Source organism: Poeciliopsis prolifica, unplaced genomic scaffold (genome assembly GCF_027474105.1).
Source record: "Poeciliopsis prolifica strain line A6 unplaced genomic scaffold, Auburn_PproV2 SCAFFOLD020, whole genome shotgun sequence".
Lineage (NCBI taxonomy): Eukaryota > Metazoa > Chordata > Actinopteri > Cyprinodontiformes > Poeciliidae > Poeciliopsis > Poeciliopsis prolifica.
In genome coordinates this window covers 9173833-9318011 of record NW_026562395.1, presented here as the reverse complement: position 1 = coordinate 9318011, position 144179 = coordinate 9173833, and positions in this window count along the sequence as shown.

Below are 144179 nucleotides of genomic sequence, written 5' to 3'. Positions count from 1 at the left end.
AGTGCATTTTTAACTTTGTTACCTTCCAGTGTGTGTGTGTGTGTGGGTGCATGCACGTGTGTGTATGTGTGGAATGTAATACATGGTCATGCTGGACTTTTGACGCCACACTCAAATGTTCATGCAAGCTTTTTGGACACAGATTAAAAAGTGCACATTTTAGTTTTTGCTCTAAAAATATAATGAAAAGAAAATGTTGCAGATTTAACTTGTAGTGTACATTTATCAACATGTTTTGGTTAGGGTGACACATATTCAGATCTTACAAGGAAATAAATGCCTCTAAACATATATTATAGCATTTTGTTTGAGAGTTGAGGTTTTAATAAAGCCTGGTGTGAGACACTGATGAAATGTCGGCTTTAGACCTGTGTTTACTGTAGTCCAGTGATTGACGCTGGTGCAAAGAGCTGTTTGGCCAAATACAGGAACAATCAATAGGGACTCTTTGTTTTGTTTGGCAGATTGTGTCCCACAGTGGCTCCAGTAAAACTCGGTACAATATTTGATGTGCTAATGTTGTTTTGAGTGATCGTCATTTCCCACCAGGCCCACATAAGTGGGTAAACAAATATGAATTATGTGTACTGTATAAACACTTGTGAGAGCCCTCCGGAGGTTTCAGGGAAAGGCCGTGCATGTCCATGCTGCTGCTTACCTTCTGAGTCTATTTGGGTACATATACTGATCTTTAATGCCAAGAACTCTGGGCAATAAAGGTCTGAATCAAATTCATTCCAACCTCGTTTTCAATAGTTGCAAGAATTTATTTTATGGCTCTTTATTTTATTTTACTTTTTTTCTTGTTCATGGGCATTAGCATATGATGTTTTTGTTCTGGATTATTTTACATATTTTCTTTTTTTTTTTTTTTACTGATAAAACACTTGGTTATTTTAAGGTTCAACCAAACTGCAGCTAAATTTTTTTATGTAATTTTCTACCAAGAGCCAATGTTTGGAGCTAGTCTAGGAAAATGTATAGTTTTATTCACAAAAAGCAGTTATGATCTTTCCAGCAATTATTAAGAATGCTGTACAAAAACAAAAGTTTAGATCTGTAACTTGTGGTTTGTCGGTTAGCTTGAATGTGTTAAGGCATAAAGGAGCTAAAGAAGCTTGTGGGGTCGCCAGGAGTGCTGGTGTGGACCTTGTGTTCCTTGAAAGCACACAAGCTTGTTATGATTATTTGTTTCACATATTTTCCAAGTTTTTCTATGTTGTATTTATGTCTGTTTTTTTCAGCTGTTAAATAATTTAGTCTGTTTAAGATCCCAAAGAAACACTGTCTGATTTTGTTGAATGCTATTTGCTCAACAATGAAATGACAACAAACTGATCTGAAGTTGTTTATGAACTCCTGATATTGTTTCAGCAGAAGGTTCCCCTGTTGGAGTTGCAGCAGCAAGTAATTTGTTTTAGCTTCATGTGCATTTCTGACGTAGTTAATCTCAAGATAGTAGACTGTTGCTGATAAGTGAAATATTGTTTTATTCTTTTATGGTTAGTATGGGAAAATTTATTTGTAATTGCACAAAATAATTTTGAAAACTTCCATTTTTGCTAGCTTAATCTCTTTTTTTAACTACGAGGAGTTTGATTTTCTTCTCAGGTCTGTCTCATATTACACGGTCATGACATTGTGAGTTTTAATACATTTATATAAAACATATTTTTTATGAAAGATACATTCCAAAGCATTAATGAATCTTCCTTCTTCAAGTAGACACTAGAAGAAGAGGTCATTCTTTGTTCACAGCATTTATGGTTTAAATTTCCTTACAACCTTTTTGAAGAATTTCAGTGAGATGAATATGAGCCCATGTGCTGTTTGAGTAACTGCTGCACATATAATCATTTAATCAGTTTTTCTTATGATATATCTAACTTCCCAACTCACACTCTCCTAAAGAAATTACAACTAATACTTAACAGAGATTAAATGTACTATTCTTTGTTCATTCCTTTCCAAAACTGTGAATGGAGAAGGCTCAAATGAGACTGACTTTCACCACAGAACCACCAATATTGCATCAGTTAACTTTGATAGTTCACAGACCAGATTAATGAGTTCTTTACTTTAATATTTGACTTGCTTCATTCATGGACAGTTTAATCTGCTGATCAATGCTATTTGACTGAGAGTTGTAGACTTAAAATACTTGATGATCTTGCTTCCCAAAGAGTCCAGACCTAGGATGGCTGAACTGAACAGCTGATATTCTGTTACATAGCAGATCCTTGTGATCCTTGGTTCTCTGCTTTCTCATCATCTCTTTAGAATTTACATATCTTGGTTTGTTTACAATTGTCACCAATCACCACTTCTTCATATGTAAGCACCCTGGTTTTATTGTTTATTGTTGCATTCTTCTGTTACTCTCATTCTGATTCCTGTCTTCCTTCAGTCAGTGCTTTATTTTCACCAGTAGATTTCTCATCACCATGCTGGTCCCAATGTCATGTCTGCATTGTCCTTTGCTTCAACTGCCAAACATGACAACAGAGCATAGCGACAGAAGGATAAGGAAACTATACAACCACTTCAGAGTTATGAGATATTCCTCTTGTGTGTTGAGAGTGATGTTGTTGGGACAAATCGGATCCAAAATAGGGGATATCCAACATTTGGATTGTCCGGCCCGATTTTACAGTACTTGTTTCCTAAGGACAAACAAGGATGCAGCCTGTTGAATGTGATGCACTAAAGCTTGTTGTAGTGTGCCAAAACGATTTTATGGGGTCAAAATATGCAATTTATAAAACAGGTTTGTGATATAGGAAGCTGGTGACCACAGATAATTGAGTACCCAGAGGACTTTAGTTGCTGCCCAGCAGTAACTATATGCAGCCTTTGCTGACATCACAGTGACGGGAGGTAATGTATGTAGGCTTAGTCATAGAAAAGCAATTTACAGGTGGGGCTCGTCGAATCAGCTCAGATATCACACACATGCACACACAGACACATAGTGACAATACCCAGTGTGAAATGAGAAGTTTGAATAAGAATTTGAACTGTAGTAATCAGATAACACTTCACCAGCTTAATCAGCATCACTTGTCTGATGAGGAAGAACATTCCTAGTTTTTGTGGGCAAAAGAGGCATCATTAATCATCCTGCAGAAATATACCACTCCAACAGTACTTGAGATTAGGACCCTCTATTCTGCTGCAGTTTATGTGGGGCAAATCTGAAAGAAAGAAGGAAGACGTTAATTCTCCTTTTCCAATCAACTGAATAAGTCCTGATCAGCTTCAATATCTATAGGTTTATTGTTAATATTTTCTTTGCAATGCTGTCACTCACAGATTACTTGAACCATAAGATTCTCCCTTTTTTTCAGATAAGTTCCTGAGTAGCTTGCAACCATGAAATACTGCAAATTAAAAATACCAAAAACACCACCAAAAGTCAAACTCTGAATTTGACTCTTGATTTTTTGCATTAATTAGACTTTAGTGGAAATTTGTGTGATGTCCCCTGATGATGAGGAGGTTTCAATCAATCAATCAATCAATCAATCAATCAATCAATCAATCAATCAATCAATCAATCAATCAATCAATCAATCAATCAATCAATCAATCAATCAATCAATCAATCAATAAAATTTTATTTGTATAGCACATTTCAGCAGCAAGGCATTTCAAAGTGCTTTACATCATAAACACAAAAACACAAAATTATGCAACATATAATAAACAATACATTGTTACATATTACATTTCAAATACAATTCTAAGCAGAATGTGTTTTTAGTTGAGATTTATAGGAAGTCAGGGTTTCTGCTGTTTTACAGTTTTCCAAATTTTTGGTGCATAGATGCTGAAAGCTGCTTCTCCTCTCTTGGTTCTGGTTCTGGGGATGTAAAGCAGAACCAGAACCAGAACCTGAGAGGTCTGGAAGGTTGATACAACAACAGCAGATCTTTAATATATTGTGGTGCTGAACCGTTCAGTGATTTATAAACTGACAACAGTATTTTAAAATCTATTCTTTGAGCTACAGGGGAGCCAGTGGGGACTTTAAAACTGCTGTGATGTCTCTATCTTCCTGGTTTTAGTGAGAACAGGAGCAGCAGCTTCTGGATCAGCAGCTTCTGGATCAGCTGCAGCTGTTTGATTGATTTGTTGGACAGGCCTGTGAAGACGCTGTTGCAATAATCAATGCGACTAAAAAAAAAATGCATGGATGAGTTTCTCTAGATCTGACTGAGACATTAGTCCTCTAAGTCTGGAGATGTTCTTCAGGTGATAGAAGGCCGACTTTGTAACTGTCTTTTTGTGGCTCGTAAGGTTCAAGTCAGAGTCCATCACTACTCCCAGCTTTCAGGCCTGATTGCTAGTTTTTAGTTGTAATAACTGAAGCTGTGCATTGACTTTAGATCTATAGCTTTAGATCTATAGCTCTATATCTATAGCTCTAGATCTATAGCTCTAGATCTTTCCTCTTTAGGTCCAAAAATAATGACTTCAGTTTTGTTTTTGTTCAGCTGGAGAAAGTTTTGGCCCATCCACACTTTTATCTGCTTTAAGCATTTATTGAGTGATTGGATGGGATCAGAGTCACCTGGTGACATCGTAATGTAGAGCTGTGTGTCATGATTTGTCGTGATTTGTCCAGATTGTTCATTTTTATAACTGCTGTTTTCAAAGCCTGGGGGAAAATGCCTGATGTAAGTGATGAGTTACTATTTGGATCAGATCAGTAGCAATAACAGGCAGGACTTTCTCAAAGAAATGTGTGGGTAGGACATCCAGACAGCAGGAGCTTGAACTTAATTGACTTTTAATTTCTTCTAGGATTTTATAATTAAGTAACTGAAAACTAAGACACTTTGTTGTGTTCAGCAATGTTAGTCCATAAATCCTAGGGTGAAAAAAACAACACAAGACAGACAGAATCAGACTATTGAACAAACAAGAAAGATATACAAATGTATTTGTCGTGTTCTGTGTTTTTCTGTGTATTTATGTTGAGTTTTCTGTGTCCCTGAGTCTCCTCGTTGTTCTGTCTTCCCCTTGATTACTCCCAGGTGTTTCTCGTCTTCTTGAGACGCACACCACCTCATGACAGAAGGACCCGACTAGACCGTCTGGTGAGGTAAACTAATTTCATCATGGACCCAGAAGGCTTGGAGGAATTAACTTAACCATCCAGGTGTATGAGAATGCTATGGTCAAACCGTACTCTGCCTGCAGACGGCTGGGTTTTGCTATCCACTTGGGGCTGCTGCTCGATCACTGGGTTTCGCGCTTCCCGCACACAGGGATGGTATAGTTGCAGAAGGAGGCAGAGTGGGAACGTGCAGCAGCTCTAGCCGTGATGGCTGGCGAACCTCTGCCTCCCATGCCAGACTCACACTCTTCCAAAAAAATTACAGCTAATACTTAATAGAGATGAAATGTACTATTCTTTGTTCATTCCTTTCCAAAACTGTGAATGGAGAAGGCTCAAATGAGACTGACTTTCACCACAGAACCACCAATATTGCATCAGTTAACTTTGATAGTTCACAGACCAGATTAATGAGTCTGTGAACTCCCTTGTTCCCCAGTGCTCCTCCCGAGTCCACTCTCCTCACACAGGACAGTGGACCTGTGTAAGTATATCCCATTCTGTCCATCTCACCAGAATGGGATGTCAGGGCAACAGGTCTATAGTTGTTAAGAACTGACCTTTGACCTTTCTTTGTTACCTGAACATGTCACAATGTTTTCCACTACACTGAAACATTCTCCCAGGTCAGACTAAGGTTAAAAAGTGACACAGGCCAGCTTCTCGCAGGCCTTATGGACTCTGAGTTTGAAATAATCTGACCCTCTTTCCGATTCAGTCTTCACTTGACTGCTAGAAACAGGCATACAGAAGAGAAAACAAATATAGCACCGTTTCTCATGTTCTGGTTCAAGATAAAGCTATAGAAATAGCAGGATATATGGTTGAGGTGGAAAATGAAACACTTGAGGTATGACAGAAAATCTATGGGTGAAAAGATTTTCTTTGGATTTGTTTGGGTAGAGGGGAGATGAGGTGGTTGAATAGTTCCTGAACTGAATCTATTGCAAAATGTATTCATTTCATTGGCTCTGTTTAGACTTCTGTCAAGCTTATCCTTCTTCTGCTTGATCCCTGAACACATGCTTCTTGTTTTGTAGTTTCTTCAGGTCTTTCTTGATAGAAGGTTTTCTATTTGGGGAGGATTTTACTGTTCTGCTGTGGAAGGTGCATCCCAATCTGTAGGCTCCAAACAACCCAGGACAGCTCCTTTAGCTTCCTGTGACCAGATTCTCACAGTTTATTACAGGCAAAATATATGATTTTAAACTACATAATGTAGGGGTGCTCAAGTCCAGTCCTCCAGAGCTACCATCCTGCAACTATCAGATGCATCCCTGCTCCAACACACCTGAATCAAATGAATGGCTCATTACCAGGCCTGTTCATAGCTGAGCCTGGTCTACTGGAGTAAGGCTGCAACTAAAAGTTGCAGGATGGTAGCTCTCGACGACTGGACTTGAGCACCCCTGACATAGTGCAATTTTATAGCACAGTCAAATAACTATGTAACCTTCAATTCTTATGAAAAATACTGTACATGTCATGTTGGTTCAAGTCTTTTTTCCCACATAGAGAACACACTCAGGAAAACTGAAAATCAGATAAAGTTTATTTTAACAATGATGATTTATAAGATTATGTTGTTCTTTTCCATAAGATGGAACCCGGGGTCATCTGCATTGGGTGATGATGTCAGGGGGGAGTTACTGTGGTCTCTGGAGTTTTGTTCTCCTGCAGCAATTCTTGAAGTGATCCAGGTTCCCCAGTGTGAAGTCTAGACAGAATGTTGAAGGCAAATGGAAGAGGCTTACTGTGGAGGGCGGACAGGTAATTTCTGAGAGGAGACGTGAGGAGTGATCAGGTTGACAACTGTTAATGATTCTTCAGTGGAGGTGGAGAGGGACTCGAGCAACCAGTGGGTAACTTCCACAGCGTCACAAGGAGGAAACCAGAAAGCCAGGAACACGGGCGACACAGGGGTTAAGCCGAAGGCATCACAGAAAACACCTGGGGAAGAGGCAACAGAAAAATATTACTTGACGTTTTCTCAGAAAATAACTCAAAGAGCTCTAACATGGATGTCACTGTCCAGCAGTATCAAATGTAAACGGAAGTGCTGGTAGCACACTAAGTCATCCCACTAATAGCTCTAAAGACTGTATCCATTTTGCAGCTCTATAATTGAGAAGAGCTAAATAGAGGTCTGCTGATAGAAATGTTTTGTGATTTCTTTCCAGTCAATTGTGTACTTTAACTTTACATACATGGTGATAATTATGATAGACCTGGTAATATGTAGAAAATTAATGATATGTCATAAGAAAAAGTTATTTGTTTTTCCCAGATAACTACTTTGTCTATTCTTGTATTGTTACATTTTTCTCTTGTTATGGTGATTTTTCCAATTAGCTATGTACAATATTATCAAAATATTTGACATATTTTATTTGCGCACACACACACCCCCACACACGCACACACAACCCCACACACACACCCCCACACACACACACGCACACACACACACACACACACACACACCCACACACAACCACACACACACACACACACACACACACACACACACACCACACACACACACACCCACACACACACACACACACCCACACACACATGCATAACACACATAGATATGTGTATTACAGTGAGTGTGTGCATGTTTTTTTTTATCTTGTGGAACTTCCACCCACATTGGGGCTTTTCGCTATGAAAGCAGGTGAGTGTCTGAGCAACCACATCCACTCCTGTTCCATCGGACTCGTTCTGGGTGTTTCCTGTGCAGAAGAGGAGATGGGGTGACATAGTAGAAGACTGAGGGAAACATCCTCATGAATAATAATGAGTACTGGGGCCCTGAACGCAAGGTATAAGAGTTTTATTGGTGTGGGATAAATCCATACTCTAAGCCTCATCTGCTGGGAACCTGGCTACGCAAAGCTGGTGTCACCCCTAAAAATTTATAGATGCAAAACAGAGAGAAGCAATCAGCTATGTGCTAGTGTCTACAAGGTGCTTTGGAAATTCTGTCCTTAAAAAATTCTGTGTGAAAGATGACATGCTGCAGTACAGGCAGTATGTCCTGCAGAGACCTCAGTCATGTTTACATTCTCTTCTGTCACTGAGGCAATAATACACCGTTTCTCAATTATTTTCTGTCATCCCCCAGCTCTCCCAGGGATCAGACATTTTTTCACTCCCCCCATCCAATTCCCGAATTGATTTAATAATTTAATATTTAATATTTCATCTGCACAAACCACTTGTTTGTGCAGATGTTTTATAATCATTTTAACTGATTATAAAATACCTACAATTACTGTAATTTTATTGATTTTAAATCTCAAATCTATTTCCAAGTTTAGTTCATTTACTCAATCAGCAACATTTAATCAAGACTGCTAAGATGGTGAGATTCTCAAAGGAGAAAAAAAGTGCAAATAATTTGCTGGGATGAGTATTTTTAGACTAACACAGTAAAACTTTATAAAATTGTTTTCATTGCTCTACTTGTCAACTTCTTCAGTTTGTGTTCCAAAAGGTATAATGTTTTTATTTTAAATTTTTTGTGCAAAATTTGCAAGCTTGTCACAAAAAGTGCATAGCATTTTACATTCACAGTAAATGGGCTTCTTTTATTTTCTGGCCTTTTTCTGAAATCTACAGATACATGCGTCTGACAGAGGAGGGCCAGACTAAATTTTTGCTTGTTTTTTTAAATAAAGATTTAATAATGTCACAATAAAGTCATAATTTTTTGAGAACGCTACACCACACTTGGCTGAAATGTGCAATACTGAGCATCTTGTAAAGTTATAGTTGGTATTGGTTTAGAAATAAGAAAATACTTAATCTTTTAACACATCAGAATCAAATGATCTGCTGGAGGTCGTTGAAACAATGTTTAAAAAGCTGCTTGATGCAGAGAAAGAACCAGACTTGCTGAGCTGGTCACGTCATGATAGCTTCATCAACGTCATTTTCTTATTAATTAATTAATTTATTTTTTTTTATAAGTGTTGATTAATTTGAACACTCCTACCACCTAAGGTACTTTTCCGTAAGACTGCCTCTAACCAGTTCAGTCCTGGCTCAACTCGGCCAGATTTATTTCCTTTGAACTGATTAATGAATCAGTTCAAATTCATTGTCACACAATGAATTTGTACAAATGAGTCATTTGTACTCATTTGTACTCATTTGACTATGAGTACAATGAGCATTTAGGCTGTTCATGTTCATTCATTTTGTCGACATTAAAGACAGCAGACATCACTCCAGACTCCCTGGAAAATCCGTTTTTCTTCCCCGTCATAGAAGAAATCTATTGAGTACACTCTGCGCTTTTACCCACTAGATGCAACTAACTGAAACTGTCTTCAAGTACTTAGTCGGTGCCAGACTATCATTTTATAGTTCTCTATAACATTTTATAGTTTAAATTGTTGATCATTTAAATTATTTCACTTTTTCTAATCATAATCTCCAACTGTAACCAAATGCTTGACTGGTAAATATTTGATTCAGTTTCTCAATCAAATAACGATACATCCAATCCAAGCCTTCATTGTAGTTCTGCTCATCTTTTGCTTGTCTTTTCTTCTGTTGTCAGCTGCTTTTCTGAGCAGCATTTCTCTGGTTTTCATTCATTCAGAGAGTTTTTTTTTCCAATATCCTGTGGGATTTACCAGAGATACCGAAAGGGGAAATGCATACTCATCAAGCTCTGAGAGTGGGGGACCATTCATACCTGATGAACATTCACTCCCTGGCAAACAAAACAGACTAGCTGCTCCTTCTCTGACTACTGATCCACCTCCCTCTGAAAAGCTGGCTCCATGATCACATGCTGGGATGAACCTTTGTTGCCAGCAACAGCAACAAAGGTTTCAAGCAGAATACACCATATACCTCTAGAATAGAGTATAAATAACATGCTACATGTTTTTGATACACAAGATGTGCCTGTGTATAAATAAAGGTTTGTAAGACCAGTAGTCCTCACCATGGGCATCATCTATAAACAAATATCCACCTTTCATACTAATAATCTGACCTGAAATTTGTAGCAAAAGAAAATTCAGATGTCTACTCTGTGCATGATTATTAAACAAGTGTTAGTTTTGACCATATCATCATTTTTATGCATATTTTTCAACTCCAAGCTGTGTAAACATGAATGCTTATTGAATATAAATATATCAGCTGATGTGTATTTGTTTAATGAGGTAGGGTGAGGCATAAGGAGATCACCACACTATATAAAGGTGTGCACATTTATTAGGCAGCTTCTTTTTCTCAAGCAAAATGAGCTGAAAAAGAGATTTAAGTGACTCTGAAAAGTCCAGAATTTTAAACAGTCTTTCAGAGGAATGCAGTATGTTTGAAATTGCTAAGATATTGGGTAACAACAGAACCATCAATTGTTTGGCTGCAATTAGTGAACAGGGTCACAGGAAATGTGTTGAGAAAGAAAGATGTACATTAATTGCCAAAGATTTGAGAAGAATCAAGCATAAAGCTACCAGGAACCCATTATCTTCCAGTGCTGTCATATTCCAGAACTGGAGTTCAAGACAGAGAATATGTTCAGAGACATGGCTAAGGGAAAGAAGGCTGAAACACAACCAGCACTTAACAAAACACAGGACTCTAATATGTTATGAAAATTTATAATTTGTAAAAAAAAAAAGTGTTGTGATGTTACAATAGTCGTCATATATAGTTTTTTTTAATGAGCAGCTGACTGGAAAACATTCAGTACTTTGAATGTTTCAGAAAACACTTTTAAAGCAGATTCCTTGCTCTGAATCAGGGGTGCTCAAGTCAAGTCCTCGAGAGCTACCATCCCGCAACTATCAGATGCATCCCTGCTCCAAGACACCTGAATCAAATGAATGACTCGTTACCAGGCCTGTTCATAGCTGAGCCTGGTCTACTGGAGTAGGGCTGCAACTAAAAGTTGCAGGACGGTAGCTCTCGAGGACTGGACTTGAGCACCCCTGCTCTGAATGATGTAGACCAGGGGTGAGCACTCCTGGTCCTCGAGGGCCGGTGTCCTGCAACTCTTGGTTGTCTCCCTGATCCAACACACCTGAATCCAACAGCTGAATCAAGTTCTCCAGAGCCCTGCTAATGACCTCATTATTTGACTCAGGTGTGTTGAAGTAGAGATACATCTAAAAGTTGCAGGAGACCGGCCCTCGAGGACCTGGAGTGCCCACCCCTGATGTAGACCAACATTAAAATAAAAGTCTGCTTTTCAAAATCTTCCGTAAGTTAAAGAACTAAAACTCTATATAATTATTTTGTATTGCCCTACCACCTTGACAACTGATCATTTAACCTACCCATGCAATTAGTGTGAAAAAGGACACAAAATGTACAGTATATATATATATATATATATATTTTTTTTTTTTTTTTTTTTTTTTTTTTTTTTTACAAGAGCACAGTTGATGTCAAATGAAGAAAACAAGCACTGTGGATTGTACACTTTCGATGGCTTCTCCAAAGCATGAAAAATTAATGAATAGCCAGCAGAGATAACAGCGCTACATTTTTAATGCGCTTTGTCACCAGCAGGTCTACTGCAGGAGTCCCCAGAGATATTGATTAGCTGGTATAGAGTGACAGATGACACACAGGGGGTTAAAGGAAAAAGAGAGTGAGTCCTGTTGTGGCTGTTGTCTGCTAAACATACTCATCAATATATCATTAAACATTGACAGCACCTCAGGGCGTTTAATGGGGTGTTTGGAAAAGTGATTGGGTTCCTAATAGTTCGAGCATTGACAATCATCACAAGCCTCATGTATGAAATAGTGCATAGCATTCACACTAAAAATTAGTGTATGGGCAAATTTTGAAATGTAAAACATGCAAACCCCCCCTCCCCCCAAAAAACGGGCTGCTGGTCCGCCCCATTTCCACCTTTGAAGACATATAAAAATTCTCTGAAAGTGCTGCCACATGTGCCAATAACCATGGCACACGTGACAACGGTAATAATGATAATAATAATTATAATGTAGTCGTAGTAAAATATTTTATTGAAAAGGTGCCTTTCAGAGCACAAAGGTCACCTGACAAAAAAAAAAATCCAAATGGAAAAAAAGGAAAATAAAGAGGTTGTTTTTTTTTTTCTTGAGGAAAAATGCTGACATAAAACAGTTATAAAATGATGAGACCGTTTTGTGATTGGTTGCAAAAACCATTTACCAACTCCAAATAGCAGAAACATGTTAGTAAAGCACAAAAAAGACCAACAATGTTGATGCTGTATTTTTAGGTATGCTATTGATTTTAGATTTTCCAGACCAATTTCAGAAAAAGATTGGCTTTTCAATGGGTGCTCCAGCTGTCAACTGTTGCATCACAGCTAGTAATGAGGTTGCATAAACTATCAAATCAAAGAGAGAGTGGCAAAAAAGGGCAGATTTTATGGTGCTGATTGAAATGTGATAATAAAATAAAACACGTTGGGCCTCCAGCCATGAAGGACTGAACTACAGGCTGATACAAGAACTATTAATCCCACACTAAATTGCCTTAATTCACTTTAGGTTTCCTCTACTCATTCCATTTCTTCTCTTTTTTACCAGTGCCTTTCCTGGTATCGTAAATCTTTTCAGCATGCCTTCCTTTTCCACCCCGTATTTCCTAAAATATGTGTCTCTGTTTCCACCTCTTTTCAATACTCTCAGCCTCTCACAACATGGTGGGGTTCTTTCCTATCAAGTGTAATGTGTTATATAATTACATTTAACCCTACTGGAATCTGTGCCATACCATCTGCCCACATCACATCTTTTAACCTCCAACTTGTAACTATAACCAATTTACATAGGTGCCTACCTTTTTCTATTGTATCCCAGATATAATAAGATATTCTAAAATTGCGATGAATGCAATTTTAGAATATCTTATTTTACCCCTGGGTTCCCCCCATGTGGTCAACGAGGCCCAGGGGTGGGTCCTCAAGCCCTGGTGTCCAAAAACGTTTACATATTTCCCTGAATCAACAATTATCTCCTCAATACACAGTCAAGGTTTCAGAGTCCTGATAATAACCTGGTCTCAGGTTGAAGTAGAGACGCATCTATTATGTCAGATGCTGCTAATACAACTGTAGAAGTATTTACAATATTATTGAAAATAATTATTGCTGACATCAGTAACTTCTGCTCAGGCATTTTTTCATATGGGTGTCAGTCATTACAACCTAAAGTTATGTGTTGCTTCACAAAAAGGAAAACTGAAAGAAAAGAAATGGAAAAATAACAGATCTATATCTGTTATTAAAGGTTCACTGCCATAAAGCAGCTTTTATGTATTTCTTTGACAGAAATATTCAATTTAATCAAATCTGTCATCATTGAGGGGAGCAGAACAGAAATGGACATTTAATTAAATTCAGTTTGTATTAAGAAATGTTATATGTAGTTTTTTTCATGTGCTGTAGCTAAACACGACTGCATACACCTGACGTGAAAGTAATGGGAAAGTAAAAACAAACAGGAGGAAGGTGTTTCTGTGGAGATAAGGAGTGCTTGGGCTAAAGCTGCATGTGTGGATTTCTGCATAGATGATTCCTGTTTACCATCCGTATCTTTTTATTAGGTCAAGGTATGAGGCAGCTTCATAGACCTGGAAACGTAAATCAGTTTAGTGAGAAAGAACAGACCAACACAATCAGACTCACATCAGGCTGGACTGTGACTTAACATCAGATATTCATTTTGTTTAGTTTTTCTGTTGATTTCAAATATTCCTTAAGCCAAAAATAAAGTATTCCATATAGCAGCAAGTCCACCACTGAATGTAAAAGTGAGACAAATAAGACAAAAAAAGTCACTGCTTTGTAGTGGCCTAGTTAAAATCTGTACTAAAACTAGACTGAGATAATATTTCAAACACGTTGATCATGTTTGAAGTAAATTGTACATAGAGATGCATCCACAGTGATGTACATAAACAAAACCCTACAAATAGATAATAAATACATCAGTTTGGAGATGAAGGCTACATTAATTAATAGAGCACATTGTAAGTTTTATTCAGTGAAAAATACAAGCCAATTGTAAGACAGATTGTAAGACACCCATGTTGTGTGTTATAAATTAAGGTTTAATTTTTTTCTGCATTGTATCAAGGTACAGACACTGTTAATTTGAGTAGGAAATAAACTGCCATTACTCAAGCTAGCATCTGGATGTACAAGTGACAATCCAATAAACAAGAAAATAAACAAAATGCTGTGAGTTTGACTATTCCCATGAAAACAGGCCAGCAAAAATCCATCATATCCAACTGGTTCTTGTGGAAAATCAGCCTGCTTATTTTTGCGACAACACAATTATGTAAGTGTCCCACACTTAGCCAAGTTACACAAGATTGAATCTGACAAGCCTACACTGAGTTTGTCCAGTGATAGCTGGCCATGTTGTCATTTTCTGTACAAGTTTTACAAATCTTCCAGCTCTCTCATCTCCATTAGAAAACACTTACAAGCTGTTCATTTCTGGGTTTCCAACACACTTTTTTGGCTCTCCTTATTTTCAAAAACTATAATAAGTAGGTGGGTGTAACACATGCAGGTCTCCCAGGAATTTCAGTGTTCTTCAAATTTCCTTCTAGAATGGTTGGCACAGAATAATTTAATTACAAGCTGTCAGCCTGTTGCCTACACGACATTGTCCAGAAATGTTGCCACGCCAGCAGCAATAAATCTGGCCTGCCTTTGCTACTGAAACTGTATATTTAACTCAATCTTGGATTTGTACTTTTATACAATTTCTTTAAAAACCAAACCACATTGTAAAAATCAGAGAAGCTATAATAATGATAACAATTAGTATTTTATTATATTATAACATTTAGTGTGTTATTTGCTGAAGGGAAATCAGTCATAAAAATGAAAGGTTTCAAAAAAGAAGTGAACATACAGTATATGTTACTAAAGCCAAAAGATGAAAAACCAGCTTAGTAGAATGAGATTTAAATGTGCCATTTATTGTTTATATTGTAACCAATGTACAGTATAAACATCACGACTGTTTACATGTATGATAAATTAACAATGCCAGCAGATACCACCACCCAGTGGCTGGGGCATGTCTACTGTAAGAATATGTGGAAGTGAAATTTTGGGACTATGAGTTAATCTTGGACTCCATCAAAACATAAAAAAAATAAAACTTCCTCATGTACTGGTGTAACAACCAGTGGCCTGTTTGAAAATATTTTTTTTTAGCCATCATGACAGGGAGTTCTCAATCCTCTCCAAACAAGCACTTAAGGTCTTTTCAGACATCAAATCCCAGTTTTTAACTAATTCACTAATTCATAGAGTTAGCAGTACTAATGGGCTCAAAGTTAAAAAGTAACTTGAGACCTTAAAACACCGTACAACAACATAGCCACCTCCCATATTAATCAATAATCTAATATGTAATCGGATCATACTACATAATTGTCATCATGTGGGGAAAATACAAAGCAAAAGCAGTCAATGTTTACTTCACTGTTGCTACTGAGGGGTTGCTGCTGCTGATAGTGCTGACAGCTCTGTTGATCTGAGAGTGTACTTGTTGAAAAGACCATCGGAGAGATGGTCGCTGATTATAAGATATATTATGAAATAATAAAATTTGGAACTGTTTTACTGAATAAATCCTGGTAATATCAGACTGATTCCACAACAACTCAGATGGATACTGTTTTACTGTCAGGTGAAGGTGGGCAGAGGCAGCTGGTACTGCGGGATTAAAGTTCGTCACGATGAAAGTCGAGATCCTGTTTCTTTATATCAGGTTGCTTGACCTCTAATATTCATACGGGCAATTATGAATTTAAATAAAATCATTTTTTTGACTTTGTCATCAGATCTGTGTTTTTATTCACAAACATGTCTATGTTGAAATAAATATTTTTGCCCATGGAGGGTGCAGTTCCTCCCTTCCCTACACAAAACCTGCTCAAATTTGAGAAGCTTATTGAGAAGTGAGGTTTAAATGCACTGGTCTTCAACAACTACAGCATAGAGTAATAAAATATTATGTGATTAGACGCCCAATTGTCTGTGGATTCTTTCACTTTTATTTTTCATTTTCCTTCTTTGTATTATTTAGTATTTGTGGTTGGTACATGATGTGCACTTGTTTTATCTAGTTGGTACACACTTAAAACAAACACTCTCACTTTGCTCTTCTTTTTTTAATTTTAGAGTAATAATTTATAAATTATAAAACTTGTAACATAATTCATTTTTTAAACTAAGAAACAAACATATATTAGTCAATTACTCCTCCTTTTTATTTAACAGTGCATGCTTGGATTTTATATCACTCACTAGAATAAATGTGGGAAAATTTCATGCCAGATGTTTTTGTCTGGCAAAAAAAAATTAAATTAGAATTTCATATTCCTGACTGATAAAGAGCAATAGACGAAAGTCCATAATTGTTTTTCCTGAGTTTCATACAATGTTTTGCTTCACTCAATTTGCCATGTAGCTTTCAAGGTCCACTGTCGCGCAGGGCCAGCTCTATATCAGAGCTTGAGATCTGATATTGATTCTAGTGCTAATTAGTAGCTCCCCATTTCCATGCAAACCTGGTCCACCTGTGTCTTGTTCTGGCTCAGTTCCATTCAGTCACCTGTCATGCCAGGAAACCCACAGTAGTCCAGATGTCCATGCCTCCAACAGTTCTCCTTTCTGTGCTGCTAACTATTTCTTTCTGCTATGAAGAGATCTTTAATAATTTTTTGATGGTTGCTCTGAAGATGCTTAGGGTGAAGTCTTAGTTGTTTTGGCATTAGTTTTCTAACTAAATTCTGAAGGTTTCTTGCAGTTTCTGACTTCGTCTCTAGGAAGTAAGTTTCCTTGTTTCAAAGCATGAATGTTTTAAAGGATTAAATCTAAACATTTTGAGTAATTAGATAAGATTTAAAGTAAAGCACTTAAATCAATATTGATTTACTTGCAAGAATATTTACATTTACATTTGTGGGAACACGAGTAAAACAAGTAACTTTGGTCTCAAATAATTACAATAACAGATTATTCTTGGTTTCTTTTCAGAACATCTGTTATACCTCACATTATGATCATAATAAGAGTAATAAGTTGTGGTTATCATAACATTATAAATGAATGCTAAATCAAATAAACTAAAAGGGTTATGAATGTGATTTTAACATTGGACTTGTAAAACATGTAACTGCTATTAAAGATCACTGATGATGTGTTGGAGGTAGATAGTAGGTGAAAGGTGAAAGGTCAGGGGTACCTGGCAGGGGTAGAGATGATCAATGCCTTTTTTGCAGATAGAGTGTTGAACAACTTAAATGTTTCAAAGAAAAGACATGGGAGGAATGTTGAGCAACCCAGAGACATTAGCACAGACATGAGGACATAATGTCTCTAAGACAGTGATGGATATGAGATCATCTGTCCAAGCAGTCAGCCAATCAAACAAACACAGCAACAGTGTTAGCCAATGAAAATGCACCAAAAGGCTGGATAAACCCTATATAAGGTTTATAAAAGAGGAATCTTTGGTTGGATCATCTGGGCAGTTTCGAGCCAAGACCGAAAGAACTCTGCAGCTGAAGAAGAGCCGGGGCCACAGAGCCGAAGACTGTCCTGCACATGGGGACCAACCCATCAGCCCCACAACATGTACCATCACTTCTGCCTCACATATCTATCTCAAGCTTCTGGGGTTAGTTCCCGGATTTCTTTATTTGGCAAACAGACCAAGGCATGTTCAGACTGTCTCACAACATGATTAGACTTTCCTCTACACTCACACACTGTCTCTATTGTCTGATAGTGTGATGACAGTCTTTCATATGCTACAAGATTACCAAAGACCATCTACCACAATCATCTTTTAATACATTCCTGCTTCAGTAATCATTAGATCTTTTTAATTTGTCACTTTGTGATTCATTTGTCATTATCAAATCATCAATAATCAAAATCAGAATTTACTCACTTTATAATAATTAATACATCAAACATAATACATATATTTTATAATCATCAGTCAATCAATATACAAGATTGCTTCAGTCTCTCAGGTTTTTAGGATCTGTTTTCTGCGTGAACCTGGAAAGATCTCACCTCCTCGTACCAGTTTTCATGACACCTGCCTGCTAACAATAATGTATGAATATGACAATACATGAAGCAATAGGTGAATCAGTGGCATTTTTGAACAGGAATGTCCTACACAGAATCGGACAACTTCTTTCCGATATACAATAGTTTATCTTATATATAAGATTGAATTTACAAATTTAATTCAATCTTCCAGTCAAGTACATTAATAAGCATAGGTATTTTTTTCTCTTATATTACTATCTTAACTGTGCCAGCAGGGGCTCTTTCCATCTCTGTTGGAAGGGAGAGAGATTAACCAAGTGCAGTCTTCACTCAGATTTTAAGATTCTGAAATCACTGGCCAAGCAGCACTGTCAGGCTGTGTTTTACATTTTACCGTATAGTAAAGAAACCATTACAAAAGGTAACTTTTGTGAAATAAATGCTTAATTTTTGTATACTATAAAGATTTCATGGACCTGATGAGCTACAATATGTCCTCCTTCAGAATAACATAATACGAATTGAGGTAGTTTGGCATTTTGTCAACTCCATCAGAGTTTTTAACTGACAGTCTGAGTCTTTCAGTGATAGTATAGACAACTTTCACTTAAATGTGCAGTTAATTCATTTAAATGTATTTTTCATAAATAGCATTACTTCACATGTATCAAGTATTTCTTTTTACTCACGAGTTTTGTCACCACCTTCAGTTCTGCGTCAACTCCGTCAGATGGACTTCATGTTGTTTTTTGTTTTAAATATTTCTTTTGTTTCTCTTATATTACTATCTTAACTGTGCCAGCAGGAGCTTTGTAAAACTGAATAAAAATGTCACCAATAGGGTTATCAAAAAAAATAAATAATTTTATATTTATTTTTGTCAGATAGTGTTGACAAAATGTTGCAACTATGAGCCTGAACCTAAGCATCTTTACACTTCTAAAGCATTCTATATCATACTTGAATGCATAAGGTTGAGGAATAATCAAAAATATAATATATAATATATGTAAACAAAAACTTTAAAAAACTGTTACTTATTTATTTAGCGCCTTGAAATTGTGCCTCCATCATCAATAACTCCTGCTATTTCTGAAAATCTAACTTCAGGAAGTCATCACAACACTACTCCTTTATTAACAGTTTCCCAACATTTTTACCAGTGCTGCACTTTGAAAGTGTGCACCTTCATACATTTTGTGGGTAGAAATGATTTTTAAAATGTATTTTCTGCTGTGTGCCATATTCATTTATTCATTCACACTCAGTGACATGAGGTTTGGTTTGAGCTCTATACTCAATACACATACCATACACACTTCTTCTGTTATCCTTAATTTGATAACAGAAAAAGATCAAATAAACCATGTAGAGAAACAATAATTTTATTCTGAGCATGTCATTTTTGAGCAGATCTCTCAGCAAAAGGTTTAAGGGTGCATTCACTAACCATGTTTAGTCCACTTTAATCAAACTCTAGTTTGTTTGTCTGGAAGGTCTGGTTTGTTTGGTGAGGTATAAATGTGCAATAAAAGTCTGGTACAGACTAAAAAAGCAAACTCTGGTCCGCCTAAGAAGCTCAACCTCGACTCTGTTGATCGAACTCTGGTGTGGTTTGACTGCAGTGTGTATGCAAGCGGAATGGAAAGCGCTCCAAAAGCAGGAAGATAACTACAGAGGAATTATCAGTCGACATCATATTGTGTCAGCAGCCACTCTACAGCACATGTTACCTTCACAACGCAGGCAATATTTAATGTAATATTTATATTTATATTATACATTTAGTATGTGGTTTCTTGAAATAATTTATGAAGACTTTCATAAGACTTTTCTTTCATCTGAGATCACAAGAAGAACCAAGTTTCCTCCCTTCGTTTCACCCTGTGCATTTAGAAAATAAAATCTAATGCAGTTTGACTAAATATAACTGCATTTTAGACCTTTTACATCAGTAGGAGAGAGGGTGTAGTATGTAAAAGTGCTTAGTAAAGTAGTGCTGCAAAGAGATCTCAGCTTCTCTTTCTATAAAAAAAAATACAAAAGTTTGAGGAATTCACTTCAGGTCATTGACTGTGTGCATTGTCTTCAGTATTACACTTTGCTTAGCTTGGTTATTTTTTTAGACTGAACACTAATGCCTACCTTCATTTTTTATAAGACTAATGGACTCCTACCTAACCTCTTCCCTTGTCAATATTTGCTTTTGTGCTTCCTTTCTTATTTATAGACATTGCTGCACTAAAGCCTATTGTCTTCTCCGGAGAAGCATGCAAACAGCAGAACACAAAGCCACCCTTTTCCTGTTTTTGGAAGACAATGATTCAGCTTTTCCATCTGCTTAGTTACACACAACTTTTCTTTTGACTGTTTTTGACAAAACACCCTCAAGTGACCCAGAATATATGAGGCCATTCTTTCCATCACGGAAAACCAAATGAAGACACTCTAAACTTGTAGACTGACCTCAGTGGGATTTCAGAACTGATGAAAGCTGGACTTTGTGTTCACATGGTATATTACTCACTACTCAGTCGTGCCTCTTTTCCACTAGTTCTACTTCAGCAGCCCCACTCTACTCTACCCGGTATCTCTTCACTGTACTCCAGAATGATTGTGTTTCCACAGATCCAGGTAGGTCCACAGCTGGGTGACACCTCCTGGCCACGGGGGGTATCCAGTCCCACCTCCAGGCATCCGGCGTCTTGTGTTATGCTTCACAATTTTGTGACTGAAAGCAAGTTGTAATTTTTCCAAAACAAAACAAGAAACAATATATTTTTTATAGTCTGATTGTTATTTTTCTGGGACTCAGGAAGTGACGCGCAGTGAGAGAAATGCTGAGAATGTGACAAGACATAATTTTTGCTGGAAGCCTCACAGCTGGAGGGAAGCAGGTGGCCCAGACATTGCCGGGTAAACTAACACTGATTTTTGTTTTCTAACTACTTTGAAACCTGTAATACAGTGCCGTATACATGCAGTAATTTAAGCAAAGGTGTTGCGGATAATTTCCAAATGTCAGAAGTGTTGCATGCAGACCAACCTGTAGGGATTCCTGCTGTCTCAGTGTCCACCGTCATAGACTCTCAGTGAGTTCACAACTTCAGGCTGTCCAGAGACCTTCTTTCTGGAGCAGGAGACACATGTGCCGAATGCACTGATGAAACATTTAATTTAAAAGAAAATGTGACTGATGTTCTTACAGATTTGAAGTGCTTTAAGAATCTGTTGTTTTTACCTACTCCATCCATCCATTTTCTGATCACCCTTCTCCCTAAAGGGGTCGGAAGTTGCTGATGCCTCTCCAGCTGCTTTCCGAGCGAGAGGTGGGGTACACCCTGGACAGTCTATCGCAGGTTTTTAGCTACTCGATATGTTTAATTATGATTAATCTGATCTTCACTTTATCCTGAAAATTAATAAAGCTGTATTCTTTCCCATCTAGTAGTCCTAGTTTGGATTAAGCCTTCCATTTCTTCAAATATAGGTCTCTAAAGAGACCAATATAACATAGTCCAGTTATGGTAACAAAGTTTCGATACATTTTCTCACTTTCTTACAAGAAGGTACTCCACGTCAGTTCCCCGTACAGCTTGACCTGGGGAGAAACTGGGGTTATGTCTTACTGTTTTCTTTTCAACTCCCCATAATTAGAGAGACTCCTTCCTGCAAATCCTCTTCTTCCTGTTGAAGCTGAAAGTTGGTTAAGTCAGTGGACAGTTGAATCAACAGTTCTGTGTTCAGTTCTTCATGGGCAGAGGTCAAACAGATATGACGCTATCAAAACTGTTTTGGCTCATTCCTCCTGATAGAGCTGGTGTATCTGAGTCAGGAATTTGTGTGTCAATTACTCACACACACCTTTTCAATCCTGTCCACAGTTCTTTGCTGGGGTTAGCCCAGACCTTTGTGATGGTTTCTTTGAAACATTTACTTTGTTGTGCTGAAGTCACTTTGAAACTATTTTGGTACTTTGTCATCGTCAATTTATTCCCATGCATTATGTTCTTCACTGTTCTTTTCTTGTGACATCATCTATCTTGATGCAGAATGAATATGAAAAGTTTTCTTCTCTTCCTGATAGTTTGACTGAATTCTTTCATTTTTCCCCATGATGTTCAATCAGAATCTTACAAATCCATGACCTGGGCTTTCCCCAATTAAAAGTTGTAGTGTATGTAAACTTCTGAATTCAAAGGAAGTAAAAACAACACCAACAAAATCTTCTTCAATTATTCTGACAATTAACAAAGAAATAGTAGCTGAATCATCAAGCTGATCACAGACAACAGAAAAAAATATCAAGTTAAAAAAATGGTTATGTGTTTTCAAGGTGCATGCAACTGTTTGGTTTGAGCTCTATACTCAATACACATACCATACACAATTCTTCTGCAGTTAAATTAATTTATGTCATAAATCCAGTCTTTCAGGAGCAAAAATTACTCTAACAGTTACAAATGGAGGTTCCAGTTGAAGCTAGATGTTTGTTTTCCACTGCCTCCTAGCCTCCTCTTGTCTTCTTTTTAAATCATTCTCCAATATTTCTTTAGGTGTTATCTGCCTCTGTTAGGATGTTTTTATGCACGTTTCTTGCTCAGCAAAGATTGAGCCCATTGCTGCCTCCTCTGACCCAGCCTTTGGGGTCTTTTTTCATGTCTCTATTAAAGCAGTCTAGAATCCTCATCATAGATTCTGTCTGCTTGCATGCCTACTCTTGACTTCCCTTGATCCTTTAACCTGTCCAGTTTTATATGTTCAGTTGCTTTAAACAAGGTGTTCTTCACCAGAATACAATATTAGACCAAGTAGCATTGGAAAGGCCTTTTTGCATGGACAGAGAAAACAGCTTTGTAAGCCACTTGTGTTCAGCAAATTGTCAGTGAAGGAGTAATAAATAGGTGGAGGTTTTTAAAAGTCTTTAATGCAGCAGTTTCATCTGGATGACAGTACATTTAGGCTATTTAACAACATGAGCAAAGAGAGAATACAACCATGCCAAAATCAGACGCAACCATAGAAGTAGTTTCAGCACCCTGTGCAGCTTGGACTTCAGATATTAAGAAAAACTAAAATGCAATGTAATGCACAAAAATATGATGAACTGAAAAAAACACAGCCCCCTATAGTCATGTTTGAACTAGCCAAATAACATTCTCAAAGCTTCTGAAGCCTTGACCAAAGCGCTTGAAAGATTGTTGTGCTGAAAAAAAATATAGTCTGGATTGTTAACAGACATCCACATCTGTGTATATATTTAAATCACATTATCTGTAAGGACAGTCAACCTGATGATTTTAAGTTTATTGAACATTAAATTATATTGGTAACATCTGACAGATATATTTATATATTCTGTAACAGAAGAATATTCTGTTGCAGAATATGTTTTTGTCTAGATATTATGACAGGCTAGAAATCAGTCAGTAATGCTTCGGTTTTTGTTTCTCTAAATCAGATCATTTGAAGATCTGCAGCTCTTGAGAACATTCCAGCCTCTGATTTCCTGTAACATGCCCTAAATCATATCTTCTTTTCTTGGGTCTTGGTGAAGTAATGACAAGTTCCACCCAAGGTGAAGGACATACTAATTCACTCTGGCACAGCATTGTTTTGATGTAGAGATAGCTGCAGTCAGAGGTGAGTGATGGAGCTGTCCAAAGGGAATGAGAGGAGGCCAGGCCCTCTGTCACAGCAAGACAGACAGATGGAGCATCATGGGAAACATGCCTGAAATCATAGGAGACTCTACAGGACATAATGAGAGACTTTGCTGAGACGATGGGAAACTCCCAGGAAGACATAATTTAATAGCTGTTAAGAAACAGCTCCTGATGAGTGACTGATTTTCATTTTAGCGGTGATGTCTCTGAAAATGCACGACTGTTAGAAATAGAAGCCCAAAACAGCAAACAAAGACCTTCTGAACAGTCGTAAGTAAAACACATTCTATTTTGTGCACGATTTGTGTAAATGACATCTTTATGAATCTCCATCACAGACAGATAGCTCACTGCTGCACATCCATCAGCGTCAAAGCAAAGGAGGATTGAGCTTCCGGATGTGTCCCAGTGTGTCTTGCTTTCTATCTGCAACACCCCTTTTATGACTCACCTTGTGAAAGCCTCTGAACTCAAACCCTCCTATTTTACTGAATGGACATGTCTTTGTTTTCTTTTCTCACCGGAGGGGAAGAGTTTCAAGGTCTAAGGTGGAAAAAAAGATAACTTTGAACAAAAACCTTTCAGCACATTCAAAGTGAGCTGTGAAGAAGTACAAGAGCTGCTTCTTGCCCAGAAACGATTAGAGACCAGCCATGAACGTGGTTTTCTTTGAGTCTTATCTTGAATACACTTTTACCATTTCCATATAGAGGTCAAGCTATTATCAAGATTTCCTCCCAGTCTGTTCAGAGTCCCATGGAGAAGCTTAACTTCCCCCCAGATTCTTTGTTCCATTTCCTAGGTCTCCTCTAAACATGATACCTAGTGTGGGGGAGTAAGTCAGTGACATATGACATTTTAGATATTTGAACACATCAATGCACACTAGTATGATCCTAAGCAAATTAGGGACATTCTATAAAATCTGAGATTTACAGTGTTGTTGTGTAACCGCCTCTTCTCTCTCTACCTGCTCAGTCTCTGGTTCCTCTTCTGAGAGGGGAGATGTGCTACCAGCTCTCTGTCTAACGGGTGAAATGAGTTTCCTAAATCTGCTGGGATTTTCCCTGTCCAGGACTGTGGTAGAAAACTGGTGTTGAGAAAGACTTGCCTGGTTTCTGATGACCTCCATTCAGGTGTCCCACCCTTGTTCCCCTGTGAATTAGCCAGACTGAGCAACCTGCAGCCAACTAGTTTCACAGGGCACACCTGTTAACGACCGCTCCTTTTCTTTGTTACAACATGCATTTGTTACTGAACCAGGTTGGTTTTACTGACTCGGGCGAGTCATAAGGATGTTGTTTTACATATAGTTTTGAGTTAAAAGCAACCTATAAAATATGTTCTAGCTTTTCCTCTCCAGAATCAAATATCATAGCTATTTTATGACCGTCAAAGAACTTTGAGGTGGATCATTAACTGAATGTCCAGTAAAGCAATTTTGCAAGGGTCAGTACAGCTTAATTCAGTAGCAGAAATAATCAAATAAGTAAAATCAATCATCTAGCCTATCTTTCCCTAGTGCTGAGACTGAAAACTAAAACGGGAACCTTTAGAGACTGTTGGAGTATGACGTTTCGAACTGGCCTGATGATGAAGAAGGTGTTGCAGCTGGAGGAAGAGGCTGATCGATGAAGGCAGGGATCTCTGTAGGTCTGATGAGCTTTCATCTTTGCATGGATGGTGAGGTCACACAGGACTTGGGTGGTGGAGGAAGAGTTCATGTGTGTAGCATTCCTCAGCTTCTTGTCTTGCGGCTCTGAAGCACCCTTCATCTTGTCTCACAATCTTTCTGGTCTGTTGAGATGTAGACAAGCCGACCTCAGGGAAGGAAGGCACCAGTTCTTCTTCTTTGTCTTTGGTGTCTGAACCAAGCTGATGAGAGAAGTGTGATTTGAAGCAAATTTGCTGCTGACAGATTGGTCCCCATGTGCAGGACAGTCTTCGGCATTTCTTCAGCTGAAGAGTTTTTTGTTTATCTCGATCTTGGCTCGAAACTGCCTGGAGGATCCAACCAGGAAACCTGCTCTTCCTGTCTCATGACTCTCTCTCTGTCTGACTATGATTTCTTATGATTAGAGAGCAAAAAGAAGTAGAATTAAAGCAAAATTTGCAGGACACAAAAGCAACACACACAACCAGATTGATTTTATTGAAGTTTGAGTCTACTGTTGGTCTAGATGTCACTTGTGTGATTAATTTTGAAGGTAACTTTATTTATTGTTACTGATGATCTTGGGTTTTCTTGACAACAGCATCCAGTAAGGGGCGATGGCCACCAGGCTGTACTGCCATGTTTCAACTAAACCCCCACCCCTCTCTGTTTTCTGCCCCCGGGCTTCTAGCTGCACATGCTAAAGACTGGAAAGGTCATCCTTGATATGTGTGGAGTAAGATTATTCAGCTGGATCTTTCCTGTCAGCTTGAATTGGAATTCACATTACTCAGTCTCAGGTCTTCTGTAGATCAGAAAAAAATGCTTGCAGTTTGAGCATCTTAAACAGAAATGTTGTTTGGCTCAGGTAATCTGTCATTTCTTATTTATTAGGAGTTAGAGGTTCTCTTAATATTTCTTAGTATATTTTTCTGTAAATTTAAGCTTTATTTTTTTGGTCAGTATTATGTGAGACCAAGGACTAATATTAAAGTAATTGATGTGGTGAATTCAATTTTAGGCCTATTTATGGAAAATTGCTCATATTAAATGGTTAATGTTGAAAATCAATGAAAATCACAGAGATCACTAATAACGATCTATGTAATACTCCAATTAAAATGTTTTCATAGACCTATCAAAACACTTATTACACAGCACTGCTCATTCCATCAGTTAAGACTCTTTCACTGTCATTTTACAGTAAATTCACCTCTCTCTGAGCAAAGTGTTGGGTTGAGGAAGAAAGAATCCAGCAACAATCAACAGAAACAATGGTTTCAAGATTTTTGCCCTTCCTCACTAAAAAATGTGACTGCAGATACCAGGCAAAGTTCTGGTGCACTCTCCCTCCATCAAAGTGACCATTTCAGCATGACATCACCAATTTTCTTCTACAAATAACAGATGCTGAACTCAGTGTTGTGATCATTTGTCTTTACAAAAAGTACATTGAATCCGTTGTGGTAGATGTAGCAATATGAAGCGACTGCAACATCAGAAAAAATGAGAAACTGGAGAAATACCAGGGCCTCAGGGAGGAACTGGAGAGGACCTGGAAGGTGAAGACCACAGTGGTGCCTGTGGTCATCGGGGCCCTCGGGGCAGTAACCCCCAAACTGGAGCAGTGGCTACAACAGATCCCAGGAACAACATCAGACATCTCAGTCCAGAAATGTGCAGCAGTCCTTGGCACAGCCAAGATACTGCAGGACCCTCAAGCTTCCAGGCCTCTGGTAGAGGACCCGAGCTCAGAGGATAAGAACCACCCGCGGAAAATTTCTTCAGGACACTCGATGCTTCAGTTTTTCACTTCATATGGAACAAAAAAACCTCCTTGAACAGGAAAGAGTATCCTGCAGAAAAGTAAGGAAATGGGAGGGCTTTCCAGACCAAATTTCTTAAACCATTATTGGTCTGTTAATATTCGTACAGTGTTATCTGTATGAATATTAACGAGCTGTGAGACCAGCAAATGCTTCCCAGCAGAGGAGGACTCATGTAGCTCTGGTTCCTTGTACTCCTTCTGCAACGTCTCCTGCTACTTACACTAACAATATAATTGTTAAGAATTGCTTCAGAATTGCCCATAATTTGAGAATATGGGCTCAGATTATGCAACATTTTGGGATCCAGAGGATACCTCTTTTATTGCTGCTAAATTTTAATCTTCTATTGCCATCTTCACTCATTGATAAAACCTTTTCAGTGTGGAAAAGCCATGGGCTTTTCTCTGTGAAAGGTACTTTTGCCTCATTTGCTCAAATATCTTCAAATTATAAACTACCTGCTGTCCACTTTTTTATATTTCTACAAGTTAGAGACTTTATTTCATTAGTTTCCCAGGTTTTCCAATAATTCCTGCCCCCAATTTGGTTGATCATCTACTAGAAATTTGTCCCACTCCAAAAGATACAACATCAAAAATATATAACCTCTTAATGTCCAATCTGACTCCTGGGCTTGGTCATCTTCAGGCTACTTGGTCTGATGATCTTAACTTAGAGATTGATAATGAAATGTGGCAAACTATTCTAGAACGCATTCACACCTCATCAATTTGTGCCAGACACAGAATTGTTCAGTGTAAAGTCGTTCATAGAGTACACTAGTCCAAAAGCAAACGGCTCGAATCTTTCCGGACGTGGATTCAAGCTGTGTGAAGTGTGGTTTGGGCCCAGCGACTCTCAGTCATATGTTTTAGACCTGTTCTTCCTTATCTCAATTTTGGAAATCTGTTTTTGACTCACTTTCTGAAATTACCTCAATCACAATATAGCGCTCTCCACTCACTCAAAACCAGTTACTGTCACCCCATCATGCTGACCTTGTGGCCTTCCTCACACTATTGGCTAGACATATCATACTGATGCATTGGAAGAATCCTCTCCCACCCACACATTCTCATTGGATAAAAGATGCACTTTCGTTCATGAAAATGGAAAAAATTAGGCATAATAATAAGGCTTTAAAATCACATTTTAAAGCCGTTTTTGGACCATATTATGTCTCTGTCACTTGATGTGACCACACGAGTGGTGCTCCCCTTACTTCCCAGTTGTACTGACATGTAAGCCTTTAACTAAGTCTTATTAGCACAGACTACATTAAGCCATTGAGGTGCCCTGTCTTTTTTGTTTTCTGTTTAATTTATAGTTTATTTACTTTCTGTTACCTCTGTTTGTTTATGTTTTAGTTATCTACTTTCTATCCAAGTACTTATGGAAATAATTGGTGGGTTCTGTCTATGTGTTTTGTTTTATTCTTGGTTCTTGTCTTGTCATGTATTAGTTTATGCTTATTCTCCAAAGTGCTGTCTCAAGTGTGACTTGAATGTCTATGTATATTGTAGAAAATCTAATAAAAAATAAATAAATAAATAAACCACCCTCAGTGGGTGAGAAGAGAATTTATATATATATATATATATATATATATATATATATATATATATATATATATATATATATATATATATATATATATATACATATATATATATATATATATACATACATATATATATTTTTATATATATATATATATATTTAGTGGGTGAGAAGGGAATTTATATATATATATATATATATATATATATATATATATATATATATATATATATATATATATATATATATATATATAATTCCCTTCTCACCCACCGCGGGTGGTTCTTATCCTCTGAGCTCCGGTCCTCTACCAGAGGCCTGGGAGCTTGAGGGTCCTGCAGTATCTTGGCTGTGCCAAGGACTGCTGCACATTTCTGGACTGAGATGTCTGATGTTGTTCCTGGGATCTGTTGTAGCCACTGCTCCAGTTTGGGGGTTACTGCCCTGAGGGCCCCGATGACCACAGGCACCACTGTGGTCTTCACCTTCCAGGCCCTTTCCAGTTCTTCCCTGAGGCCCTGGTATTTCTCCAGTATATATATATATATATATAATATATATATATATATATATTTATATATATATATATATATATATATATATATATATATATATATATAATATATATATATATATATATATATATTTTTTTTTGATCTACCTTTTCAACACGCCACCGTCACTTCCCTACTCTCAGAATGTGTCCAGCTTTTGGTTTTAGACCACTATTAGAGCAAACAGTGTAACATCTGTAACGCACTGCTACTGTTAATCTGATGAACATTTGCACTTTAACATATTTATTGCACTATAACAGATTAAAAGCAATAAATATCTTTGTTGTTGAGCTCAGTAGTGTATTTATTCAATAGTTTAGGAGCAAAAATGGTTTCCTAATTAGAAATTTCACTTATTTTGTTTATATGTCAATTAAAATGAGATAAATTTTGATTATTTGAAAATTGCAGGGTCTGTAAGAAGTCCCACCTGTTGTTACCATATATTTTGTATTAATGTTTAAAGTCCAATAATTACAAATTTAATATAAGCATCTACATTCCCAACTTGAAAGCAACTCAAGAAAGCTTCCAGAATATCTGTCCAAAACCAGAGAAAGGAAATTCCCCAGTGAAACCAGGAAGAATCTTGTGCCAAGTAATTACAGCTAAAGTGGGCACTCCTTTTATCAAAGTGCAATGCATTAGCTTCTCAATAAAATATTGATAAATATGCAACCCACTCGCCTCTGTGATTACATTGCAATACAGTGAAAAAAGTAGTGACAAGAGAAACACCCCTCTACAGCTCTTCACTCTGTGTTTTTCCGGTGAAATGGAAAAAAGATGGACATGTTTGGGTCTCTGTCTTGACAGGTGGGATACAGGGCTGAACTCAGGCCTGTAAATGTACAAGCCAAGGCTGTACTGAAGGGATTTCCGTGATGATGGAGTAAGTGGCTTGCCCTGGCTGTAAAGCATACAGATCAGCTGTCCCTTAGACAATTCTCACAGCTTTAGTGCACAAAGAGTTTTTTTTTCTTCATCCCCACCCTCCAACCACCTCCTCCTCTCCAGAGAAGGGTTTATAAAAATAGAACAGTTCATTCTAAAAGGAGATTTGTTCTATCACAACATGGCCATTTTCTTCCATGCCAGAATTATTATTCTGGAGCATCTAAATGGACATCAGTGATTTTCAACAGAGTACATTTTTGTTTTAAAATTTAAATTGTCCATTCACCTGGCTGTGCAAAGTACTGCTTCAAGTTTAATGCAGCATGCAAGTGAGGGAGCCTGGAACAGAAAAATAGTTTTATTTGTCATTTATATGCCTGCATATTTAGTAATGTTGTAGTGAAATAGTTATAAAACACTTAGAGTAAAAGCATCCACCTCTTTGATTAGTCATGATAACATTCTTGTATGAGTTCCAAGCAGTTTTCTACAGTTATATTCTAAAGAAACAACACCTCCCTAACATTCAGGGATTATTTACTTTGGGGTATTTGGGGTAAAGGACATGATGGAATCTGTGCTTAGTGCTTTTGTATAATTTCATCAAAACATTTTTCAAAAACATGTCTAAAATCAGATTATATATACCTTAAATACGTGAACTTCAAAAAAGAAAGTTGAAAGTTGAAAAGACGAGACTATTTCAGGTTTTTTTTTATTATGATCAACTGACAGACCGCATGTGGAAATAGACTCTCTGTGCTGGCTGGCATTTACAGAATCGCTCTGCTGCACCAACCTAAAGGTAAGGGTCCAGGATGTGTGGGGTCTGCAAAGATGTTAGCTGGCCTTTCCTGTACAATCCCTCAAGGTCGGCCCTGATGATTCTGTCTGCAAATCTGATTGTAGGTTGTAATTTGAACCTGTTTGTTTTTGTGGATGAGCCAGATCACACAGTGATGGATGAACACAGGACAGACCGAGTAACGGCTGTAGGTTGTTTTTATGTAGTTGCAGCAGGAAAGCCAATATTTTTATTTTTTCTACCTGCAGCAGAAAATTTACTTCTATTTGACAGTAAAACTATAAATTACAGCTCTATCACATTTGAACAGAAGTGCATTTCTTCCCACCTAAAACACACAAATGTCAATAGCCACACAGACACATTACTGGCAATTTAATAATATGTTGCTTTTGTCTGCAATCTTTGTATTTTTCTCTGTCCAGTGGGAAAACTACTAAACTCTATTTATCTCAAGAATGTGAGGCTGACGAGTGTCTGGTTATTACCTTGGTGAATAGAATGGTAAAATTCTAATGAGGCATACAATTATGATCACACATTTCTGTAGGTCTGCTTCCACCAAAATGTTAGAAGGAGATTGTTTAAATTGTGAAGTGGGGCATAGTTCACCCAGGTGCATTGTGTTCAGATGCAACTGGTCATTCACATTGCAGAAAACAAATGAGAGAAAATGTTTGTGTGCCAAACACCAGAACTGCAACTGGTTGTTGCTTTCACCAGTTGATGGGATCAAGATTTATCACCATGACTGGTCTGCGGCTGTGCAATTTGAGCTAGAGTTAGTCGTCTGTTAGACGGAAAAAAGTCTTCCCAGAAGCATCAGTGAGGTTTTGCCAATTCTTTATTACTGGAGCTTCTGGAATGAATCCTGGTATGGGTGACAGTTGAACTCTGCTAGGGCTGCCCTTTGTCACCGATTCTGTTCATTACTTTCATGTACAAAATTTCTTGGTGCAGCCAAAGTGTGGAGGAGATCTGTTTTGATGGTGTTAGGATCTCATCCCTCATTTTGTTGTTGGATGTTGTGGTCCTATTGGCTTCATCAAGCTTTCGCTTGACCGATTCACAGTCTGAGGTGGCCGGGATGACGGTCAGTGCCTCCAAATCCAAGGCCATGGTCTTGAGATGGAAAACGATATAATACCTTCTCCAGGTTGGGGTGGGGGGGCTGTCCTATTCCAGGTGGAGGAGTTTAAGAATCTGGGAATCTTGTTCACAAATGAGAAAAAATGGTGCAGGAGATTGACAAAAGAAGTAGCTCAGCATCTGCAGTGAAGTGGGCGCTGTATTGGTCTGTTGTAGTGAAGAGAGAGCTGAGTCAAAAGGCAAAGCCCTCAATTGACTTGTTTCTTGTGTCTACCAGTTCCTGACATTGGTCTTTTGTTGTCCTCTTTCCTGACTTCCATATTTTAGTAATTGAATGGGTTTGTTGCATTTCCTATTGCTAAGATTGGTTGTAAGTGGCTTAATGGAAAAGCATTGTTGTGAAGTCTTCCTAACAGCAAAGTGTCAGAAAGAACAGAAGCTTCTTAAAGAGACAGAGACCCTTCAACACCTTGGCTGTGTCTGCACATTTTGCACATTTTGAACAGAATTGGTAACAAATGGAAACTTTGATACTTGAGTCCAACTCTTGCCAGAAACTTACTTACTGCCGGCAATGTGAACCAATCTCTGAAACCAGTAATAGAGGGAACCAACAGCCTGTATTAAAAGGCATGGCACCCCATATGCCTGGAATGAACCCCCACAGGAATGCCCAAGGACATAGTCAATTCCATCTCCAAATCCTCAAAAGTACATGTAGACTGATTAGGCAAACTCTCTAGGGGTGTAGAGCTAGTCTAGAGGCCAAGATGAAGACCACACTGCTCTACCTGAATCTGTAATTTGACTCCGATGGACTCTCCTCTCCAGAAGCCCTGAATAAAATAAAATAAAAAAAGCAGTTAGCAGAAAGGACTCAAACTTTGAGTGGCTGTCCTGAATGACCTGCTTTACATCTGGACTTTATTCTTTAGAAACTGCAGTCAGATTTCATACATGAGAGGACAAACAGCATGAGAGTAAAACCAAATCATTTAGCCTTAAGAATACGAGTGTCTCAACTGCCATACATATCCTGGATGTCGTCATTGTTCAACTTAGCCTCATTGTTTCAAGGTCAGTGTCTCCTCTGTGAAACAAGACCATCCAGCTTTTTCTCTTGTGGCGACTCAGAAGCTCCTTTGTCTGATTTCATCTCCAACAGTTTTAACCTATGAACCATTCAATAAAAGATCAATAAAGATCTGGAATGCTCTGATAGCACAGTCAAAGTGTTTATTATGGCGATGATGATGCAGAGCTCAGATTGTGTGCCCTGAAGCAGTTTACATGAGGCAGGGACTGCAGACTTATGCCTAATATTCTGCTCTTTGTGGTGCCCTGCATGATATGTATGTATTTGCAAGAAATATTTATATTACACACACGTTAGAAAATTGAATTAAAATAGATTTCAGATAGAATTATATCTGTGCACGTAGCTAAAAATCCCATTATTCAGTACTTTGAGTTGAGGAAGCAGCTGTTCAGATGAAACAGATGGAAAGCACAGAGTAATAACTAAAAGTTGGCAATAAAACTACAGCAAATTTTATTCTGCAGTTAGTGAAAATGTGACAAGAATCATTAATTGATGGTGCAATTTAATGATAAACTGATTAAGCACTGTCAGTGTGCACACAAGTGCATAACCTTCCACCTGCCTTTGATTGGTTGTTTCTGACTTCGCTGTGTATTTCTGCAGATGGCAATCAGAGAACTGGGAGTAGGTGGAGGAGCTTGTTTTTTTCACAGATTATTGAACTCATATTATATTGTCATAACAGCCAAAGTTTAAACAAATATATAAAAAATTATTGTTGAGAAAAGCTACGATAGTTGGATTTGAAAATCACAAAATCAGAGTACTCTGATGTTTTATTTGAAACAAATTCCTTTGAATACTTATGATAAAAAAATCAGTCTGAGATGAGGATTTCTTTTTACTAAAACTGAAAGGTTAGGTTCTCATTTGCTATGTAGCATTTTATTTTTCTATATTTTAATTTAGTTAAATAGTTATATCACTATATAATAGTTGGTGTATTTTTAAAACCATAAATTAGGACTTTTTGAAATTTTATGGAGAACAGTTAGGTCAGAGCCCAAAAAACGTCCATCCACCCATCCATCCATCCTATTCCGCTTATCCGGGGTCGAGTCAAAGGGGTCAAAGGGAGGCCCAGACTTCCCTTTCTCCAGCCACTTGGGCCCACTCCTCTGGGGGAATCCCAAAGTGTTCCTAGGCCAGACGAGGAATAGAGTGCTCTATCTGCTAGAGTCTAATATGTCCTGGGTCTTTCCCAGGACCTCCTCCTGGTGGGACGTGCCCAGAACACCTCACCAACAAGGCATTCAGGAGGCATCCTAACCAGATGCTCGAGCCACCTCAACTGGCTTCTCTCAACATGAAGGAGCAGCAGCTCTACGCTGAGTCCCTAATATGAAGCTTCTCATCATACTTCTAAGGGTTATGGGCGACTCCAGAAACCCAGCAGAAAAAACTCATTTCGCCCGTTTGTACCTGTGATCTCGTTCTTTTGGTCTTGACCCAAAGCTCATTGTCATGTTCCGTGTTTTTCTGTTGTGTGTATTTGAGTTTTCTGTGTCCTGAGTCTCCTTGTTGTCCTGTCTTCCCCTTGATTGTTCCCAGGTGTGTCTCCTTCCCGTGATTACCCTCAGTGTATTTAGTCCCTCCTGTGTCCTTTGTCCCTTGTCGGGTCCTTGTCAATTGTTGTTGCGCGTCGTTGTCCTTTGTTTTTGTCAGCCGCCTGTGTGACCAGTTGCTACCGGCGTTGAGCCCTGGCTTCCACTCAGCCGTGCTGCCTGGCCGCGGACTCTGTTGACTGTGTTTTTGTGGATTATTTTCATTAAATTACTCACCATTCACCTACCTGGGTCTCCAGCGTCTGCCTCACCACCTCACTACTCACCACTTCCTGACACTCATGACCATAAATGAGGTTATCTCTCTAGAGATGAGGCACTTTGCACTATCAGGTACCACATGTAAATGTTGCTCTCGCTGTAACCAAACAGATCTGTAACAAAAAGTACTTGAAGTGCACTTGTGAATGAATTGACATCACACTCAGTCTCACATGCTAAAGCTGCCAATCAAGTAGACTTACATGGGGCGCACAGTTCCAAATTGCATGCAGGCTTGGCTGTGCCCATTGTTAGGAGACTAAAACAAGATGTGATATTTTTACTAAACAGATCAAGACCAAGTGTCAAATTAATTATGAAGTGAGAGAAGGCGGAGCCTGTTTATGGGGTGTGTATTTTCATTGGAGTTCTGAGAGTTCCTTTAGTTGATGTGGTAGAGAACTGATATATTTATCTCAGAGTGTGAAGATTCTTATAAGATGTAACAGCTATTTTGGAATTTTGCTTACATGATTGTATTTGATACAACTATTGTTCTTTCACAGCAAGCAATCCACCACACTATACTCTGGTAGCTTTTTTTAATTTCCACCAACACAAGCATGACATACCAGCACCTTTCTTCATGTTTCCTGGATCTTTGCACATTATTACAGATATAAAGCTGGAAGACCTGGACCAATCACCCGTACATGCAGCTTGTTAACCCCCACCTCTTTTCTCCTCTGCAGCTTAGCCTGAACAAAGCCCACCACCACAGACCTTGAGGAAATGAAAGAAGAGTTCATCTACAGGTGTTCATCTAACCTGAAGTGCAGCCTGTAGCCACTGCAGCTGATGATGATGTGAGATAAGGTTGAAGACATGTACCAGGTGGTGGTAAAGAAATATTGTCTGGTACTTAACTGGACTGTATTGGTTCTCTTATTACCACAGTATAGGACAGTCCAGTTAAGTGCCTGACAATATTTCTTTATCACCACCTGGTACATTGACACTGTGTGTGAATAAGACAGCTAAACAGCTTCCAACCTTCTGGCCCTCTCAGTGAAGGTACCATGTCCACATTGTACTCTTAGAACTCGACCCATGGGTTTGTACATGCTAGCCTAATGCAAACATACAGTTATTGTTATTGTCATTAATTGAGGTTGTAGGTGGTGAGGTGGTTGTGGTGGACCCAGGTTGTTGAGTTAAGGATGATTGCTTTAAAGAAGAATAACAAAATACATAATCAAGGCAACACAGGTGAGCACAGGCAAGGAGCTCAGACGCTGGTAGCAACTGGCAACAGCAAACGAAAAGACATGCAACACGGACGACTGACACGGCAGGATCTGAGTCGGAGGAGGAAAAATAGGTCGGTTTAAATCAGGGTAATTAGGGAACACCAGGCACAGTTGGGAGCAATCAAGGGCAGACAAGACAACACAGGAACTAAATTGACTCACAGGAAAAACAAATCCTCACATTTATGACAATATTATATATTTTAAATCAGGGACAAGATGTTCTATGAGATATACTGTATCCTCAGAATCTACTAAATTTACAGACCCATAGGAGGTTTCTACACTTCCACCACCACTTTCCCCCTTCCTTAGGAAAAGCAAGCGTAGGACCTCCATGTGCAACATATTCACACCCAGGATCGTCTGAGACCAGCCTGTTTTAGCCCAGGGCATGGACCTTACCACAGTGGCCGTGTTTCATTGGCTGATGCTCATTCTACGTCGTAGACGCGCTACCACATGAGTGGCCGTCTCACAAACACAAGCTAATGTACATGCATTAGTAAACACGTGCCAGACTACATTGTGGACAAGCAGACCACTATGCTAGTCCACAATGAGAAGTTACAACTGATATATTTATCTCAGAGTGGGTTAGGGTTAGTAGGGTTAGGGTTCAACAATCAACTTCGATTGTTGAAGTTTTCACATCAACAATCGAAACAGAATGGTTCTTCATTGCCAGTGGGGTATCTCTACTGGTGCTGTCAGGTATCCTGATCATATTTGTGGTGTAAAATTCACAGATGCAATGTGTATCTGACATACAGTAAATATTTTATTTTAGAAGAAAAGGCTTTGGACTAAACTGTTACCTGTGTTAGCCACTCTAGTACCAAGTACAGTGAGGCACACTCAAACATTTGCCAACAAACAATAGGAATCACCCACTGATTTCAAATCCTACACGATGAATGCCCAACTTACCCAGCCTTGCAATAACAATATGTTTTCCTCATCGACCGAAAGCATTTCGCTGTGCTGTGCATAATGTTGGAGGCATCGTGGCTCAAACTCCTTGAGGTGATCCAAAAAAGATGACATGAACTTGTTAGTTCCTCTGACCATTGTTGTAGCTGATATTTGGTGAAAATCCGGCAGAAATTATGCACAAATTGACTCAGAAATACTCTATCAGTCCAATCGGAAGATGCTATGTTGTGGGCGGAGCTTGGTAAGGTCCATAGCACTAAGACTAAGGGGGAGGTTAAACCCAAACCAGGTACAGATTAATAGATGTTTTTTCACCTGTCTTTTTAAGAAGCTCCTCCTTTGTGCTCAGCCACTTTTCTTCCCACTGCTTGTTGACATCTGTCATCAAAACCAGCTGTTTGATGACAGCTGGTTATGTCAGCAAAAAACATTACCGCGGTTAGCCAATAGGCTTCAGTTGTCCACTGCAGGCCAAATTTATATCATTTCTTCCATGTAGTGAATATATTGTGGATTCCTTAGGCACACCTGTCCAGTAATCATGCTCTTATCAACATCATAAAATGCCACACATGCAATGTGGGATGGGTTATCTATGAAAAGGAGAAGTGTTCAATATCAGATTTAGATTGATTTGTGAACAATATTTGAGAGAAATTATTTTGTATATGAAGAATATATTTTATTTCACCTCATGAACAACAAAGGGGAGGAAAAACAAGAGTGTTGATTTTATATTTTTGTTCACTGTAGATTGTTGGTGAGACTCAGTTGGACCCACAGCAGTGACTATAAATGCCAAGAACACTGTTGTGCCAAAGAATTACAGTAATAGGTGAAACCATTCTAATCTTAACTAATGTCACTATCACAACTGAAACGGTCAAATTCCACAGCATTAATGCTTTCATTTTCTCTGTAGATCCTGTAATAAATTATATTGTTTGCAGTAAAATTATTTTAATAACCAAAATAATAAAGTTTTGTATTAGTATCTTTCTTTGTTCATAACAGATCAGATTTGTCAATATGTGTACCCTGCTGATTCCAGAAGCTTGTAATGTTCATGCTGATGCTGGTGTCACTGTATTTACAGTATCCCTCTGACCATTATGCTCATATAGCTAAACTAGTCTGACAGGAGCAAGTTTTCTGTGTGGAAGTCAATCCAGGTTAAACCTAGGTCACAGCAGTTAGACAGACACACACAGGTTTGTTTAACCCCTGGCCTTGGAGCATTTTGTTTAAAATGAGGGCACAAGGCAGGGTTCTGCTGCTCTGCAGAAAGTGAAGGAAACATTGACCCAGCAGCTTCAGATGGATCCTCATCTCTGTTCCATGCTGTAGAGCTGCAATCTGAGTGATTGCTGCAGTCTGAAGGAAAGCAGAACAACCTTCTCGTCATAAATAAACACAGATGCCAAGATTTTGCGCCGTGTAAGGGAACAAATCTTTTGTTGCTTTGCTGTTTGCAGACAGTGTTAACTTGAATTCTCCTGCGATGCAGTATTTCTGTCTGGTGTCCTGAAGGTTCAAAGAAGTCACTAAAATAAGAAAATCTTTCTCCTGTCCTGAGTTTCTACTTCAAACAGGTTTTACTGTGCCATTTTTAAGAAAGAGGTTGTTACATCTTCACCTGTGGGCTTCAGGGAGAGCCCAGGATGAGGAGTGATGTGGCTGTCAGCTCTGTCAGCGGACCGCTTCCTGTTTGTCTCACGCTCTCCGCCTGCTGAGAACAGCACACAATTTACTCTCCCTCAAGCCGAGGTGTCCATTTATCTCAAGGAGACCTGTCAAAGGTGTGACAGATGAAAAGAGGACCTAATATTTCCTTAAGTTGATGCCCAGTCAGTCTCCACATAAAGTGACTTCCTCCCTTCTTACAGTTTCTGTCCTTTTTTCGATTAGTGTTGATCATATCTTCTTTGTTTTTAAAGATTATCGTTCAAAAAATAGAAAATAGGAAGTAAACAAAAAAGTGTTCTTTCTCATTCTTGTGTAAAGCTTTAAAAATTATGAAAAGCAAACAGACATGATAATTTCTCTTCCAAAATGTTTAAAAAGAGGAGTGTCCCTGGCCTGTTTATGTGCCTTCAAATAATTTTGTGTTCACAATTCAAAGATGGAGTCATTTCAACTCATCACATTACTGACTGACAATTCAATAATGTGAGATGTTTCTAAAATTAAGATTAAATAAAAATCTTCACAGAAAAAAGAAAACTAGCACAATAGATCTAATGTGTGCTGTAGTAACAGCTGCTGAGCTGCAGCAGAAACCAGAATCTGAATATTATATGAGATTCTACACAACGTCTCTGTGAGCTTTCTGAACTGCTGCCATCAGGCAAATGGTACCACATCAAAATCAAAACCTTTGGTTTCTGGAATAAAATTTTAAAAGCTGAAATGCTCTAATGATTTTGCATATTTGCAAAAAAAAAAAAAAAAATCATTGCAGCCAATTTGACAATAGATTGTTTGTATTTTTAATCTATTTGGGTTTTTTTCTTAAAGTGTTTAATTTACTAACAGCTTCAGGTTGCTAACAACCTGTGTAAAGAACGACTTTTAGAATTTTCATATTTCATACAATACTGTTAGTTTTCAGACGGAAAAATTTCTCTGACTTACTTGACAGCTGGATAGCTCCCTCTGCTCCAATGGGGACAGAGGATACATAGTTTTATGTTTTCAATGTCTGTTTCTTATGTATTGCAGAAAAACCAGTTTCCCTCTGGGTAAATAAATGTTTAGTTTAATTGATTTCAAATGAGTTCAAATAAATGGCCATAAATTCACAGCAGGAATGTTTAAAAATACAGTTTTGTTCAGGATCAGGAGTGTTATCCGTGAGAGCCATCGCTGAAGAATGAACAGTTAAAACTAAATATTTACATACACAGCCTGCTAACAGATACTACCTTTATTTCATCACATTAAATCAGACTAAACTTTTTCGATCAGTTAGGATTAGCAAAATTATTTTCATTCACTAAATAAGAGGGATAATTTATAAAGACTTTTTTCTTTCTTCTTTAAGTTTAAAAGCTTGTAAGACTATAAGATTATAAGTTTACCGGGGAAACCTAAGATAATGACTGCCGACTTTTAGAATTTTCTAACAAGTGTGAACAGCCTGGAAACTCCAACCATCACACTGTTCAGGAAGAAAACAGGTTCCATGTCCCGAGATTACAGTGTTTTCAAGCGGAATGTGTGTATTGACCCAGAAAAAAAAGCAAATGACCTTGTAGGAATCCATTAACAGTGTCATTGTCATTGGACCGAGTTAAAACAGGAGGAGTCACAGGATATATTGAGAAATTTTTTTTTTAACCCAAAAATCATAAATGACAAAAGATAAACTGAGCTCAAAAAAGAGATCAAAGAAACAAAACTGAACTCAGGCAAAAAGTGTAAGCAAACTAGCTGCACAAACAAACATAACTGACCTAACAAAGAAATGACACAAAGGCTGATGAGACCAAGACACAATAGGGGTGACTGAAAGAATATGAACAAATAACAAATAGTATACCTAAGTTTGGCTAAACTAAAGAGCCACAAATAAAAATCAGAAATACTAAACTTCAAATACTAATGTTTACTTAAATACGAAAATTATCTAAACAAAAAAACTCCCAGTTCCCCCTGCCAGCAGGAACTAGTGGTGCATTCTAATTAACATTTAAACCTGCTGAGCCCTGGCCATCAGCTTTTGTCTGGTATCTCCAGGCAAGTAAGTACAACATTGTGGTGTGGCCATGGATTTGGCCATCACAAAGATATTTGACAGTGATATTTGGAAATGCACTCTGAAATGCGTTATGGCCCAAAGAAACTAAATGTATGTTTGATGACAACTTTAATTTGTTCTTTGACCATTTTAACTTTTGGAGTGAAAAAGAAAATGGCCTGCATTCTAAATTTAAACATCAGGTCCAAGACAGACAGTGAGAAAATTAATCATTATCTCATCTAGTGTACATAAATATCTGGTTAAAACTGTTTTTATCCAAGTCTTCCGTCTTGTCTGTTTAATGTTTGAGTCATTTTTTTTCATAAATGCATTTAATTAGATAGTACACTGACCTTTCACACACACTAGTGATGCTGTGTTCTCTGCACAACCCAAATTATGCAATTGAAACTGATATTTATGTGCGATGTGTAAAAGATATTTTTTTTTCTCACTGTCTGACATTAACTCAAAAAATATTGAGGAGATTATAGTAATGTTTGAAGTGTATTTATATTTTTCTTCAAACTCAACATTTGCTTGAAATAAATCTGAAGTTTGGACATAATGATTATTGTTACATTTATAGAAATAAATGAGGAAGCTTAGGAGCCTGAGGACACCATCCCATCTCTGAACCATAGGGTCTGGATGATGTGGGGTCTTTGTTGCAGAAAGGACTGCTGTATTTTATGAAATAGATTATATCACAAGGAAACAACATCATATGGAAATATTGAGCATCACTTCACAGCATCTGCCAAGAAAATATAAAACAGTCTTACAAATGAACAAAGTCCCGAAATGGTTCAGGACTTAGTCATAAGGTAGTTTAATGAAAGCATGTCAATGTTTCAGTGAAAGTAAAAGTATTCCCTCAAACTCTTTCTTTGAGGGGTTTTATTGTGTGCAGCTGAAAAGGTGTTTGCATACAAACCTGACTCAGTTTCTCAAGTCCTCCAAGAAGGAACAAAAATTTCAGAAAACTTTTGTGAGAAGCAACTGGAGGGATATCAAACATGACCCAAGTCAAACAGTTTGAAAGGTAATTTTTCCAAATTAAAGGGAAATTAATGTAAATTTGAACAAAACGTATGTGAAAGCGTATCTTAAAAATACCATGTTTTATGACTTTTGCAGGAAATATAAAATGGATAAGTCTAACTCGCCTAAAACAAGAAAGGTCTTATCTGATTACGTGTTTATGGGTAAGGTGTATGCAAACATATTTTTACGCCATGAAGTGTTGGCATTCTGTCTTGTTGACAGGAATGACATAGAAGCTTGCCAAATGTATAATGACGTGTCCTCACTGTATTAAACCACACTTATGTTGTAGCCGTCTGCCAACTACAATTGTCTCCAACCACCGAAGCCATTTGATGCGAAAACTCATTTTCAGCCTCTTAATTATTTTTCATTACAGCGCTGCTGAGGAGTAGATTGGAATTGGGCAGTAATTGCTCAGTGTGAGCAGTGAAACAAACCTAAAGCATCACTCTAGATGAAGTGTGACAGGGAGACATCTCACCACTGTGGAGGACCCATTAGCCTGCTTCCTCATTTCTCATCATCTAAAAAAATCGGATTGTGGTCAGTGCAAGGTCAGAGTGGCAGTCTTTTAAGGAGCCAAAATGCCTGTGGCTGTCTGTGCAAGATGTTGATAACCTTGTTGTTAGCCGTGCAGCTGTCCTTAAGCATGTCCGATTGAGAGTGGCTGTCACATTGTGGAGTACTTTACCATTTTCCTGGAGCTGCCACTGGAACTAAAGGGGGCAGCTCCTGCAGGTTTAGGAAGGATGTGTTCAGCACAGCTTGTGAGGTTGCTGTAAGGATTATCTTTCTTTTTTTCCTTCATCTGCGCTGTGATAGAAAATCTTCTCCAAATGCGCTATCAGGAGCAGTGCTGCCAATCAATACAGCTTTCTGCAAGAGGTAAAAAGTGTTCTCCTCTGTCATTTCGTCTCAGTGCCCCAGTGACTGTCCTAAAACTTCAATTTATCTTTCCCTGTGTTTGTTAGTTTCTTGTCAAACATTTGAACTAAGAACAATAACTGCCAAACAGTGGCAATACATTTCAAACTGCTCAGCTGTAGTTACCAATTGATAGCTGTGTAATTTTTAGCTTTTCTTCTTATCATCTGTAGGATTCACTTTATAACAATTCAAACAGTCATTTCTTCAGATGGTGAATGGAGGGTGGTGACTTTTATTTTTTTATAATAAAGTAAACAATATTTTAAAAAGAAAAACAACAGTCAAAATGCTTTCTGTAAATGCCTAATAGAGCATCTGACACCATCTAATACAGTGAAGACATAAAATAAAGTATGTAACAATCCATTAATAATTTTCACATTTGTTTTCAGTTCATTTACAGTTTTATAAGATTATCTATAATTAAAACGAAGAGCTGCTTATAATTGTTGTGATTATCTTTGGTCTGGTTTGTATGTAGTGATGTGAGAAAAAAACCCACATTTAATACTCAATTCTTTCAGAGAAACATTTGAATATTAATGTCTATGTAAAGCTGTTTTACTCATTGTACAGAAGTGTTACCCTGCTTGGGTGAAATAACCTGAAGTATTGGTAGCAATAGCTGCATTCATGGCCTAAAGGAAGATGTTTTAGGTAAACATCTAGACAAGCTGTGATTTCCCTGAAAAAAAAAAAACACAAGACCATGACAATATTGTCAACATAAAGCATAATCGGAAAGTATAAGAAAAAGTAGCAGGATAATGAAAAGGGATCAGGATATCCACCAGCAACCTGAGCCGATGGCAGCATAACTAAGGAAACAGATCAGGATAATCCAAGCTACTCCAACTACACGTTTATCAAAATGGAAAGTTTTAGATCAAGTTTTAAAAGTGGACAGGGTGTCTGCCTCACAGACTAAAACTGGTAACTAGTAACACAGTATTGGAACTTGATATGGCACAATGGTGGTGATGGTGGTAGGAGTTTGTTTCGTAATCTGTTGCTGGTTCCATCCCCGCTCTGTCCGCCTCTCTGGTTGTGTCCTTGGGCAAGACACTTCACTGCCTGCTGCTGGCGGTCAGAGGGCTCAGGGGCATGACAGCCTCATCTCTGTCAGACTGCCCCATGGCAGCTGTGACTGCTATTCAGTAGTTTGCCACCATAACTGTGTGAATATGTGTGTGAATGATCGACTGCATGTCTTCTGGACTTAATGAAGCACTATACAAGTACAGACCATTTACCATGCTTAAAGAAATCTGCCTCCCATTCTACATTTAGGAGTTCTAGTAACCACCAGTAAACCTGCAGCAGTGTGAAGTGCTCTGTTAGGAACACATGCAATAGTCAACTTAACAAGAAATTTAAAGGAAAAAGACTTGGGACTCTCATTATGTATTTGCCCTGTGCAGTTCATGATTTGGAGTAAACTTGAGCCAACCTTCCTGAAAGGCAGGGTACCCCCTATACACCCCAGACACATCCATGAGTACTTAACAGTTTACATAATGAGCTTGTTTTTGATTTGTTATAAACAGCAGTGCTAATCACCTTCTCCTGTAGAGCCCACCTCAAGAAGAAAAATTGCTTAAATAACATGGGCATAATGCCAGTTAAACAGGCATAATTAGTGTGGATTCTGCTAATTTTTGGCACTACTCCTGTGAACCAAACCAGGAGAAGAAGACAAGGTTGGGAATCTAACCAAAGTGCCCATGCAAAAATCTGAGTAACAGTCTCTTTACAGACACCTTGCATGCTATTGTTTACATCCATAAATTTCCCGCATGTGCAGAACATTGGAAGAAAAAAAGACTATTCTTTTACTTGCCATCCATACTTGTGCTGCCACAATAGAACAATTCCATTAACTAAATGAAACCTGGAGATGGAGTGTTAATCATTGCAAAGGGAAGAATTAAGCAGGAAAACGGTTCAAGAACACAAAACCATTCATACTGCTAGTTTCTTGCTCTGCAATGCTTCACACATGCCTGTTGCCATAGCAACTGATTGACAACATCTCCCCTAGTGTATCAGGATTACACCAAAAAAACACACCGTTTCCCACTAAAAAAACACAACAATCTGTCCGATTCAATATTATGTTTTCAGACTTAATGTGTATTATGAATTATTAAAAAGTGAACACAGTGATTGATTAGCTAATCAACAGATCAACACCTGCTGTTCTGTTGATCTGTGAGAGTTGGTATGTGGGTTGCTTTTATTTTCTTCTTAACTGAACAGAAACACCAAATTTTGCCACACATCTCCCAATTAAGGTTGTTAAAGTCACACTAGTATAACTGATCTACTTTCCTCTTCCTCTCCATTTCTTTTATTAAAACATTTTCCTGACCTTATTTTTGGTTTTCATATTGCTGACGTTTAGAAAAAGCACTGTGTCCCTGTTTCTTTTAAATAATTTAGCAAATTATACTAACAACTTAACAGCTAAAACTAATGGCAGTCATTGTTTTTTTTTTCTTTTTGTCCTCCATCTAGGAGCTGGAGGACGGTATCTTGTGCTTGTGATGACATGCTGCAAAGTGTCTACATGCTATGCATTACACCATTGTACCATACACAATTCCACAAATACAATTTTTGCATGTTTGTTTTTCTATGAATATCTTTCGATTGCTCCTCTGAATATTTTTGTGATAAACTGTAAGGATATGTAAAGGGTTACACATCCATATATAGCCCTGTCACAACAACAAATTTTGTTAAATTGTCCCAGAAGTCATTGGAATAAATTAAACTTTAAATTCTAATGAACATTTAACACTGGAACTGGAAGACATTTGAAATATCCAAACTAAATGAAGAAAACGACAGAAACTACAATTAAAATGAATTATGAAGTCTGTGTAAACAAAATGTTCCATCAATAAAGAACACTTAATTGTTTGTATTTGTAATGCATATAACAGCAACTCATATATGATCACTAGGATGAATTATTAGGAAAAAGTTAGCACTTTCAAAGAATACAATCCATATAGAATAGAATAGAATAGAATTCAACTTTATTGTCATTGCACTGTCACATGTACAAAGCAACGAAATGTAGTAACATGTGACGATAAAACTGCAGCCACTGAGATCCTGTAGTTGAATCTGTCCAATTTACTGAACATCATGTTGGATTTCTTCTTTAATATGCCAGATAAATGTACTGGATTAGATTCAGATACTGCGCCATGCTGAGCATGTGTGGAAGACTAGCAGCTCCTTTAATAGCTTCTGACAAGAAAATCAAAGATCAAGATGGACTGCTGCACTAAATGGCAGGTCTTTATAATTACAGGGCAGGTGGGCTTCAGCCAGGCAGAAACCCCGATTCAGCTTGTAGCTGAATCGCTGCGTGGAATATGACTTAATAATTAATGAAGAACAGCCTGCTCCCTGCAGACAAGGAGGAAGAATTGATACAAAATACATTTTACTCATGATGAAATTCCAACAGGTACAAACAGAAATTCCTGTTTGTCATCTGCCAAAATGAAGGGACAGGGTTATTGGTGTGAAGCAAAAAACTGTTTTTTTAGGATTTCCACATGCAATTAAAACTCACCACTGTGTGAATATTCCTCCTGCCTGCAGTAGTGCCCACAGCTGTACAGCTAAAAGCACAGTTCATATCTTAAGATTTTCTTTGGAGGAAAAAAAAAATATTATTATTGGATTTTTTTTATTATTATTTTCCCTCTTTACTATTAAAATTGTGGAGAAAATATTTTTATTATTATTATTATTATTTTGTGTCAAAACGTTCTGTAAATAGCCCACATCTATGTGGGTGGGCACATGTATGTCCTAAACCAAAATGTATTCAGTCAGTTTACTTTTGTTTATTTGCTGGTTTGGGGTTCTTTCTCTAAATTTAATGTGACTATTTAGAGAAACTAGCTAAAAATGAATAGGCAACTTTTAATCCTCCCACAGTCCTTAGAGGGTTCAAAAGCACTCAGTGGAACCTTTTTATCCAGTGCATGGTCCCAGCGTGGACTTTTACAATTTTTTATGTGTGTGTTTCAGGAACTGACACGTTTGTTGCTTTTTTATTGACAGACCATGCCATATACCACACTCCTCCTGATGGTCACACTAAGACTGCAGGAAGAAAAAACAGTTAAATAAAGTCAAGACGGGTAGAAATGTTGTTGCTTCACCTCCTTTTCCTCTGCAGATCTCAGACACATCACCTAAGCCTGGGAATCTCCATCCTCATACTCCTGTGGATCATGCACTTGCATTCTTGTCTTTATTACTTAGAATAATTTGCAAAAAAGTGGCCATGCAGGCATGTAAATGTGTATAAATGTGCTCATTGGCTCTAGTGTGGATCAGTTGTGCTGGTGGTAGTGCTCATGTAGGTCAGCTGTGGTGATGGTTTTGTGTGTACCTCCGATAACATCCTGCAAGCGCCGCTGCCAGCCAGTACACTTGTCAAAGCACAGACAAGTTCCTGATAATCAGATCTACATTTCTGGTACCAACACTTATTTGTAGGCTGCTTTATGTTTCAGAAGTCTAAAAAAAAACACAAATCAAATAAAGATAACTATCAGGGTAACACCTTTATTTCTGAACAAATTCCCTACAAACAGACGGAAAGTGTAATGTCAAAACAATTGTCTGTTGTTTGCTCAGTGAATAGCAAGTGTGCTTGTTGTGGGATAAATTGAAAGACCACATCCTCTACATATCATCATTGTTTTCAATTATATTATGCATGCGATCAAATGAGATCACATGATTTCTTAAAAGCAAAGGCAGTTGAAACCAGTTAATATAAATTGCATAAACAGAAACATAACTGACTCCCACTTTGTTTGACATTAAGTTAAATTAAGAGTTTCTTGTTTTGGGTCAGCAAGGATTAACAATATTGTTGCCAAGTGCCAGAATAATACAATCATTCTAACTTTCTTCAGTCAGAAGTCTAAATACATTCCTTTGGTATTAACTATAGCTGCCATTTAAACTATCTGACTTCCATCAAGCATTTTGAGTATCTGAGTGACAGAGGTAGGAGTTCATCTGGAAACACTTAACTCGTCTCATCTGCTTGTGGTGGCCAGAAGGCCCAGTGGCATCAGTGCATGGCAGCCTCACTTCTGTCAGACTGGTTACAATGTGGTTACAATGTAGTTTACCATCATTAGCATAGGTTAACGGTGAAATGTGAAATCTTGTGGACTTGATAAAGCAATGTACAACTAGTGTCTACTTACTATTTGCCTAGTAAAAATCAATTTCTTGTTCTATGTTTTGCTTTGTACAGAGGTCGATTTGTACATTGTTTGCTGATTGGGAGTTGAAATTCAGCCAGGGAAATCCAATGGGATAAGTTCTAAAAAGAGATGAAAATTAAGCGGAATTACTGGTTATTGTATCCAATAACCATATTACAGTTTACTACAAGCTTTTCCGCAAGGCCATTTTCCACAAAGTTCTCACAATAATTTGATGGAAGTTTGGCTTATTCTTTGTGACTCAATGTGGTGTAACTCAGTCAAATGAATGGACTGCCTTCCCCTCACACATCTTTTCAGCTCTGCCCACAGGTTTCCTATGGGATGGATATCAGATCTTTGTAATGGCCACACCAAAAATAATGAAAATGTTATCTTTATGCTACTTTGTAAGGAATTTATTAATGTGATTTGAACAATTGTGCATTTTTAAACCCACTTGTGTACTTTGTGGATGTCTTGAGATACTTCATGGATGGGATGTTGTTCGGAGGGTTGCAAGCTCCCCCATTTATATATACAATGCTCAAAATAAGCACTTCTACTTTAATGCTGTCAGACCACAGGACAAGTCTACAAAAATTAAGACTGTTCATTAAAGCATTTGCAAATTTATTCTGACTTTCGATATTGGTTTTGGACTAATGGCTTTTTCTGGGCTCACTCTTTAGAGTGAGCCCAGACATAAAGCTCGGCCATCTGTGAGTAGATCCTCTGCTCCTTCATGTCGAGAGAAGTAAAATGAGTTGACTCAAGAACCATCATCTGGTTATGATGCTTCTTGGATGCTTGCCTGGTGAGGTTCAATCTGGGAAGAGACCCAGAGAAAGAGCCAGGCACAATGGAGGGACTATGTTTCTCTCCTGTCCAGCAAATCCCTCTGTGGAGCCTCTTATGACTGACCTCAGATAAGCAGAACATAATGGATAGATGAATCAAAGTGGACTCTGAGTCTTCTTTGACCTGATTTGTTTTATTGCATATAATGACTCTTTCACCAGCTTCAGGCAGATCTTTGTCGAGTTGATTTGAACATTTTGTACAACATTTTTATTTCGTGGATACAGAACTAATTTTCTTACTGAATGCTCTGGTGGTTGGACATTCCCTAGCTGTTTATGCTTGCATAATTGTTTTAATAGATGAACATGACACCTGCAGGCATCTGAAAATTCTCCTCAAACAAGAACCAGACTTGTGAAAGTCTACAGTTCTTTTCCTGATAGTTTGCTGGATTTGTTATGATTTTATTCTGTGATGTTTCCAGGAAATACTTATATGTCTTATATACATATGCCTCCAGTTAACACAAGTTGTGTAAATTAACCTATAAGAAACTTAGAAAGCAGTGACATCATCAGCTGAGCTTTTTCAATTTGTTTAAAGCAGTTGTTACGACCCGTTTAGGGGTGGCCAGGTCATAGGGATCCATCCTCTTCAGATCTCAAGCACCCAACACACACGAAGTCGGAACATTTTACAATGTTATTTATTTTAAAAAGATGTATTTTTGGATTGAGATGTTACAGCATGGTCTTCTCTGCATCCGCAGAACCAGAACCAAGAGAGGAGAAGCAGCTTTCAGCATCTATGCACCAAAAATTTGGAACAAACTTCCAGAAAACTGTAAAACAGCAGAAACCCTGACTTCCTTTAAATCTCCACTAAAAACACACCTGTTTAGAATTGTATTTGAAATGTAATATGAAACAATGTATTGTTTATTCTATGTTGCATGACTTTGTGTTTTTGTGTTTATGATGTAAAGCACTTTAAAATGTCTTGCTGCTGAAATGTGCTATACAAATAAAATTTAATTGATTGATTGATTGATTGAACACTCATATTTGCATAATTAATTTAACGACATAAAATTATGCAGTATTTCTCAAACCTGGTCATCCGGTACTCCTGCCCTTCATGTTTTTGGCGCGCCCTTGCTTCTAAACACCTGGCTTCAATAAATAGGTGGTTTACAGGCTGAAGAGGAAGTCATGCAATAATTTGAAATAGCTGTGCTGGAGCAGACACGCCTAAACATGTTGGGCAGTGCTACTAGAGTACCAGTTTGGGAACCACTGGTTTAAATGCATGTTGTTCAAGCAAATTTTTGAAATTGGAGGAAGTCTAAATACATAAATTAATCAGCCCAGTTTTTTAAAACTGTTATATTGAAGGTAGGCACAGGCCCATCATGCCTATGCATCCCATGTTATTCTATGAATTTTTTTGTGTGGACAAGAACTGTTGAAGTAAAATGTACTATACTCTTACTTCACCAGTGCAATACTTGCCAGGAGGAAGACCTCAACAGCATAGCAACAATTGTTCTTTGAACTTTCCTTAAAGGAAATTTCAAGGAAAAAACTCATATGTGTTCCAGAGACCTATTTGTGGTTTATTACATGTACTAATTTACAAATCACTTACTGAAATTAAAATTCTTCCTTTTCTTATAAACTCAAGATAATGTAAGTTTCAAATTTGACTCAATGTTCAGCTCAAAACCTGGTTATAAAGACAATCTTCTACTTTTTAATCAAATTATAATATATATATTTTTTTTTTTTCCCAATTTTTTTCTCCAAAGAGTTTTTAGCAGCGCTAGTGAATCGCATTGTTTGACAGTAGAGGAAAGAGGGAAAGGAGAGGGGGGAAGACATGCCGCAAAGGTTGCCGGGCCCAAGAGTCGAACCCACGACGTCCGCGTCGAGGACTGAGGCCTCCAAACGTGGGGCGTGCTGTGGTGGCACATAATTTATTTTGGAATCAATCCCATCCTGGTTTTTATTTGATTTTCTTCCCAGGTGGACATTATAAAACATCTGAGATCCAATGACTATCAATTAGAAGTAGGTACATACATGTGATGTTCAAGCTGTGCTTGTAATAAGGCAGCTCATGGGTTCTTGTGCAGTACAAGGTGCCTTTTTTCTACTTTTGCACCCGCCGACCAAAATGTCTGTGCACGCCACTGCTAAGATGTTGCGTTGGTGAGTCGTGATAATAACCATCTTAATTTTGATATTGGTTGATTAACTAATTAATCATACCTCTGTGCTGTGAGTCCTTATGCTTTTTGTCCAAATGTTAGCAGGATTCTGTTTGTTGTTACCCTTTTTCATGGTTTTTTATCACGTCAGTTTACTGACTCAGTTCTTGTCCGTTTTTGCTATATTTTTTCACAACTTTGAATAATGTGCTATGTGGAGGAAAGCCTTCGAAGTGTGTGTCTGTGTGTGTCTGTGTGTGTCTGTGTGTGTCTGCGTGTGTGATTGTGTGGGAGGTAAATGTTCCCTGTGGAGAAAAAAAGCTTGTGAGCACACTGTTATGTCCACTATGGCTGAAGAGAGACAGCTGAAGGGTGCTGGGACTGATGCATTGCAGTTTGGGACTCTCTCCAGGGCACTCTGGACCGGCCCCGGCAGCCTCCACACATGCTCATTCGCATTGGCTGGCCACATCTGAGGCAGGCATGTGAGGAGGGAGCTGCAGTATTTACCAGGAATGTAGCTGTCAGAAGCTGCAGGCTGCTGTGATTCAGGCTGAACTATTGTTTTATCAATATGTTGAGTTATAGAAATCAGCTACTAAATATCATCCTCACACAAAAATCTGGGTTCCTTTCTACCAATTGTTATTTAAAAGAAGCCAGAAAAACTTGTTCATTCATTAGTTCTTTTTGAGGCTTGGACTTTCATTTGTAATATTTTCTTCTTTTCTTTTTACTAGAGGCTTATGACCTTCAAAGAAAATTCAAAAATCCTTAACCCAACAACACAACATGTTTAACACGAGAGCTACTGACTTTATGTTTTCTTCTGAAAAATACCTAGAATTAAGCCTTCACAGACTTGTGCAATCCTCCAGACTGATCATCCTCCTGCACATTCACTTGTATATCAAAAACTGTATTGACATTGACAGTGTTTTTCAACCCTGGTCATCAAGGCACATTGTCCTGCATGTCCTGCCTCAGCACACATTGTTTCATTGATGGCTATTAAAAGGCTTTTGCTCAATTTCAACAATCTCAAAGTTGTGTTGAAGTAAGGAAACATCTAAAACTTGTGGGTCAGTGTGCCTGGAGGACCAGGGTTGGGAAACACTGCTCTAGGAAAAGTATTGTTTTTGTCCAGATGAATGTGGCAGATAATTATGGATCATGCTCAAGAGCTGATGTTTTGTAGTGAATCAGAAGACTCAATACTCTGAGTGAAAGCTTGCTTCCCATTAGTTGGGCTGGAGATTGACACAAACCTGAATACTAATGAGTCAGAGTGACCAATGGTGACAATAGTGGTCATGGTAAATTTACCTCTGCTCCGGAGTTACTTACAATTTATTGTAAATGTGCAGCTCATGTTAAATCTTGGATTACACTGTTGTTAAAACATTATTAATTTTGACAAGCACTGCTGTGTATTTGTATTCCAACCATGCATGACTGTGTGGAAATCATCTGGGAATTAATTTTATCTGAAATTACAATCAGAGACCCAACACTGAAAAGGCTACAGTAGGGAATAAAAAGCTCAGTCTGTTTCCATGGATGAACTAATGATGCTGAGATGCTGATCATTTAAAACGCAGCTTATCACATTACACTGTAACTGTACTTCACTGATTTAGCCATAAGGATTCACTGCTGTAATTTTTTTATTTTATTCTTGCAGTGTGTGTGTTGGGGGGACTCAGCGATATCACACGATGCTAATCGGCTTTATCACAACAAACGAGCTTTTACGCCGTGTAGCACAGTAAAACTGAGACCTCAGTGATGTCTTTTTATTAAACACCTGTACTGTGAAGATGCCTGAATGAGTTTTTCTTCAATATCTGATGTTAGTCATAAGAAGATGCCGGTGGACTGCTGAGACAAGCTTTTCCTCTATCAGTGAAGCAAAACGCATTAAAACTGTGTTATAAGAAAAGCACACAGAAAATGTGTGTTGGGATTCAGAGAAGAACAACTAATATCTGGTGGAAATTCTATCATCAAGTTTTTTCAAAAGTCAGGTATTCAACTTTATCATTCTTACTGAGTGTGGTAAGAATGAGACAATGCCCCACAAACACACACCCATAAGTACTCCTGTTGATGAAGTACAGGTCTTCAGGGTGTAATAGGGCAGACTAAATGTATCAGTCACTTTACATTACAGTCTTGGTTCTCTTGACAAATTCATCCACCCATTCCTTTTTGGATCAAGATGGTGCTTTTGTAAAGACTAGTGAAAAGCAAAATACTCTGTGGCACCTCACCACTGTATCACAGTACCAACACAGAGAGAAACAGGACAGACTATTTACACACAGATGTAAATAGTCTGCAAAGACAAGATAGAGTGACCACTTAACCCTGACAGCCCACATGATTTAGGAATTTGGGGAAAAAAAAAAAACAAAGCAGTCTGAGAAAATGTTTCCTCACAGTAAGTCATAAGTATGTTCCTAGTTTTGCTTCAACTTTCTATCTATGAGGCTGAGCAGACTGATCAACAAAGATGATTCTGCAGTTGGCCTCTGGTGCAGGAGAAGAAGTTGATGTTTCCACTGTGGAGAAGCTGGACCTGAAAGCAGCTACCTGGAGGTGAGGAGGGCAGTGACTGTGATCAGTCTGCAACGCTTCACCTGACATCTGTGCTGTGTTGCTCTTTGGATTGGTGGATCTGATGAATGAGTGAGGTTGAGCAGCTGGATACGTAACCATGAAGCATGATTAACCCGTGTTGTTAAGTTGCTTTGTTTAGTTTCTATTAATTATAGTTTAGTTAGATCTAGCAATCTAACTAGTTGTTAGATTTAGCCCAATGTACACTTTTATCGGAAATTTGCCTCAATTCATCACTCAGCTAAATTGCTGTATGTATACCACTCCTGTTTATTATTGCATTTTCTCTTGATTGCAAGGATTATATTTCTGTCACTGTTAGTCAGGGGTCTTTATTAAACGAACAATCTTTACATAAGGTAAAGATCGGCAAACACAAATATTTCATTTAGCTATTATCATTTTTTTTAAATGGGTTAGTAAAAAATGATCTAGCCAGTAATTTTCCCCCATTGTTCCAGCATGATTTGGACAGCTTTCTCTGTACTCTTCAAAGTGAAATGTTTTGTGAATATGTCCATTTGAAACACAAGTCAATCAAATTAATTTGTATAGTATATTTCAGCAACAAATCTTGAAATATTACATGTTAAATATGTAATTAAAACACATGAGATGTCTCATAAAAATATCAAATTTATGAACTTTAAAGTGTAGCACTGGGTAGAAAATTCCAGACAAAGATTCAGACTTCAGATAATTAACTGCAGAGCTTCAGCGCATATGTAGGTAATGTCAGCAGGTCAGTCACTACACTTAACCTATCCTCTTCTTCAAGCAGTAATTTGTCTTCCTCACTCCTACTACAAGGTCAAATTGAAAGAGCTTGAATTAACCACAACCACAAGTGTAACTTCCTGAAGGACTGGTGTGGACATGTCCCCACCAACGCTCTCATGAAGGGGACAGTCCCCACCAATCTGCACCACAAAGTTACACCCTTGACCACAACCTACAATTTTTTAATAACATAAAATGATAAGTAAACCCCATTTTTGGAAAACCTCTTTTATTAAACATAAATAGAAAGAAATACTGCAATGATCTGAAAAGACAAATACAAGACAATTGCTTTACTATTAAAGAAAAGGAAACAAAGAATGTTCTATCGAGGGAGGCTGTTTACTGGTCAAATGCATCTAGTAAATGAATAACTTTTTCTGAGAAACTCTGTTCAGTTCAATGCAAGAATGTAGCATAATATAACATTTTAACACATCCACACATTTTCAGCATTATTTTTGTTCACATTTCATCACAGGGCAAACAATTCCAGCATTCCCGCTTTACATTCTCTTAGAGAAGTAATCATAGGTCGAATGTGTTTTCTATGTTTTCAAACTATTCAAAGAAATCAATAAACAGCTAAAAAAGAAAAGGACACATGTTGTAGTGTTATATGTAGAAAGCGGGGATCTGTGTTTTCAACACATAGTTCTGAAAACTTACAACTTACAGAGATGTTTGGGAGGAAAGAGCACATTCTAGCCACAAAAAAGTGCAAGAATCTTTCCAGTTGGCCTTATGATGCATTTGGTGGCTGTTTTTAAAGCAAAGGGAGCAAATAATTCCAATGGAGCCTATAAAACAAAAACTAAAGTAAATGTTTTGCTAAAGCATTGCAAACTAAAGCATTGGACAAAGCATTTTGTCCAATGCTTTGCCTAGGGACAAAATGACATGTAGTGCAACGATAAAGCAAACTCAGCCAGAACCCACAACACAGCCAGCACAGGAGTAAGTTTCACCAGATGTTTTAATGACAAAATAATAGTTTAGACTGGGCTGAACGGGGTGGGGTAAGACGAGCGGAAAAGGGAGGAGGAATCCACAGGGGACAGGGATCCAGCCAGGGTGGGACAAAGAAGGAAGAATGGACTACGGAAAGTCTTGGGGGCTCAGGGAACAAACGGACGACGGGGGCAAAATCCACCAACAAGGGACAGAGTAGTGAGACGATCCGAGGTCCTGCACGATAGAGCCACAGGCAAAGAAAATCCAGCAAATGGCAAGCAGGAGGCAGGGTCAGCAACACGCAGGGTTCTTCAACAGGAGGTCAGAATACTTTCAGCAGCCGAAGGACAAGGCAGAATCTGTGGTCAAGGACAGGCAGGATTAGAAAACCAGAAAACTCTTCGAAATGTGAAACAATGGCTTGAAACTGTGACTAGAGCAACAGACGATCTCGTACTGAGCTGGTGAAAAGCAGCTGTATAAATAGGGAGCAGCCCAGTGCAGGTGAGAGTGATGAGCAATCAGCACAGAGGGTGGAGCAGAGAGGCTGAAGTCATGACATGTAGTAAGTGAAGCTGGAACCAAAACCTAGATTTTCACTGTAAGATGACTTCCTATTCAGACATTCCATCAATTAAACAGTTTTTTTTTTTTCAAATATTCTGATATTGTCACTTTAATCGACGCTTCTAGTCCTTTCGATGACATAGAAAGGACTCTGGCAGGTTGATTAGCCACTAAACCAGTGAGGAATTAATTCCATGGAGACTCCTGGTTGCACAGTGAACACTAACCACATCACCACAAAAAAAAAAAGGTGAAGCCTAAAGATGCAACACATTTCCACCCAGCAGTAGACACCCTCACAAAACGGAACCAACACTGATGCACAAACCGGAAAAACGCAAACATACAGACAAAAACTGTAACAAAAAAATGGGGACATCTCACCTGCTAAAGGCATTACTATAAAACATGAGAGTGAAGATGATGGCGTTTTGGGGTACGCTCAGCAGCTGTTGATCTGGTAGAACTGTTAGGTATTAATCTATATAAAATGTTTTACACAACATGAAAATCTGGCATTTTACTGGTAATGGTGTGTAGAAGAAGCACTGTCTCGCAATCCTGCTGCACTAAGTATTCTCACCAGGTCTGGTATAACAGTAAGTGACACACTAATTTCTTCAATATGAGGAACTGTTACTAAATAACATGATTAACAAGTTTTGCATCCATGTGTATGTTTTGATTCTCTGGCTCACCCCTGAAATCAAAACCCTTTCTCAGTGATAAATTAGCGTTATTAGTCAGTTTGGTAAGTCTAACCAGGTGTTCTGTTGCTGTAAGGCATTGCATTAACGCAAACTGAGTGATGTTCTTCGAATACCCAAACTCATTAATATTCACTATTAGTGTAATTTTCTCCAAAGCATGTTTGCATGCATTTCAATTTATGGTTGTGTACTTAGTAATAAAGCTAAAGTGCTTGGTGCTGTTTGTTTTGCAGAATGCACTATGGACTCATACACTATGTGAGAACCAAGAGAACTATCTCAGTGTGTTTTTATTCGCAATAAACAATAATTAAGAGCAGTTGTTAATCTTTAAGGTACATCTTTAAGTAAATGGGGAAAGGCTTTACAGTAATCGGTCTCTAAGGCTACATTAATAGTCCCTTCTGTTCTTAAGAGATGCCTCTCATTTAAAGCCAAGCAGAATACTTTCATTCGATATGTAAAAGAAGTGTGTGTGGGGGTGTCCGTGCGCATGCATGCGGGTGTTTGCGTGCGTGTGCGTGTGTGTGTGTAATCTCTGTACACATACACACACCTCTAACTAATTTATTTACATTTTGTCAGAGACACGATTAGACGGGTCCAACATTGAAATCCTCACTGACTGTAGGTAAAAGAATGACAGCTCATGCTCACAGCTGTCAGTCTTGCACAAGAAATACTATGTCTACGCATGGACTACGCTGCCGGGGTTTTGTTGTTGCATTTCTTTAGGCTTGTTTTAGATTTGTGTTTCTTTTTTTCCCTCTTAAAAGAGATGAGGACAACCTTTGATGCCCCCGGAATGAAATGTACCAGAGGAGATGCTGACCAAGAGAGGATGGAATGTCATGTGTTTAGACACTGGGCTGGACAGAACTGTTAACCATTAACACTTGTAGCTTACAATTCCTGATTTAAATTTGAGCCAACTGTGTCAGATCAGAAAGACTCCATGCATTTTCCTAGCAAAGTTGTTGTAGCAGCAGATCTGCCTTTCCTTTAAGGAGTCTTTCTCAAGACTTTGACCAAGTGGTCAAAGGTGGTACATAAATGCTTAGGATTACAGGTACAAAGTCACATGTGGCGTGTCGTGCATTTGGTACCTTACCGATTGAATCCACCACTGTCACGCTACTGCAAACCACCAATGCTAAACTGAACAAAAACTTCAATATAAGAGGCTCTAACATAACAAAAGTTTGTTCAGCCCTGACATCAACATCACTACTGAGCCTTCTGCTATAAATGCGTTGTTCAGACCTAGTATTTAAATGTGTCCTGAGTGACCACATAGATCCTAACTTACTGCGCTGAGTCCAAATGAACACATAGAGACGACATTTAAGACCTTGTTATTGAAATCTAACACCATATTCTTCATGTGTTTTTCTAGTAAAACATTTGGATTAGTGAGTCGCTCTGACCTTCCAGTCAGATCGCTGTAGGCCTTTGAACAGGTGTCTCAGTATCTGCTGCTATTGGTTACTGAACGTAGGCCTGCTCCATCGACTCTGAAGGCCAGGGACAGATTAGGTTGAACTTGGCAACATGTACATACTGAAATATGATTGGATGGCAAATCAATAAATCAAACATAAACAGGAAGCAGCCAGGAGAGTTGTTATAAATAAAAGAAAATTGCCTGTTGGAGGTAAGTTAATACATTTTAATTGAACAATTTTGCAATTTAGGTTGTAGATATATGTTAGGGATTCTTATAGTGGTTAAGCCTGCAGAGAATGTCTTGCAGGCCCTCACGGCCACCATTGCATTTAACATTAACCAATACATTTGCACATCTTTTTCTAAGTACTGAAGAATGGTTAATTAAATATAATTATTACAATAAACATGAACCAAATATTGAATTACTTGTTTTCTTATTGTAATCACAAACACCCTTAAAGCTGGTGCTCTGTAGCTACTGATGCACAAGAGAGAAATTGCTGCAAGAAGGTTAGACAGAGTTGTGGAGCTCGGCAGCATGGAGATCAAAGGGATCTTGTATCATGAATATTAAGAGTCAAACGCTGCTCCTGCTGTCTGGCTTGACGATAAGCTTGTATACAAACTGAGCCATGTTGTTAAAGCAGATTGCTTTTGGATGTTCCACACAGTCCTTATGTCTCCATCTTAGCAGACACAAAGGACTAAACAGGAAGTTAACACACTGAATAGCAGACTGTGTTGTGCACAAATCAGGCTGCTCTCCAGACAGCTGACTGCAGGGGGGATCCGGTAGAAGTCTGATTAAAAGGCACTTTAATGCTCTCTGCATTCAACAAACACCTTTCCAACCCAACTAATTCTACATTATTGACAAGCAATAAGCTAAGAAGCTATTTTCTCCATAGAATTCATTGTGTTACACCCTCCCACAATCAATCAGCCCAACCAATCAGCCCACTCCTCTCTCAAATTGAAATCTCGAAGCTTTAGAGGAGCACGTATTCTGTGACATTTAGGCAACATTTTAGCAGATTCTTGTTATGCATTTATTCATCAGTTCATTCATTTAACTGCTCATGAATACAAATGTGATGGGTGACCTGTCATATCAGACCTTACTCCTCTCTGGGTAATTCAGCCACTGAGGTTGATGCAGTGCTTCCTCATGCATATACATCAGCCCAATAAGGAAATAAGCAGTGATGAACACCAGAGGAAAGTACTGCCATTGAATTAAAGAGGAGGATTTATTCCTCTGGTTAGAATTCATGCTGCAATGTCCAGTGTTTAAATGAGAGTTCAGTAGGTGGGCTGATTATTGAGAGAAGGTGTACAAGCTGTGACACAGTCTTCCTGTGAAGTTCAGAGGCAGTTAAGATGAAGTTAAACTCTTCGATGCTCACCTGGTCACAAAAAATGATCCAAAAGTACAAGATTTCTTTCTGCACATTAAACATATGTAGTCTTTCGACACTTTCATTCATATAGTCGTGTTGTCCTACAAGTTCAGTCATGGTCAAAAAAATCTAAATTTCAAGATCGACATGTTTAAAATTGTACTTTTGTAAGTTTTCATAAATGTTTAAATCTCCAAGATATGTAATATCTAAAAGATGAACTTATTGGACCATGTCTTTATTGAGAGTGAGGAATGGAGATGATACAAATGGCATTTAGAAGGAACATCTCCCTGTGTCATGTTTCCCAGAGGTTTGAATGTAAGGTTTGCTCTTATCTAGTCAGGATGTTTTTTTCTGACAGTGTTTGCACATCTTAGGTATAAAATTTACTGGTGATCTCAAAATAGAAACTAGTCAAAAAGGAAGTATGATAGTTTTGTGAAACATAAATTGTCCACGTTGTGAGCTTGGAGGTAATTACGTCTGCATTTTATGAAGTAAGGAAAGACATCATGTCTGAAGAAGAGGCTGATTGCATTCTCCTTTATTACTGCTTTTGTCATTTCACCAGTTTAAACATAGTTTTCAGATACTGATTAATGTAAAATCTTTGTAGGGCTGCAAAGCATAAATAATTCATTGCATTTTAGACCAGCAGTGGCACATATGTTTGGGGTACAAAGGTTTTAGGAAACTCATTTCATGCTTATTGTTTGTCTAATCAAAGATTTTAATTGCGTATAGGGCCTGATTAACTTTTGAAAAAAAAATTTAAAAAATGAGTGTAGCTCTCACCAACCACTCTCCTCTCCATGTAATTCTATTTGTATATGTCTATGAAATATTCATCTGATGACAAAGCAGTTTGGCAATTTAGCTTGGAGATAAGCTTCCTTGGGCTGTAGTCTCTTGACACTCTGTCATTATCAATTTTCATAAAACAACTGGAATGGTAAAACAATGCAAACAGGTTTTGGAACAAAAGGAAATGGATAGGTTATCTAGAATTTGACCTGAAAAGGTCCTAAAACAAAACTGAAAGTATACATTTTGATTGGATTCCTTCAAAAACAATGAGAAATTTATCATGAGAGATAAATAACTTCTATCAAGATCTTTTTCAATGTTTGTGGTTTGTCTCAAACAATTAAATGTGCAAAAATAAAAGATTTACTCAAAATGGAATATGTAATGTTCATCCATCCATCTTAATCCACCTATACAGGTTTGCATTAAAGTAGCCTAAGCAGTGAGACACAGACTTCTGTCTCCCCAGCCATTTGAACCAGCTGAGAAACAGTCCATGCAATAACAAAAATAATAACATGCATCTAACATGCAATATCGCGTTTTATCATTTTACACAGATTCATTCAAATTTATTTATTTGAAAACAGAAAAGTTAACTTTTATCTTCTCACTAGTAAAGAAATTCTAATGTGTCTTCATTACTTACCAATGTAGTCAGGTAATGTTTACAGTAGCAAAAACTCTGGACCAATGTGCAAAGTAATATTTGATCAATCAGTAAAAGTTTTATTAAATCAAACATATGTCACATATCTAAAATAAATTTACTCCAAATTTTGCACTGTTTCAACAAGACAGAGTATGAATTAGAATAAAACTAAACATTAATGATTGGTAACTATCTGTGATTGACCCTTTGCCTCAGCCAAAGATTGTCAACATTCTTTATTCTTTATCAACACTGCAAAAGTTTAAGGTGAGGGAGGCCCTCACCCACGGTTCAGTCTCTAGTCTTCATTCACACAGACTCTCTTCTACATATAGATGTGTGCAATTCAGTAATGTAGAGCTCAATGTAGGTACATGGCTGACTTGCCGTCAGCAATCTGTGATAATCCATGACCACAATCCAATTTAAACCAAGCTAGGTTACAGAAAGACCTGGGGATTAAGACATGCTGCCAAGATTATTAAGATTATGGAGGTGAATGTTCCTCAGTATTGCCTGTTTTATACTCTATCAAGCATAAGCATTGCTTACACCTCTCCACACAAGGGTTAATATTAAGAATAAATAAGTAATGACATTGACATCTTAAACTGTTTCTCATTAAATGTAAATAATGAAAGCTTTGTAAATAAACATTTTTGAAATTAAAAAAGATCATTGAATAAATCAGAGCAAGAGCACTGAAGTTTCTTACTACTTTGTCTGGGTTCTCAGACACAACTACTTGTGTCCCAACTTTCAGCCTCTGTGCTCCCGGGGTGTTTACTTACTTCACTATTTAAGGCCCATCCCTCACTGTTGGGAGACAAATATCACCTCCCTCCCTCTTCACCTGCGTTTCTGTCTTGTAGCTGACAGATGTTTGGTATTCATGAATATTTTGTGCCCTGCTAGACCCCGTTGTTGTCAGAGTGGCTTTGATCTTTATTTCAAAAGAAAGTTCTTTATGTGCCAACACCAGAGACTCAGTGGCTTGCTACATTTGCTCTTGTAAATTGTTGAAAGTATGAAGAGAGGGAGTGATTTGGAGCTTACAGTAAACCAACATGAACATATGGATCTATCACATAAATGAGAAAGTAAATCATTTGAAACCAACCTGTTTTTCTGCTCAGAGATCAACTGAACAGAATCTGTAACTGTGAGGAATGAAAGAACCCACACTCAGCCCAACCCCAGCTTCCCAACAATAACAGCTTCATATCCAAATAAAGGTATCATCATAGAGTTTTTATTTTAAATAAACTAAAACTAAAAATATTGCAGAAAACTTTTTTAAAAATTACCTTGATCTTTTACAAAAAAGATTAGCTGAACAAATTTGATTGACTTCTGTATTGCTGATCAGCGAAACCTTGATTAAGGTATAATTAAATATTTTTTTAAACAACTCAGTTAGGTGAAAATTGAAAAGCCAGTTTCTATTCTGTGTTTTCTGTAGTTGCACATCTGAATCAAGAAGAATCAGTTCCTCATCAGTGATGAACCTCACCATATGTCTGATCCTCCTGGTGAAGAAACAAATTTACATGTAAAGAAAGATTGTCAGCCGTTTTTATTTCAGTTAAAGAATTCAGTTAACTTTAAATGAGCAACAAGTAGAATCTATTGTCTTTAAAATTAAAAAGCTAAAGCACCACTCCTCTTTTTTACAATAACATCAAATGTTTTCTATATTGGCACATTACAGCTATTATTGAGAAAATGTGGAAGTTTTCAAAGTTGTTTCTGCCAGGTTTGTAAGAAAGTTTCAGTATTTAATTACTTTCAATGCTGCTATAAACTTGCCACTTTCTTCATAGGTGGGCTATTCATGCTTTGTAAGATTGACAAAAGGGATCAAGTATGTGCAGACAATCAAAATAAATATTTACTGTTCCAGAAACAAAACCTTTTTTAAACCTTTGTTCTTTTGCTCTTTCAAATGCATCAAGGTGTTGTCAGAGAGCACAGGTTTCACTGTTCTCTCTGCAGCCTCAGTACTAATCCCCAAGCTGAAAACACAAATACCATGCCAGATTGGTGTTTGTCGTAAATCAGCAATCTAATTCCCCCTGAAACCTCAAACTGTGACAAATGTCCGTCTGAGTTATTGAAATGAACTTCGGTGGTATTGTAAACAGAAAATGATCATTGAATCAAAGTTGATCAATACAAAATGACCTTGCATGGAACAAAAGCCAATGTATTTCACCACTTCATTGGGTGGAAAGTTGAACTTGACCGAACTCATCCGTTCTTTTAACTGTCACAAAAGCAGAGTCGATCTGTCAAGTCCAACTTATTGCAAAACCTCATCACTGCATATTCAGAACTGTAAAAAAGGAATATAATAACTTCAGTCAAAAGCCAGTTTTAATCTAAAAATGAGCTCTAAACACCCAGTTGAACCCAAGTGACACAGTTAAGACGTCAATCTGACACTATGTCTGGATTCTCTGCTGACATTCTGGGATAAAACCATTGAAGACAAAGTGTCACAAGGTTCAATTAAACAAAAATATTCAAAAAGCACACTTCAATTGTTTTGAAGTGAATCATAAATTATGGCATGGTTCAGGTATAAATCCATACAGAAGCATTTCTGTATGGATTCTTTTGTATTTTCACTGTAGGTGCAGTTAGCACTGGGAAGGCAGAGGAGCTGAACTTTTTCACAGATTATCTGTATCATGACAAAAAACATATTTCTTATAAAAGTTACATATTCTAGCTTTACATACTTTAATATATACAGAAAGATGTTGCTGGTCTTCATTGAGTGTCCCATAGGAAGTTCATACTCATCTGCTGTTAGATATTGCTATAGAAGGATTGTAAGCAGAAGGTATAGATTTGGCTCTGACAAGGGGAATGTGCTAGAGCTTGTAAAATGCAGTAAAAAATATGGACAATCCCACACATTCATTGCTATTTTGTGTTTCCACTGTTGGGTCACAAAGCCGGACCGTTTCTGTAGTTTAGGTTCGTTGACACTTAATGACTCCTCAAAGAGAACTGCACTGATCTCAGGACACAGATCTGTACCTGGTGCGACAAAGTTCAGAATTCAACTAAAAATAGTGGAATAAGACTAATACAATATTAATCTTATATTGTTTCACATTGGCAGAATTTAAAGGTCTCAAATTGACACTGCAACCTGTGGGATAATGTGTAATGATTTTAAAATGAACTGTGCTAACATCAGACAGAAAAGGGAAGAGGAGAGCTGCTGCAGCGATTCTCCTCCATAAAATAAAAAAAAAAGATGAATGATTCTTGGCGATTGTGATTGCTTTGCTTTTTATCTCAGAACAGAAAACACAAATAAATGTTTTAACATTACCGTGTAAATTGTCCCAAATGCCTTTGATAAGAATATTACTATCCTTCTTCATCTGCAATGCATCCATTTTGCAATGCAAAAAGCCAGTGTCTGCAGTTTTACTTTTTAACACTTTTTAATTATTTTTGCTTTAGTTAAGTCTTTTCATGAGCTTTGACAGATTTTATCTGTGTTAGATAACTTTAAAAAACCTTAACTCAAAAAAAGTGGTATTTGCCAAAATTGACTGGATTCGTGTTGCATGCAATTTTGAAATATCAACACAGATTTTCTGATATATTTTAAAGTTTACAAAAATGTAACCCACAAGGAAGCATAAACTGAAACATTCTGAAAAACTTTGGGGACATTCAAATTCAAAAATACTTTAAAGATCCCAAATGTAAATTAAATGCTGTTGTAACATTCAAATTGTTCAGCGTTATTGTAGTTAGTGTTGGCAGGAAAGAGTCCTCTAGGGCAGTGCTTCTCAATTATTTTCCGTTACGCCCCCCCTAGCAAGAAGAAAACTATTCGCGCCCCCCACTCCCCACCGTGACTATCCATCTCTGCATAACATTTTTTCCTTATTAACATTTTTTCGCTGAAAAAACTCTAGCGGCTTATCGGCGTGATTGGGATGTAACGTATTTAAGTGACGCGCTAATTTATGTGGCTTCATGCTGTCCGCTGCGAGCATTTTTAGACACAGCAAACACAGCGGTCTTTCCTCTTCTCCAACTGTAGTCACAGTGAAGCCAAGCGCTAAATACGCTTCGTCGTATTTCCTCTTCTTAGCTTTCGGTTGACTTTCTGTTGTCTCATTATCTTTGTCTCTCTCCGCTTTTCTTTTCATCCCTGTGAAAAACTTTTTCATGTTGGGGGTTGTTGAATAACGGAGGCCATAGACAGAACGCAGTCGGAGCTTTTTGTTGACTTAACACTGCTAACCAAGACAAACCTGTTGTCTTGTAAGTCATAAAATGTTGCACTGTCGCAAACGTGACAGAAGTAACAACGAGAGCGCCACTGCCGCCGACTGTGCGCAATTACACTTTATACTAGTTCGGCCAAAAAAAAGCCTGTTCCCCAGGATCACACGCCCCCCCAGGTATCGCACCGCGCCCCCAAAGGGGGCCCGCCCCACTATTTGAGAAGCACTGCTCTAGGGGTTTGTATTCCAGGCAATTTGAACAATCCACTAATTTTCTTGATTTTATGAAGAATAATTTTTTGCATAGTTATCTCCAGAGGTTCCACAGTCATCCCCAGAACAGAACCCAAACAGAACCAGCCTTCTTTATCAGGTTGTTGGATCTCTGGTGTTGATGCTGTGTGTGAAATGTTTTACACACAGCATCTTCTCACGACTATCCCCTCATTAGTTCAGGATCGATTGAAGAAGTCAAATCTACCCCAGCAGAGCTGTTTTCAGAATAACTTTCTATTCATTTTTGTCAGATTTGGCCCCAGTTGCAAGTTAAAATCTAGGAGTGGAGAAAAACCTTTTAGGAGCTAGGTTAGCTTCCCAAAGATAATAAAATGACAAATAAGTGGAACTCAACTGAACTCAGCGCTGGAGCAAGGAAACATGGAGTGAGTGAATGAATGAGTCAGATGGTGTCTTCCACAGGTAACAGCAAAAGCTCTGGAACACGTTTTTTGTTTCTTTTTTTCTTCTATACAAGACTTTAATTGTCTGCTTCTTAAAATAGATGCAAAGTTCTTCAACTTTGCTTCCATTTTTCTTACTATGATTGATTTCTAATCATCTTAATGCTTCTGAGATCTATCAATTCCTCCCGGAAACTGATATGCAAATTCACTCATCATTCATAAATGATGTAATTACTTGCAATTTTCACAAGTAATTACATCTCTTCCATTTATAGGTATTTGAAACATTCAAATATACATTTTCTTTTTCAGATTTGTGAAGACTGGGTTACCACGCTGCCATGAAAAGATTCCTCAGAGAAAACATTATAAATTGGGAAGTTATTCCAGGATTTTATCAACGTCAAAGTTAGATGCACGTCACATAAAGTCTTACGTTTTACTTGAAGAAATTTTTGGGGGGAAGGTTATGTGCAGAAACATCAACTGTTTTGTAAGATTGTAAAATGGCAAAAACAAAAAAAAAAAGTGCAACTTGAACTGTAGCTCTTTGAAAAAGGCGCTGCAAAATGAGTCATTTTAGACCCCAACAATCTAAACAAAAACATTGCAACATCCTGGAAGGTCTGGTTTATCAATTTAATACTGTTAAGCTGAAATGTGACAGGTCATATGTACAGTAACTGAGAAGCAAACATCTTACATGGACATTTCTTGCTTAGGTACACAATACTTCCTGGCACTTGAAAGGCTATCATCAATATTATTAATCAAATGTGAGACTTGTTGACAAAGTACTTCCTGTAGTTGAATGGTTTGTAAGGAGTTCAGCAGCAAACTTTATGACACAATGGGTTTTATAGGTCTGTTGGGAAAGCTACTGTCAAGTTCCAGGAACTAAGAAAAATCTGCAATCGTAGCAAAAGAAGGAAAAAAAGTTGAAATGAAAATGTTTGTAACTGTGTAATCTAAAGAATAACTTCAAGTTAAACTTAGTGTAAGAGTACTTCGACACAGTTTAAGGCTCCTCTGCAGGAATGTTGATCAATTGCTGGGCTTCCTGTTTGGGTACATCACCAGCTGAGCACATCCACACTGCTGTTAGCTCACTTTTCACAGCCTGCCACCTCTGTATTCCTCTTCCAAGTCAAATCAATATCACTCTCCCAGCCTGAGCTTGAACTCTGGTGGGACCCTTTCAGCACAACCTTGAAACACGCTGTGCCCTGTCAGCATTGCATTACAAAATCACTTACCATCAGGGGTGGGAAAGAATACTAAAACGTTCTACAACAGAAAAGTCTTTTATTTGCTATGAATTTCTAAAAATGTTAGAATGTTATACATGAGTGTCACGGTAATGTGTAAGACAACTCTCACATCCCTGGTGACTAGTTATATGAGAAGTTTACATTTTTCAGTAATTAAATTCAAAACGTGAAAGTAATACTGAATGAACTCATTATGTACAGAGAAATATATATCAAGCATTTATTTCTGTTCATATTAATCACAGCTAATTTTTTTTTTAAAAAAAGGTCTTTCTTTCAGAATTTATATGTATAAATAAAAAAATAAAAAAACTACAAGCAATATGCGGGTTCCAAGCCCCTCCCAGTGAGTCCACCTTTTGCCTCCTCCTTCCAAGAGGAGGCGAAAGCTCATCACATCCCACCAGGCCGCCATGTGGGTCTCTTCATGTCAACCAGGTTAAGAATTTGTGAGACAGTGCTTACACCATAAAGGAGCTACTATTACAATAAATATTTTAGCACAGATTCCAGGGAAGACCTCTGAAAACAGAGCCACATTGTTATTCTCCACAATAAGAAAAAATCACAAAGGGTCTTTAACAAAGAAGCTGGTAAGTTAGATTTCTTTACCTAATCATAATGATGGAAAGCTTTCTGGAAGAAAAAAGTTTAGTACAAAAAGATGCACAGTTAACAGGATAAACTCTGCTCATCCTATCATGCTAAATGCTATTTTTTTCTAATCCCCTGCTCTTTAACACATCTTCAAGTGCTTTCACTCCAATATAGTCAATGCTCTCACTTCAAGTGAGTTTTCTGCTGGTTTCAAATCTCTGTTTCTATTGTTCTCTCATCAGCTGATGTACTCAGCACTTCATTGGATTATTTAGCCTCCCTTTTCAAAAACAGCCACATTTTTCCTGACACTGTCTTTTTGCTAAAGCATCATGTCAGTATCTGTTAAACACATTGTGACTGGTCTCCATTGATGAGTTGTGGGACATTGTTTTATAAAACATCCTCTCCTCTAGAAGTCAATGCTGCTCATATGAGCAGAGATACATTTTAAGTGTCTAGTCCTACCATCAAAAAAAAATTACATTTCTGCCATATTGTTGGCAACTTTCCTTCATATTTCTAATCTCTGAGAATTCCAACCCTGTCAGTAGGCTGCTAAGCAATTACAGTCACATCTAGAAATAGCTTTTTTGGATCCAGAGATAATGTCCCCTGCAGGGACATTAACTATGTCTGTTAATGAGAATTAACAGACATAGTTGCTTTAAATATCACTCTGTGTTGTGTTATATGCATGTACAGTTAAGACCAACTCCTTGTATTTAAGAGGTAAAATTATTTCATTAAGCTGAAAGGTTTTTCTCAGATTCTGACAGGAAATGACACAGACTTATCTCATAAAACTGTCAAAGGATACAAATTTGAAAAAAAAAAAAAAATTACAATTTTTTAATTCATAATTGTTTATGTTTTTTTTAATTAATAAAAAATTGTAATTATTCATTTTAAAATTCATAATTCAAATTTATAAGTTGCCTGTTACCCGTTGACTGGCAATGGGTGTTGCCAATCAACACCCATTCTTTGACATGACACCAACCAAATTATTTAATTGTTCTCCTTGGTATTTTGAAGATTTATCTTTGAAGTTGGAGGAAGTTTGAATGCATTCTGATGAGGCACCTTTCTTCAGATTAAAAATAGTAAAATTCCTTACATGCCAGGAATTGTAGCACCACTAGTCACAATGTCTGAAGTGAGAGGCACCTCACAGATTCATTCCAGTGGTTTGTTCTCAGCCTTTCATCTTCATATTACTCTGGTAATGGCTGGAGTCTCCTCTGTAAAGTATGAAGATGTGAAGAGGACAGCAGAGAGACAGACAAGCAGACACTCTGGGTCCAGTGTCTCCTTTATGGAGAAGAGAACTAAAGAAAATGGGCAGCATAAAGATTGTCAATGTGTCTTCCTGCAGTGCAGACCTATCAAGAAAATATAGGTCTATGACTTATATGACATTTTAAGGAGCTTGGTCAGATTTTAACATGATACCAGCACCTTTGGTTTGGTTTTTCGCCTAATGTATGTTATCCTGTTCTGTTACATTCTTATCCTGTCAATGCTCCTAATGATCCTCATCATCTGCAACTCCTCTAATTTGCTGAGGACAAAAACACCAAAGTAAGCTACTCTTCTTGCCCGGTTGCTCATCTTCAGAGGAAGAAATTCAGCTCTAGGTGTTCAACAATACAGTAGTTCATCAAATTTGATCTTTTTGTAAAAGGTTAAATACTTTTTTTTCTGTAAATGTTTTTAGTTTTAGTTGATTTTAAAAATATATATATATATATATATATATATATATATATATATATATATATATATATATATATATATATATATATATATATATATATTATACTTTTAAATGGATATGAAGACTATCCTTCTCCATTATGCTTCTCTAAGATTAGTCCTTGTTTGCCGTCATTTCTAAAAGTCTGGCTACTTCAGTGGTGATTATCTCCCAGGAGGAGAGTCATCGTGGAGTGGCACTGCAGTGGAGGAAAATACCCATGTTATAAAGAGCTATCCTCCACTGGACATGAAGAGTGAAGTGTTGATTCAAACAAGGTAGCTGTTAATGTTAAGTAAATAGTTTGAAGTGTGACCAACACGGTCTGAACGGCTTCCTTCTCTTCCTCCACCTCCACTGCTAAAACTGCAGGGAGAGTACAATTCTGAAACAGCACAGAAAATGGACGTCATTGTCCACAACTTCTCCTGAACGCTGATTAGCCTGATAGAAAATCTACCAGAAACAATCCAAATTAATGGGAGAAAGCCATTGATTTGCAAGAAGCAAGAATTTTTTTTGAGCAGAAGGTAACAGCCAGGCTAGTTCAACACCAAACCTTCACCAAAAGTCAAAGCAAAGGAGACCCATTTCACTCCGTGGCCACATTGTACATGAATAAACACATTTGCAAAATACATATAGACATGACGGGAATGTCCAACAATCAAAACAATCAGGAAGGAGACAGATGTTATTTGGTCTGAAAAGTGCTGACCCCAGAACAACAGCCAGAGATGATGTGAAGATGCTGCTGAACGATTTTTTAGCCATTGGCTAAAAGGCCACTCAGCAAGGAGGAAGCCACAAACATAAAAAGCCAGATTACAGACTACAGATGGACACAGGGACCTTATGGACACATGTTCTGTGGTCTGATGAAAATAAAGTGAAACCGTTTCTCCATAAAGACCATCCACATTTGGAAGAAAAACAGGGACTCTTAAGCCTGTGAACACCAACCCGACTGTGACACATGGGGATGCCAGCATCATGTTGTGGGGTTGTTTTTCTGCTGGTGCACTTCATAGAATAAATACCATAATGAGGAAAGAACATTACGTAGAAATATTGAAGCAACATCTAAAGACATCAACAGTGGCGGTTTCTGATATGGGTGACAATGGCAACTGCACAGGGTGGCATATTGTGGGGACGGCTATTTCCTGTAACAAAAAAAGTTTGCTCTGACTTAACTTTAGAGAAGGAGAAGAACAAAAAACACTCCTTCATGGGACGTTATTGTCATTCTAAGAAAAACAGACAATAAACAACCTAAAAATCTACATGGACTTTTTGCTTATTTAAGAGTTAATACCATGCAGGACACAGATCTTTCTTAAAACTATATAAATAGTCATTCTACATGATTAACTGTTTGGATATGAATATGCTAATACAATGCTAAAGAATGTCATCTTATGCCATTTTATCTCTGCACTGTTAAAGTAAAGTGCCTCGGCTGCTGCTGCTGCTGGCTGCTTGTGCTTTGCCTGAGGGGACTCACTTTGAAATCTTTAATTAATATCTCCAACTGACACCAGAACTGAAAGAGCGACATCTGCTGATTTATAAACATGTCTGCTTTCACAAGGAGAAAAACAGAATACAGCTTGTGTACTTGCTGTCAGTCCTGCTCAACATTTTATTGAAAACCAAAGAGTTAATAAATTAAGTATGAGTAGAGTGAATACAATGTGTTGCATAGTCCGTAACAGAAGCAGCTGATGGGTACCGGCAGGCGAAGCAGCTTGTGGCTCTGGTGGTTGCTGAGGCAAAAACTCGGGCATGGGAGGAGTTCGGAGAGACCATGGAGAAAGACTTCCATATGGCTTCGAGGCAATTCTGGTCCACCATCCGGCGTCTCAGGAAGGGGAAGCAGTGTAGCACCAACACTGTTTACAGTGGGGGTGGTGTGCTGCTGACTTCGACTCGGGACGTTGTGGGTCGGTGGGCGGAGTACTTCGAAGACCTCCTCAATCCCACCAACATGCCTTCCATTGAGGAAGCTGAGCCTGGGTTGGCTCAGACTCTGGGTTGGGCTCTCCAATCTCTGGGGACGAGGTCGCCGAGGTAGTTAAAAAGCTCCTTGGTGAGGGTTGGACTCCGCCAGGGCTGCCCTTTGTCACCGATTGTGTTCATTACTTTTATGGACAGAATTTCTAGGCGCAGCCAGGGCATTGAAGGGATCCGTTTTGATGGCCTTAGGATGGCATCTCTGATTTTTGCGGATGATGTGGTCCTATTGGCTTCATCGGGACGTGATCTGCAGCTCTCGTTGGAGCGGTTCGCAGCCGAGTGTGAAGCGGCCGGGATGAGGATCAGTTCCTCCAAGTCCAAGGCCATGGTCTTGAGTCGGAAAAGGGTAGAGTGCCTTCTCCGGGTCGAGGGAGAAGTCCTGCCCCAAGTGGAGGATTTCAAGTATCTCGAGATCCAGGACACGCTGAAGGAAATACGTCTCTCGGCTGGCTTGGGAACGCCTCGGGATTCCCCCGGAGGAGCTGGAGGAAGTGGCTGGGGAGAGACAAGTCTGGGCCTCCCTTCTTAAGCTGCTACCCCCGCGACCCGACCTCGGATAAGCGGTAGAAGATGGATGGATGGATTACTGAGTATATTTTTGATGTTAAGTTTCTGACAGAAACATGGTTGAATGACAATAATGACCAAATTGTACTAATTGCATCAGCGCCTCCTAACTACATTTTTTTAAGTGAGAATAGAAAACATAAAAAAAGAGGAGGCGTGGCTTCTATATTTAAGAAAACCATAAATTGTAGTAAAATCTCTTTGGGTCATTTCACATCTTTTGAGTATTTTGGAATTCAGGTTAAAGGCTACAAACAAACTTTGATACTAACTTTATACAAAACTCCAACATATGTGGAAAATTTCTTTACTGACTTGAATGATCTTCTATCTCTCAAATGCATTGATTATGATTGTTTAATAATTGTTGGTTATTTCAACATTCATGTGGACAAACCCGAAGACAGAGGAGCAAAAAAGCTCTCTAATGTTTTAGAAAATTTGGTTTAACACAACATGTCAAACAAGCAACACACACTCAAGGACACACACTGGACCTGGTTATCAGTAAGGGTGTGAATATTTCTAATGTCTCTGTAACTGAAGTCGCACTGTCGGATCAATTTGCTGTTATCTCTGAAAGTTGTTTATTCATTGACCCACTTGGACAAACAGCTACTATCACAAAACTTTCTTTCACAGAAAACACAGCAGAAACATTTAATCAAATGTACTCTTCCTCCTCACCCTTAAACTTTAATGATGTAGATCAGTTGGTAGATGATTTTCAGTCTAAAGTTTCATATATCATTGATTCTATTGCTCCAATTAAAGTAAAGGTTGTGTCTGGTAGGAAGAAATCTCCATGGAGAAAAGAACAAACAGTACACTCTGCAAGACAACTCTGTTGCAGGGCAGAACAAAAATGGCGTAAAACTCAACTTCACGTTCATAATGACATCTATAAAGAAAGACTACGTAACTATCACTCAACACTAAAACATGCAAGGGAGGCTTTCTTTGCAGATGTCATAAACACAAACATGAACAATGCTGGAGCTTTATTTGCAACAGTTAACAGGTTCACAAACCCTCCTATTACATTACCACCTGAATTCAATCTAATGCTGCCTGTAACAAGTTTTCCAGCTTTTTTCAGAGAAAATTAAAAAAATCAGAGGATTAATCTGCACATCAACTCTAATGCCAGAACCATTGCTGTACCCAAACAAAACAAATACAGGAAAAAAGACCCATATTCAACTGCTTAATTATAAAACCCTAGAAGAAATTAAAAGTCAATTAAGTTCAAGCTCCTGCTGTCTGGATGTCCTACCCACACATTCTTTAAGAAAGTCCTGCCTGTTATTGCTACTGATCTGATCCAAATAGTAACTCATCATTCACATCAGGCATTTTTCCCCAGGCTTTGAAAACAGCAGTTATCAAACCACTGTTAAAAAAGAACAATCTGGACAAATCACTATTGCAGAATTACAGGCCGACCTCTGACCTCTGACCTCCCATTCATCAGCAAAGTTATTGAGAAAAACTGTGTGTAAACAATTAAATAGTTTCCTCATGATGACCAACTGCTTTGACTCTTTCAAATCTGGTTTTTGTGCTCACCACAGCACAGAGACTGGCCTAGTCAAAGTATTCAATGATATCCATATATAAATACGGACATTCGGATGCCCATTAAAGTTAAAAAACAAAATATGACTGGCATTTTATAGGGAGACGGTTGTTTTTCATCACAGGCCTGTGACCTGTTGGTCTTGTGCTGCTAAAAAGCTGTGAGGGTTGAAAGAAATGCTATGTTTTTTTTTCTTATAAGGTGTGAAACATGACTTAACTTTAGAGAAGGAGAAGAATAGAGGTGTGTGGCCTCTATTGTGCGTCTCAGAGTACACAGAGTCCTGGCAGCCTTTCCAAAGGGACCGGCAGGCCTAAAGACAACATGAGAGGCTGCATACAGACTGGGATGAGGAAAGCAATCAAACTGTCACCATGATTATAAAATGGCCACTGCAGAGGCAAAAGAATAGCACTCGGTCTCTGATAACTGTGTCTGCCTTCCCTCTAGATTAGATCAAGTAGGGAACCATCCTCCATCCAACAGTTTGTTGTCTGTGTTCACATGCTGTCTGCAGTTTGAAACAATCAACTTTTGATGTCAACCTGGAAATTCTGTGCTTTGTTTTATTTTTAAGATTATTCTCTTTGACCATAGTTATGGAGGAATAGTGTTAGCAAAACTACTATCAGTCCCTAAGATAGTAGTATTAGTAATATTAGTAAACAGAGAGAATAAATGCTGTATTCTGAATGAACCCAATGTTCCTTCGATGCAATCTGCTTCTACCCAAAGGTATCCAGTAGTGATCGAGTGCCAAAGACATGCTTGATCCGGCTGCATTAGACCCTTGGGAAAAAAATGTTTCCACACCTCTTTGAACCTAACCTATGTTGTCTGGGACTTAACCTCCAGGTACGAGGAGCAATTTGATGATCTCAAGAAACATCCTAGCCATTGCTGAATATTATATGGTTTGGGGGTTACAGGTCGCTTGTAGTCAAACCTTGGTTTTTGAAGGCAACACACCACCTACAGAAGCATAATTTTGAGGCCAAGTGCCATTCAAGCAAATGCAATAAATGCCACTTTTTTTTAACAATTATGATATTGAATCAAGAAATAATCAGAAGAGTTCATGCTATTTTGGGGCACTACTTTCAGCAATTAAAAATGAGTTTGTTCAGGAGATTTTGTGGTTTTCTCACTACTTTAATTACTAATCTTGGCAATATTGGGCTTTCACACTGGACAGGAAACCAAATGGAAACAACTATAAATATGAATCCATCTGGACTCTCATTCCTACTTGCACAGACTAATGTCTAATGTCTGTGCAAGTAGCCCCTCATTATATTATGAGGATTAGTAGTGTAGAATCACAGTATGGTCTTCCTGAAATATAAACAAGTCTAACACAGAGGAGCCATCTGAACAGAGACACACAGCTTGACTCCACTTGAAGCTTTGCTAAGTGCTGAATCTGAAATACTGCCAAATCAATGTGAGACATTTAGCATTATCTGAGAAAGAAATTCATCATCAGAGCCTTTCATGAAATTTGTCATACCTCTCACACCTTCCCTAATACATGTAGCATGCACTTGTATATGACCTTGTTTTTACAAGATCATGTATACTGTATACATACAGAAATAACATAACATAAAATGTATTTGTCTTGGTTTTAGAATTCTTCTGAGTTGAAGCTGGATGTTTACAGATTGTCTGGACTGCAGGATCCATTACTTTGCAATGGCGTCGTTCATCCAGGGGGATTTATAGGCACGCCTCACCTTTTGTTCTAAGACATTGTCCCTTCAATGCAAAAAGCAGGGCCCCCGAGAGAGAATCGGCCCTCTTGATCCACAGCCAGTGTTAGATCAGATGATTGATGGATGCAAGATTGTGCTTGGAATATGAATTACACATTTTGATTCTGGCTCCCCATGGGGAAAAACTGGGACGCTGACTTTCATGAGGTACAGAGGATTTTCCTCAGTGCAGAAGATTGACACATTAGAAGAAATTTGCAGACATGAGATTACATGGCACACCAGTTAGTGGTTTGCTATTAAATTGTGTATTGCATTGTTGAAACTAAATCAAATTATAATCAGCTAGTCTTTAAAAAGGTATATTTTTGTTGTCTTTACTCTGGTTTGGTTTATTGTGACTATTCTGATCATTAATGTTGATTAATGGTAATGATGACCATTAAGTTCAAATCAATTTCAGAATTGTTAGATTTTGTCTCTCTTAAAAAGTCAAATAGAAATTTAATTTGGCAAAGTAAGCCACCAAGATTCAGCATGGATAAATTACCACTGCATTATGAGGATGGAGGACTCAAAATACAATTTTCAATTGTACAATTATGTGGCTCAGTTTAAGGTCTAGGCATAGATGTTTGATTTATAGACTCCTCCCTCATGGCTCAACATTGAAACAACAGAGATAAAAGAAGAGATACAAATGAATTTGCTTTATAAGTGGGATAATAAAACTATTATAAATGTAACTGATAACCCTTTAATAATTCAGTCAATCCAAACTTGGCATAAACTTTGTGAACTGTTTAAGCTAGAAGGCTCTCTCTCTCCTAAAGAAATGTATTGCAACAAAATGGAAATCAGACACCCTCCTTTCAATTAAAATATGGTTTTGTGAGATCAATAGTTGTGTGCCCCTAGAAAAAATAACCTATTGGATGCAGAATAGAAGTAAGACTTTTATATAAAATATGGCAGCCATTTTTAAGACAAAATCTATCAGCACATTGGATTGACTGATCTTTCTGTAATCGAGCTGGACTCGACAGGAACCTGATACCATCTATCTCTCAACCTATGTCCGATTCATATACATTTTTATTTCATCCTTATTGATTGCCATACTCTCCCACCTTACCCATCCCCATCCACTCCTTCTTGTCATCTGTTTGCTGTATTATATTATTGGAAATGTATTTTACTTTAAGTATGTCCTAATGTGAATGCTTTATTGTGAACCAATTGTGTCCTGCCATTTCATACTTGTGATGTTATTACTAAAAAATCCAAAATAAAATATTCTAAAAAATAGAAATGTAAAATTTTACAAATTTAGCTGATCAATTGCTCAACAAGAAATGGTATGGATATTTTTTCCAAGAAAAAAAGTAACTGGGCTGGGGTTCATCAGGAACATCCAAGAGTGTTTTCGAAAAAGCAAGCTGGAAAGCAAAAGAGTGCTTGAAAACAATTTTGTCTTTCATTCAAATCTTCTAATAAACCTTTTTTCAAAGATTTTAGCATGAACAGCATGGAGGTTACTCTGCAGTGGAGTCTGCTCTGTTCATGGCAGAACTTTGCTTTGATTAACAAGGCAGCCTTGTGGCTAATCATATATTAGGATATAAAATCATACCATTTTGTTAAAACAGAGACAGAACAGGTGAGTACATCCCCTCAGTGGTGTTAAGAGTATTTTATAAAACACCAAAACTATAACTGACATCAATAAAAGAGAACCAGCATCTGGCTGAAAATTAAAGATATAAATAATAAGTCATTATTATGGGTCAGTTTGGTAGATTTGTTTGTAGTGTTTTGTTTGTTTTTGTTAAAAATAAAAAGGTTGTTTAAAATATACAAAAGAAAGAATGTCTGCTTTCGTAACAGAACAAATACATTAAAAAGGAAGTATAAGGCTTCTCCTACAATGAACATTGAATGCAACAGGATTTATAATATAAGAAAATTTCTATATTCCAAGCTATGTTAATTTGTGGTGCTGCAGATGATCATAAACTAAGAGCCAATTGGGAGTTGAGCCACAAGAATTGGCTCTGTGAAAAGAGAGGAAATTCCCATCACTACATCTCTGATCATAAACTAGTGTAACTGACACAATAAAATCACTTATTTGATGAATACTATAAATGCAGAATGTTGTTGTTTGCATCTGGATTAGGATTAGGGGTTAAGGTTAGTTCATTTCTTTAAACATGTCATTACCTGTATTATGTCAGTGACACTTTAAACCCAACCAGACTGATAAACTGTTGACATTTTTTCTGTCTGAAAGCCTCAGACAGCACTTCAGTCCTGATGCAATGCTCACTTCAGCAGTTCAAAGCACACTCATTTTAATCTCTCAAGTGTAAAAAGGGCAAACCTTCAGAACGCTGGGTAACAATATTCTCTTCATGCGCACCTTAGTTATTGTTTCTCATTCAATTCCAATAAATGCTGGGGGTTCTGGTGTATTTCTCTGCGGTAGGTCAAAGGGCCATTTTTTTTACTTTTTAGAGTTCATTTGTATTACTAGACGTTCTTCAGTCTTGAGAAAATTGATAATAAACATCCAGATGCACTAATATGTTAGAAAAAATCTAATATCTAAAAATAAAAAAAATCTACTGTATGTGGATCGTTTATGTTCCTTCCACGTCCATTGTCATGCCTTTTTGGATTACTTACCTGCACCATTGTGCACTCGAGAATAAATTTTCAAGTGTGGGCAGGCATTGTCACACTGGTTTAGGGCCTTGATAATATACTTGCAGACACACAAGGTAATGGCAGTGTGTGCTAATATGTGGGCTTTATCTGCTGTAAAGTCGCCAACCGTGTCACACTATGAAACAGCGCCCCATTTTATTTTCATCACTCCCTCCTTCTGATTTTCGTATTAGCCCTCCACTTACCTGCTGTGTGAATGATCCAGCCGGTGTGGCAAAGAGGACAAAATAATATGATAGGCTTCTTCCTATACTGCCCAGCTTGGCTGGTGAAGAGACTTGTCAAGCCAGTCAATACTGTGTAAAAGCCCTATTTAGCACTGACATGCCTGGGAGACAGGGCCTCCAGAGCGATTGGTGTAAGGAGGAAGCAGGAGGAGAGAAGGGCTTTCTGAGATGCTTGCCTCTGACAGAGATGAATAGTCTAGACTTCACAGCCATCAAGGACAAAAGGACAGAGAGACTAGTTGGCCTCCTCCATCCAACCGCCCACCCGCCCAGAACCAGCGTTTTCACTCACGGGATCCTGAACGAAGGTGAAAATGAAATTACTTCAGAGGGGAACGCTTGTAGAGGAGGAGCAGAATAAACTGAGGGAGGGGTGAAGAGGTGTGAGGAGAGGCAGACCATTTTACTGATGAAGTTGTATCGTGTTTTTTGACACTCTGCATTCTGTTAAGAGTGGCTGAATAATGCAAGGCAAGCATAGACCTGTCAATAACAAACATGAATCTACATAGTGGCTAATGGGCAAGGAAGTGCTGAGTGACATGAGCTGCTTTCTTTGATCTTTAACCCCAATGAAAGGGAGGGAACCTTTACTTTACACAAAGACTGTCCCCAGGACACAACCCCGAATATTAGCAAGTGTTTCATGCCAACACAATGCCTTCAAAGCATTTATGGTATGATTTCTTTTCAATAGCAAGCATTTTGAGGGCATTATATGTTTACTTAAATACAATGTGCATTACATTTCTTCTAACCACCTGACATGAAGTCAAACTAAACTTTGGCTGGCTGAAGCTGGTAAGATAGTGTCATTATTCACAGTAACTTCCTGAACCAATATGGATTGAAACACTACTCAGAAGGGAAGAAGGCTTTTCTACAAAAGTATTACAAGAAGTTCAATTCCAGTTAACAAATACACTCAGGCTCAAACAGTTAAATTTTTGGAGATCTTAAGCCCTTCAAGCCAGAGAACACCATCTCACTCAAGACACACTCAGGTAATTGCATCATGTTCTGTGGAAATTTTGCTGCACTTTACTCATCAGATGAGATGGCCACACGACCCCATTCAGGTCAGCAAATTTGTGACAAATTGGCTAAAGGACAACAAATTCAAAGTTTCAGGAACAACATCACAAAGTTCTGATTATAATCTCATACACAATTTGTGGACAGAGTTGAAAAGGCAGGCAGCTGTTCAACCAACTCTACAGGTATTTCATGAAGAACATCCGAAACATTTGACCAAAATCATGTTCAGCTATTAGGCAAATTCTATACATTGATTTCCTCAAGAAAAACAATGTACACTTCTAAATTTGAGAAAAGTAGGAAATGGAAAAAATATTTTGGCATTTAGAAAATGATGATTTGGGTCAGATTAACTGATCTAAAAGGATAAGATTGCTCTAATATGTTGTCAGACAGTAGCAATAAGACGTTATGAGAAGCAGGTTATTTTTGAAAGTACAAAAAAGTGAAGATATTAAAATAAGTTCCTGTGTAGGAATTTGAACAAAGTACCTGGCTGTAATTAAAAATTTCTGTCTACCAAGTTAACATCAACAGGGGAACAAATTTGCGGAAATAATCAGCTTATATTTTAAAGGTTTTACAAGTGGATGTGGGTTTCAAATGTATGGGTGTATTTATTTCACTTTATTTCTCCAGAATGTTTCTGAAGAAATAAACATGTTTCTGAATGTTGGGAACTGGGGATTTTGGTTTTTCTTTGTGGGTTTTTTCTGTTTGCCTGCTGCTTCCACCTTGATCCACATACACCGTCCGCCGGATCGTGGAATCCCATCGGTGGGATTGCGAATGGCAGTACCTCGTCGACTGGGAGGACCACCATCCGCAGGAGTGCTTATGGGTCCCTGGCTCCTTTATTCTTGACCCCTCTTATTACTGATTATCGCTCCTCACTTCCTTTGTGCTCATCTGGGCCGCCAGGTAGCAGCTGTTGAGGTGGGGGTACTATTGGGAATTGGGGGTTTTCTCTGTGGGTTTTTTTTGTTTGTTTGCCTGCTGCTTCCACCTTCATCCACCAGATGGTGACAAGAGGCTGCGCACACCTGGAGGGGTGTGCCCACTGACTCTGCCGGTGCACCTGTGTTTCATCATCCAATTATCCTGGCTCTTAAGAGGAGCAGACTGCCAGAACTTCAGCGCCTGAGTGTTTGCCACTAATGGTACTCTGAGCCCCCTCAGGTAGCATGCTGTGGTTTCTCCTTAGAAGATCAACTAGTAATTGATTCTTGTTGTTTTTTTCTCTCAGGTGAGTCCTTGTGATGCCTTGGAAGTTTCACTGTGAAACCGTAGACCTGGCTTTGGATTTCCTCCCTCATGACGCTGTGGATAGTTACCCACTGGTTGCCTGAGTCTCTTCTTCGCCTCTGCAGATTAAACATAAACCGATCCTGGATTTTCCAGCTGGCAATCGGCTTGCTCTTCAGTTCTCCTCCACACCTGAACTTACCTGTCCACCCTCCACCATAGCCTCCACCTTGTCAACCCTGCACTTACTCAGGCGAAACCTCATGCTGGAACCTGGATCACCTAAAGGATACCCACAAAGGAACCAAAACCATGAACCCACAGTTTCCCCTCCTTTTGGTGGAAGTAACCTGCAAATCAAGTAAGATCAGTCTCATTGCTCTGAAGTTCCAAGAAAATGAGGCCGCTTTGCAGCATCCCCCATTTTGTGAGCTTGGACTCTTAGCTAACAGAGCATACTCAAGATACTTTACCATTTTCTCTACTCGGCTAAAATGGTCATTTATTATTACAAAGCAGGTTTTGTCAAAGACTTAAGTATATTTCAATCTGAGAATGTTGTTTTAACACTTTGAAACCTTGTGTAAGCCATGGTGTCAAACCTAGTTTTGTCACACTCATTTACTTCTTTCAGACACAGTGTGCTCCAGCACCGCTCAGACTTTTCCTTTTGCAAACCCATATTTCTAAGTGACAGTAGGCTAGTTGCCAGTCATCACCTCCCACTTGAACTGGCATCGGAACGAGGCAAAGAAAACAATCTTTTTGAAGGAAGAAAAATAACAGTTTGACACATTTAGTGTTGGATAAATAAGTGTCATCAGATTCCTTTAAATAGAAAACAAGAGACATCAGACACTCCCCCTCTCCTTTTTACAGTAAGCAAAAGGCTCATTGTCTTTCCATATAACAATAACTCCTGGGTTATTGTTATTTGGGTTCAAAATGTGGTGCTTGTCATTTGTTCCTCTTGGTGTGTCAAAATAACCCGAGGTTTTCCCATTAGCTCCTTACTGAAGATTTTAGTTTACCAGTAACACAAACTAACCTTTAAAATTGATTATACAAAGTAATATCTAGAACACATAGTAAAATCAAACTTCAATAAGTTCAATGAGGTTGTGCTTTTATGTTTTCTCATTCAAGATTTGCTTTAGTTCTATTTCTTTTGTATTCAATCATTAGAAATCATAGTCAGGCAGAGAGAGTGTTGGCTTCCTGCAAAAGAGGAAGTCTGTTATGTGTCCAGCCTGTCTGGTCTGAAGGGAGGCTCTGTTGCTGCTGTTTGTGTCTTTTATTGTTGTTCAGCATGAAATACCAGCCTGTGCTTGTCCTGTTTCTCACGTTGTCAGCCATAAAATTTGCGCATCAACTGAAAGTAATAGTCGACACTGAGAAGATGCCCCGTTTTGAAAATGTCGGACATCTAAGGCCTCATGCAGATGAGGCATGCATCCGCACAAAAAACCCATATTTTACACACAAGTCAACATGTATAAAAAGAACTTTGCATTAAATTTTGCATAAATATATGCACTTTTTCGCTGGTTTGAGCACAGTAAACTTTCTGTGAACAATATCAAACTACAAAGGGTCAAAACTCACCTAATTGCACTGAAATCTGACCGCATGCGGTGTTTAAACAATAAAGTATTAAAATACTGAAAAATATCGAGTTTGATGCTTCTGTGTCTAAACGTAAACAATGAAACTGAACCACATTTATCCTCAGACAATAAGCTAACTTGGCTAACTTGCACACAAAATAAAGAAAAAAATAAAAGCATGTGAAAACCTCGTTAGAATGTAAATACTGTAAGTACTTCTTTTTTTTCTCAGTTTTTGTGTCATAAATGTAAAACATTGGTCTGTGTGCATAAAATGCATCTATGGGTTCATTTCATTTTCACAGGATTGGATCAGCAGATTAACTCAAACCTGCTGATTAAAAATAATCAACAGGTTTGACTATTTTTAAGGTAATCAAGGTGTGTAGACAATCACGCGTGTATAAGCAGCTGCATAAATTTGTGCAGCATAATTGTGGAGCACTTTGGCTCTGATGGAGAGCATTGGCAATGGAAGGATTCAGAGGGAGCGTTTGTTCAGAGATCATATTGATCTGCTGGGAAATGTTGATAGTTTATGAGCGTTTAGATTACTCAGACTGATCATCCTAGAACTCTGAGCAAAACTTAAAGAGCTGTGCGGTACCAGTCCCAGTACCGCACAGCTGGAGTCATCCTTCAGTCAAGTCGCCCGCTTTGTGAATGCGCCTTATGGACATAAAGCATTCTACTGTTTTGTATAAACGTCCACGTTCTCCACTCAAAGGACTCTGACATGCTGCTGTTCAAACAGGTATTTGTAGGGTCCCTTTAATTTTAATAGTTTAATTTGTATTTTTCTTTTCTTTAAAACGTGTTTTTGTGAGGTGACATTATGTGTCCTCAAAGCACCTTTTAAATAAAAATATATTATAAATACTTGTACTGCTTCAAACAAGGTTGTTGCCATGGTTAGTGCTTCACGTGGTGGCAGACATCCAGGTATTTATTTTAATTTACATATGTATTTATGGGTGACAACAGGGCTGACCAGCAGCTGCGCTCTATTTCCTGCAAATTAGGATTTATAAAGGAAACGTGTATCTGATATATTTTCTTGTTTTTTGTGCGCAGCACTTTTTAGCACGCCAAATTTTAGTGTGAAAACTGTGCACTCTTCTATGCATGAGGCCTCAGGACATTACATTGTTTGATTTTTCTTTTTACATGTTAAAAGAAATGCTACTTCTCTATTTTCCAAATATTTATTCTTTATTTTTATACCACAATCAAAATGGTTTAATTGATAAATCCCCCAAATTTAGCATCTTGAATACTTGGATCCATTAGAGGAATATAACTTTCTAATTGTGAAAGCTTAATAAAGGACCATATTAATATGTTCACAAGTCAAATACAGGTTTCATAAACTAGGTTTTAACTATCCAGCTGAATACAAAAGTTTTTAAAGTCAAGCAAATTAAAGCTGCTAAGCACAGTAAAAAAATAGGTGGAATTTAGCTGTTTGGTGACTTCACATGGAGTACGTGTATGATTAGTCACCCTTTGAAAACCAGATTGTCCAAATAACTGTCAATGCATCTCAAGTATATGGCTTACAGATATTGTATGCAAAACACTGTCATGATAAAGAGCTTGACCAGCATAGCCATGCTGGTCACTAGCCTCTCCAAAGCTACCACAAGTAAGTAGTCTCCTTCTTATTTGCTAGAGTGACCGCTCAGTTACCGGTTCCAGCCTAACATGAATCAGATCAATAGCTTCAGAATGGATATAACCTCAGTGACAAGGAAGTAGCCACTGCTGGGTGTACCATAGTCTCAATTGTATCATAAGTTAAAACCAGTAAATCATAGTTATGGTTTTATCCCGTGATTTTGCTCGTATTCTTTTATTTTATTTTTCAGAGACGTAAAACATTAGTAAGTTATGTTGCATGCACTCCATTATTCTGTCCACCTTTAGGACAGAAAGGTGGACAGAATGCAGTTTAAGTTAACCAACCCATCATATGTATCATCATTTCTGGATTGAAAATGTTTTGCAATGACTTCCTCCTGGTAAACTGAAATATCCCAAGTGCAGCAGTCAGGGATATATTTCATCTTTCCATAATTTAGAAATGAGCATACCCATAAAATTGTGAATAATGAGACATGCTTTTCCCTCCATTAGGCATTTCACTTCACATACCCTGTTAAAACCAACGACTTGTGGAGGTGTAACTCAGCTTTCTCCATCATGTATTTTCCATCTCAATCAGCGCATCCATGTTTTATGTCTACCAAAATCTCTATCACTTTCCATCATTTGTCATTTATTTTTCTCCAGTGAAAGAAAGTCAAAGAGCACCAAGTGACCCACAGCGCCCACAGAGATGATACTGTGATTCTACTCACAAGAGGTCAACCACTGCAGGCATCTCATCTCCCAGTGGGGAGTTTGAGTTCCCAGAGAAATTCCACACCAATGGGGCCAGTTCAGCTGGAGAGTGTGACCTCACTGTGGATGACCTAGGAGCTTTTATAACCCCTGCAAGAGAATACTAATCTCAGAGATCCTTCCACTGCTGAGGCTGTGGACTCCAGCACACATTTTTCAATGCCCATGTCAGGTGCTGATGAGCTGGAGGAAGCAGATTCAACAAGCATTAAAATGCAGATCAAAGGGTGCAGATGAGGCAAAGAGAAAATGAAGAAAGGATGCTGGAGAAAACATTTGATTTACCTTAACAAGATGTTAAAACTGAAAATATATCAGTGCTATCCATTTCTTTTGTTACATCCTTTGCTTTGTTTAATAATAACTTGCATATTTGAGATTCATATGAATATTTAAATTAATGGAATGTGAGACTTAGAGAGGCTGCTAGTTAGTGCTGTAGTCACTGCTTTTGTTGTTGGCTAAGCCATTAAGTTTACTAGTGATGTGAATTGATTAAAAGAAAAATGAGCAGATCACACTGGTGCTGTGATTGATCACTATGCATAACTTTGTAAGCTTGAAATATAAATGTCCACACAGTTTATACAAGGCCCTCCTGCTGAACTCCAACTAGGCAATTATCTGGGTTCTTTGTAGCAGAAAGCAGGTAATGTAGCGTCCTAGTACTCAAGAAGACAACTAAAGGAAAATTACTCCACAACACATGTACACAAGTGGAAGCAGCCTTGTTCAGGGGACAACTGACATAAGACATATGAAAAACCACCGCTGTATGCTTCTCCTCAACCAGTCAAGCGACCAACGTAATTCATGCATGAGAAATTTCAAGCTTGGATACAGAGATGTTCACACCCAGACTACCAATGCAACACAAGACATTTGAACATTTTCAACTTTTCTTGCTGTCTTATGAAAATCTTTCAACTTTCATCTCTTCTCGTGTGTTGTGTCTACGACCCGCTGCTGTCAGAGATGCTTTTAGGTCAAAATAGGTAGTTTGATTATTTTGCATCACGTATTATCTACACATTAACATTTTCTGAATAATCACATGCGATAACACGGATTGAGATAAAAATTCCTTGAATTGGAATTTACTTATTTCTTCTGAAAGCTACTTCTGTCTCTTTTATTAGGGGAATGCGAGTAAATGCAATTCAGTCTGGAAATGCTCACAGAGAAAAGGCAGAAGTTAGTTTTATTTACTTGACGTTTGGCTCTGGGACGCTGGCAGAAGACATGCTTGTTGGGAACTGTTGTGCGCTTGAGTAAACGGCTCCAAGAGGGGGTTTAGGGTAGACTTCCCCTCTAGAAAGGAGAAGCCTGGGATGCTCTTGGGAGGAGGGTGGGCACAGGGAGGAAATGAGTTGAAGCATGGCTGGGAAGCAGCTGAAACCATGAATGTTGGGCCTTATGAAGGGGTTTTTGAGTGATGAATGGCTGAAGCAGAGCAACGACCTGATGCTGGTTGGCTGCTGTGAAGCCGTGGCAATTAGATGATGCAGGAAAATCTTTCAGTTTGAATTGACACTTAGGATTCATGTCCCATTTTTTAGATATTGATTTGCAAAAAAGAAAAAAATATTAAAGATCTGTCTCATTGTCCTTCTCCGTTCTGTACTTTACGCTGATGTTTCCCATAAAGTTTACATTTATATATCTTAAAGCCTTAAAGCAAAACGTGATGGAGCTCGAGTGGTGTAAAGATTTTCCCAAGAAAAATTTCAATGTGTTCAGAATAGCCTTTTCTAAGGCTATTCTGAACCCCACCTTTAATATGGCATTTCATACATAAGAATAACTCACCGCAGATACAAATATGTATTGAAACTATTGATCTGCTCACAGCTTGCAACAAAGAGCTGCATTCTGTTGTCTTGGGAGGGAAAAAACCAGCCCTGTGTGAGATTAATGGCTTACATCAGAGAGATCAATAAATGTAAATCCAACGTGTAAAACTCTGGCAGGGAGTCAGATTGTGATGATATGTGTATACAAACAGACAGCTCCTGGACACACTGCCATTTATAATACATCCATTTTTATTTACAGCAGAGCTGGGAAAGGGCTGGAAGCAGTGAGGTTGGATTCATCAAGTAGGAAACCAAAGTACAAAATTGCTTTAAACAAAGTCTTTCATAACCATTTGGTAAATAAGAGCTCACACAGACACATTAGCATGCCAGATTGTTTGTGTTTCAAACCATTATGTTCCACGTCACAGAAACATACAGTACTGTTTCATCCCATTTGTTTTCCATTGCTTTGTTTTGCATTTTGTGGTTTCAAGCCACATTGATCTCAGACTGTGTGGAAATCTCACATCTTCCTTGGTCTTCCTGTGGGCTTCTCTTTTACAACTTTCTGATTATGTTCACACTTGAACCAAGCTCTTCAGCCCATTATTAATTTAATACCAAGAAGAAAATTCTTCTTGGTATTAAATTAATAAGTGAGCTTTTTTAATCAATCACCTTCTGCAGGTCAGAAACTACAAAGTGCTTCACAAAATATAAGACCTAGAAACATATAAAACAGGAGGAGGGATAAAACAACATACATGTAATATAATACAAAATAAACTCTAAATATGTGTGTCTTCAGCTGCTTTTTAAAATAATCAAAGGAGCACAAAGTTAGAGACAGTGCATTCCACAGTTTTGGGGCCATGGCCCTGAAGGCTTAATCCACTCTGCTCTTAAAATTAGTCTGTGGGATCTTTAAAAGCCTTTGACTAGACGCTCTCAGGCTGTGACAAGCAGAGCAGGACTCTAGAATGTCAGAGATATAGATGGGCTTGACTGCATAGGTTTCTAAAACTAAGAACTAAAAATTTACAATGAATTCTAAAGTGTACTGGTGGCCAATTTAAACCGAAGCTAAAAGCGTTGCAGTGTCAGGTTTTGTGGTGATGAGGGAGACACAGAGGACCCAGGTTGTTAACAATGAATGATGAACTTAATGAACAAATACAAAATCCAATGTGAAGGCAGCACAGAAAGAGCAAAAGGCCTAGACCACATGATTAGTAGTAACTGGTAACACAATAGACATGAGACAAGACGAGGATCCAACCAAAGCACACAGGTGGGTTTAAACACACAGGGAGACAATCAGGGGAAACAAGAAAGAGGTGTAACTAATCAAGGGGACGACGGGACAACACAGAGACTCCACAAAACACAGAAATCTAAAACACACAAAAACCCAAAATCCCTACCAAATATTTTGATCTGTGTGCAAAAGGACAGGTCCTTTTTTCCAAACACATGAAAAAACTGTTACAAGAATTCAGACAGGATGAAATAAAAGCATGAATAATCATCTCCAATTTGACACAAGAGACATAAGCCTAGAAATATTTTTTTGTTGAAAAAAGCAGTGTCTGCTTAATCCACAAAATGGCAGAATCGACAATAATGCCAAGGTTTAAGATGGTTATTTTAATCGAAAAAATTACTATACCAAGGTGTTTTTTGATTTTAGCCATTTGATTGTTGGGAGCTAAATTGAAGGTTTCAGTTTTATCACAATTAGTTGTTTGATAATGATAATACAAAATACCAAAAGGGACAACATGCGATATTGAATATCATCAGTGTAGAAATGATAAGACACATGAAAAATGACATTTTTTTATTATTATGAAAAAGGAGTTTTGGTGGAGTAATGAACAGTTTTTTCGAATTTCCATTTTGCAGTGGACAAAAAGCATTATCCTGAAATGTTTGTTGAAGTTCTAAACATTCAACTGAGGAGAACTGATCTTGTGTGTGTTGGTGTGTTTTTTTCACCAGTGTGTTTTTTTCACCAGTATATCCCCAACAAAAACAAAAGATAACAATACAAAAACCACAAAACAGCCCTTAGGAGAAAATATTCACATATCTTGTCTGCAGGTGTCAAATGCATCAGTTTGTGTGTTTGCTGATGGATGGAGAGTTATGTGTGTGTGTGGAGGGGGGGGTGTGGGTAGGGTGTGGGGGGATGTAGGGGTGTGTGTGCGTGTGTGTAGAGGTGTGTGTAGGGGTGTGTGTGTGTGTGGGTGTGCAAGACCAGCTCTGCCGGGACTTCTGATTTCAGCAAGGCTGGGATGTAACATTCTCCTCCCTCTGGCTTCCTGTGGCTCCCTCTGGAAAACTTCTGAGCCACTTATGATGAATGTGAGCCATGAATGAGGCAATGTCAAACTGCAACTGCCTCCGAGCCGTGCTCTGCCTCTGCTATTACAACAATACACCCACCTCGTCTGCAGCTCCTGCAGCTCTACAGGGAATACATTTGCTGCTGTCCAGCAGTACACAGAGCTGGGCCAAATATCCAAGCTTTCCTCACCTAGTTGTTCTTTTGGAACACATATTGCTCTGTTACCTTTCTAGCAGAGAGGTAAAAGAGCCTTTATATATAAAGATAGCACTGTGGGGGCATGCTGTGGTGGCGCAGGGGGTTAGCACGCCCCACGTTTGGAGGCCTCAGTCCTCGACGCGGAAGTCGCGGGTTCAACTCCTGGTTGCGGCGACCTTTGCCGCATGTCTTTCCCCATCTCCTCGCCTTCTTTCCTGTCTGCCTACTGTGGAAAATACGAGCCACTAGCATCGCAAAAACTCTTGGAGAAAAAAAAAAATTCAGGAAACAGACAAAAGAAACAATCATAATAGAGATCATGATATTATGAAGGCTAATGAAAAATTAAGTTAAGAAAACGAAAAAAGGCAGGTTTCAAAGCCATTCCTAAGCAATTCAGGTTTTTTCCCATTCAGATATAAAATATTATCTCTGATTCTTATTACGCTGATATTATGATCAAATCAGCTGGGTTTTTTCTGCTTGGAGAAACACCCTTAATGAGAAAATGCCCTGAAGAAGAATCTCTGTGTTCCTTAATTTTTCCTTCAGCAAAAAATGCTTTGAGTGGAGCGTTGCAGATGTGGGGTAGATTTTACAGTTCAGCACACACACTTATGTGGCCCTTAGGATCAATGTAGTACAATGTGGCTCATCCTCAGACACCCCATAATACCACAATAAGGTCAGAATATGATCATAACTTTGCAAATGAATTGCTCCAGTGAGCTTTTGCTTTATTTTCAATAGTAATTAAAGAGTTAGCCCACCTGAACATGACAACATTCTAAATTAAGATGATGAATGGTTATGGTAGAACTGCTATGTTAGTGCTGTGTTAGTGTGGTTATGGTAAGGGTCCTAAAACAAAATATGTATAAAAAAATGCTGATTTTACAATTTGGTGCCAAAGAGCTGGTAGCATGGCTGTGGACATGATGGATGTTTTCATCCAGCAAACCTTTTGCTGCAGCACCAAGCAACATCAGCAGTCTGTGTTTGGAATCAGTGGCCCGCCTGATCAGTGTGTGGAGCATAACCTTATGAAATGTATTAAAGGAGTCAAGAAAAGCAAGGGGCATGCAGGAGCAGCTCTTCCAGCACACGATGCTACATGAATAACAGCACCATAAGAACCCCCTAATGAGATTTGTTTAACAAACACTTTGTTTTTACTTGAAGCACTTCTGAAGCAGTGTGTAAAGCCATTGTTAGTAGCTTCGAGAGCAATTTTCAGCTTTATTTTCTGCATCGTTTCACATTTTTCTAAAGAAAATATGTTTTGTCTTCTTTAAGTATTTGCTTTTGTTAGTTTTGGGCTTAGAGGTATCCAGGCTACTCTAAACATGGGGCTCCAGTGACCCAGGATATAGTTTGTCCTGTTACTGGTCCCAACTTCTGCTCTGTCTGTAAACAGAGACAGACTTTCTCTCCGGGTTTGAGAGAGATAGACGACTGAGTCAGCCTGGACTAAGTAAGCAACATTTTATTTCAAAACCACTTTTTGCTGTTAAATTATTGAATAAATAGTTATACAAGCTGAACAAAAAAAAATATTCACTGCTTTCGAAATGCTATTCAGGCTATTCAACCATCATATTGGTGCAAATTGCTATCATTCCAATTCAGATTTCAAATTTTTCAGAACCCCTGACATTAGCATTTGGGGATGCCTGTGCTGTTGTAACACTGAGACGCTATTTAGGCCACAATAGTTTCATTAATAGGTTAACTATTTCAAGCACAACTTGAACATAATAGTTTTTTCAGCATTCCAACGTTCTATCAGGTCACTTTTTTTAAGCAGAAATGAACCCGGTGGGTCGAGAGAACCAGCTTTGCCGTCCATCACTGCTGTTTGCAGATGTTGCTTGTGTGTTAGCTTTAAGGGCATACCAGAAAGGCACAAATATTATCGCTCTTGTATGGACTTATGCCACCATTATTTCAGATACTACCTAGGTCAATCTGAGTTTAAGTGTGTTACTGTGCTTTTACCTTGTTAAGAGAACCTTGCATGCAGCGGTTGTGTGTTCCGGGGGGAAATGGTTTTGTGTTAGTTCTTGATGCTCGCTAACTCTGGTGTGGACGTGTAAAGTTTGTGTGCATCAGCGTTAGAGCACATAAACCAGCCAGCTGTACCCTGCTCAGTTTTCTTTATTTAGATGAAGAATAACATTATGCCCTCCTGGAGTGGTTTTTATCCCGCACCTCTACAATCCATACATGGCCCTCATTAACAATGTAAATGCTCCGTTCCCAGCTTCAGAGAAAATAAAGTTTTATATTGCAGGAAATATGAAGGAAGAGTTTTGACCTGTAACAGCAAGGAAATAAACTTGAGAAGGAAGAAGTAGGGGGATCCATGAGGTTGCCAGAGCAGGATGAGTGTGTGGCTGATGGTTGTCCTTCTTGGTTTTCTCTCTGCATGGATAGCTGTCTTGATAGAGAGTGATGAAGGGTGAAATGGCAAGTGGAGAATCCAGGTAAGTGTTTTTTTTGGGAGCTGTCCAGTGAACTGTGAGGGGAAGTCAGCCGTATGTTCAGAGGATCTGTGGTGAGTCTGCCGCAGGCTGCACAACTTTGGGTTATTAGGCTGCAGCAGTTATAAGACATTATTCCAAGTAAATGCTTTATAACCCACTGTTCTAACTCTGGGGGAAGAAACATATTTCTTTATTTAACACTAATTCACTATCAATGCTGTCTCAAGGCACTTTTCAAAAAATTATTTCAATTCAGTCACAAATACATTCCAATTGATGCTAACTATCAAGCAGTAGCGTACTCTGTACTTTTAAACTAATAGTTTATAAAGGAAACCATTTCAGCCAGTTATGGTGTCTGATTCTGCATGTGGGACATAAAACAATCTAAGCTTTAAAGTGTTTGATGCTTCATCAGGTATTGTTTAAGTTTAAATCTAAGACTTTCCTGAAGGTGAAGGTAAATGGTTTTGATATTTGAAACAGTTTGTCTAAATACAGTGGCTCTGAAAGGTTCTGACAGTCATCTCAAAAGTTGTTTTTTGTGTCAATACCTCTTCCTGTCTCCTTTTTGAAAATATTGTTTAAATTGAATTCAAATTCAAAAATACTTTATTAATCCCAAAGGGAAATTAAACAATAAAAGCTCACATTAAGTCCCTGCAAAATCTTCTAGGAACAGATAAAGCCTGAAGTCAATTACAATCTTTACATATAATCTTTATACATAACCTTTCCTTTTTGAAAACGGTTGGATTCACAAAAAATATTTCAAGTTTCCTAAATGCAAAATAACGACAGAAATGCTTTGTTGATTTCTTCAGATTCAGAAGTTCACATCTAAGATTGCTTTGCTTTTAAAGAAGTTTTTGCCTGAACATTGTCAGGTGTAAAAGACAGCAAAGTGTGTACATTAATTTTGCCCAAAATACTGAAGGTTGTGTCTGTTTCTGGTGGGATTTTTGAGTGATGTCACGGTTTAGAGCCACTTAGTGGTGTGATGACGGACTGCATGCGACGGGTCCTTCAGGCGCTCTCGCGGCTTCCCCCACCAGAATTCTGCGGAGTGCTGGTGGGGGTCGGTGCGACAGAGGCAGCGCTTCGTTACGTTTTTTACTTGGGGTCATATTTTTCTAGTTCAATAATTAAAATAATACTATAATAAAATTTAACATCTACAAGTATAATTTATATAGTTTTATCATGGTTGGGCTGGAAAAATATGACTCTATGAGTGGGAGCTGCGCCAGTTGGTGTTCCTGGCTGACCACACAGTCATGACGCTAACTGTGTCTTTTGTTTTTCAGCTCAGGGGTCACTCGCAGGCAGTGACGTTTTGAAGATTTGTCTTTTTTTTTTGTCATTCTAGTGAATAAGCTGAGAACTTTACACAGGCAAATATTGAATTAATAAGCCAACATTTCAGGAAGAGAAGTTTGGTATATTTTTGGGTGGTATTTTCACCCAAACTACTAATAATTGGCATAAACAGCATTAAAACCAAGCTTATTTGAAAAGAATCAAAGCTACATAGAGTTGCTTTGAGACGGAATGTCTAATTGATTCATGCTAACAAATTAGATGTTCAGTGTAAACAAATACACACTTCTGCTGGAAGGCTGATAAGTATTTTTTCTTCTTGCAAATACAATGTAATGCAGGCACTAAGCCTTGACCAAGACCCATAAGGAATTCAAGAGGTCAGTTGGTTTGTTCCCTACCTTTTCAGCAGCAGCTGCTAGTTTCACCTTGCATGTACCATGTTTTCCCTGAGCAGCACAAGTGTGTGGGAGTTTGCGATGCCCTGTCTGCATTGTTCAGCTTCTCCCCCAAAACTTCAGGCTCCACAGGGCTGTCTCCTTAGCAACAATGCAAAGTGCACAACAAAAGTCTATTGAATTTCTTCCAACCTAAGACAGATAGGGGGAGTTTTGGAGTTGGTTTCCAAAGAGCATGGAAAGCAAAATCAATATCACTCCTGGCAGAGAGCTTTAGACATTGTGCTGTTTGCCCGTTGGCTCATTGGTCAGGGGGTCAACTCTTTGAGCATCCATCATGGACATCTGCATGTAGCCGTGAGCCAAGCCATGCCCAAGACAAGCTCCAGCTGAGAGGCTTGGCCAGGGGAGATGGATGGGTGGAGTGAGACTGAGGGGGTAGAGAAGGTATAAGAGGAAGACAAATGAGCTCTTGAACAGCTGGATATTCTATCCTACAGAACAGTTTGAATGTTGCAATCAAAGGCTTGATTTCCATTACAGTTGAATAGAAGTACTTGTATTTGTCCCTCGCCTCAGGGGTCCTTTTTTTGGCTTTAATTGCTTGTTGTTTAACATGTACCTTTTGTTCTTTCCTGAGAAAACTAGCTCCCTCCATACCAAATGGTTGTTAGAAGAACTAACATAGGAACACTCCAAGCCGTCATTTAAATTGCCACATTCTTTAATGGGCATAATTGTTGTCTCTACACAACAAACCCTTAGACGTACATTAGTTAATGAATTGTGGTATCATTCATTAATGAAAGGGAGGCTAAGAATGTGGGGAGAGTAATTTTATTAACAACGCTTTAAACATTGCTTTAAATTATTTGCTAAATCGGGTCCATTATGTAAAACAAATTGTTTCTTTTTCCAGAATGCAGCAGCAATCAGCCAGAGAGGGAACTTAGCAACATCTTCTTAACTGCAAATGTGGCTAATTACAATGTCATTTATGTCTAACCATGCTCTCTCCTTTTCAAGCATTTAGAGTATTTTTCCCAAAATGACATGGCATTGTGCAGCAATGTCAGAAGAGAGTGGGTTGAGAGTTAATCATTTGGAGATGGTGTGGAGATTGTTCTGAGGCTAATTTCTTTCTTTGCAGATGGTGATTAATGCCTGGTCCATGAGGTCATTGGAGATAAGGCCCCTGCTGCCTCAGCTTGCTCCCAGTGAAGATAATACAGAGCAGACTTTATCAAGGGCATAGAGGCAAGGAGAGCATAGAATACTAGGGGGACTCTCTGTGCATATGGCTATAACAAGATATTATCGTCCATCAAGCAATGCAATCAATTACCTCATTGCTGAAGGGGTGCCCATGGCACAAGAGGGAAGACAGAGGGCATGATATGTCATAGAAAAGCTTTGAGAATTTACTCACTCCAGTGACCTACTTACCTTGTAGGGCTGTTTTCTCTTAAATTTTACAATCCATGGGAAATAATAATTGTGTCAAGAAGTCTCCCTACAGGTCATGACATTGATACATTAAGACTGTAGGTCAGACAACAGGATCTAAAGCATTGATTGCCTATAGGCACAACAGTAACTTGTAATTAGGGTCGCCACCTTTTACAAATGAAAGTAAGGGACGCCCGCCAAAGCTTCACGGGGCCATGACCACCACAGCCTGAGTTGCACCACTCTCATGGGGTGGGATACCCACAGCACTGGTATGGTTTATTATTTAAATGTAACTGAGCAAATGTAACACAATGTATTTACAAACCATCTTTGGTCACACATAAAGGGTAAGAAAATTGCTGCCTGTGTGACATGAAAGGAAGTCACGTCATCCAGTGAAACCACCCTCACAAAAATGCTCTCTATATTCCTCAAAACTATGAAACATTTTAAATAAAATACACATTTTTTTAAAGGAACAGTACTATGTATTGTCTAGGCACATTGTGCCATTTTATAGCATAATAAAGAAAGGTATGTATTTCACTTGTTATGAAAATGATGGATATATCAAAAATATAAATTTAACTTTGCAGTTTTATGCTTTGAAATTGGTCTCAGGAACAGGCAGGAATTAAAGCTCCACCATATGAAGCAATTTTAATTACTTTACTAAACCATGGGGGCATCAGAACTCCCGCGTCCCCTGAATGGCAGCACAGGATTGAGATTACTTTAAGCCCCTCAGCACATTAAATTAATGACAATTATGAAGGATATTATGGTCAGCACTTGCAAATCATATTGTCTCCAGGTGATCAGACTGGCCAGCGTGCGTTGGTGTGTCAGAGAGAGCCAGTGCTTTTGTGTTCATGAAAAGAATGCTGGGTGAATCCCTTCAAGTATCTTCTAATTAGAAACAGCACGTCCTGACTGCTCCCACACAGAGTACTTTTTCACTTTAAGCCCAATTATTTTAATCCTGCGATTGCTTGAAGTGCGCCAAGCCAGACTGTCAACAGAGAGACGTACCGCTGGGGACTAGAAGTAGTCTGGAGATGTGGACACATAAGCTGCCACTCGGGCCTCATCACCATTCCTCTCCCCCCAGGGCTCTGCAGGTCTGTCCTCCTCTTGGCTCCATTGGGGTTACTGCACCTAAAATAAGATGTCAAGGGATTTTCTAGGCTCTTGTCAGCATTCTTACTCACCTGCTAGACACACTCTGTGACTCCTTGGTGGATTAGAGGAAGCATCATCTGTATACAGTCCACAGACAATCCACAGAGGTATTTTTAAAATAACCAGTAAGTTTATCTATCTATCTGTCTAACTGTCTGTCTTATCTATGCTACAAAAAATGTCTCTAATTTTTAGCACTTTACATAGATATATGTATGTGATATTACCTTTTTTTAATTGCAGCTATTTGGTAAAATAGCTGTAATGAAACAAAGAGTAACAAATTTGTAGGCGACTGCATACTTTCCATACCCACAATACACTGTAGATATAGAGATAGAGATATCTCTATTCATATATATATATATCTATATATATATAGATATATATATATCTATAATAGATAGATAGATAGATAGATAGATAGATAGATAGATAGATAGATAGATAGATAGATAGATAGATAGATAGATAGATAGATAGATAGATAGATAGATAGATAGATAGATAGATAGATAGATAGATAGATAGATAGATAGATAGATAGATAGATAGATAGATAGATAGATTACACCTTTTTCATATATAAAATGTAATTTTTCTCTAAATCTGCTTATGCCACCACTGACAGCAACAACTGTTACCGTCCTGCTCAATAATCCAGGTTTGCCTGACCTTGACATCCTAGTCTGATTATTGAAGCTTTGTTCTACAGAATTTACATGTAGAAAGCAAAAGGTCCCATCACTTATGGCCCAAGTCCTCATGCACCACTTCAACACCACCAGGCATTGTGTTCTTTTTCTGAAACACTTTACTTTGACACGGATTTAATAGGATATGATGTAAAAATATGTTTGCAAATGTTTTCATAAGTGATTTCAAATATTTTTTTATATGTAACTTTCATCATTTATCTATAGCAATATTTTGCAGATATACAAATAGAAGAATGTAAAACAGGTTTCAGTGAGGAGAAGAACAAGAGAAATCCAAAGCATACCTTTACACTTTGGCACAGAGAAGGTTGTCGCTGTTATTTGGAGAAAATATTGACAAAAGAGTCATAACTACAACTGGATGTTTCTTTAAATCTAATGAAAATATGAGGGGAAAAATATGAACAAAAAGTGATCGACTGAGAGAGACGCTCCTGGCGCTTGTTTGGGGTTGATTTATCAGCACGTAAGTTTCAGTCTTAGCAGCAACAATATCCTTGGCAATATCACATTTCCTTGGAAGAAACCTTGTCTGATAAAATATGAATGAGTTGGAGAGTCACAGCAGACATTCTCCTTCCATTTCAGGAGAAGGGTGAAATCAGCTGGGCTGTCTCTGGTCTAATGATAAAACCATTAAAGTGACCTTGGCTGATCATTTTCTGCCAGGGACAGAAATTATGATAAGTGACCTTGCTGTCACTAGATTGCAAAGTTGACACCTGCAAGTCAAATCCTTCAAGCTGCTCCCTTCATGTCTGTCTAGAAACAATGGAAATTCTTTCTAGACAATAAACTGAAGCAGAAAAGTTTGAGTGAAACAGAGTTTCTGTCCATCTTAAAACATTGGCCATGCTTGTACATGCACACACACACACACACCCCCACACACACACACACACACATACAAGTGTGCATGCATTCACACAATGTAAGCAAAATGTTGATAAACAACTGTTCTATGGAAAACCTCATCTGCAAAGCTCAAAACTACTCAATATAAATAATGCTGTCTGCCATTGCCACGTTGGGGGAATGTGCGTCGTCTGATAAGGAAGAAAACATGACTCACCAAAGTGTCTGTAACAAGAATTGATCACTGGGTTCACTGTGGCAGTTAAAGAAAAAGAAAAGGTTTCATAAAACATAGCCTGAACCTTCCAGCCAGGCTGGAAGGTTCAGGCTAGAACCTGGGAGGTTCTAGCCTGGAGGGAGTCAAGGGAGGACTGCCATGTGTTTGTGCTTGTAGAAAACAACACGTGTGCTTTCTCCAACATTATTATCTTCCTCTTCAGCTAACTTGCCAACTACAAACACCTCTAAAATGATGTGACTATAAACAGCATCTTCACAACAGCAGAGTGCATGTCCATGGTGTTCTGCTTTGTTCTGGGACACTGGGATAGCTACATTCATCTTAATGTTGTTCCCAATGAACCTTATAAGAGTTCATTTTCATTAAGGGTCTGACGAAAGAGAAAGCTCATTTGAGTCGCCTGCTCTATCACACCTTCTGTCGGAGGGAGAAAAGCTGACGGTCAAAATACTGATTAGATCTGAATTGCTTTACCTCATCTGATAACATTTTTCTAGCATTATCAACAACATCTTACTTCCTTAATTTGAAAAATAAAAAAAGTGACTTTGACCATTGAGTGTCCAGTGGTCAAAGATATCACCTAAAATTAGAGTGGAGCATCCCAGTGGGACATGACCGAAACACCTCACCAAGGAGGCGTCCAGGAGGCATCCTGACCAGATGCCCGAGCCACCTCAACTGGTTCCTCTCGATGTGGAGGAGCAGTGGCTCTACTCTGAGTCCCTCTAGGATGACTGAGCTTCTCACCCTATCTCTAAGGGAGAGCCCAGCCACCCTATGGAAAAAACTCATTTCGGCCACTTGTATCTGTGATCTCCTTCTTTCGGTCATGACCCAAAGCTCATGACCATAGATGAAGAACGTAGATCAACCAGTAAATTGAGAGCTTCTCTTTTTGGCTCAGCTCTCTCTTCACCAGGACGGACCGGTACAGCGACCGCTTCACAGCGGACCCTGCGCCAATCTGCCAGTCAATCTCCCACTCCCTTCTTCCCTCATTCAAGTATCCCTGAGATACTTGAACTCCTCCACTTGAGGCAGGACACCCTCCCCAACCCGGAGAAGGCACTCTTCCTTTTTTAAATAAAGGAAATAATTTTTTTTTAAACTGAGGCACAGGCCCAGTGGTGCAATACCGGTGTAGTGTAAGTTCACAACATCGGGACCTATTCCAATAATTTTATGTTCATTTTCTTTATCAGAAAAGACAAAAACCACCTCCAAGTGCATATTTATGGTTCTATTAAAAGGTGGAAAAATATCTTTTGAGGTCAAATACTAAATCTGATTTCTGTATTTGGTCTTCAATTAGTTAGCAAATGTTTAAAAGTGTTAAATCAACCAAAAATTATCCTAGAAAAAAACATGCAGAAGAGAACAGAGCTCAGTGGCTGAACTTAAAGAGGTTTTGTTCACTCAGGTGTGATTAAAACTTGTTATGTCTGGCTGTTCAGGCTGCATTTAGTCTGCACATGGAAAAGGGAAAAAAGAACAGCAGAAAAAAAAAAACTTATTTTAACCTTGGGTGAGATTCATCCAGCTGGGAAGGCAAGATTTAGCCACCCACAGTTTGTCAGTAAGCATGACGATCTGCAGTGCGAACTTCTGTGAGGAGGCTTACAACGAAAGTCACCAGAGTGAATACTAGATGGGATCCAGAAGAAATGACAAAGTCAAGCTGAAATTCACTGCAGTTCCACCTTGACACAGCAGAGGCAGAGCCCCAGCTTCGACCTGGAAGAGGGTAAGTGGAGAGTTACGAAATATTCCAGAGGCTTGAATATGTTTGAGCCTAATTGCATGTATACTTATTATTTATCAGTCGTATCTCAGTAGATATATTTCCATAAAAAGATCTAAAGATTTCCAAAATTCTTTTAGCAGTTAGCACTGCAGTTAGTGTTTCCAGGTCTATGTTGCTTTCCATCCAATGCCTGCTCTTCTTCAATTTAAATGATTTCTGTTTACTAGGCTGGCAATAGTTCAAGCTTCTGATTCACCTGGGAGTCTTCAAGCTTTAACATGTAGCCAATCTAAAGATCCACAAAACATAGCTTCAAACAAAGAATTTTCGGTACGAAAGCAAAAAACATGTACTAGTTTTATATTAAATGCACCTTGGCTTTGCAAATATTTGCATATTTCGGTACAATAAAAACAGCTGCACTGTTTCTGTAAAATAAAAATTTCAGAAAAATTGCAAATAATTTTAAACTGACATTTTATTGCAATTATTTTCATAAATCTTTTGCGACTAAAACAAAGTTACACTATGACAGATTTTTATAGTGTAAAACCCTTGTCCATACATTTGAAGAGATAAAAATGCTCGTCAAGAGTGAAGGTCAGCAGAGCAGATTCACACTCAGCTCTTTGCCCTTTTCATCAAAACTGTGTATTTGTTGACAACAAATCACTAAGGTCATATTAATAGAGTTGCTCCAAAAATATTTCTCTGTATGTTCCACATGTTTCACATACTGAGATGGAGTGATACAAAATGTGCTACAGGGATAATATTTCTGTCCTGGTTGCATTATTTTGTTCTGTTTTATTTTTCTTTGTCTTGGTTTTGATCCAAGCACTGAAAGCCCTCCTCCTGTGGGAAAACTCCTGTTTGCCTCTACGGCCAAAGACAGACAAAGCAGCAACATGTGAGGAATTAGCCGATGGGCACCAGATGGGGAATGGATGTACAGCATGCTTAGGGAGAAGTGGGGGGAGGTCGATCTGGGCAGCATAACACTCATAGATAACCTGCTTAGAAAAGGGAAAGCTGATGGCTTATTTCCACTTTGCTCTACTCAGTCAGAAGGATTCTGAACTCTATCTCATCTGTATCAGTGCAGTTTAAATTGAACACATGAAGCCCCTTTTTTCCTGTCTGACATCAGTTTTAAACAAGAACTGAAATATTTGATATTTTTACAAGAATATTTGATGTTACTTTAACACATATTACTGAAAGAACTACATCCAGCTGTTGCTTCAGGTTTGTGTTGGTAAGGTTGTACATTCATTTCTCCCGTAAAGGCTTCCTCTTCTATTTAATAACTGGACAGTAGTGTTGTATTTGTGAGACACACTGCAGGTCATAACTTGAGGACGGTAGTGGACAGTAACTACCTCCAATGCATCCATCCCACTTGACGCTTATTAAAACAAGCCATGTTAGTTTTAGATCAGAGAAATGTGTCCATGGAATGTAGAAGTGTTTCATTAAAGGAAATTCATGCAATATCTACATTTTGAGATTTGATTTCACTTCTTTAGTATTATAAAAGTTTGAAAAATTCTCTCCCAGTATTCTAGCATTTAGCAGAAACTACTAAATGCTATCTTATAAATACTTCAGATTTATAAGATGTATTTTTCAAATATTTGGTAAATTCAAAATGTTATGACTTGTGTCAGATGTTTTGGGTGTTCTCCCAGACTTTGGGCCCATTCCTCCTGAATGAGCCAGGCCATCTTGCTGCTCTTTGTCCACTAATGTCCTATATGACTTGCAGCAAAGGTTTGTGTTGGCCTCTCTGCATCGTTTTGTCTTTAGATGTTACTCCAATTTGCATGATGTGTCATCAGACCATATTACAATTCTCTAATGGCAATCTTCATCATTTTGTATAACATGAACTGTAATAAGGTTTTTTATGTTGCTTTTAGAGAAATTGCTTCCATTCCAACAGGACTTGTTTTACTGAGGATAATTCCACTCTCTTACCAGCTTCACCCCAAAATTGTCCAAAATATGCTTTTGTTAGGATTTTTCCACTCAAACAGGTTCATCATCTTTTGGACTGAAAATTTGTCTCCTTCAGTATGATATTTGGACATCCCATCATGCAAACTGGCTGTAGAAATGTAGAAATGAACAGCTGAACAAATTTATGAAAATAGCACCCAGGAAATACCCTGACTTGTGGAGGTTCAACATCCTCTTGGCTGATTTCTTTTGATTTTTTGTTTCAGGTATTGCTTTAAAATATATCTAAATGCTGTAAATTAGTAAGTTCCTTGTACTTTTCAGCCCACTGAATACATCTCCTTTTGGGACGTTGTATCAGTGAGAATAAAACTACAGCCTTCAACATAGAATGGAATAATCTGAGATCAAATTAATTTTGTAGTTAAACGTAGATATATGTCAGTGAATGTGCCTGATAAACACTGCAACCTCACTGCTATTTAATATTAGTGGAGCATTTCTAATAGCTTCAGTTTAGAATTTTTATTTATAGAAATGTTGATGCTTGGATTGTATCAACCAGCTTTTTTGAGGTATTGTGAACTTCCTAAAACAAACGGGTATCTTAACAATAAGACCATGTTTCATTATCATTACTCTACAGGGAGTGCTTAAGCATGGTAACTTTAAAGCTGCAGAAGTGGTTTGTCTAACAGGCTTCTGGCTAATACCTTTCTTTGGACTGCCTCATTAAACTCTGTCTGCATTGTTAATACATCTACATTGTGTCATTTAAGGTCTTGCAGTCCAAACTACTTAAAAGTCCATTACTGGTTATTTTCTCCCATTTCATTATTTGCATTATTTGAGCCAGGTCTGAAACAGATAGCAACTAATCTGTTACTTTACTTAGTCAGGCTAGAAAAGTGAGTCCTCTAACTATGTTCCCTTCTCAAGATCTTATTGAATCAAAACTTAACATTTTGAGCTGTAGAAGACACACACATCGTGTCTGCTAATGTGTGTGTCTGTCACCATTTTATAGACTCAATTAATTTTAGAAATATGTCTTGCCCAGAAGATCATTTAGTCTGGGAGTTAAAGTTCTTAAGGGCAGCCAATATTATTAACCCTCTGATGCACAGAGGTCACAGGTCAAAAAAGACCCGTTAGTCGGTCTGTTTTGACCCAGGTTGCAATCAATGTGTTTTTATGCTACCTTTTGACAATTTGATTCAAAATAATGTTTTGTATAATAGTTTCTACTGTTTTATTTTACATAAAAATTATTTCATGTTTGAATTGTTTTAATTTTTCACTTTTTAAAATGTTTTTTAAACAATTTGTTTGTAACAATTTGTAGAACATTTAAAAAATATAACATCCTATGCGACATCCTAAACTTTGGTCTGGATTAAATCATAAAATTTAATCGTGCTGAGAGAAGCTTGGAAAAATCTCCAGGGTGAAGTGCATTCCTTTGAGACTCAAGAGTTGCCTTAGGATAACTCTAAATCACATTAAGCTTGGATTTTTTTGCTACACTTCTTACTTTACATTTCTAAAACTTTCCAAGGACTCAATGTAAAATGAAATATGTACAGAAAAGCTTAAAGACTGGTGCTGAAAAATCCCTCTTCAGTACTGCAGGGAAATAGAAGAGACGAGGAGACACAAATGAAATATGGTCGTCCTCCTGCGCCTTTTCAGGGAGGAGAAGCTGGTTGGAGCCATTATGTTCTCTGGCTTGCTGAGTCCCTTTGGACAATTCTGGATGAGCTGCACAGAGCTTCACTGCTTCTCTAACTCATCATCAAGGTTTTGCTTTGTAGGAAATGATACAATCAGTTATAATTATTGTACTACAAGCTTCAATGATCCTTCTCAATTATAATCAGCTATATAGGGAGTGGGAGCCGTTCTTAAAGCTACGGCTGAGCCATTTGTTGACCAGAGAATGTGAATTAAACCTAACATCTATAAAATCGCATAAACATGTGCTGGAATTGAAATCATTTGTCAGGGGAATTTTACCAGGGTAGAACATATTATTCTGTTTACTGTGGGCAGATTCCTTTGGCACATGTAGGTTTGCCCTCGTCGATCTCTGGATTTCACTTATTAGCGTTTATGAAACAAACATCCACATATCAAAAATGTTTGCCTCACTTCTCTTTTTTTTTTTTTTTTTGCATAAGCTCTTTGTACAACTTTGGAATTTTTAATCTACAGCAAAAAATGTGAAACTAATAATGAAATCTTTTGGATTTCATTATTAGTTTCACATTTGGATCTTTTGGATACATATTTTGTTAGTTGACAAAATGGAAGATTTTCAAAGTAGCCTATTAAATTTGATGAAAAAATAAAATTATTAAAGAAACAAAAACAAATATTATAACTACTTATAACTACAGACAAATGTGATGGTACTAGTGTAATGGTCTTGAGTTACTTTCTCTTTGTCACCTAGAAGACTTATCATAACTGAGGAAACATAAACTTATGCAAATCTGAACTTATGGTCCTCTGAACCCTGATTCATTGAGCAGACGAACAAATTCACGTCCGACTTCCTAAAAAAGAACATAGGTTTGAAGAAGCCTATTTAATGTCTAGAATTAGGTCAGATAGGATAGAAACAATTAAACCAGTTAGTAAGTTTACAAGGTGATTCAGATACTGTTAGTTTGGAGATATTTCCCTTAATAAATGAAGTCATTTGAAAGTTGCAATATGCATTTTTCCAAGTTATGTTTGGCTGATTATCTTTAGTTTTTTATTGAGCCAGAAAAAACAAAACCATTAGAACTCTATAAGAGGACAAACACTTGTTCACTACAATACTCCTTAATGAAACCTTAATGTTTCATTAAGACAGCACAAATATGAAGACACAAAATACAGAAGGTCTGTGTCTTTGTTCTCCTCTGAGAAAAAGAATAGTATCATGCATCAGCTTTGATGGCGGACATGAAACAGAATAGATAATTCTGCAATTTCAGATGACTGGGTTGTACTGATAAGAATTTCTTTGGGATTTCAAGGTTTTGTGTTTGAGTCCTAAAATGACTGTCTCCTATACACAAACACACACACCCCTTTCCACACATAAAACCATAAATAATTTACCATTGTGGGGTTAACAGGGGTGCTGCTGCCTATCTACAGGGATCGACGAGTGAGAGGTGGTGTCACCCTGGACAGGTCACCAGAACATCGCAAGACAACACAGAGACAGACGGGACAAACAACCATCACCATCACACCAAAGGAGAATTTAGAGAGACCAATTAATCTGACAGTCATGTTTTTAGACAGTGGGAAGAAGCCAGAGAGAACCCACACATGCACAGGGAGAACATGCAAAATACATGCAGGAAGACCCCAGGCCAGGAATCGAACCCAGGACCTTCTTGCTGCAAGGTAACAGTGCTACCAACTACGCCACTGTGCACACTGTCATTTAGTTCTACGAAAAAAATGAGCCACAATCTGTAAAATCAAACAGATTGTGGCTCAATTCAAAGAGCTACAATATACAGTCACCAATTTGAGAAACAAGTATCAAACATAACACTTTGAAGAGTACCATCATTAAAACCACCAATACACCCCAATCATGTTGGTCAATAGTTATTGTTCAAAAGCAGCTCTGAACAGGTGGGTTTTGAGTCTGAATTTAAAGGACCTCCATGTTTCTGCTGTTTTGTAGTTTTCTGGAAGTTTGATCCCAATTTGTGGTCCATAGAAGTTGAATGCTGTTTAAATAGGGGTGGTACATGTCATGATATGACATGCACGATGTTTATTATCCAAGTGGAATATGTTTCACAAAGCATAATTGTTACACAGTGACTTAAGTACAACAAAGTTTTGGAGTGACCATTGATAATCTTTGTCTCATAGGAAACTAGTGGGTAGAGTTGGAAGCTAACCTACAAAACTGAATGTGGCACAAAAGATGTGTTCCAAGGAATGAGCCGAAACTAAAGCTGTTTCTTTTGGAATACTGTAGCTGCATTAGAAAATGTGATATAGGGTAATGATAATGTGATATAGATCTGTTTAATCTTCAGTAATAAAGTTCAACATGCCTTTGTGCAAGATTTGGAGGTAAACTAGTCAATGCTTGGAGACATGCAGTGTGAGAACAGTGAGAGAAGGCATCATTAACCCCTGCACCATGGTGTGCTCCCTGATAGGTTCATAAAACAGATTTAAAGCAGCCACCTGCTGGATTTACCAAACAAGAAAATATAAAGCCTCAGCTTTGTGAGCTGGTAACGCTTTTTTACAAAAACACAGACACTTTCCCCCTCCCTGTAGTCTGCCATCCAGAAGGGATGTCAGTCATTTGTCAACCCCTCCATCAAATCTGATGAAGACATCAATCAGATCCCAGGTGATACCAAGCTACAGAAATTCTCATAAGACAGACAGCTGCTTCCAAAAAAATGACTCTGTGAAATGAAATCTATTCACTTCCTGAATTTGTGATGTGAAGTTTTTATTTTACTATGAAATATAGATTTTTTTTCCATTTCTTTGGGTAAAAATAGGAGCTAAGCTTCAAACTACAAGTCAAGCAAGTAATAAAATCCAGTCAGAGATCAGAACTAGATTGAACCAAAACCTGCCCAAAAAACAGTCTGGACAAAAGAATATAATTATAGCCAAACTAAAGTTCTGTGACTACAGGAATAGTAATGATCACATGTGCGGTACGACAGAAACCTGACCAAAGTAGAAACAGACTACAACTAAACAGAGATCAAATTAAAACTTAGAAACAATGTCAGAAACCTCATTTTGTCTACTGCTAAATGTTTTAATTTGATACACATATGAAGCACAAACACTGTTGTTCTTTGTTTTTGCTGTTCTATCATACTTAAATGTTTTAGGAAATTAAGTACATTTTATTCAGTCGTAATGTGTTAGAACAAGCACATAAAGGAACAACTGTTGATGAGGATCATAAATGAGACAAAAATAAAATCAATATTTTGATCTGGAAATTTCTTTATATATGCAAACAGCTGTAGGTGTTTATCTTGAATAACTGTCGATCAGCATGTTCTCTCGGAGAAAAGAACATTTCTGATATTCTGGACAGACAAACCAAGCTACCTTCAGCAGAGTTCAAACGTAAAGATTTTCTTTTATTTTCAAAAATTGAAACATTTTGGGTACTGAGATATCCCATCAATTTTTGTAACTTTTTCTAATGCCACAGTTTTGACCTATGTAAATATATAATTAATGGTCTTCTAATTCTTTATAGAAATTTATAGAAATTTCCTTTTCCTATGATGACCTCAAAAATTCTGACATTGTTTTTTTGAAACTGTCTACTGCTGTGCAGGTTAAAAGTCTAAGTTTTATGTTTAGGTTTTCTTTCCATAATCTTACTGACCCAAATGAAGTTTCATGCTGTTCACTTCCCACTTCTAATCAATGGATGTGTGGGTCGTGCTCCGTGCTCGTGCTAATCACAGCTCTGCACAAGCATTGGGGTCTGAGTCTGAGTTAAAGTTTTGCAGCACAGTATCTCGTTATCGTAGATCTGCTGATTACTTTTCCAGAGTCCCACCCTGAACTGGCCTTTTTCTCCTCATTTGAATTCATTCAAATATGGCAACATGACAAGGTGGAAGATAATCTGCTGATTTGATAGCTTAGGAGACTGGTTAAGGATGTCCCCACAGACCCTGATATGGTTTTCTTTTTTGTACTCGTCTCTTATTTATGACCTTGTCTGAATGAAAGGAGCCACATGTAACCTCAATTATCCACTTTGCCTGTTTTCATCAGCAATGTCAGTTCATTCCAGACTCAAATTGTTAGAAAAAAATGCTTCCCCTGTGGCTCCTCCCAAGTAAGAACTGATTGCTGATTGCGTCCATGCTATTTTGCAGATCTAAGCCTTTTTTGTGTTACTTGTTATTATGCCTGTGATTCAATGTTCTTGTGTTTACATCAGCTGTGAAAAGACTGGTGACACGGCACAGATGGTGCTTTATACAGGATGATTCCTCGACAGACGTTACTTCAATGTTTATTCAATGCTGAAAGCATTAAGTTGAAGTAGAGCTTGTCCCTGTAACATGTACTTTGCATATTTTTCAGGGCTAACTCAGTGTGTAGCCAACAGTCAGTTGGGACTGAAACCACACTTTCTGGCCTCCACTAGTTGAGAAGAAGCTGCGTGCACTTATTTGGAAAATGAAACTGTAGCTGAAGCTTTGATTGGATTAGAGTTTATTCTGCTATTGCAAAGTGCCAAGAGAGCTGAACATTGTTCTTTGGCTGAGTAAGCAACAACATTTTGCTTTATTGAATTTGCCCATTGAGAGTACTTAAATTAGATTCTATTACAGCATGTGATGCAACACGGTACCAATCCGGAGCTGTTTTCTGGTATCCGAGGGTGTAATCCATGGCAACAGTCTAACGCTAGATGTAGCTGGAAAACTACATCTAGTAGTTTTCAAGGGTGTTTTCAAGTTGCAGAAACTGTTTTTTCATCTATGAAGAAACTTTCCAGAAAAACTCTTTAGCTTTACCTAAAATTGCATTAAGTTGAGAGCAACAAAAATGAACTCTACAAATGAAACTCAACATCTGAATTAATATAGAAATTAGCCAGTAGTCCTTCTCTTGGTTATTGGAGTTTCTGAGTTGGAAAAAGGAGGACAGAAAAGTGTTTCAAGGTGGAAAGACTTCCATTGCTTGAAAAATAGTTACAATAACTTTAGCCACATATTCTGTGAAAATCATGAACAATAGTATGAAGAATGTATGCATCTTTGAAACTTTACATCATCAACATTTTTCAGACAGAGATAAACTATAGATGATTTCAAATAAATAATCTTTCGTCATAAAATTGTTGGTGGAAGAATATTTTCAGCCATTCAGAGTTGAACTTTCTGTTCTACTCACCATTGTTCTAAGGAAGAACCCAAATATACCTGAGGTTAGGAACTGATGGAAAGGCATACTAATTCAGTTCATTTTCTGAATGAGAAAACAATTGATGATTACACCAATTATGGCAATGTTAAGAAGTAAGGTTTTCTGTAATGTTTGAATTCTAGAGTATGTATATGATCCTTTATCTGTAAAACGGCTATTACCTTGTGGGTGTGTCATTGCAGTTGCCATCTTGGGACCCTGCTAAGAAGGAGAGCTGCCTCAAACCCAGCTCTTTTTTGGAGGTAACAGTGATGGCTGGAGTTTGATTGGCTGTGTTTAAATTGAGAAGGCCAGGATAACCAGTATGTAGGTGGATTACTGGATGTAGAAAATGAGAGTCTGACTGATTGGAAAGCTGAGTGTGAACTATGCTGATAAACCAGCTTTAATTATTGTTAAGCCAAGTTTGCTGACTTTTTTCTTTCCTCGCCGCGCTTCTGAGGGTAAGAGGCAAGTTGCTCAGGTCTAAATTGCTTTTATTTACTAGTTGTGATGCACACTCTTTGAAATATTCCACAGTTTTCTTGTTAGACCGCAGAAAATTTTCCCCAAGTTTTATGAACTGTCAAGATTTTTTTCTCTTTTTACTAGCAAAGATCAGCTGTACTTCAGTGGTATTTGTCATCAGCAGCAGTTTTGGTCTTAAAATCTCTGATGGATGCCATTTGTGCTTGCACTCTTTCTCATTGTCAAATCTTAAAGATTGACCTCAGTTACCTTAGATGTTCTGAATTCTTGTGGATCCTCTGAGATAAATTTCCGATGTGCTCATGGAATAAGTTTGGTTGACTATCCTGGGACACCTGTTCCTATTTGCAGATAATTGTCCTCACTATTGACCATTGGAACATTATAAATGACCTTTGTTATGTTATCCAGACAGATAGATGTCGATGACTTGGTCTCCCATCTTGCATTTAAATTGTTGCTCTTTATTTTCATGTTGGACAGATTCTTCTTAAAGTACTTGTTAATAAAACCTGAGTGCCACTTGTGAATTTGAGCTAAACAATGTGATTTATCACAGTTAATTTATGATTTATCTAAAAGTTTAGTGATACACTCATTTTCCATAAGGCCAGATGCTTGGATAGATGTTTCCCATAAAAAGGGGCTCATTATGTGAAAACTGCATTTTGAAATTAAAATTTGTTTTTCAAAAGAAAGCAAAACCCAAGGCATGGAAGACAGCATTTTGTGAACTAATTGAAATGAAGATGTTACTCTTTGAAAAGAATATTCAAAGAACTTTCTTTTTACAAAGTAAACTCTGTCCTTTCTGTCGTTGAATATTAGAAGCAAAAAGAGTGAAGAAAACTCCAAGTGGGAAACGTGAAGATGCTCCATTCCCTCATCGATGTAAAAATACAAGACAGCATGTGAAATCGTAGCAGGATGCTAGCATGATCATAGTTGTCACTCATATTTGTTGCAATTCCGTTCCAAAATATGTCGTGTTGCGAAGACAGGATGTTTTCCTGGATGCCTTACACTAATATGACATGTGCTTGTTATTTAGTTCATCGGTGTGACAGGGAACAGTTGGTTCCTGTGGTCAACATAGAAAAACATGCAGGTGTAAATCCCCAAGCTACTCATAGCTAGCCAAAATGTTATGCTTAATGTAGGCCTACTGCTTCAGCATATGCCTGACTGTCAAATTATTCCATAATTAAGTCTCATCATTTCTCTGAAAACATTCAGTTGTATTTTAAGTTCAGAATGGTCACAATGAACAGCAGCTGTTTTCTTCTGACTACCAGGATTAACTTCTAGCTTGATCATCTGTTTTCTTAGTCAGCAGCGATGGTAAAAGGTTATAAGAGCAAAGTTTCAAATAAACACAAATTAAGCTGAGTATGCTGGTAAAAGCAAAACAAAAAGTCAGCAAAAGCTGTGAAAAGAGTACAAGATTGTGAAAAATCAGATCATTGTTAAGAATATGCCACAATTGTGAAGAAGGCTGTGTCTTCTATGTTGCCTCGGTGTGAGCAAACAGGCAAGCTGTCCTGACCTGACTTCTCATCATTAATATTGGCTGGTGCTTCAAATCGAGACATATTTAAATAATCATGTCAGAGTCCATGACTGCAATGAGCTCAGGACTTCTGTTGTCACCATGCAGTCTGAGCTGTAGATCCTTTTGAAGGTGCTGCTATGAACCATACCCTGGTATACACCACTGTCCACAACCAGCTCTACAGGAGCTGGACAGCATGTTCACCATTATCTGCACGGCTGGTCATGTAACGGGTCTTCTTACCTGTCATCTAACGGCTAAGAAGTGAGTCACCTGAACTCACTTCTTAGCCTCTAAGCCAGAAATGGTGACTCACAGAAAGGCTTTAAATTTGACTTAGTATTGCGCCCTGAAGTGCTTAGATTTGACTAGAGTCCAAAACTTCATTATTAGCACGTATAAAGATTGCAAGTATCTATATCTGCTGCACAAGGTTTACTGTTAAAGGATGAGTTTGATTATTAGCCAGTAACGTTGGTAGATTATTATGGGATGTTAATGACTCATTGACATCTATTTGTGTTAGCTGTAGCTTCATAATGGTCACATGAATTAATGTCTCATCAAATGATTTTAGATCATTTCAGAGGAAGACTAGCAATAATAAAAGCACTTCAAGTTTCATTCAGTCAGAAGTTCCAGTGTCTTTCAAATGCTTCCTACAGCTTTTATTATGTTGTCATTTGTATTGTAGAGTTAAACATCTTTACTATTTAGAATTGCAAATCACATAAGAGTGGATTAAGAAGATGGTTTACTAAAGTTTTTAAAACAGTTCACAAGTTTCTTACTTCTTCCTTTTGGAGCATGTTAAGATTATTGCAGTGTCTTTTAGAGATAGAGTGTTTAGTTTTCACATCCTGTAGACATTACAGTGAATGAGCATACAAGGTTTTGTATGTTTTCCTTTGTTTCTTTTGTTTGGTCTTAGAAGATTGAGTCTCCGCCTCAGTAGTAAAGAGAGATGAATAAAGTAACAATGAAACTCTGGGTTCATCAGAGCGAATCCTAATTTGTGCCTAATGCAGTGTATTTCTTGCTCTCCGTCTGCAGATGTATTAAAGATTGATTTTGCTCCCTGACTTTTGTCTGGACCTCAGTCTCTGAATTGTGCACTTCACACATCTTGAATGAATATGTTGATTGGGAAGTTTATTCCCAATCAAGATGGGAATAAACTTCTAATGTTTGAGAGAATGATCCTATTGTACTTCCAAATTAGTGATTGGTTATGTGGTAGCCCACATAAAATCCTGGAGAAATAACAAGGGTCCTGGGAGGAACTAATAAGAGCCACTGTAGTACCTGTGGTCAATGGAGACTTCAGGGGAGTGACCCCCATGATGAGGAAGTGACTTAAAGAAGTATCTGCAGAAACAATGGACAGCTCAGTCTGGTAGAGTACAGTCACAGGATCAGTTAATAGGTAAATGAATGCAAAGATAAATAAACCACACAAGTTCTCCAACAGCGAGGTGGCAGGGTCCATGCCACAACTAGCAGGGGGATGATCATAAATTGTGTCCACATGGTCAACCATTCCCAATGCTTCCGATTTGACCCACTCCGACCATCGTGGTCCTTCACGTTCTTATATTCACTTTTCAGCTTTTTCACTTTTTCCCGGCACTTTCAAGAGTACTTGTTTTATCGCCAGACAAGCTTGCCCCATCTAGTTGACTTTGAATGCTGCAGTCCCTAATAATTATAAGAAAATCCTGGACCTGGTTGTGGCTCCAGAGAATAAACTTTTGTGAGGACTCCAAGCTGCTCTCTTTTTTGCTACTGTTCCAAAAATATCTATTGTTGTTTTCTTAGCTTTTTACGCTTCCATGTGACCACACCCATGACCAGTCAGTGAAGATGTTTTAGGGAGTCTTTACAATCAAGTTTACTGTGCAGGAAACAAAACTGAAAGATTAAATGAATTCAGGGTCGTACGTCACTTGATTTCACAGTCCAGTGTTAGACGAGTATCTACAAACCTTTACAGTCCATAACAGCTGAAATTGCCTCAATTATATGGGATGAGGAGCTCCATAATTATTGGGTTCATTGTGTGTAGGTGAGAAAGATGTGTGAGAGCAGTCCTCCAGTCAGTAGGAGGCACTGCTTGCCATAACAGATATCTCACTGGCAGAAAGTAAGATGGTGAACAGAGCAGCTTTAGTTAGGGGAAGTCTGTGCGGCCTGTAGTTATTGAGTAGGATAATTTAAAAATTTATCTCCTCTGCACCTCAGTCCCGCCGTGAGTTTGTATGTGCTTCACAAGTGAGGGAGTTGAAGACGAGACCTTGCTCAGCCCTGGAGGAAATATCTCCCCTGTGTTTTCTGATGGTCAGAATATAGAAGCAGGAACAGTTAACAATAGTCATGTTGCATTGTACAAATTTCTAAAACTCAAATTAGGGGACAGTAAGTATTTAACTGAGATTACTGCAGCAGATGAACATGAGCTGCCAGTGACAAGTTGATAAGAGGAACATCGAGGGGCAATCAGTAATAAGGAGACCACATTTAGCAACACATGCAAAGATAAAAAAACAAGAGCAGAATCAAAGAAACTCATAGCAAATCAATCATAAAGAAACCAAAACTGTAAAAGACATTCATTCTTATCCAAAATGAAAAAGGTCCTGCAAATTTATTTGGGTAGAAAATTATCCTGTGGCAGCTTCATGCGTTTATAAATTCTCAATATACTTTGAGAATATATCTACATGTTGCTGTATAGATTGACCTTTAGAAATAATTGGCAACTTTATGAGTCTGCTGTCTTGTTTCCACCTGTTTTTTAGTTTGAAGCACATGAGGACCAGCACGGCGTCCTGTCACAGATGTTGTTTCTCAAGGCAGCATGTGGAGTCAACAGCAAGTCAACAGCAAGTCACCGCTTTTACTTGTTACAACTGTGTCATAAATGACTGCAGGAGGTTTTCCTGTATGCCTCAGAAATGTGAAATCTGATAATTAATCTGAAAAATAAGTGGAGACTCACATCTGTTTCCTCTGACATCCATTCAATTATTTTTAGATCAAAGTGAACAGTTATTTACTGTTAAGATATTTACTGAGCTTCAGTGAACAAACAACCTTATGAAGAGATTATTTGTTTGTAAACATTACGTGCAACTTCACTGCATAAAGAAATGACAAGCCTTTAATGATCACAGGTTGCCATGGTTATAATCACAGCGTGATAAAATAAATTATGCTACAAAACTGACATATTGGTTACGCTTCCAGATATTAAATTAATATTGACAGTTCAGATACACTCCTTTCTCTTCACAGTGGAGGACGGTTGTTTACAGCACAGGCAATGTTGGTAAGCTCATTTTAGCATAAACATTACATAACTCATGGGCAAATTTTACACTCTGGATAAAATTTAAAACTTCAACACAATCCTTGTTTGCAGGAAGTCGTCTGTTTTTCAGATGACTGGAACTGTTAGTTTAAGCCTTCAAATTGATATTTGAAAAGCTGAGATGGATTGGCAACCTGTGTCAGGTGTACTCTGCTTCTCATCTCTTGACTGCTGGAGATAGGCCTGCATTCATGTTCGTAATGCATGAACATGCATTATTTTTCAGAATTTTAAGAAAGGACAATATCACCATCTTGTTTTAAAACCCAATTCTCTAGGGATTTTACTCTATAACTCAGTTTATGTCTTTTTTTAAACAAATCTTTCTTTCCTTGCAAAACAAAGCTAGCATAGAACCTCACCTCCGTGAAAATTTACAGTGCAAAGCCAAACCATTGAGTGCCTTGTGCCTCCAGGCCAGACAATGTGAACTTCATCAGTATGCATTTCCAAGGACTTCTGGAAAAGCACTTCAAACGAACTTCATCAAGGATTCCTTTTGTCTGCTCAGCCAGTCTTATAACGAAGCCCCGCAGACCAGCTTCCCTCTCTTGGTTTGACACATATCACTAAGGATTACTCCCAGGGATGGTATGATGTCTCTCTCAAAGAATTTACTCACTCATTATTTGTTAAGAGACTAGGACTGTGACAGCTTCCCCCACACATTTTTAATGTCAGTGCAAATGCATGAAAATGTGAGGAAGTCTGAAAAGAAACTGAATTTAAAAAATGAGGCATTATTTGAAAGAAACTCATCCTTATTCTGTTCTATTTATCAACCCGGGAAACAATGCAGTTGAGTATGAATGCACTTATCATTACAAGTATGCACTTATTTAGTGCATACTTGTGACAAGTGTTTTATATTTGTTTTTGAATATTTAACTGTTTAATGCTGCACTTCATTATGATTGGTTTCTTTGGAAAATAGGCTGATGATTGTTAATTTTAAGTTAAGGAGGAAGTCTTTGCAAAAACAGATTGCAAGCTAATAAATTAGAATCAAATCTGATTCTAATCTGATCTCTCTACGAGAGCAAGCCCCGGTAACCATCACTGTGACAGATGTCCAAGAAAGAGTCAGGTGTGAAAAACTGGACAGCACCAGGGCCTGACATGATCCATGCCTACTGGCTAAAGAAACTCACTGCTCTCCATGAGCAACTGGCAGCCCAAATGAACCAGCTGCTACAAAGTGGGACTCACCCTGAATGGTTAACTGAAGGGCAGACAATCCTAATCCAGAAGGATCCATCAAAGGGTCCAGTCCTTCCCAACTACCGACCAATAACCTGGCTCTCCACAACCTGGAAGCTCATGTCAGGCATCATAGTGGCCAAGATAAGCAAACACATGGATAAACACATGAGCATGGCACAGAAGGGTATCGGTGTAAATACCAGAGGAGCCAAACACCAACTCCTCGTAGACTGCACAGTTGCCCGAGACTGCAAAACCCGACACACCAACCTGTGCATGGCTTGGATCGATTACAAGAAAGCCTATGACTCAATGCCGCATACTTGGATCATTGAATGCCTAGAGATGTATAACATCAACAGGACTTTGACAGCCTTCATTGCAAACTCGATGAAGCTGTGGAAAACCACCCTTGAAGCCAACTGCAAACCACTTGCACAAGTGTCCATCAAATGTGGCATATACCAAGGAGATGCTCTGTCCCAGCTACTGTTCTGCATAGGCCTGAACCCCCTCAGCCAAATTATCAACAAGACTGGCTACGAATACCGACTCAAAAATGGGGCCAACATCAGTCACCTTCTCTACATGGATGACATCAAGTTGTATACCAAGAGTGAGCGAGACATCGACTCACTGATCCACACCACCAGGATATACAGCACTGACATTGGGATGTCATTCGGACTAAAGAAATGTGGTCAGTCACAAAGAGGGGGAAGGTCATCTGCACAGAAGGGGTCTCACTCCCAGAAGGAACAATAGCAGACATAGAGGACAGTTACAAGTACCTAGGTATACCACAAGCAAATGGCAACCTCAATGAGGTCACAAGGAAAGGAGCCACAGCTAAATACCTACAACGAATAAGGCAAGTCCTGAGAAGCCAGCTCAAAATCCGTGCGATAAACAGCTATGCCCTGCCAGTAATAAGATACCCTGCTGGAATAATTAGGTGGCCAAAGGAGGAGATAAAAGCCACATATATTAAGACTAGAAAGCTACTAACCATGCATGGAGGGTTCCATCCCAAATCCAGCACCCTGAGACTGTACACGAGCCACAAGGAAGGAGGCAGAGGACTAGTGAGTGTGAGAACCACTGTCCAGGACGAAACAACTAAGATCCATAAATACATCAGGGACAAAGCCTCAACAGACAATGTGCTCAGGGAATGTCTCAAACAACAGGGAATGGAGGCTGAGGTGCCAGAGATACCATCATGGGAGGACAAGCCCCTACATGGGATGTACCACCAGCAAATAACCCAAGTGGCTGATATCAGTAAATCCTACCAATGGCTGGAAAAAGCTGGACTCAAGGACAGCACAGAGGCCCTCATCCTGGCCGCCCAGGAACAGGCCCTAAACACCAGAGGAATAGAGGCCCAGATCTACCACACCAGACAAGACCCAAGGTGTAGGTTGTGCAAGGAGGCCCCTGAGACAGTCCAGCTCATAACAGCAGGGTGCAAGATACTGGCAGGGAAAGCGTACATGGAACGACATAACCAAGTGGCAGGCATAGTGTACAGAAACATCTGTGCAGAATATGGACTGGAAACCCCAAGATCAAAGTGGGAAACACCCCCAAAGGTGGTGGAGAACGCCAGAGCTAAGATCCTGTGGGACTTCCAGATCCAGACAGACAAAATGGTAATGGCGAACCAACCAGACATTGTCGTAGTGGATAAACAACAGAGGAAAGCCGTTGTGGTAGATGTAGCAATACCAAGCGATTGCAACATCAGGAAAAAGGAGCACGAGAAACTGGAGAAATACCAGGGCCTCAGGGAAGAACTGGAGAGGGCCTGGAAGGTGAAGACCACAGTGGTGCCTGTGGTCATCGGGGCCCTCGGGGCAGTAACCCCCAAACTGGAGCAGTGGCTACAACAGATCCCAGGAACAACATCAGACATCTCAGTCCAGAAATGTGCAGCAGTCCTTGGCACAGCCAAGATACTGCAGGATCCTCAAGCTCCCAGGCCTCTGGTAGAGGACCCGAGCTCAGAGGATAAGAACCATTATCATTATTTACCGAATGTCAATGTCAAATTTATGTATATAGTACTTTAAAACAGGTATAAAACTGCACCAAAGTGCTGCACAGGAATGACAGTAACACAAGTAGATAAAACAGAATATCAAAAAATTGCTTCAGTTAAAAGCGAACAAATAAAAATGAGTTTTGAGAAGCGATTTAAAATGATCCAGGCTGCTAGCAGATCTAATCTGAAAAGGCAAATTGTTCCATAAATTAGGAGCAACAACAGAAAAAGCCCGATCTCCTTTCCTTAGTCGGGTCCGAGGGACTGGAAGTAAAAGCTGATTGTTTGATCCGAATGACACTTAAAGACACCAGTCATAAACACTCCTGAATATTCTTTCATGTTCATGACCAGTGCTATGTTTATGACTGATGTTATGTCAGTCTTACACAAACTCCTTCAAGTGAAAGTGTTACCAATGAATGTCATGATGGTTTTTATACACCAGCTGCATATGTAATTGTAAACCATTAGCTGTGAACTCAGGTTCAAAGGTGCTGTAAAAGCTTCACACACATCTGGATTATACTGTCAATTTATACAGTACTGATGTGATGTCCATCCATGAAAATGAGAAAATTAGATGTCCAATAATCAACTGTGTGAAATATGTTTCACCTGCTTGCTGTGACTACATACACTGTGTGTTTAGGAGAAGGTGGTGATCTGTGCCAATGTTGAGAATAAGGTTTCTGGGTTTTGGTCTGGTTTCCTACCTGCCAATGACTCAAGTCATCCTTGACTTGATTTGTTTAATCCAATATAGTGATTTAAATGATAAAGACAAATGTGAGGTTGACAAGTTTTTCCTGGTTTGATTTCACTGTGCATTTCCAACTTGTAAAGGATGGTCTCTTTTGTGAAATATAACTGGGGTTCACTAAAGGAGTCTTCATTTTAGTTATATTTAAATTCATATGATGCTCCAGTCATGCAGGTGAAAACCCTCAAAAGAAACAGAAACATCTACATGACATTGTGAACTCAACAAGACACTGTGAAAATTCAAAATAAATTTCGACCAATTTAAATCATTTAAACCTAAAGTATTATAAATATTAAGTATTTTTTTTGTAAAATTAACCAAATAAATTAGCATTTTCTATCAACATTTGTTCTGCTTTAACCCCCCCCCCCCCTATCTGACCTCCCCTCCACCTCGCTTCCTTCACTCTCTACTCTCTCAGTCACTACTTCCTCTTCTGAGAGGGGAGATGTGCTACCAGCTCTCTGCCTAACGGGTGAATTGAGTTTCCTAAATCTGCTGGGATTTACCCTATCCAGAACTGAAGTAAACTCTGTTTAAACTGGTTTCAAGAAAGGATTCGCCTGATTTCTAACAGCCTATATCCAGATGTCTCACCCTTCTTCCCCCTGTGAATTAGCCAGACTGAGCAGCCTGCAGCCAACTGGTTCCACAGGGCACATCTGTTAACGGTCGCTCCATCTCTTTATTACAACCTGCACTTGTTACTGAACCAGGTTGGTTTTAGTGACTCCTTTGGGGACTGCATCTTTGTCTTGATCTTCATCTTTGTCTTGATCTTCATCTTTATCTTGATCTTCATCTTTGTCTTTGGGGTCTGAACCCAGCTGATGAGAGAAGTGTGATTTGAAGCCACATGTTGCGGGGCTGATGGGTTGGTCCCCATGTGCAGGACAGTCTTCAGCTCTGTGGCCCCGGCTCTTCTTCAGCTGCAGAGTTCTTTGTCCATCTCGGTCTTGGCTCGAAACTGCCCAGATGATCCACCAAAGATTCCTCTTTTATAAACCTTATATAGGTTATCCAGCCTTTTGGTGCATTTTCATTGGCTAACACTGTTGCTGTGTTTGTTTCATTGGCTGACTGCTTGGACAGATGATCTCATATCCATCACTGTCTTAGAGACATTATGTCCTCATGTCTGTGCTAATGTCTCTGGGTTGCTCAACATTCCTCCCATGTCTTTTCTTTTCTTTGAAACATTTAAGTTGTTCAACAATCTATCTCCAAATAAGGCATTGATCATCTCTACTCTCCCGTTAGTTCCCATTTTACCCCTGACCTTTCACCTTTCACCTACTATCTACCTCCAACACATCATCAGTGATCTTTAATAGCAGTTACATGTTTTACAAGTTCAATGTTAAAATCACATTCATAACCCTTTTAGTTTATTTGTTTTAGCATTCATTTATAATTTTATGATAACCACAACTTATTACTCTTTTATTATTATTTGATACCAAAGTTATTGAATTACTTGTTTTACTTGTAAGTTTTCCCACAAGTGAGAGTAAGTATTGTTATAAGTAAACCAATATTAATATAAGTACTTTACTTTAAATCTTATCTAATTACTCAAAATGTTTAGATTTCATCCTTTAAAACTTTTATGCTTTAAAATAAGCTATTTTTATACAGCTGCAAGCTGGAAACTTATTTCCTCTTTTTCCAGGAAACCTGCTCTTCCTGTCTCATCTCTTTCTCTGACTATGATTTCTTATGATTAGATAGAGAAAAGAAGTAGAATTAAAGCTAAGTTTGGAGGAGACAAAAACAACACACACAACCAGATTTATTTTATTGAAGTCTGAGTCTACTGTTGGGTCTAGATGTCACTTGTGTGACTAATTTTAAAGATAACTTTATTTATTGTTACCGTTAAACTAAAATCTCCAGCATGGGAAAGTGGGATGATCTCGGATTTTCTTGACAAGCTCTATCAGTGAGGCTACATTATAGTACTGAAAATAAAATAAAATATCTTCATGTACGCTACATGTATTCTTCATGTTATGCAATTTAGACACCCTGCTCCTAAATGTTCAATTATAATGGAAACTGAACCCAGGGACCTTGGTTGGCCTTGATGCATACTGGTGTATAAAATGCTTCAGCAAGTCTGTCAGATTAAACTGCTGCTAGACGCTTTAAATTGCTGCGTGATTGTGGTAGTTATTCTACTTTGTTTTCTTGTTAAAGAGTATCTTATTCCTCGTAGATGGCCGAAACAAAGTCTCAAAGAGAAGCTCTGCAGAAACCAGGAGACAATCTGTATGGCCTCTATTGTGTTTATTTTAAGGCAGTCTCACAAGATGACAGCTTATCCATTCAAATTATGACTGTTTTCTCAATGAAGCTACACTCCTGAGGGTCATTTCACAACAAAAACAGAACTAAACCCTGATCAGACACAAAGTTCGTAATATGTGTTAGTGATAACACATAATGATTTTTCTTTGTGTGTGTATGTGTGTAGCAGTTCAGGTGTCTTGTTAATATTTCTCTTGTTTCAGAACATTCCAACTGTCAGCCACTTTTCAAGAAACTTCTTTTGGTCTCCAGTTACCTCAACATCACTAGAGTAGAGGTGGAAAGAGAACAAAAATGTATTCAAGTAAAAGCATAAGCTTTGAGACTATTACACCGAAACTAAAGTGTACAATGTTACACTGGTACTTTTTATGTGTAAAAGTTCTTCACTAAAATGTTATGTTAAGTAAAAGTTTACTTTTATAAAGAACATGGACACATTGATTTCAAACTGGTTTTCATTAAAGGAGCACTTTTAAACATGTAAATGCAACTCTAAATATAATGTCTTAGCCTATGATGTGAATATTTGTGAAATATTATGTGTGGTTTTAATGAGACATAAATGTCCAATATCTTTTGTCAGCTGTTTTTTAAAGAGCCAATCATCTCAGGATTCTTCTCTGTCACACCAAGACCTTTGCATCCTTCACTGGATTTGTATTTCTCTGTAGCTCTCCTCTTCCTCAGAACCTGGCAGTTCTGATCTTCATCAAAGTCTTTGTCTGTGATGAAGATGTGATATCCATTGTGCATTATCTAATAGTTTTAAATAACTGACTCTAAGCTAAGCTATTGCTTCTCTGTTTTCAGCTTCAGCCAAGACAAATCATAATCACAGGGATATCCTACAGGAACACCTGCAGGATATTATCAGAGGCTGTAGCTGAACCACACATGCACAATCATGTCCCCAACATGAATCAGGGTTCAATGAGGCGTCCAAGTATTCAAGTCTATAGTTCAGTCCATATTGGCCATTTTTCCAAATATTGAATTAACATCAACAGTTGTCTCAATTTTATAACAATTTTGCTTCATTTCTACTCTTTCTGGCAAACGTTTCAACTAGATTTAACTCTTTTACTCTCCGACAGTCGTGTTGCGACGCTCAGGAAGAGCATGGCAAATGTCAGTGGAGTAGAGTTGGAGGTGTCCCAATATCTCTTCAATTTAGAAAAACAACAAAAGAAACACAGTGTTAGTTTGACCCCACCAGAACCACACACAACATAAAAAGCTCAGCGTCCACTCAATCCCTCTTACAATTGTGAGGTTAACAATCTGCTTGTTCATTTTTAGTGACCTTCAGTGCAAAGTCACTTTTGACTTGCAGAAAATGTGCAGATCCAGAAAATAACTGTTAAGTCACCAACTGCTTCAAATCAAATCAAATTTTATTTGTATAGCACATTCCATCAGCAAAGCATTTCAAAGTGCTTTACATCATGACAAGACAAAAACATAAAGTCATGCAACATAAAATCAACAATCAAACCATTAATTGATTACATTTAAAATACAACTCTAGCTTTTAGTCGAGATTTAAAGAAACTCAGTGTTTCTGCTATTTTACAGTTTTCTGGAAGTTTGTTCCAGATTTGTGATGTATAGAACCTGAATGCTGCTTCTTCTCATTTGGTTCTGGTTCTGGCTTACTAAGAACAGTCCTGCTACAAACAAGACAATGGAAACTCAGCTCCAACTAAAGTGGCAATCCAAACCACAGGAACCAGAGTTACACTTTGCTGCTTCTGTTCATAACTTTATTATTTTCATTTCAGAAAAAAAAAGAAAAAGAAAAAAGAACCTTGATCTCTGCTGGTTATTTCTTGTAAACCTGTAATATCTAGAGACATGGTGACTATTGATGAATAATGTTTCTGGCCCAAACAAATGGGCTGGCATTAAACGCCTGGAGCCTTCAGATTGTACAGGTTTTTTTCCTCCATCACACATCCATTCAAGGTGATGAAAAGCATACAGTCAACCATATTGTTTGTGAACTGACTCCAAGACAGATTACACCACACTTCTTATCAGGCCTGAAAGCCGAAGCATTTCTGATGTCAGAACAAATTTGACAAATTAGTCCAGGGCACTCTAGTACAGGCTGTTTGTCATCACCAGGGGGACAAGCACAGCAAAGGCAAAGGCAGTCAGCTTGCATTTTGCTTTTAACCATGAAAACAGAACTCTCTCTCTCTCTCTCTCTCTCTATATATATATATATATATATATATATATATATATATATATATATATATATATATATATATATATATATATATATATATATGCAGATGTTCACACTGCTTAGCTGCAGGAAACCAATTCAACAGGCATCTATAAATGAACTTGTAACATTATGGCCTCTCCACCAGTATCCCGCAGACTCATGATGGAGAGCTGCATACCCTAGTGAGGCATGGGGTCTCCCACAAGTTTTATTACTCCTTAAAGCATGGCTGAAGAAAAACTTAAAGAGAAATGGCTTTGCCATCTTGCTTGCAGAGCATTTTTTCTAGATTTTCAATTCACCCTAGTAATAAAAGTTCATTATAGAACTAAAAGGAGATGGGAATTGACATGTGGGACATGAAGGTGTCCTCTTTAATGGTACAGTGGCGAATTTTAGAGTTTGCACTACTAATGAAAATTCCACATGCTTGTCTCTTTTCCATTTGATGAGAGACTTTGAGGTTTCAGTAAACTTAGGACATTTTTCATAATCCCCTTAAGTGCCACAAGGTGTTGAGCTGCCATCATAATGCATTTAAACCTCGGGGATATATGACTATCACATCACAGCATGTAGAACAGCTAAAGGAAAATCCATCCACTTTACTTTCAAATTGTAGAAAAATACAAGTATTTAATAGAGTCTGCTTATAAGGTTGTGTTATTGTAAACCAAAGTAATGTCCAAATTACACAGAATATACCCTTTATGCAATGTAGCATTAATATGTACCTTTGCTTATTTGTCCCAGTTTGCTTTGTAGATTATTCTGAATACTTTCCTACTTTTGAATGGGGCATGTCTAGAAATGATTGTAATTTTATCAAAGGTAGGTAGAGTAACCAAAATTCTATTTCAGTTTCCCTACTTCAACATATTTTTACTCAACTAAGAGAAATTACTCAAGTGAGAGTAAAAAAATTATATTTGTCAAAATGATTACTTGAGTGCTAATTAACTGAACAGAACACCTGATTTCATGTTTTGTGTCATCAGACAGGAAGAAAATGAAAAGTTATGTGCAAAGTTTGATATTTTAAAGACGAGACTGAAAACATGTATTCTTTAAAATGAAATACAATAGTACAAAATAACATAAATTAAGACAGACTGAACACTTTTATATATATATAAAACTTTAACTAATACAATAGGCACTGTATATTTATGTTACAACATGGTAAGATGCATTTCAGTGGTAATACACTGTTCATTATTTCTTTTTTTACCTTCAGAGAGGGTCAGCAGATAGAGAATAAGACCAGAACAACAATCATGGTGTTCAAACAGGAATTCTACATAAACTGTAGACATGAATCTGTCACATTTTCACTGAAACGTTTGTCTTCCATTTAATAAATTTACTTTTAATGGGTGTAATAAAATTTACTCTAGCAATGGAAGGAATATTTCATAGTAATATTTCTTAAGTTACAAAACGTATCCAAAAAATTTAGCTGAGTAAAATTATTTGCTACCAACCACTGAATATATATATATTTTTTTATGAACAAAACAGTGTTTTTGTTGGTTTGTTTGTTTGTCTTAATAGTGGTTTTATGTGAATAAGGAAAGAAAAAAATATTAAATAAAAGGGGGAAAATACTGCATACAAGCTAAAAATGTATCTGAATGTCATTGAATATAGTATGTCTTTTATATCCTAGGTCTGAAGGTTCAATGATTTATAAACTAACAACAGTACTCACACTAACTCATCTGTATCCCTGTAGCATATAGTATACTCTATTGTATTGAAAAGGACATAAGTATTGCAATGTTGCAGAGATGTAAACTTTATTTCATAGGAATTTCCTCCCAACATAAAATCAATTCTTAAAATGGTTCATTTTCAGGTAATGATTTGCAATCTTTATTCTTCCATCCATGTTTACAATTAGCTTGTTCACAAATAGTTTTTCAAACTGGCATGAAAAGATTAAGGAAATAGACCCTACCAAATAATGGCAGCAGAACATTCTCTTTGAGGTATTGACCCTCTTTGGAATCTGTAATAACTGTAATGTTTCTTAGTACTAAATACAAATGTTCACCACAGTGATATTACATTTGACTGTAATGTGTCTAGTAGCTTTTACAGGATACTGTCTATCTTGACAAACACATTAATAAAAACCCAAGACTCAATAGGGCTACAATACTTCAGCCATTGTTACTGTTTTATCTCATGATAAAAAGAAAAATCCTATTTCTACATTACACAATGACTGCTGTCTGGGATTAAGTGATACCTTGAACAACTCCACATTTTCAGAGACTCCATGTGTACTTAAAAGCAATTGAAAAGCCATAAGAGATACATTGAGTCAATAGTGTGTTTTTCACTGCCCTGTCATCCTCATTGTTGCCATCTCCAACATTTAAACAACAGGCTGGCAGGCTGCAGTACAAAAATAGCTGACAAGTTACATGGCAATAGAAACATCCAGGGAATAACTGAGGGAAAAGATTGTGGAAGTGACAAGAAGCTTAAGTGATTAACATTCAGTAGCAGTTCTGGGACCACTGTCTCAGACTGAGACCAGATGGATGCCCAGGGTTTCCCCAAAAAATCTTAATAAGCCTGGCTGTCGGGGCGCCAGGTGGTCCGCCAGCGGCCCACCGTGTTTCTGCATTGAAAAAATGTTACCTTGACAGGACATGTAAAAATATTACTGCTACTGGAAGACATTATCAATGCTTAAACACAACTCTAATATGAAAAACAACAAACCAAAAAATACTGGGAATAAATATAAATATTTTGCACATCTGTTAAATTCCAGGTCAGTAATGAGCCAGTGGATCTTAAAACACTGTGTAATGCTGACCACATTTAGAGCCAGCCCAACGGACAAATGAACCTAGAAACTGTTTAAGCCACCCCACAGATCTTCAAAGACCCATAAAAGTTAACATTTAACCCACATGACCACCATGACCAAATCCATTGTCCTTGTGTCACACTGTCTCACTATTTTCAACTTTTCTGTCTCCTTGGATACCTCGTGGAAAGCTGGGGCTTTCCCTCATCTGCACAAATGCAGTTTCCCTTACTGTGATTGGGAAATAATGTTTTGTGATTTTGTAAACTCTCTCTGATTCCATTGTCTACTTGATGTGGCAACAATCAACCCATGGACTACAGATCAACTATCCTGAAGCGATAGATTATCGCTGCAGGATGACTCCGATACTTTTATGACCAGAGTACACTAGAAAGTACTTTCTTGAAGTACTTGACTGTTACATTGTTTCAAAAACTATTATTACTAATTTCATTGAATATTTATAGCAATGTTTAAGTTGGCAATAAATAAAAATAAAATAAATAAAAAAGAGAAAGAAATTTGTAATTGCACACATAGTGCTGATATGTCCAAAAATGATATGGAATGTTCGCCTGGACTTTTATCAACCAGTCGCTTTCCAAAATTTCTGTGCTTAATTTTTTGGGGATGAAATTTGCCAAAGTAAAGGATAAGAACCAATACTGTAGATGACTAGAAATTCTCAATTTCAAATGCATACATCTAAGAAAAATCCATGTAACAAAATATATTCTATTATATATATATATTTTTTAAATGCTACATATTAAATCCCTTTGACTGTTTTATCCATCCATCCATCCATCTTCTGCCTCTTATCCGGGATCGGGTCGCGGGGGTAGCAGCTTAAGAAGGGAGGCCCAGACTTCCCTCTCCCCAGCCACTTCCTCCAGCTCCTCCGGGGGAATCCGGAGGCGTTCCCAGGCCAGCCGAGAGACGTATTTCCTCCAGCGTGTCCTGGGTCTTCCCCGGGGCCTCCTCCTGGTGGGACGTGCCCGAAACACCTCACCAGGGAGGCATCCAGGAGGCATCCTGACCAGATGCCCGAGCCACCTCAACTGGCTCCTCTCGATGTGGAGAAGCAGTGGCTCTACTCTGAGTCCCTCCCGGATGACCGAGCTTCTCACCCTAACTCTAAGGGAGAGCCCCGCCACCCTACGAAGGAAACCCATTTTGCCCGCTTGTATCTGCAATCTCGTTCTTTCGGTCATTACCCAAAGCTCATGACCATAGATGAGGTTAGGAACGTAGATCGACCGGTAAATCGAGAGCTCCGCTTTTTGACTCAGCTCTCTCTTCACCACAACGGACCGGTACAGCGCCCGCTTCATGGTGGACGCTGCACCAATCCGCCTGTCGATCTCCCGCTCCCTTCTTTCCTCATTTGTGAACAAGATCTCGAGATACTTGAAATCCTCCACTTGGGGCAGGACATCTCCCTCGACCTGGAGAAGGCACTCTACCCTTTTCCGACTCAAGACCATGGCCTTGGACTTGGAGGCACTGATCCTCATCCCGGCCGCTTCACACTCGGCTGCGAACCGCTCCAACGAGAGCTGCAGATCACGTCCCTATGAAGCCAATAGGACCACATCATCCGCAAAAAGCAGAGATGCAATCCTAAGGCCACCAAAACGGATCCCCTCGACACCCTGGCTGCCCCTAGAAATTCTGTCCATAAAAGTAATGAACACAATCGCTGACAAAGGGCAGCCCTGGCGGAGTCCAACCCTCACCGGGAACGAGCCCGACTTATTGCCGGCAATGCGGACCAGACTCTGACACCAGTCATACAGGGACCTGACAGCCCGTATCAAAGGGCCCGGTATCCCATACTCCCGGAGAACCCCCCACAGGGCACCCCGAGGGACATGGTCGAATGCCTTCTCCAAGTCCACAAAGCACATATAGACTGGTTGGGCGAACTCCCATGCAACCTTCAGGACCCTGCTGAGGGTGTAGAGCTGGTCCAGTGTTCTATGACCAGGATGAAAACCACACTGCTCCTCCAAAATCCGAGGTTCGACTATCCGACGGACCCTCCTCTCCAGTAGCCCCGATTAGACCTTGCCAGGTGACTTAAGAGTGTGATCCCTCTATAATTGGAGCACACCCTCCGATCCCCCTTTTTAAACAGGGGGACCACCACCCCAGTCTGCCAATCCAGGGGAACTGCCCCCGATGTCCATGCGATACTGCAGAGTTGCGTTAACCAACACAACCAACATCCAGAGCCTTAAGATACTCCAGGCGAATCTCATCCACCCCCGGGCCTTGCCACCAAGGATCCACCAAGGATCAAAATGGATCCCCTCGACACCCTGGCTGCCCCTAGAAATTCTATCCATAAAAGTAATGAACACAATCGGTGACAAAGGGCAGCCCTGGCGGAGTCCAACCCTCACCAAGGAGCATTTTAACTACCTCGGCGACCTCGTCCCCAGAGATTAGAGAGCCCAACCCAGAGTCCCCAGGCTCAGCTTCCTCAATGGAAGGCATGTTGGTGGGATTGAGGAGGTCTCCAAAATACCCCGCCCACCGGCCCACAACGTCCCGAGACGAAGTCAGCAGCACACCACCCCCACTGTAAACAGTGTTGGTGCTACACTGCTTCCCCCTCCTGAGATGGCGGATGGTGGACCAGAATCGCCTCGAAGCCATATGGAAGTCTTTCTCCATGGTCTCTCCGAACTCCTCCCACGCCCGAGTTTTTGCCTCGGCAACCACCAGAGCCACAAGCTGCTTCGCCTGCCAGTACCCATCAGCTGCTTCCGGAGTCCCAGAGGCCAAAAAGGCCTGATAGGACTCCTTCTTCAGCCTGACACTGTAACCGGATCCGATCTGTGTTGTGCTGGTTTTAAATGATCAGGCCGTGGTTCACCTTTAAAAGGGTTTATTCTGACAAGAATAACAGATAGAAAATAACCGTGTTACAGGCTGCCCGCTCCAAGCCCTCTCCCACAGGGACAACATGACAAAAAGGGCCGCGGGATCATAGCTCACAACATGTTAAATATGCAAAATAAACCTTTCTATACAACATACCTGACAAGAATAATAGATAGAAAATAACCAAGTTACAGGCTGCCCGCTCCAAGCCCTACATAAACAAAAGTACATAACAGAAATTATCTTAATAAATCTATAAATGAACTGGATGTATTTAGATACAAAATAAATAATACACATCTCTCCCACAGGACAACATGACAAAAGGGGAGGGTCTAAGGGACATAAACATTTTAAAGGCAATACCACAGAGGAAGAAACAAAAAGGGAGAGGCTTCCGTTCTTAAAGTAACACAGTCAAAACAATAACAGAGATTTTCAGTCAGGTAGGAACCCATACAAATGACCAAAGTAAGACATTTTGAGTAATTATAACACCAGATAAATTCAACCAGGTTATATTAGCATCCCTTACCGAAGGTTCGAGAGTTGCCACCACGACAGGCTCCATCAACCTTGCGACCACAGCTCCGATATCCGCCTCGACAATGGAGGCACGGAACATGGTCCACTCAGACTCAATGTCCCCCGCTTCCCCCAGGATGTGGTCGAAGCTCTGCCGGAGATGGGAGTTAAAGCTCTGTCTCACAGGGGACTCCGCCAGACGTTCCCAGCAGACCTTCACAATACGTTTGGGCATGCCAGGTCTGACTGGCATCCTCCCCGTCCACCGGAGCCAACTCACCACCAGGTAGTGGTCAGTGGACAACTCCGCACCTCTCTTCACCCGAGTGTCCAAGACATACGGCTGCAGATCCGACGAAACGATGACAAAATCGATCATCGAACTGCAGCCTAGGGTGTCCCTGTGCCAAGTGTACATATGGACACCCTTATGCCTGAACATGGTGTTCGTTATGGACAATCCGTGACGAGCACAGAAGTCCAGCAACAGAACACCACTTGAGTTCAGATCGGAGGGAGCGTTCCTCCCAACCACGCCCCTCCAGGTCTCACTGTCATTGTGCACGTGAGCGTTGAAGTCCCCCAGCAGAACGAGTGAGTCCCCAGTAGGGGCACTCTCCAGTACCCCCTCTAAGGACTCTAAAAAGGGTGGGTAGGCTGAACTGTCGTTTGACCCGTAAGCACAAACAACAGTCAGAACCCATCCCCCCACCCGTCGGCAGAGGGAGGCTACCCTCTCGTTCACCGGGGTAAACCCCAAAGTACAGGCACCGAGATGGGGAGCAACAAGTATGCCCACCCCTGCCCGACGCCTCTCACCGTGGGCAACTCCAGAGTGGAAGTACACTCTGGGTTCTGGAACCCCTCTCAAGGAGACTGGTTCCAGAACCAAAGCCATGCGTTGAGGTGAGACCGACTATTTCTAGCCAGAACCTCTCAGCCTCACACACCAGCTCTGGCTCCTTCCCCACCAGAGAGGTAACATTCCATGTCCCAAGAGCCAGCTTCTGTAACCGAGGATCGGACCGCCAGGACACCCTCCCTTGGCCACCACCCATCACACACTGCACCCGACCCCTGTGGCCCTTCCCATAGGTGGTGGGCCCATTGGAAGAGGGACCCATGTTTCCTCTTCAGGCTGGGCCCGGCCGGGCTCCATAGGTAAAAGCCCGGCCACCAGGTGCTCGCCAACATGCCCCACCTCCAGGCCTGGTTCCAGAGTGGGGCCCCGGTGACGCGCGTCCGGGCGAGGGAACACAAGAGCCAAAGTTGCCTGTCTTCATAGGGGTCTTCAGGCTGCGCTTTGTCTGGTCCCTCCCCTAAGACCTGTCTGCCTTGGGTGACCCTACCAGGGGCATGAAGCCCCAGACTGCATAGCTCTTAGGATCATTGGGGCACTCAAACCCCTGCACCACGATAAGGTGGCAGCCCGAGGAGAGGACTGTTTTGTCCTTTAAATAAAATCCGGTGCATTCAGCAAGCATGTCATGAAGCTGTTACCACTGCAGTATGGTATAACGTTCAGCCTCGCTGTGAAGGTTTCAGATGGTTGTAACAAAACAAAGGAGGAGCAGCAATTCTTGTCCTACTTCCTCAGCTTTGCCTCTTGTCTTCATCACCAAAATAATTGAAATGAAGCTGTTTCAACCATTGGTAGCATGCTCAAAACAATAATGACATTTCAATAGGAAGCCTGAAGTATCAGAGATAGTAAACTAAATTACAAGACTAACACCAGTTCATACATTTCTATTTCTCAGCCCAAGAAAGCACTTTCTTTTTTTTGAAGATTACAGGCATCTAAAAACTGCAAGGCATATGAGTAAGTACATCATAATTAAATTACTGAAAAATATATGATTTAAAATTATTTAAAGCCCACCTGCAGAAGCCAACGTTAAACCTCCTTGTCCACTAAATGTTCTCCCTGCCCTACTTTTAAAAACTCAAATCCCATAAAATCTCACTTTGGTCCTATAATGGAGGGCAGGATGAAAAAAAAAAATACAAAGATATTTTTAATAACCTCAATTAATAAGGGTGCATTCACACCAGCCCTGTTTAGTTCACTTTAATCGACTCTAGTTAGTTTGTATGGTGAGTTTGGTGAGGTGGGAATCAAACTCTAATCTGCTTAAAACCTTTGGCCTCTGTTTGGTTGAACTGAACTCTGACGCTGATCGAATGCAAGCGGACCAGACACCGCTCCAAAAGCAGGATGCTAACTGCAGCTCTGCGGGTTAGCGCAAGGTGGTATGTTAGAATTGATGAAGGCCAACCACAGCAGCCAAAAACTTGAGAAAATGTTGCAATGTTGGTTCCAAATCAAACTGAGTCTGCCAGACTGTCAGATGTGAAAACACCCTAAAAATATCTCGGTTACCCAAAAATAACCTTGGTTACAAATATAAATCAACCATAATGGTTGTCAGGTTTTACTCAGACAGAGAGGAACTTAAAAAAGAGTGCATGCAAAAAAAAAAAACTGACAAAGAATTTGATGACATTTCAATAGGAAGCCTGAAGTATCAGAGATAGTAAACTAAATTACGAGATTGGTCCAGATCAGATTGAAACACCTCAGTTTAAGCATTCATCCTTTATTCTCAAGGCATCAGGAGGCATGGAAGAGCAGCGGATTGAGAGGTTTTTCGAGGAGCCTTTTTTGCCGCCCCAGGAGACGAGCAGAAACTGTTTCTGATCTCCTGTTACACTTCATTTGAGTCTTTGAATTCCTTCAGTGGATGTAATTGTTCTGAGGCAGAAGAATAATGGGATCATTTAGGGACAGAATTCAATGGTAATTTAATATATGTGCCTTTGCTTCTCTGGTGTTAGTGTGTATGTGAGTTTTCTAAGTATCCTGTAACATTTTTAAATCATGAACCTTTCTTTGCTGCTTTTGTACTGATTGGTAACTCCATCAATATTGAAGGGGGATAGAGGAGCTATGTACAATGTACATATTTAAACTATTAAATAGTTTATTAAATAAACTATGAAATATCAAGTTGTCATTTTAACAAGAGACGATTTCAAATTCTGACATACATTTTCAGAAAAGAGAATACCCGAAAGTATTCATAGCTATTGTAAATTGATGGGATATGAGGGGAAAGACAAACAAATCCCAAGACCTCATCTGATTCAACTACTGTATGTCCTCTGCACTGTGTCTGAGTGTTGGCCAAAGCAACAGCAGGCAAGGACCATCGAAGTGCTGCAGTCTACAGCAGATTTGTTCTGTTCAAAAGAAGAGTAGTTTCAGTAGTGCAGTTTAAGCTTCTACATAAAAAGAATTACAAAACCACTTTGTCATGGTAAAACCTGATGAATGTTGTTAATGTGGGAACTGAAGCTGAACAACACCTAATAAAGTGCTGAAAAAAACACCTTAGCCAACTTGAATTACATGAAGAACAATATAAAACAAGATGAGAGTTTACTAAACTTAAATTTCAGGACAGATTCAGCATTTTGGGAGACAGCCCTGCACACTCACCTCTCCTCAGTGCAGCTCAGCACAAACTGAGGGCCACTGAACACACAGGACGTCACAGGGCAACATGAAGAAAATAACAGCTTCAGGAGTAGGCAGTGGCCCTTCTCCATCCCGTCATGGATAAAGGTAGTTGGTAGTTTGGACATCAGTGGTGGTTTCAAACATTTACACGATACTTCATATTCTTACATATTCTTTGACTTGGAAAATATCAACCTTTGTGTACAACATCTGTGTCTTTTGAGTGGTTTGAGATGAAAGAGAACTCATATTCCAGTGATTGAGAGAAAACTCTTAATTATTAAAGTACTATATATAACGGCACTCAGTACAGATGAAATCCTTTCAATGAAAGCCGTTCACATTAAAGAAGTTCTTGACGTGTTTAGACACTTTCAGTTTTGCTATGCATATCCTGGAGCAAACCTGATCGTATCACAACTAAGCTGACTTATCAACTCTTTGCATACTTGGCTTCAGATAGAGAAAATTTACATTAATTAGGTAGGCTCTGGAAGAGAATATGCTGCTGGATGAATACATTAAGCATTTCAGACATGCCATAAATTCTAAACAATGTTTTTTATGCAGTAAGATACATACAGTTTGGGGGCTCTTTCCAAAGAAAAAAAAATCTCTTTACTGAACAACATGTTGCTCTTGACCTCCTCAATAAGTGCAGGTTAATTTGAGCTCCCATTGCTAATGACAGAGCGCAGTAGCATTGCTGTCTTGCAGTTAGAAGGTCCTGGGTTCACTTCCCAACCCAGGGTCTTTCTCAATAGAGTTCCATGTGCATGTGTAGGTGAACTGAAGTAAAATAGAAATACAGTTGATGCAATCAAATACAATGGAACTAGAATGAAATGAAGAAAACAACCAAAGATTCTAACAGCTTCATGACCAATATTTTTTCCAACAACCTACAGCAAGGAAACTTTTAGGAAAACTATCATTGTTTTTGAGATGTAGCTTTTTCACCATTGGTTCTCTCAAGAATATCTTGACTCATTCAGGCTGGAAGTTAAAACGTGGCAGTTTTATGCTGATATTACAGCCAGACCATGAAATATTTTATTCTACAGTAGCAGTGTGAACCTTTTAATTAAATAACCTATTTACAATAGAGTAATGCCATGTATCATTGTGAACTTCACTTTGGTGCTTTTGGAGCTCATTTCTGTTATAATGCAAAAGCTGGCTTATCATTCAGTCTAGCTTAGAAAGCTGCATTAATAGGCTCTTACCACTAGGAATGTTAAATATTCTTGAATTTTGATGATTGTGTAAAGACATCCCAGTAGAATCATCTACCTGATACAGATGCTTTTATGCTACCAGCTGTAAGCATTCAGCCTGAGTATATTTGAGTTCATCCACTCTTTTTCCCAATACACTTTCACTGCCTAACTGCTTCTGCATAGTTCAACTTTTACCCTATTGTGCTCATTCAGGACATCCCAGCTATGTCTTTTGGTATTTATATCTTCTAGAGTTTATGGAATGATCAGCTTTTTGTTGTCGTCCACACTCACATCACTGGAACCAGAGGTCAGTGTCTAAACATTATTCTGATATAATGCTAAATGCTACAATTTCTATTTCAATCAATTAATCATATTTTATTTGTAGAGCACATTTCAGCAGCAAGGCATCTTAAAGTGCTTTACATCATAAACACAAAGTCATGCAACATATAATAAACAATACATTGTTTCATATTACATTTCAAATACAATTCTAATCAGGTGTGTTTTTAGTTGAGATTTAAAGGAAGTCAGGGTTTCTGCTGTTTTACAGTTTTTTGGAAGTTTGTTCCAAATTTTTGGTGCATAGATGCTGAAAGCTGCTTCTCCTCTCTTGGTTCTGGTTCTGGGGATGTAGAGCAGAACCAGAACCAGAACCTGAGAGTCTGGAAGGTTGATACAACAACAGCAGATCTTTAATGTATTGTGGTGCTAAACCGTTCAGTGATTTATAAACTAACAACAGTATTTTAAAATTCTTTGAGCTACAGGGAGCCAGTGGAGGGACTTTAAAACTGCTGTTATGTCTCTATCTTCCTGGTTCTAGTGAGAACAGGAGCAGCAGCTTCTGGATCAGCAGCTTCTGGATCAGCAGTCTTTAGGTGAGATTTTTGAATTAACTGAACGTTTTTACTACTCTTAAACAGTTTTTTTAAATGCATTTTGCCAATTTCTTGCATTTCTGCAAGTTTTCTGGAACTGATTTAAAATTCTTCTTAAGGTAACGCTAGTGAGGCTGATTTACAAACAGAGCTGGGCTTTATGGAAGAGTGGTCAGAAGAAAGCTTTATTCCCCGACAAAAACAGCAAGGGTCGTTTTGATACCTAAATCCAACTTAAAATATGTGATTAGACTTGAAGTCTGCTGTTCACCAGCAAAAACTATCTAACCTGAAGGAGCTGGAGCAGTTTGCCTTGAGGAATGGGAAAGCTCCCAGAGGGGAGATGAGGTAAGCTCTAAAAGGCTGATTCAAAGTGACTTGCAGCTAGAATTTCTGCAAACGCCAGCTCTACATAGTACTGAACTTAGGGGAGTAAAAAGTTATGCAGTAAAGTTTTCTGTAATTTTGTCAAATTTGATATTTGCTTCAGCACTAAAAGAAAATGAAATGTTCAAAGTTGTAGGGTGTTGTGTTAATTAAATGATTCTAACTCTAAAATAATCCATTTTTATTCCAGGTCATGAGGTAGCAAAACACAAAAAATGCAACGGAGGGTAAATACTTTAGCAAAGCACTGCATAGCATTTGGGGCCACAGCTCTCATTGTCCCAAAATGAGTTGGCAGTTAGCTTGATGTTTTTCTGCTATGTGAATGTAGGCCTGGAACCAGATCAGTTTGCTCTGACTTTGCAGCACTTCACCACCTACTTAAACAGTACCTGTCCTTTCCCATCTGTAAGACCCACATTATAGGACAAACTTTTGTCCAAGTATTCCACATGGGTATTTATGTGTACCAGTGGAAACTGATGGATGAATTTCAGATGTGCTTTCCTGGGGTCCGTGGGGATGTTTCCATTTCTAGACTGAGGAAAATGTTTTGCACAGCCCATGGGAATACTGTATCTGAGGTGCATGTCCTGCCGTTTCAATTTAAATACCTCACTACGCTCTGCTGCTGAGGGCTCAACATAGTACTCTTCTGATTCTGAATGAAACAGAACAAATGCATTAACATTATCCATAATAAATACAGGTAAGTGCATGTTTTTAAACATACACATAAAAGAAAGAACTCGCCACTATCAGACTGTTTCTCTTTTCCTTTCAGTGTGTGGCAAGGTTAAGGTCCAGACAGAAAACACAACATGCAACAATATACCCGTTTTTCTCCTTCATTTATCCCCAAAGCACACACTGTGATTTATATCAGGAGGCAGCACATTCTAACTGGCAAAAGAGGAGCTTTATTAGCTGCTCTGAGTCTGAAAGCACAGCTTCCTTCATCCTGTGAGTTTCTTTCAAAGATGGTCTCATTTTTAACTATGACTTTCCAAACTATCATGATTTCCTCTATATGCGTATTATAGAGGAAAACTGTATCAGAAAGATGAGTTTTCTGGTCTTGCATTAAAAGCCAAAAGAGCAAATTTATGAAGTATTTTACAAATAATCATTGTTTGCTATAAACCAAGTTGAATAATGTCCATATGTTTTACTGTTCCTAAACCATGTATGGTCTGAAATATTACTCCTTCAGCAGCAAGTTTCTGTAAACTGAATGTGTTCATATATATATAATTTCTATATATGCCTATTTCTCATTTGCACTGAGTTACACCTGCCTGTCATTTAGCTCCAGTGGTAGGTAAAGCCCCCACAAATATTTCTCTGACTTCACTTTGAATCCAAAAACTTCTGCAGAGACAAGAATAATGTGTCATGCGAGCTCCACTTTCATCCACTGCAGTCAACTTCCTTTGGAGGAAGTGGACCGCAGAGCACTTCACCTATACTACTATAGCGACTGATTTAGATATTTGGATAATGCCTGCCTGGGTAGAAAGCCAAGCCAAAGAAGTGAAAGCTTTTACTGAAAACATAAGTTGATAATGGAGGATTCCAAAGATAACAACCTGCCTAGATCGATTGAAGACTCACATCTTAATTCTATAACAAACACACATGGACCAGTACCAGCTTTCTGATCCTCTCCATTAACACTTAAACATCAGAACTCTTCAGCATCAGCGACACACAATGACAGAGACACAGGATAAGAAAAACAAAGACATTATAAAACCACTTCCGATCTGTGAATACACCAACAGGACTTCTAGAAAACACTCAGCTCAGTCCATTGAATGACACTCAAAATTTAAATTCAATCCAGGAATATTTTGTTGATCCCAAAGGGACAATAAATGTTGTTACAACTCATATTAATTCAAATTCTCCAGAGAGTTTATTAATAACATCCAAATATCAGGGAAAGATCTTAGAGTTTCTTTAAAAATTAGAAATCTCTTTGATGTTTTGATAAAATTAAATTGTTACTTCTGAGGTGATGTGAATCTAGCTATGTCAAACTTAACTGTGCTTTGGCAGAGCTTAAGGCCATCACTTTTGCAGTACATGGGTGTTTACCTGTGCTGGCCAGCCAGCAGTTGCAGCTTTGTGCTGCGGTGGCAAGAGGATAAGGACTCAGAGGGAGACCAGAGCACCCGTAGGTTTCTCTAATCCTGGATCACAGCGTTAGCTCTGTTAGCGTCTTTCACTCACCGTCAGGATCAGAGACTCTGAATTGACCCGACTGATGAAACACTTGCCATAGGTTTGGATGAACAGACCTGGCAGGAGGATAGGTTGCTTTGGGACTGTGAAGTGGACCTGAAGCAACAAATAACTCTGGAAAAATGATAACAACCTGTATCATTTATCATGAGAACCCATAGGACATGATTACATTGTTGAATTGATCTACTTTTCATACTCCATTAACAATTCACATAGCAGACATATACTTAAACACAAGGTGGAAAAAATAGAAATATACAAAATGAAATTCACTGATTTCAGATTTTTAATAATCAGTTGACCTCAGAAAAACTTTTTTTTTCCCTTTTACAAAGTTTGACATGGAAAAACTGTTTAGATAAAATATATTTGTAAGATTTTGTTTCTAATATAAGTTTCAGAATCAATAATAGTGCAGATAATGTGATGTATGTCACCCATTAAAGCTGGACATACACTGCATGATTTGTAATAGCTGTATTCAGCTCCAACTTAAACTGTATGTGCATTGCAGGGTTCAATAATTCACAGCTCATGAATAATACTCTCTCACTGTTGGATGCAATCTGACTGCTCACTCTGTACATGTATATGCAACAGGTCAGACTCTTTAATCCAGAACTACATATAAAACAGGAGTGAGGAGGCACTCCTTGGAAAAAGAGTGAATGTATTGTTGCATGCTCAGTGTGAAAGGTTCAAGGAAATTTCTCCTAAGGCTCGGTTTCAACAGTGCAATATCTTACAAGGGGCAACCGCAATAAGATTTTTGCACAAATTTATTGTGAGATATTAGTCGCTGTCCTTGTCCCCTGTACACAACAACACATGGGGAAGCAGGACCTGTCAGAACCAGCAGCAGGTGAGCCAGTCTGCCTGACTCACCTGCTGCTGACAGAGCCCTCACACAGAGACCCATGGTCCTGACGTTATGTGCTTAAAACCCTCCTGTTGTCCTCGGCTCAGGTTGACCGAGGACAAGCCCTTAAAAAATATGTTTTTCAATTGCAGCTGCATACAGAAACTTTAATCTAACAGTCCTGCATCAGAACTACGGTGTGCACAACTCAGGGGGAAGTTTAGGCTCAAGCAATTCAAATGTGAACTTTACAAAAGAAATAAAGATAACCAAACCCAGGCCTCAGGTCAGACTGACCGGAAGACTAAGGAAATTACAGCTGGACAGGCAAACAGTATGGAATGGCATCATTGATCTCCGTAAAACTGATATCTTTTCAAATTTCCCCCCCCTCCTGTTGCCCTCGGGTTGACATGACCCGAGGACAAGCCCTTATAAAACATTTTTTTAATTGCAACTGCATACAGAAACTTGAAATCTAACAGTCCTGGATCAGACCTACAGTGTTCACAACTCAGATGGAATTTTCTGCTGGAGCAATTCAAATGTGAACTTGACAAAAAAAATAAGAATAACCTCCTGTTGTCTTCGGGTCAAAATGACCCGAAGACAACAGGAGGGTTTTAAATGAACAAAGTCTACTTACCCAATATCTATTTGGTACCAAAAATGTAAAATGTGATTATTGCAGTAGTATAGCTTCAACTAACAATTGTTTTAATAATCGATTATTCTGATGTTTAATTGGTTTCCTAAAAGTCAGCAAATTTTTTCTTGAACTACTTAAGGCTTTTTTTTAGACAATGAAAGAGGTGGGGGAAAAAATCAATTTATTTTTAAACAGAAACATTTGTATTCAATTGAGCAAAATATAATAACAGCTAGTCATATGTAGAAAAGAATGCATCTGCAGCACAAACATCCTTCTAACATGAAACCTGACCAGACCTTTCTGCTTAACATCAGCACAGTGTGTGGGTGATCTGGTGATGCGGCCTGGTAAAATGGCAATATGGACATGCTGGATTGAACCAAACCATTTTCCAGAGTCCTGTAAGTGCTTGAGAATTGCCTTTCAGCAATCACACTCCCAGCATGAAGCCCACAGTGCTGCATTCATACATATGCAAAATACAGGAACATTTGTCTTGGAGGTAAAATGAACATTTCTAAAAAAAAAAAAAAAAAAAAAAGAAAAAAAGAACTTCATGCACAAACATGTTGGAACATTGTGGATAAACAGATAAATATTTGTTCTTGTTTATTTCCACATTTACATACTGTCTCAGTTTTTAAAAAGAACCCAAATTTCCACACCAAAGATTAAAGAAAATGGAAAAAAAGATAACAGTAGTGACAGTAGTGAGTCATTAATGAAGTAATTATGTTCCCTTCAGTTGTTTTAAAATTATGTATATTTCCAACTTAACCCATTTTACATAATATCCCACAGTCATGTTTGCTGTGGTCTTTTTTCCAGCATAGATTGTTGAGATGGTCATGGGACAGTGGTGGAGATGACGGTGATAGTTTGATGGGTTGCTGGTTCAATACTTGCTCTTTTCGCCTGTGTTGTTGAATGAAGACACTTCCACCCACCTCAGCTGGTAGTGGTGGTCAGAGGGCCCAGTGGCGCCGGTGCATGGCAGCCTCAGCTAATAGCAGTAGCTTACCATCATCAGTGTGATGAATGAATGAATGACTGAATGTAGTGCGAAACACCTTAGGGTCATCTGGAAGTACAAACCATTTACTATTTACCATGCGAGGCTTGGTCAACACCAAGATGAAAATGGAAACAGTAAGATAATCATTTTAACTTTCTGAAAACATTTAAAGGTTGGAGCCATAAAAATGTCACCTGTGCTGAGCTGCAGGCTGTGACTTATGGAATGAAGACACGTTCAGCTCCTCATTACAAATGAAGGTCCTTATAGGAGCCGAAGACTGCAGCCCAACAAATGTTACCAAATAACCTTAAGACATCAGTAAGTGAAGGGGGTTTTTAAAGGCCACATCTCCTCAAGCCACAAACTTTCTCCTTTGGACTTTACAAAGGAACATGAATTACTGAATGGTGAAGTAAACAATATAAAAGCAAATTATCAAGATGGCTTCAATGGTTTTCAATTATGTCAACAGTATAACAAGAAGGTCCCTCCAGAAATGTCTGCACAGGACAATGGAAGAGGCTTACTTATGATCTTCATTGGCTTTTATTTTTGTTGTTAATGGTTTTTTCATGAGCTGATCAACAGCCTATTTGAGATTAAATATTGTTTAATAGATTGCTTACTCCATCTTTTCTCTCTTGCTCCCATTTCTTAGTTTGACATTTTTAAGCTGATCTCAGCCTATTGAGAAATGCAGATACTTTCACTGACAGTAAGAGCATCACCAGAGGCAGCTTTCTTTAGGAGATTTTTTTTCCATTGTGGACTTTTTTTTCCCCCTAAGGAAAGGAAAGCATTAAGATTTGACTTTATTTCGCCCTATAAAAATATATTTCTTCCAAGTCAACTACAAACATGTGTAGTAGAAAAACAAAAACTTTTTCTAAAATGTGATTCACCCCCAAATCAACTTTTTGGGCTGATAAATTGTCTAAATATCAGCCTTTTACACAAAGGCTTGTGTAATGTACTTGTGTAATTTGACATTTCCCATCAATCTGTTTAGTTCTGCTTTGATCGAATAGTGTTTCAACAGTTGTATGTTCCTTTTTGTCATATTTTACAGGTTGGTAGAACTTCATCACCGCCCTGCGTAGGTTGGGGTTACAACAACTAGTCGACCAGTTTATTATTTGCTCTGAAATTATTTTTTACAAGTTATGTCATAATCACATGACAAAAGTGATTTTTTCAAACAGATGAAAGTTGAGGTACTAGGTGAGTTTATTAGATAGTTTGAATTGTTTAAAAACATAAAGTAATTTTCCAAAGGTAAACAGCAAACTCCAGCAAAGACTACCAGAATAATGTGCAGCATGTTACATGTTGGTCCATTTTTATTCATCAAGCTGCTCACCAGCACCTGCATGTTGAAGCTTCTAACATTACAGCTATATATTCTTTTTGCATTATACACTGTTTGACAATGTAGTTCAAACTGTATTCTGAGGATCTGAGTACAGTTGCTGTTCATCCCATAAAGTCAGAGAGCCGGCACCAAGAGCGGGAGTCAGTGGAGCATAATAGGAGTCAGAGTACAAGAGTCAGAGTATCTGACTCCTATTATCAGAGTATCACCAGAGACTTTGATAATAAGAGTTTTATCACCTGCGCTAAAATTAAATGTAATCAAACATGATTCATTCATGATATGTTTAGTTTATGATGCTCCAACATGTACTGCTGTGGTCAAAGTGTTAATTTGACTCCTATGTGCAGTTATCTAAGAAAAGCACATCTGATCATCAGTACCTGCTTGTGTTCTGAGGGGATAAAAAAAGGTTGACTTTGTCATTCGGCTTTTATGCATCACAAATCTGGAACAAACTTCCAGAAAGCTACAAAACAGCCGAAACACTGAGTGCTTTTAAGACAAGCTACCTGTCTGAAATTGCCTTCAAACCATAATTAATCCAACATTGACCAACATATATGATGTATTTTGATGATTTTGATGATGGCACTTGAGTTTTTCTAGCATTGGTGTCATATGATGTGTTTATGTTTTTGATGATGTAAAGGACTTTCAACTGCTTTAACCTTGATTGATCAAGCAGCTTTTTGATATGCAGTGACAGAATATTATCGCTCTGCTCCTCTGCTGCTGAAGAATTGTGACATAATGTTCTGCTTTTGTTCTTTTCATTCTGCATAACAGCAGTTTTTGTCAGTATAGCTGATAGTCTGTAAGTTACTGTTAAGCATTTTCTCTTGTGTTTCTATGACATCACAGTGACTTGATAAGTCTAGTCAAAGTTTATTAATATGGCACATTTACAACAACCTCTGCTGACCAAAGTGCTTCACAACTGTCACTGGTAGATAAACAATAAAACAAAAAAGAAAATTAAGTTTGGTAGAAAATAAAACAATTGTAAAATTGGCAGAAAATACCCAAAAATTAATGAATAAAACTCAAGACTTAATTTCATCTTCAGCAATATCCCCACCCCAAAACAGAACTCTAATCACTGATTTATTTATTTATTTATTTATTTATTTATTTATTTATTTATTATTTAACTGGTGTTGAAGATGTGAGAAAATATCTGTGTTTTCAGAATCTGTACTTAAGCAGACTGAGAAAGGTTAACAGATGGAGAGAGATTGTTCCACAGTCTGAGTGCTGCCAAAGAAAAGGCTCTCTCGCCTCTCGTCTTTAGCCTTGCTTTAGGGACAAAAAATAGAAGCTGGCATGTTGACGTCGGGGCTCTGTGAGGAGTGTAGATTCATATTAGAAAATATTTTAAGAAATAATGAATAAACAAAACTTTGAAAAATCACCAGAACTGAGCAAAAACACAAAACTAAAAAGCAAAGGAATGAAACCAGACGGGAGAGACGAGGAGAACACGGAAACATGACAGGATTAGACGAGAGCAGAGAGTGAATGAGAATGAGAAGCTTAAATACTGGGGAGGTTGAATGCAGAACAAGAGACTTGGGTTGATGAAGGTGTGAGTGAAGGAAGTAGGAGGCAGACTGAGGAGAGGGAGAGAGAAAGCTGCACAGGGGAACAGGAAATAATTCCTACCCTATAGAATAACTATACTAAAGAAACATAAAAACCAGTCACTAGCTTGGATAGTATACCATGAATAACTGAAAAGATCTTTGTTTAATATTATAGTTACACATATTTATATATTTTATTTGCTTGTTAAATTTATAGGACAAGTTGCATTCTGCTCTGTTCCATCTCCTCACCAGCCTTTTCTTTTGTTCGGGTTGTATCAGGTTGTAACACTGAAGTTCCTGTGATGAGGTTTATAGTGCCTTTACCACATACAGTAGAGATAAGCCACAGAACAAGGCTGACTTATGCTAAAGGAACCAGACATTAGGGTTGTCCCAATCATGTGGAGCAGGAACAGAGTAGAACAAAGAGGAAGTGGCTCTTCTATACTTGTATTCAGATTATCAGATCACACTGGATTTTCATGGGACATCTTTGTGTGCATGTTGCTGTATAAGTTTTGGTTTCCAAGGATATCTTTGTACTTTTATTCAAATTTGTTTCATTTTAACTCACTGACTTTTCTTGTATCTCTTACGTTAACGGACCTGGGATGGAGACGTGTCTATCTCCTCTACTAGAAATAAGAAAATAAACATGAGTAGAAATACTAAGAAGAACTGAACAGAAGTAAAACAAGATAAAGGCCAAATAACAAATAATACTCTAGCCAGAATTACTAAGAAAGGACTAGATCCAAGAAATAATCCTAACTCGGATTATTGCGAAAGAACTGAAGTGAAAATGGAAATGAGACACAATCAAGGAACACAAATACCAAAACCAAGACAAGCTCAGACAACACACAGTCATAACATTCTAAACTTAATATTAAGTTGTTTATCCCCTAATGTTAGTTTGAAGAGTATTGCTTGATGGTATAAATTAAAGTAGCCTGCTTTTTGCTTTTCTATGGAATTGCGCACAATTCTCATCTTGATTTCTCCAGGAGGATTATAACCAGCAGGAGGAGGAGCTGTGAATAAAGACGCTGTTTTAAAGTTGTAGTCTGCGTGTAGTTTAGCAATGGCAGTAGAGGAAATTAATGAACCCATTCCTGATAGTGTGTGGAGATCTTCAAATTAAAATTCCAGCTGGCCATCGCAATTTCCTCATAGCCCCTTGTCCCATCCAGCTCCTTCTGTACACACTCCACAAGAACGCTGAGGAAAAAAAATTACCTGAGCTTTAAACTAAAATTCTCATATGATTATCATCTGTGATCTGGACTCATGTGTGATGCAGCTGAACCACCACTGCAGAATTTCCTCCCACTCAAGTAAATGCTTGTAGGATCACAAAACTCCATGGTCAAAGTCTTGCTGTCTTCAATCACTTTAATTAGAGAAATGCTCTCGGATTTCAAACCTTGTTTGCAATGAGAATAGTGATTCATGTATCTCTGGTATGGTAGCAGAATGCAGAATCAGCTCCAGAACATCAAAATCCTTTGACTTTTGATTATTACCTGATGTGTAATTCAGGTCCT